Source organism: Oncorhynchus kisutch, linkage group LG22 (assembly GCF_002021735.2).
Source record: "Oncorhynchus kisutch isolate 150728-3 linkage group LG22, Okis_V2, whole genome shotgun sequence".
In the NCBI taxonomy this organism is placed as follows: domain Eukaryota; kingdom Metazoa; phylum Chordata; class Actinopteri; order Salmoniformes; family Salmonidae; genus Oncorhynchus; species Oncorhynchus kisutch.
This window is the reverse complement of record NC_034195.2, coordinates 21,035,065-21,156,243: the sequence shown is the minus strand read 5'-3', so window position 1 is coordinate 21,156,243 and position 121,179 is coordinate 21,035,065. Positions and strand designations below refer to the sequence as shown.

General features: G+C 43.7%; 4 protein-coding genes and 1 long non-coding RNA gene across 9 annotated transcripts; 2 read left to right on the top strand and 3 right to left on the bottom strand.

The window, feature by feature from the left end:
- Positions 1-10,283: 10,283 nt before the first annotated feature.
- gins3 (GINS complex subunit 3) lies at positions 10,284-27,573 on the bottom strand. Its single transcript, XM_020457022.2, has 3 exons — positions 27,273-27,573; positions 20,580-20,813; positions 10,284-11,492 (listed from the first exon to the last, which is right to left on the bottom strand). Exons 1-3 carry the CDS (start codon positions 27,441-27,443, stop codon positions 11,262-11,264), a joined length of 636 nt encoding a protein of 211 aa, XP_020312611.1. The 5' UTR covers positions 27,444-27,573; the 3' UTR covers positions 10,284-11,261.
- An 839-nt stretch (positions 27,574-28,412) lies between these two features.
- Positions 28,413-60,577, top strand: znrf1 (zinc and ring finger 1). Of its 4 annotated transcripts, none has more exons than XM_020456821.2 (6): positions 28,413-28,496; positions 29,488-30,006; positions 45,435-45,530; positions 55,843-55,948; positions 57,840-57,931; positions 58,709-60,577. In XM_020456821.2, exons 2-5 carry the CDS (start codon positions 29,622-29,624, stop codon positions 57,895-57,897), a joined length of 645 nt encoding a protein of 214 aa, XP_020312410.1. In that variant the 5' UTR covers positions 28,413-28,496; positions 29,488-29,621; the 3' UTR covers positions 57,898-57,931; positions 58,709-60,577. The 4 variants fall into 4 exon arrangements, with proteins under 4 accessions (XP_020312410.1, XP_020312412.1, XP_020312409.1 ...); XM_020456819.2 differs by lacking the exon at positions 28,413-28,496 and adding an exon at positions 28,807-29,197; XM_020456823.2 differs by lacking the exon at positions 28,413-28,496 and having other exon boundaries at positions 28,804-30,006; positions 58,895-60,577.
- A 180-nt stretch (positions 60,578-60,757) lies between these two features.
- ldhd (lactate dehydrogenase D) lies at positions 60,758-71,298 on the bottom strand. Its single transcript, XM_020456524.2, has 11 exons — positions 71,069-71,298; positions 66,243-66,355; positions 65,717-65,858; positions 63,343-63,484; positions 62,888-63,047; positions 62,499-62,698; positions 62,105-62,233; positions 61,842-61,969; positions 61,644-61,734; positions 61,403-61,514; positions 60,758-61,276 (listed from the first exon to the last, which is right to left on the bottom strand). The coding sequence occupies exons 1-11, from the start codon at positions 71,165-71,167 to the stop codon at positions 61,111-61,113; spliced, it is 1,482 nt and encodes a 493-aa protein (XP_020312113.1). The 5' UTR covers positions 71,168-71,298; the 3' UTR covers positions 60,758-61,110.
- A 3,019-nt stretch (positions 71,299-74,317) lies between these two features.
- Positions 74,318-110,712, top strand: snrkb (SNF related kinase b). 2 transcript variants are annotated; one of them, XM_020456252.2, is made up of 6 exons: positions 74,318-74,707; positions 84,743-85,461; positions 103,553-103,694; positions 106,567-106,779; positions 106,975-107,112; positions 107,203-110,712. In XM_020456252.2, exons 2-6 carry the CDS (start codon positions 84,873-84,875, stop codon positions 108,473-108,475), a joined length of 2,355 nt encoding a protein of 784 aa, XP_020311841.1. In that variant the 5' UTR covers positions 74,318-74,707; positions 84,743-84,872; the 3' UTR covers positions 108,476-110,712. The 2 variants fall into 2 exon arrangements, with proteins under 2 accessions (XP_020311841.1, XP_031657234.1); XM_031801374.1 differs by lacking the exon at positions 74,318-74,707 and adding an exon at positions 82,520-82,707.
- Positions 110,713-110,714: 2 nt separating this feature from the next.
- Positions 110,715-117,376, bottom strand: LOC109867229 (uncharacterized). The gene is made up of 3 exons (XR_002251782.2): positions 117,064-117,376; positions 112,813-112,944; positions 110,715-111,543 (listed from the first exon to the last, which is right to left on the bottom strand). It is a non-coding gene; the product is annotated as an uncharacterized LOC109867229 (long non-coding RNA).
- Positions 117,377-121,179: the final 3,803 nt, after the last annotated feature.

Genomic DNA, 121,179 nt, shown 5'->3' with positions numbered 1-121,179 from the left:
TGGCACATTCCACCAAAACCAGTACTTATGGATTTATTATTTCATTTAGCACATTTTAACTGTAGACAGCCTCTCTCAGGCGCCCCCCTCCCACGCACACACACAGGAATAAACCAATACAATGGGTTTGTTAAAAGGGATCTGCTGGTTTACTTTTATTTTGAACATCTTTTTTTCATCATGCAGGCAATATTGGATCTGTGTTTGTTTGCTGGATCTGCAACAAGTGACCTACTTTAGAACAGCACTGATTCACTGACGAGACACAGTAATATCAGACCAGATGGACCGATTGCCAAAATGGACAGCCTCTTCTTCGCTGAACAAAAATAAAAACGCAACATGTAAAGTGTTGGTCCCATGTTTCATGAGCTGAAATAAAAGACCCAGAAATGTTCCATATGAACAAAAACCTTATTTTTCTCACATTTTGTGCACATTTTTTTAATATCCCTGTTAGTGAGCATTTCTCCTTTGCCAGGATAATCCGGCCACCTGACAGGTGTGGCATATCAAGAAGCTGATTAAACAGCATGATCATTACAAAGGTGTACCTTGTGCTGGAGACAATAAAAGGCCACTCTAAGTTTGGTCACACAACACAATGCCACACATGTATCAAGCATTCCCTTAGCATGCTGCCTGCAAGAATGTCCAAAGGAGCTGTTGCCAGATAATTGAATGCTCATGTCTCTACCATAAGCCTCCTCCAATGTAACCGCAGACCATGTGTATTTCTGGAAGCTGAAAATGTCCTAGTTCTTCCATGGCCTGCATACTTACCAGACATGTCACCCATTGAGCACGTTTGGGATGCTCTGGATCGACGCGTACGACAGCCTCTTCCAGTTCCAGCCAATATCCAGCATGAGCATATGATCATGACCGTTAGTGATTAGTGTGGCTGCTGGTTGTTGGAGGAGAGGGTACGCAAACCTTTTTCTACGGCTGATACACAACTAAACACAACAAAGCAAAGCAGTTCGCTTTTCTCTTTAACTGGAAAGCAGAAGGCCTGCTCCTGGTAAGGAGGTTAGACTGTGTATTCTTTATATTACTTAGTAATACGCAGGTTGCCCAGGGTTGTCTAAGGCAGTACTGATCTGTATGACACACCTGTTTCTAGGGTTAATAAATTCAACCTCAAAAATGTCCTAGTTCTTCCATGACCTGCATACACACCAGACATGTCACCCACTGAGCATGTTTGGGATGCTCTGGATCGACGACTACGACAGCCTCTTCCAGTTCCAGCCAATATCCAGCATGAGCATATGATCATGACCGTTATACGCCCACACCATTCTGTTGTTGGGGTATGCCATACCTAATTAAATTTTTTGCAGAAGGAAAACTATTTCACTCATATTGTAATTAATTATAAGTCATATTTCATAGAAATCTAGAAACACTGGACAGTTACTTTAATGCCAATTTGTCTACGGATGATCATACCATACCAAATCATCTCTATCAAGACCAGTCATTGTCGCGTGAACAATGGGAAATGTAGTTACATATTTAGGTGACTTACAATAACATACACTGAACAAAACAATAAACACAAAGTCCCATGTTTCATCAGCTGAAATAACAGATCCCAGAAATGTTCACAAAAACATATTTCTCTCAAATGTTCTTCACAAATTTGTTTAGATCCCTGTTAGTGGGCATTTCTCCTTTGCCAAGATAATCCATCCACCTGACAGTTGTGACATATCAAGAAGCTGATTAAACAGCATGATCATTACACAGGTGCACCTTGTCCTGGGGACAATAAAAGCCCACTCTAAAATGTGCAGTTTTGTAACATAACACAATGCCACAGATGTCTCAAGTTTTGAGGGAGCGTGCAATTGGCATGCTGACTGCAGGAATGTTCCTCAGAGTTAATTTCCAGAGAATTGAATGTTAATTGCTCTACCATAAGCTGCCTCCAATGTCGTTTTAGAGAATTTGGCAGTACGTACACCCGGCCTCTCAACTTAGACCACGTATAACCACGCCAGTCCAGGATCTCCACATCCGGCTTCTTCAACTGTGGGATTGCTGAGCCCAGCCACCCAGACAGCTGATGAAACTGTGGGTTTGCACAACCAAAGAATTTCTGCACAAACTGTCAGAAACCGTCTCAGGGAAGCTCATCTGCGTACTTGTCGTCCTCACCAGGGTCTTGACCTGACTGCAGACAGTGTCGTAACTGACTTCAGTGGGAAAATGTTCACCTTCGATGGCCACTGGCACGTTGGGAAAGTTTGGGATGCTCTGGATCGACGTGTATGACAGAGTGTTTCAGTTTCTGCTAATATCCACCAACTTTGCACAGCCATTGAAGAGGAGTGGGACAACATTCCACAGGCCACAATCAACAACCTGATCAACTCTATGTGAAGGAGATGTGTCGCACTGCATGAGGCAAATGGTGGTCACACCAGATACTGACTGGGTTTCTGATCAACACCCTACCTTTCTTTTCAGGTACCTGTGACCAACAGATTCATATCTGTATTCACAGTCATGTGAACTCAATAGATTAGAGCCTGATGAATTTATTTACATTAAATGATTTCCTTACATGAACTGTAACTCAAATAGTTACTTGTTGCATTTATATTTTTGTTCAGTGAGGCAGGGTGAGTCACAGTTCTAAACGCTGTCATGTTTGGTCTGGACAAAATGCTCAGAGTTCATCAGACACAGATTAGTGTACGCAGTGTTCACAAACAGGGAGCTATTGGCCCTAATTTGTCTGTGCAGTGATACTGCTGATGGTCCAGCACAGTAAGCAGGTCAGAGACCTTATTAGGATGTAGATAGGATAGTATGCTGGAGTGGAGATATGAACAGCCGTTAGCCAATAGGGTGTGGCCAGCAGAGAGACTGAAGGGAAACCTGGCACACAGAGGGACTGTGTCTGAAATGGCACCCTATCCCCTATGCAGTGCTCAGTGCTCTGGTCACAATAAGTGCACTACATAGGGAATAGGATCAGCGGTGACATTTGAGAAGCATCTTGGAGTGGAGAATAGCCGTTGACCAACAGGGCATGGCCTGGCTGAGAGGCTGAAGGGACACCAGAGACCTGGCACAGTGAGGGACTCTACCCTCAGAGGAGAAATGTTAAAGAGCACTTGGTCCAGTATGTGGGATGGTGTTTGTGCCAGCTTGCTTAACTACTCAACCCACATACTGTACAGCAGGGATCATCAACTAGATTCAGCCGCGGGCCGATCTTTTCTTGAGCAGATGGTCAGGGGGACGGAACATAATTACAAATCATTTGTAGACTGCAAATTGACCGCAAGAAGCCCAAACAGATATAATATTTGACTTAAACAATCATTTCAAACCTTGCTTACATTTTTACATGATCACATTTGTACACGAGCACCAGCCTGTACCCTAAATGCCATAAGCTCTCTCCTGGCCCCTTACATAAAGTCTGAATTTGTCCTCCTAGGTGACATAAACTGGAACATGCTTAAACCATCTGACCAAGTCCTAAAGTAATGGGACTCCCTAAATCTTTCTCAGATTATTACCAATCCCACAAGGTACGACTCCAAACACCCAGAAAATGCTACTCTCCTTGATGTTATCCTCACAAACAATCCTGATAGGTATCAGTCTGACGTTTTCTGTAATGACCTTAGTGATCACTGTTTTACAGCCTGTGTTCGTAATGGCTGCTCAGTGAAATGACCTGTCCTGATGTCATAGACGCTTGCTAAAAAACTTTAATGAGAAAGCCTTCCTTCATGAACTGGCCTCTGTAAAATGGTATAGAATCATCTTGATCCACTCTGTCCACTCTATATTTTCAGAGGTATTGTTAACACGCGCCCATAAAGAAAATGAAAAACAGGTTCAGCCCCTGGTTCGACAGTGATTTGGCAGAGTTACTCCACCTCAAGAATTCCATTTGTCAAATCGCTTGGCACACGCATACTCAGGCTGTCTGGCTCTCGTGAGGCAAATGAGAAATAAGTGCCCTCAGGTTATCCGGAAGGCCAAAGCTAGTTACTTTAAGGAGCAGTTCTCTCTCTTTGGGTCTAACCCCAAGAAGTTATGGAAAACAGTTAAAGATCTGGAGAACAAACCCTCTTCCTCATTGCTGCCCATGTCCCTTAATGTTGATGATGTGGTTGTTACTGACAAGGAGCACATGGCTGAGCTCTTTAAATCACCACTTCATTAAGTCAGGATTCCTATTTGACTCAGCCATTCCTCCTTGCCCATCAAACATTTCCCACCCCTTCTAATGTGAATATCCCTGATGCTCCTCCCTCTTTTACCCCTGCCCTGCTACAAAGTTTCTGCCTGCAGGCGGTTACTGAGTCCGAGGTGCTAAAGGGTCTCCTTAAACTTGACCCCAAAAAACATTTGGGTCAGATGGTTTAGAACCTTTTCTTCTTTAAGGTTACAGCCCCTATCATCACCAAGCCGATCTATGACTTTTAAAAAACTCTCTCTCCTCTTTGGGGAGGTTCCCATTGCTTGGAAGGGAGCCACGGTGCGTCCTTTACTTAAAGGGGGAGATCAAGCTGATCCTAACTGTTATAGGCCAATTTATATTTTTCCCTGTTTATCAAACGTTTTGGAAAAACTTGTCAATAGTCAACTGACTGGCTTTTTTGACTTTTTCTCTCGGGTAAGCAATCTGGTTTACGATCAGGTTATGGATGTGCTTAGCGACCTTAAAGGTCCTAAATGAAGTCACTATTACCCTTGATTCTAAGCAATATTGTTCTACTATTTTTATTGAGTTAGCCAAAGCTTTTGATATGGTAGACCATTCCATTCTTGTGGGCCGGTTAAGGAGCATTGATGTCTCTGAGGGGTATTTGGCCTGGTTTGCTAACTACCTCTCTCAAAGAGTGCAGTGTATGAAGTCAGAACATCTGCTGTCTCAGCCACTGCCTGTCACCAAGGGAATACCCCAAGGCTCGATCCTAGGTCCCACGCTCTTCTCAATTTACATCAACAACATAGCTCAAGCAGTAGGAAGCTCTCTCATCAATTTATATGCAGATGATACAGTCTTATACTCAGCTGCCCCCTCCTGGAATTTTGTGTTAAACGCTCTACAACAAAGTTTTCTTTGTGTCCAACAAGCTCTCTGCCCTTAACCTTGTTCTGAACACCTCCAAAACAAAGGTAATTTGGTTTGGTATGAAGAATGCTCCTGAAAGGTCGCTCAGCAAGGAAGAAGCCACTGCTCCAAAACCGTCATAAAAAAGCCAGACTACAGTTGGCAACTGCACATGGGGACTAGGATCGTACTTTTTGGAGAAATGTCCTCTGGTCTGATGAAACAAAAATAGAACTGTTTGGCCATAATGACCATCGTTGTGTTTGGAGGAAAAAGGGGATGCTTGCAAGCCGAAGAACACCATACCAACAGTGAAGCACGGGGTGGCAGCATCATGTTGTGTGGGTGCTTTGCTGCAAGAGGGAGTGGTGCACTTCACAAAATAGATGGCATCATGAGGCATGTTAATGCTTGATCGTAAATGGGTCTTCCAAATGGACAATGACCCCAAGCATACTTCCAAAGTTGTGGCAAAATGGCTTAAGGACAGCCATCACAAAGCCCTGTCCTTAATCCTAACAAAAATGTGTGGGCAGAACTGAAAAAGCCTGTGCGAGCAAGGAGGCCTACAAACCTGACTCAGTTACACCAGCTCTGTCAGGAGGAAGGGGCCAAAATTCACCCAACTTATTATGGGAAGCTTGTGGAAGGCTACCCGAAATGTCTGACCCAAGTTAAACAATTGAAATCCAGTGCTACCAAATACTAACTGAGTGTATGTAAACTTCTGACCCACTGGGAATGTGATGAAAGAAATAAAAGCTGAAAGAAATTATTATCTCCGCTGTTATTCTGACATTTCACATTCTTCAAATAAAGTGGTGATTCTAACTGACCTAAAACAGGGATTTTTTTACTAGGATTAAAATGTCAGGAATTGTGAAAAACCTAGTTTAAATGTATTTGGCTAAGGTGTATGTAAACTTCTGACGTCACCTGTGTGTGTATGTATATACATAGGAGGACGGGCTCATATATATATGAGCAGTAAATCTCAGGTTGCATTTTGACTCAAAAAGTGATCTCGTCTCAGAAAAGGCTGGTGCATTAGAGCATCTTTGGGATGAGATGGAACAGGTTGTTCGCATCATGAACGCACCGCCGTCAAATCTGCTGCATGATGCCATCGAGTCAGCATGAACCAACATCCATGTGGAACGTTTGACACTTTGTAGATTACCCCAAAGAATTCAGTCTGTTTTGCAGGCAAAGGGGGGTACGATACAGTACTAGATGAGTGTACTTAATAAACTGGCTGGTGATTGTATATCTCTATTATACGTGGGAATACTTTGATTAATTTCCTAAATTAAAATAACTTGGAGCTGATTTGCTGGTGTTTTTAGTCTTCTGTCCAGCAATAATAACAAATAATAATGTAATACTTTTTTTCTCAGAATACTTGGGGGGCCAAATAAAATCAACCACGGGTCAAATTTGTCCATTGGACCGCCAGTTGGGGAACCCTGGAGTACAGTATTCCTCCTGCAGTACAACTCTGACTCATCTGTGTGTTATGCTGAGAATGGGCAGCTCTCAGGCAGCGAGAGTGGCTCTGCTCTGATGTATTTATGGAGACCACTTCTCTTGAGAAGCTCCCTTGTCCATGGACAGAACACCCAGCGCTACATACAATCCACCGACAGAGAGGTAGAGAAGACGGAGGGAACCAGGGAGAATGCAGAGAATCAATCAAGACAAATAGAGATGGATTAGTGGTAACACTTTACATGTACATTATGGTATACTTTATAGAGCGTTCATAGGTAGTTTAGCCATGCTGTGCGTCATCACATGGGTAACCAATGGTTCTGTGTCGCCGTTTTTCCATTATCACTACTTATCAGTCTACACTCAGCCTATACAATACCAATGTTTGTCGCATTAGATAATATTGGGAAGAATATATTCCTCTCTCTACCCTCCAACCCCCAGCCCATGTGTCCGTGCCAGAGTGCGCAGCGGGGGGAGATTATACCAATTTGAAGAGCGGTGTGGGGGCGTTCACTCAGATACGGCTAATCCTGACACACCTCATCACTGCGATGTGGATGCAATGTGCGCCTCAGCACCTCTCACTCGCTACGCCTCTGTTCTCTTACAGAAACCCCTGGAACGTGCACAGCTCTCACGCAGACATGGGAGTCTGAGGAGACAGAGAGGAGGAGAAAGCAGACAGATGCAGGGATAGTTATATTGATGTAGCTAGGCTACATGCTCCCTGTAGTGAGGATAAGAGGAAGGCGTCATCTCGCAGGAAAAGTAACGCTCGTCAAAAGTTTACTTTTAGTCGCTCGTGTTAACGTTTCACCTCACTGAGGTGGAGGTCCTGATTAATCCAGACGCTTTATGTCGTTGGGTGGTGTCGTTCAAGACATAAATAAAGACATCTGTCAGATGTTGGACATCTTATTATTTCATTTATAATTGAAGCAGGAAGGTCACTTTGCGGTGAGCATCGATTTTAAAAATGCGCCCTGGCCAAGAAAGCAGCCTAATAAATAAATTAGCAGCACAAACACATACTGTACATTAGTGCAATTTGACACAAAACATATACACCTCCTTATAATACCTTATTTTCCAGTACCTTTTCAACTATCTTTGCAATGAAACAGCTTCCATACATTAGCATATATTCAGCAGTGGAGGCTGGTGGGAGGAGCTATAGGAGGATGAGCTCATTGTAACGTGTGGAATGGAATAAATAGAACAGAGTCAAACATGTGGTTTCCATATGTTTGACGTGTTCGATATCATTCCATTCCAGATATTACAATGAGCCCGTCCTCCTATAGGTCCTCCCACCAGCCTTTTTTGCTATTCAGTGTTGTTCTTTGATCTGTGAAGCCATGCAGGTAAAAAAGGGCAGACACCCTACAGAAGACAATCAGAAAATAGAAAGGTGAGAAGAAGCAACCTTCAATGAGATGTAGTGTTACAGAACAAAAAGCCAGCGGCATCCCACCACCATTATTCAAATAAAGACAAGGACTTTAAAGAGAAGTGCTGTAGTAGACCAAAGTAGTCTAAATAATGTGGGCTGGATATACCCAAAACACAAGCCCTATTATGGAACTGTGCAGTAGTACACTTCAAAGAAAAGATAATTAAATTGTTAATTGCATGGAAACAGAATATTGGCAGCCACATTCAAAGTAAAAGCCCAACTCTGCCTGCATAATACCCAGAAAGTGAGGCGCAAGCGTACACAAATAGGTTTGTTTTAAATCCTTCAGAGACCCTTAAACTAAACAGAAAGCAGAGGCTGCTGTGTTAGGTTGTGTGTGTCAGTTCCTGGACTCTGTCCCTAACTCTACCCTTTGATGTTGATAATCTTTTGGCTGAGCATAGTCTCTCTATTTGGCTCCAGGGAGAGCTCCGACAGTTGTCACAGCACCAGACAAGATCAGACCAGAACATTCTAGAAGCCTGCCAATCAGCCATACTACATAGCACACACACTAGAATCACGTGGTGCTCAGGCATTGCGTCACAATCTTCAGATATCTAGACAACCCTGGCTTAGTCCGCTGGGGCATTGATTGGAAGCTACTCTAGCCAAGGCATATTCTCTCTCGCCTCAAGACCATGGAGAAATGGGCCCTGTGCTAAAGAGCTAAGAACGTAACCTCAGTTCTGCAGTACTAATGACTAGAGCCAGGAGTTTCCCTGGTCAGGAAACACTGACAACAGATTTCTACCATTACCAGAACTGCAGAGTCCCTCCAAATGGTCTGGACTGGTAAGATTCCTGATGGTCCAGCATAAAAGGTTACAGTACACTATGACGTAGGTCTATGACGAGGGAAAAGTTGATAATATTCTTCAAACCCTCCCCACAGAGGTCAGTCCCCAGGATCAATAGCTACACCCCAGAGGGGAACGTCAATAGCTTCTATCGAATCACCAACTCCCTAACAGCGCAGGCATCAGCTGACCCGCATTTAACACAGGAGAGAACATATAGGACTGTCACTGCACTGTAGAAACATATGTACTACCATACATAATGTATGTACATTTCCCCTCAACAGGGATAGACAGTTTAATTGTTTGTAAACAGTACGTGTTCTCTTTAGAAAGCTTCCTACAGGTCTTTCATTTGTGTGTAAAGTGCAGAGCTTTGCACACCGGGACTTGCCCGTGTGCATTTTGACGCAGATAGAGCTTTTGATCATCTCTCACACACAATAAATGAACGTGACGTGTGCGAATGTCACCTCTGGGGAACAGGCAGTGCTGTGACAAAGACAAGTCTAGTGAGTGACAGTAGCAGCACAAGGTCAACGCACTCACGTTTATGTATCACACATTAACACTAAAACACTTTTGCAAAACTAAACCATTCAAAACTTGACCTTGTAACCCTGCGCCTTCAGCTGGCCATAACACATCTCCTGAGAGCTCCCCGTCACTGCAGTCATTATTATGCAGACACTGCACCACATGAATATGTACTGTAAACAGAGGATTACATTATGCAAACCACATTTCAGGTTAAACAAATTGAGATGACATTTTTTTGCCAATTGACATTTTGAGTCAAGAATCATTCCCTGTGATTAAAATGTTCACAGGCTGAAACTTTGATGCTGACAGAGTACAAATTAGATGTACTTTTAACTGGGTCATGCCTTACGGCAGTTTCATTGTAAAGATGAAGTCCCATAACAACCAATGCGTAGCTAATGTAGCAGCATCAACAACTCTCTGTGCTGTTATGACTACAGGCTCTATGGCAGATCAATAGATAGGAGTCTAGTGACCAAAAGCCTGTTTGAGCATGATCACATAATTCCATCCAGGTCATCAAGAGGGATCAGCCAATGAACACACTCCAGATGGCAGTATGCGCCTTTTCAGCCCGTTTACCAACTCATAGAAGTAGTAGAGGAACATGGACTACTTCAAAATGGAGATGGCCTCAATGGCGCTGCCCGTGTGCTCAGATGACATAATGGGACAGATAAGAATCCTTCATCATTCTCTATGGGCAGAGATCCAAGCTGCTCCTCTGTAGACTAACGTTGTTACTAGTTGTGAAGTCATAAATACCAGTTGGATACATTCATGTGCTTTGAACTCGTTGAGAAACGCTGATCAGCTAATGGCCAACAAACTGCGTCAACCATAAACTAAAAGTACAGCTATCATGCTTGGAAACAAATGCAAGTGTTCAAAAGCCAAATTAATAGATTGCTTTTTATTAAAAAATGTTTTTGCATTTAACTAAGAAAACGCTGTTAGATGTCATTTACTTAGCGTGTGGAAGAAGCCTGAGCTCAGGGATGATCGTTTCCCACTAGTAATTATTTTCCTGTTGTGATGGGTGTTTTGTCCTATATTTTTAAACCCAACACCCATGGGAGGCCTTTTGGTAGGCCGTCATTGTAAATAAGAATTTGTTCTTAATAGACTTGCCTAGTTAAATAATTACCCGTTGGTGGGGCGTTCCAGTGGATTTTTCCCACTTGGTTATGAACACAGCATATGATGATTTACTGTAGATGGTTTTCAAACAGACTAAATAGATGTGCGGTAAATCAGTTCTGGCATATAATCATTAAGTTGTTGTAGTAATGACATTTATGAAGAAAGGGTAGGTTACATTCATTATGCATGCAGAGCTAGATAATATGGTAATACATTCCTGTTAATCCTTACACAACCATTTAAAAGTTGTTTTGCCTTATCATCCCTGATTGGCAAAATAAGGCAACTCTAGTTAAAAAACAAACAAACATCCATGTTAAACGGCAACATTTCTTACTTTAAGGATGACATTCCATTTAAAGACTACGGTAGCTTTAATTTTATAAAATTCAAACTTACATTACATAAAGCAGATATTTTTTGAATTATTTACAAAGTCTTTGAAAAACATTTGTGTACAGAATGTGTATAAAGATCTCAAAATAAAACACAAGATAACACCATAACATAAAAGCAAAACGCTAAGTTTTATGTGGGAATCAGTTTTCTATCTTTTATGACACACACACCTCCACACTACTCTCCTTCCAACTCAGTCATTTCTCTTCTGGCCTGTTGCTTTGGGTTCCAAATGGAACCATATTCCCTTTATAGTGCACTACTTTTGACCAGGGCCCAAGTAGTGCACTGTATAGGGAATATGGTGCCATTTGGGATGCATCTTTGCAGTCCCTCAGGGCTGCAGATCAGTGATCTTCCTCTTGCGGTAGTTGAGCACCAGGCTAGAGGCAGTGATGGTTGATGCGCGGCCCCTCTCCCAGTTCTGGAAGCTGTTGAGGCCGCTCTGCCCTGCCCTGAACAGTGCCCTCTCCAGGTAATCCAAGCGCTCCACCAGGGCTGACGTGTCTTCGTTGTAGGCATTCTGTGAGGAATCCATGGTCCGGCGGAAACGACCAATGAATGTCTGGAGGTGAAGAGGTTAAGCCAATGATTTATACTGAACAAAAATAAAAGGCAACATACAAAATGTCAAAGATTTTACTAATTTATAGTTCATATAAAGAAATCATTCAATTGAAATAAATGAATTTAGGCCCTAATCTATAGGATTTCACATGACTGGGCAGCGGCGTAGCCATGGGTGGGCATAGGCCCACCCACTTGGGAGCCAGGCTTAGCCAATAAATGTGTTTTTTCCCCACAAAAAGGCGCTATTAGACAAAAATACTCCTCAGCACCCTGACTCCCCTCCCCTCAGACGATCCCACAGGTGAAGAAGCCGGGTGTGGAGGTCCTGGGCTTGAGTGGTTACAAGTGGTCTGCGGTTGTAAAGCCAGTTGAACGTACCGCCAAATTCTCTAAAAAGACGGAGGTGGCTTATGGTAGAGAAATCAACATTGAATTTTCTGGCAACAGCTCTGGTGGACATTCCTGACAATTGTACACCACCTCAAAAGTTGAGACATCTGTGGTATTTTAGATTGGCCTGTTACTGTCCCCAGCACAAGGTGCACCTGTGTAATGATCATGCTGTTTAATCAGCTTCTTGATATGCCACACCTGTCAGGTGGATGGATTATGTTGACAAATGCTAAAATGCTATCCAACTGGGATGTAAACAAATTTGTGCACAAAAGTTGAGAGAAATAAGCTTTGTGTGTGTATGGGACACTTCTGAGATCTGTTATTTCAGCTCATGAAACACTTTACATATTGCATTTCTATATTTTTGTTCAGTGTACACTACCGTTCAAAAGTTTGGGGTCACTTAGAAATGTCCTTGTTTTTGAAAGAAAAGCATTTTTTTGGTCCATTAAAATAGCATAACATTTACCAGAAATACAGTGTAGACATTGTTAATGTTGTAAATTACTATTGTAGCTGGAAACGACTGATTTTTTATGGAATATCTACAAAGGCCCATTATCAGCAACCATCACTGTGTTGCAATGGCACGTTGTGTTAGCGAATCCAAGTTTACAATTTTAAAAGGCTAATTGATCATTAGAAAACCCTTTTGCAACTATGTTAGCACAGCTGAAAACTGTTGTTCTGGTTAAAGAAGCAATAAAACGTGCCTTTAGACTAGTTGATTATCTGGAGCGTCAGCATTTGTGGGTTCAATTACAGGCTCAAAATGGTGAGAAACAAAGACCTTTCTTCTGATACTCGTCAGTCTATTCCATGCGAGGAATTGCCAAGAAACTGAAGATCTCGTACAACGCTGTGTACTACTCTCTTCACATAAAAGCGCAAACTGGTTCTAAAACTAAAATAGAAAGAGTGTGAGCCCCCAGTGCACAACTGAGCAAGAGGACAAGTACATTAGTGTCTAGTTTGAGAAACAGACACCTCACAAGTCCTCAACTGGCTCCAGATATTCAATTAGTCTAAAAAAGGCCAGTTTTATTGCTTCTTTAAAATCAGACAACAGTTTTCAGCTGTGCTAACACAATTGCAAAAGGGTTTTCTACTGATCAATTAACCTTTTTAAAATGATAAACTTGGATTAGCTAACACAACGTGCCATTGGAACACAGGAGTGATGGTTGCTCATAATGGGCCTCTGTAGATATTAGTAGATATCTTTTAGACAGATTGGAATGTTTGGTTTATGAGGGGAGTAGAAGACATCTCAGGACCTGAAAACACTGCACTATTGTGTGGATCGGAGAGAGTGTGAGAAACTGATGATGACATTTCATGTCCTCTCTTTAAAATGTAAGGTTCTTTGTATTTTGCTTCAGTACTCTCTTGAATTAAACGCTGCCACCTGACTTTTAAGACCGGGACTCTGTCCATTTCTTATAAAAATATTGGGTCTTACAATCCCTTTAGAATGCATTGACAGAGTAATAATTCTGATTGGGAAATACTACAGAGGAATTTAGAATTCCACTAACAGTAACTTCCTCCCCATTTTAGATAAGCATGCTCCGTTCAAAAAATGCAGAACTAAGAACAGATATAGCCCTTGGTTCACTCCAGACCTGACTCCCCTCGACCAGCACAAAAATATCCTGTGGCGGACTGCAATAGCATCGAATAGTCCCCGCGATATGCAACTGTTCAGGGAAGTCAGGAACCAATACACGCAGTCAGTCAGGAAAGTAAAGGCCAGCTTCTTCAGGCAGAAGTTTGCATCCTGTAGCTCCAACTCCAAAAAGTTCTGGGACTCTGAAGTCCATGGAGAACAAGAGCACCTCCTCCCAGCTGCCCACTGCACTGAGGCTAGGTAACACGGTCACCACCGATAAATCCATGATTATCGAAAACTTCAACAAGCATTTCTCAACAGCTGGCCATGCCTTCCGCCTGGCTACTTCAACCTCGGCCAACAGCTCCGCCCCCCCGCAGCTACTCGCCCAAGGCTCTCCAGTTTCTCCTTTACTCAAATCCAGATAGCAGATGTTCTGAAAGAGCTGCAAAACCTGGACCCGTACAAATCACCATATTCTTATCGGCAGACTCAGTAGCCTCGGTTTTTCGGATGACTGCCTTGCCTGGTTCACCAATTACTTTGCAGACAGAGTTCAGTGTGTCAAATCGGAGGGCATGCTGTCCGGTCCTCTGGCAGTCTCTATGGGGGTGCCACAGGGTTCAATCCTCGGGCCGACTCTTTTCTCTGTATATATCAATGATGTTGCTCTTGCTGCGGGCGATTCCCTGATCCACCTCTACGCAGACGATACCATTCTATATACTTCCGGCCCGTCCTTGGACACTGTGCCATCTAACCTCCAAACGAGCTTCAATGCCATACAACACTCCTTCCGTGGCCTCCAACTGCTCTTAAACGCTAGTAAAACCAAATGCATGCTCTTCAACCGTTCGCTGCCTGCACCCGCACGCCTGACCAGCATCACCACCCTGGATGGTTCCGACCTTGAATATGTGGACATCTATAAGTACCTAGGTGTCTGGCTAGACTGTAAACTCTCCTTCCAGACTCATATCAAACATCTCCAATCGAAAATCAAATCAAGAGTCAGCTTTCTATTCCGCAACAAAGCCTCCTTCACTCACGCCGCCAAACTTACCCTAGTAGGATAGTCAGTTTTACCGATCCTCGACTTCGGCGATGTCATCTACAAAATTGCTTCCAACTCTCTACTCAACAAACTGGATGCAGTTTATCACAGTGCCATCCATTTTGTCACTAAAGCACCTTATACCACCCACCACTGCGACTTGTATGCTCTAGTCGGCTGGCCCTCGCTACATATTCGTCGCCAGACCCACTGACTCCAGGTCATCTACAAGTCCATGCTAGGTAAAGCTCCGCCTTATCTCAGTTCACTGGTCACGATGGCAACACCCATCCGTAGCACGCGCTCCAGCAGGTGTATCTCACTGATCATCCCTAAAGCCAACACCTCATTTGCCTGCCTTTCGTTCCAGTTCTCTGCTGCCTGTGACTGGAACGAATTTCAAAAATCGCTGAAGTTGGAGACTTTTATCTCCCTCACCAACTTCAAACATCTGCTATCTGAGCAGCTAACCGATCGCTGCAGCTGTACATAGTCTATCGGTAAAAAGCCCACCCAATTTTACCTACCTCATCCCCATTTATTTACTTTTCTGCTCTTTTGCACACCAATATCTATACATGTACATGACCATCTGATCATTTATCACTCCAGTGTTAATCTGCAAAATTGTAATTATTCGCCTACCTCCTCATGCCTTTTGCACACAATGTATATAGACTCTTTTTTTTCTACTGTGTTATTGACTTGTTAATTGTTTACTCCATGTGTAACTCTGTGTTGTCTGTTCACACTGCTATGCTTTATCTTGGCCAGGTCGCAGTTGCAAATGAGAACTTGTTCTCAACTAGCCTACTTAGTTAAATAAAGGTGAAATAAATAAATAAAAAAGTCTAAGACTCATTAAATCTGTTCTATTTTGGCCATTTCTATGCTTCCCGTTCTTATGTTGCATTTTTGCATCTTTTACTTTCGGTTTTGTACACCAGCTTCAAACAACTGAAAATACAATAGTTTTGGTTAATGAAAAGACATTTAACAGTGGTTTAGATGGTACAATGGTTCTCTATGCTTGTTTTGTCAAACTAAAATTGGGCAAACTGTTAGAATTTTAGCAACGCGATTTTTTTCAAATTGTACCTTTATTTTTTGTACTTTTTACCCCTTTTTCGTGATATCCAAGTGGTAGTTACGGTCTTGCCCCATCACTGCAAGTCCCGTACAGACTCGGGAGAGGCAAAGGTCGCGAGCCATGCTTCCTCCAAAATACGACCCTGCCAAGCCGCACTGCTTCTTGACACATTGCTCGCTTAACCCGGAAGCCAGCCGCACCAGTGTGTCGGAAGAAACACCGTACAACTGGCGACCGAAGTCAGCGTGCATGCGCCCGGCCCGCAACAAGCAGTCGTTAGAGCTCGATGGGACAAGGACATCCCGGCCGGCCAAACCGTCTCTAGCACTGCAGTGCCTTTGACCTCTGCGCCAATCAGGAGACTATTGCACATTTAAATGCATACTTTAAAAATTACATTATGAGCTAAAAAACACACACACACACACACACACACACACACATATATATATATATATTAAAAAAATGGATGACTAATGTTACTCTCCCCACTGCAAAAAAATGTGAATACATGTCATTCTGTCCTTGAAACAATTAATTGAAATACTGTAGAATTCCATTGATTCCTATGGGAGGACAGCTCCTACTGGAGTGTGCCAATATGGCTGACTGGTGGCTTCAAAGCCTCTCAATGGCCAATTACATAGAATCAGCAATACAGAGTTTACAAACATCATTGGGTTAAGCCATGAGAATATAATGTTTCACATCAACCCAACCAACGAGAAATACACACAAGCATACCAAGAGCTCAAGAAAATACAAGAGGTGAATAAAGAGGGAGGTTAATATAAACACCACCAAAGAAAAATACACACAACCAGTATACATACATGAAGGAGATAGAAGAGGTGAATAAAAACATTTGATGAAACTCAGTCATCCTTTGTGGATGCAGGGAAACAACTAATAATCCTGTTGGATTCACGTGAAGTCATTGTTTTTCAAAGATGACTGATGTGATTTGTCAGTCTGCCCAGCAACAAAACAACACTACGCAGCCTTTTAGTCAATGATGACAATTCGATCACATAGCACCACCTAGTGGCTGACTATGGGGCATAACACTGAATGGGTTTGTCAGCGTGTCCAACCATTTGACCTGAGTGGTGAATCAATCATAAACTTTCTAGTGATATTATACAACTAAAAGGGTACAAATTAGAGGTCGACCGATTACATCGGAATGGCCGATTAATTGGGGCCGATTTCTAGTTTTCATAATAATTGGAAATCTGTATTTTTGGACACTGATTTGGACGTATTTTTTTTTTTTTACACCTTTATTTAACTAGGCAAGTCAGTTAATTAAGAACACATTCTTATTTTCAATGACGGCCTAGGAACGGTGGGTTAACTGCCTCGTTCAGGGGCAGAATGACAGATTTTTACCTTGTCAGCTCAGGGGATTCAATCTTGCAACCTTACGGTTAACTGGTCCAACGCTCTAAATACCTGCCTCTCGTTGCACTCCACGAGGAGACTGCCTGTTACGCGAATGCAGTAAGCCAAGGTAAGTTGCTAGCTAGCATTAAACTTATCTTATAAAAAACAATCAATCAATCATAATCACTAGTTAACTACACATGGTTGATGATATTACTAGTTTATCTAGCGTGTCCTGCTTTGCATATAATCGATGTGGTGCGTATCGTTGCTCCAATGTGTACCTAACCATAAACATCAATGCCTTTCTTAAAATCAATACATAGAAGTATATACACTGCTCAAAAAAATAAATGGAACACTAAAATAACACATCCTAGATCTGAATGAATGAAATATTCTTATTAAATACTTTTTTCTTTATATAGTTGAATGTGCTGACAACAAAATCACACAAAAATTATAAATGGAAATCAAATTTATCAACCCATGGAGGTCTGGATTTGGAGTCACACTCAAAATTAAAGTGGACAACCACACTACAGGCTGATCAAACTTTGATGTAATGTCCTTAAAACAAGTCAAAATGAGGCTCAGTAGTGTGCGTGGCCTCCACGTGCCTGTATGACCTCCCTACAACGCCTGGGCATGCTCCTGATGAGGTGGTGGATGGTCTCTGGAGGGATCTCCTTCCAGACCTGGACTAAAGCATCCGCCAACTCCTGGACAGTCTGTGGTGCAACGTGGCGTTGGTGGATGGAGCGAGACATGATGTCCCAGATGTGCTCAATTGGATTCAGGTCTGGGGAACGGGCGGGCCAGTCCATAGCATCAATGCCTTCCTCTTGCAGGAACTGCTGACGCACTCCAGCCACATGAGGTCTAGCATTAGGAGGAACCCAGGGCCAACCGCACCAGCATATGGTCTCACAAGGGGTCTGAGGATCTCATCTCGGTACCTAATGGCAGTCAGGCTACCTCTGGCGAGCACATGGAGGGCTGTGCTGCCCCCCAAAGAAATGCCACCCCACACCATGACTGACCCACCGCCAAACCGGTCATGCTGGAGGATGTTGCAGGTAGCAGAACGTTCTCCACGGCGTCTCCAGACTGTCACGTCTGTCACATGTGCTCAGTGTGAACCTGCTTTCATCTGTGAAGAGCACAAGGCACCAGTGGTGAATTTGCCAATCTTGGTGTTCTCTGGCAAATGCCAAACGTCCTGCACGGTGTTGGGCTGTAAACACAACCCCCACCTGTGGACGTCAGGCCCTCATACCACCCTCATGGAGTCTGTTTCTGGCCGTTTGAGCAGACACATGCACATTTGTGGCCTGCTGGAGGTCATTTTGCAGGGCTCTGGCAGTGCTCCTCCTGCTCCTCCTTGCACAAAGGCGGAGGTAGCGGTCCTGCTGCTGGGTTGTTGCCCTCCTACGTCCTCCTCTACATCTCCTGATGTACTGGCCTGTCTCCTGGTAGCGTCTCCATGCTCTGGACACTACGCTGACAGACACAGCAAACCTTCTTGCCACAGCTCGCATTGATGTTCCATCCTGGATGAGCTGCACTACCTGAGCCACTTGTGTGGGTTGTAGACTCCGTCTCAAGCTACCACTAGAGTGAAAGCACCGCCAGCATTCAAAAGTGACCAAAACATCAGCCAGGAAGCATAGGAACTGAGAAGTGGTCTGTGGTTACCACCTGCAGAACCACTCCTTTATTGGGGGTGTCTTGCTAATTGGCTATAATTTCCACCTGTTGTCTATTCCATTTGCACAACAGCATGTGAAATTTATTGTCAATCAGTGTTGCTTCCTAAGTGGACAGTTTGATTTCACAGAAGTGTGATTGACTTGGAGTTACATTGTTTTTTGAGCAGTGTATTTTTAAACCTGCATATTTAGCTAAAATAAATTAAAATGTTAGCAGGCAATATTAACCAGGTGAAATTGTGTCACTTCTCTTGCGTTCATTGCACGCAGAGTCAGTGTATATGCAACAGTTTGGGCCGACCAGAATTTTACGTAATTATGACATAATATTGAAGGTTGCGCAATGCAACAGGAATATTTAGACTTATGGATGCCACCTGTTAGATAAAATACGGAACGGTTCCGTAATTCACTGAAAGAGTAAACGTCTTGTTTTCGAGATGATAGTTTCAGGATTTGACCATATTAATGACCTAAGGCTCGTATTTCTGTGTGTTATCATGTTATAACTAAGTCTATGATTTGATAGAGTAGTCTGACTGAGCGATGGTAGGCAGCAGCAGGTTCGTAATCATTCATTCAAACAGCACTTTCGTGCGTTTGCCAGCAGCTGTTTATGACTTCAAGCCTATCAACTCCTGAGATTAGGCTGGTGTAAACGATGTGAAATGGCTAGCTAGTTAGCGGGGTGCGTGCTAATAGCATTTCAAAAGTCACTCGCACTGAGATTTGGAGTGGTTGTTCCCCTTGCTCTGCATGGGTAACGCTGCTTCGAGGGTGGCTGTTGTCATTGTGTTCCTGGTTCGAGCCCAGGTAGGAGAAAGGAGAGGGACAGGAGAGGGACAGAAGCTATCTTGTTACACTGGCAATTCTAAAGTGCCTATAAGAACATCCAATAGTCAAAGGTATATGAAATACAAATCGTATAGGAGAGAAAGAAATATAATTCCTACAACCTAAAACATCTTACCTGGGAATATTGAAGACTCATGTTAAAAGGAACCACCAGCTTTCATATGTTCTCATGTTCTGAGCAAGGAACTTAAACGTTAGCTTTCTTACATGGCACATATTGCACTTTTACTTTCTTCTCTAACACTTTGTTTTTGCATTATTTAAACCAAATTGATTCATTATTTATTTGAGGCTAAATTGATTTTATTGATGTATTATATTAAGTTAAAATAAGTGTTCATTCAGTATTGTTACAATTTTTTTTTTTTTTTATTAATTTTAAAATTATTATTGGTCCTTCAATAATCAGTATCGGCGTTGAAAAATCATAATCGGTCGACCTCTAGTACAAATAGATAAAGATCAGTGAGAAATAATTTTGCTATGGTAGTAGCACCAATGAGGGAGGAGTTGGGTTTCTGCACAGGGCCAGTATGTTTAAAATTGTACAGTCTTCAAAAACATTTCCCCCAGAATCAGTTTGCACAATTCTCTATACACTTCTCCCTTATATGAAATCAATGATGATGGTAAAAGAGTGATATTACGATATCACCCCATGATTGATATGGAAGGAAAACTCCATTCATGCAAAACGCATCATACTGTGACACTTTCTGTATTTTGAAAGATCTACATCTTGAAAACTTGATTGCTGACATGCCAAACATTTTGGGACTGTATCAACAGCAGACTAAAAAAATAAGGAACGTTAGTTGGGATATGCACAGTTTCTGGGGGGTCAAAGGAAAGTTTCAGCTAGCAGCCAAAGTTAATAACACCTGAGCTGTCTGGGCGGGGGGGGGGGGGGGGGGGTAGTGGAGTGAGCAGTGAGATATTTATACCCTCTGATATCACCGTTTGTGTGCTGTACTCACCTGAAGTACTGCCTGGGCAATCTCTGGATTCTCAGGGCTGTCAAAGTGCAGCAACTGGGAGCCGAGGCCATAGTAATAGGGTCCCATCTTGTGAAGGTCTACTACAGTGGGGTCTGCGTTGAACACAGTCCTCCAGCCCTCTTTGTAGACCTTAGGCAGCTCCACTGAGACAACACGCCTCTTCCTCTCATACAAGCCCTTTGCCAGGAACAGGGGCATCTCCATCTTCGTACCCTGGAAGACCGGAGAAAAATATTATTTTGGTGATGGATCAAAAATAACATTGCTAGTTAGATATATACCCTTATTAGGCACACCCATCAAGTACCGGGCCGGACCCACTTTACCTCCAGAACAGACTGAATTCTTTGGGGCATGGACACATTGCTCAATTGGTATCAATAGACCTAACATGTGCCAGGAAAACATTCCCCACACCATTACACCACCAGCCTGTACCGTTGAGACCAGGCATGATGTGGCCATGGAGTCATGCTGCTTACGCTCAAAGTCACTCAGGTCATTGGTACTCTAACTTCTTCTCGGGCACCCTCAGATGTTTCACAACTTTGTAGTAACCCTCAACTAGCTCACCTGATTCACATAGTCAAGGGATTGATCAAGAGATTGATCATTAGTTGACAAGTTGAAAAAGGTGTGCTAGCTCTGAAATAGATTAAATGGCTGGTGGTTCCCAAGGAGAGGATTGAGAACCACTAGATTAGGTCACTTGTTTTGCCCATTCTAACATTCAATCGAACAGTAACTGAATTGCATCGGCGCCTGTCTGCCTGATTTATATAGCAAGCCACAGCCACATGACACACAGTCTGTAGGAGCGAACCATTTGGTATACCTAATAAACTGTATACAGTCACAACAAACATCTCCCCAAAATGCATCTTCCCAAAATGCACAAGGCTAATGACTTTATAACATTATATGGGTCTATAACTACACAATGTGGGTGCTTATATTTGTCTCCTATTAATAATGAGAAATACAGCTGCAAGCAGCAATGCCGGGGTTCAAGCTGTGGGCCCACTGAGACAATCAGGACAAAATGGACACGTCGCCCTAGAATTAGCTACTTCTGTAGTCTTTACCACGCTTGCCAAATACCAGAACATTATTTTTTTTGCTTTTGATACATTTTTGGATCATTTCTAATGTTAAAACATCTTCTCCAGAACCACTCGCACCAAATTTGCTATATCGCGTCTATGGATGCACGTCTTCAAAATGCAATATTTTCCAAAACTCTTGCTCAAACAACAAGGCCACTACAAGCCAATGAGATGGCATGAAATGTTTTTCTGTAAAACAGCTCCACCATACTTTACAACTTAGCTAGACTCATATCACTGACAGGGTTTCCATTAGCAGGCAATGGCCGACTTTTGTCAGAACAAAATACAAATCTGATAAAGTTTTTATTTATTTTTTAAAATCCTGTTACCGGCCATAATGACTGTAATAAAAAAAATCCCATTGTAAAGTCATGCTTTTTATTTATTGATGGATTTCTCCTGCAACTCCTCAGCTGGTTGCTGCTGGAGTAGTTATGAGGCATGGCTTACCTTGCTTCAAAGTAGTCTATAGGCAATATCTGATTACAATTTATCCGGCCATTTCTACTATTCTGCGTGGCAGTTATGATTTTCATATGCATATTTTGTGGAATGGTTTTCATTTCAACAATAAAGCTGTAGTTTAAGTAATCATTGTCAAGTGGTTAATCATAAAAATAGGAATTAAAATGGGCTATGAGTTCCATGTACTCATTTCTTTAGCCACCAATGGATCATGGTGTATCAATGTGTCCATATGGCAGGGGCTGGTGATACAGCATTAGTTGACTTAAACATCTAAAGTGATCATTTTATTTTTATGATTAACCCACCTGACAATGATTTTGAGAAACTAAAACATTATTATCAACTAGGCCTATTGCCACACTCAGCTGCCCAAATTGTGGGGCTTCCCAAATAGGCATAGGCCCACGAACTTGTGATTCGAAACAATCCACAGCATTTAAAAAAAAAAAGTGTATAAATTTCACCTTTTTTTTATTTATTTTTTTTATAAATATTTCTCACTGATATGAACGGTCCTTATGCTTCCAAAACCGTACCACAAGCGATGCATGCTAATGTTTAGACTGAGCGTCGGGGCAAAGATGTTTATAACTATCTGTGGTCGCGGCTCTTAACAAAACTCCCCCTTCATAACACCACGGCCACCCCACTCATTAGGCAGATCGATCAGGGCTGCATTTTATGCACTAACTGACCAATACTCACCTCCAACAACAACACAAAACCTCCCAGAATTCTGCCCAAAAACAATGACAATTTCTCTCAACCAGTGTCATATGGACTTCCGAGTGGCGCAGCGGTCTAAGGCACTGCATCTCAGTACTAGAGGCATCACTACAGACCCTAGTTCGAGTCCAGGCTGTATTACAACCGGCCGTGATTGGGAGTCCCAATGTCGGGTTAGGATTTGGCTGGGGTAGGCCGTCATTGTAAATAAGAATTAGTTTTTAACTGACTTTCCTATTTAAATAAAAGGTTAAATAAATAACAATAACAATAATTATTATTATTATAATTATAATTATTATTAATAACAATAATAATAACAATTTTTAGGTGAGGGATGATGCCACCCTGTGATAAGCAGTTCACACTTTGTCTAAGGTAGGGGCGCAAAATATTTTGCTTGTCCATTCCCAGCGCACCTCTTCGGGGTGCTGTTCGAGAGACGCATTACTGCAGCGCTCCACCACATAAAAATAAATATCATACAGCAGACGTAGGACATGGTACAGTGGTTCCTCTAAAAGTTGCGTCACACCCTGCGTGCTGCTGCAGCATTCTGTGGCAGGTCATTTAATTCTCAGCCATTTCTTCAGTTACTGCAAGTTAGTTGCTAGTTTGACCACCAGAGGGCATCTTTGAGAAGCGTTTGATAGTATTCCGTACTGGCATGCCAGAGAATTTAAAACCTTTTTTGTAATAACATAGTATATGGGATTGATTTGAAGAAATGTGGCTTAATTTGATTAATATCATGGTGTTTCCATTCAGAGAATTTTTTTTTGTAAATTCAGACCATTTCACTCTCAGAGCACACACTGGACCTTCGGGCCGAGAAGTAGGGTTGATTTGAGCGTTCCGGCCTTATAAAAACAGCAGTCAAGCACCCAAGCTAACATTGGCTAGCTACTTCCAGACACAAATGAGACTACGTTGACCATTTTACTCACCCTAGTAGAGCTGGTAAGGCATTTTTCGTGTTATCCAGAGCGTTGGTGACTGGAAATGTGCTGCTGGAAACAATTTCGCAATGTGTATATTTTGATTTTTTTCAAGTCAGGTGTTACCGGTTTGAAATGGATAGCTAGTTAGCGAGGTGCGCGCTAATAGCGTTTCCAATCGGGGACGTCACTCACTGAGACTTTGAAGTAGTTGTTCCCCTTGCTCTGCATGGGCCGTGGCTTTTGTGGAGCGATGGGTCACGATACTTCGAGGGTGGCTGTTGTCTGTGTGTGCAGAGGGTCCCTGGTTTGAGCCCAGGTAGGGGCGAGGAGAGGGACGGAAGCAAAACTGTTTCATGGGCACCATCTTAAATCAGGAGAATCTCCTCTTTGTAATTATGCAAGCCTGGGCAGCGAGCTCGTTTGTCATCGATCGCTAGGCCAGAAGTTTTTATTTTTTCCATTACGCTACGCAGATATAAACACAGTTGACAGCATCGAGGTTTACATTCTACACAAGTCGTTTATTCCCCCGCATTAGAACTTACATCTGGTTCCACAATAATGTTTTGTCAGCCATCTTTGTTGAAGGACGCCACAAGGCAAGGGTGGCTTGCGTCAAAATTCGTCATTGGAACCACTCGATATGATTGGTCATATAAAAACCTTGGAACCCAAATGCACAATGAGTGCTCTAACTCCCCCTTGTGGTGGTCTGGAACAATGAGGCCATGAAGCTGGGCACCTCTAAGTCCCGCAGTGCAAGCTCACAACTTTTAAAGGAGGAACCACTGTAGAAAGTGTATGTGGCCTTTCTGTAGCCTACAGGCTGGAGATATTACATTGTCATACATTTTGAGAAGGACACTTTTTACATCATGCAGGTTTCTCAGATCAAATAGCCTAACCTAAATGGCGTTCAACCAAAATAAAAATGCACTGGCATGTGAACAAACAACTCCTAAAAACAGGACAGGTCAAAGTAAAAGGGACCATTTGGAATGGACAATCTGTTGTCCAGGAGTTTTACCCCATTGTCATTAGTGGTTTCAAGTTTGTATCTGTCCATTTTTTACTAAATAAAATACTTCTGTATTTCCCGCTGTTGTAAACACATTACAAATAGGCTCGTGATAACACCTGATAAAGTTGGGTAGCTGAACCAATCATTTACGCAGTGGCGGGCAGTCCTTTTTTGCATGCTATTTTGGCATTTTTACATGTCACATCAGTTTGCAAACAATGCAAAAAAATATATATAATTGAGTTAAAAAAGCTACATAAACATGGTCTCTTGTTTTCTTGAGGAATGCAGCTCAAAAATCCAGGTGTTTCAGCCTAGCTCAGTGCTTTCTGTGGTGGTGGGGCAAGCCAGGAGAAAATACGGAGTGTTGCGCCGTGATCGGCTCAGTGTTCTGTCACTCATGGGGACACCACATCACAGCCAAGTCTAAGGGTACAGCTACAAAATTCTAGCCCCTTGGTTTCTGCCATAGAGTTCCATTAGAAGTGCCCAACCAAGAAGGCTCAATGTCATAAGCCACAGATCAAATGAAGTCAAATCACATTACCTGTACAGTAGCTTTGATTTGACTGATCATGTCAACATCATACTTTCAAAATCTTAGCTAGCAGTCATCATCATGAATCAAGTCGACAATCTACTGATAAATCCTTTGTAATCCTTGTTGTATGAAGGAAAATAAAGAAAATAAATTATAGATAAAAACAAATAGGTGCTCATCGGCCATTGGACAGAAACATTACACAAGGAAATCTCAAATTCAACAATGAGTGGTTTGGAAGGATTCAGTGTGGCTAACTGCAAGTATTGCAAAGCAATGCTATTCTGTGGAGTGGCTGTGTGGTTCAAAGTCTATTATTTTAAACTAGGAAAAGAGACCCTTAAACTTAAATATTCAACATTGGCCATGCTGTCAATGAAGCATGATTTGTGCAGCGCTCAAAACAACTAACTCCGAACTGAAAAATCTGGCTTTAGTGAGTTTAAGACAACTGGGAACTCAGGAAAAATGAGCTACGACTGGGAAAATACGTTTTGAACTTTTATCCAACTCGGAATTGTAAATTCGAAACTCGGGCCTCTTTCTAGAGCTACGACCTGAAGATCACTGACTTTCATCATGATTTAACCCCCCCCCCCCCCCAGAGTTCCTGTTGTCTTGGAAGCACTATAAATCCAGATAATTACAGACTTTGATGACAAAATTTGCCAACAAAGGACCGCCGCACCACCTTCCTGTTCAAGTGAGCACAGCACAAGGTGAGTCCAACAATGTATTGTATGTTGCTGCATAAATGCTGTAATATGCCAGGGAGATATCCATACTGTAGCTATGAAAGTAATACTAGGAGTATGTTGTGTAGTAAGCTGTTAGTATCCCATGTGCCTTACACTAAATTTTGTCTATTTACTTAATTTCGACCTACTGTTCTGATTTGGTGGTGCACATGTAGCCTATAATGTGTTTTAGAGAAATGTAATCAACACATTTTGGAAGAGCTTTCATTGTCTGCTTATATGCCCCCTGTATTTATCCTACGGTTCTGACTTGCTGTACAGGGAGAATACACTAAGAACGGCCCATGTTCTGAATTCTGTCGCTGTACATTTCAAAATTGACTACTTCAGTCTTAGCTCGCTCAATAATGTCTTAAATCGAAATTGCCTTTTATCTGCTCGTCGCCCCCTTATGCCATAGTTTGTACAACTAAATTGTCTGTAGAAACTACATTTGTTTAAGCAAGTCAGCTGTTTTGTTTTAAAGGTAGTAAATTAGGCTGATAGCCAGGTGTAGCAGTGGTAAGAAGTTAGGACTGCAGCTTTATGTAGGCACCGTTATAGTGCAATTAATGTATTGTGTAGTGGCTTTGCTGGCATGCATCTCCCACTTTCTTTTTTTTTTGCCCCACCAAGATTTACATGCTAAAATCACCAGTGCACGTCTGTTTGGTTCAGATTTTGTCCGGTATGGACGAGCCTTATTTGGCCCAAACAAAGGTCTATAATTGACTAATTTTCAACTTTCTTTCACAACCTAAAATAAACCTTATTTCAACTTCCGGAAGAAAAAAAATTGTCAACGTCCGGAAAAGACGCCTTTTCAACATCCTGTAAAATATCTATTTTAAACATGAAATACCTTTCTTGCTTTCAATCAGAAACAAAATTGAAGTTAACTTAAACGCCTAGAAAATACATATTTTTAATTTTGCTTTCCTCCAGTGACTTGTGTAATGTAATGGGTCATGATCTAGGGCTAGTGAACGAGGTGACTGAATGACCAGCAGGAATACCAAGTGGATAACTAAAACAATAACTAGTTAACTAGCTAACAGCCACAGGTGGTTAGATTAATGGCTACACAGTAACATTATCGGATGTGGTTCGTTTCACATGTTCGACTGACCTCTTGAATGTCTCGCGAGTCACTCGATTTCTCCAGGAATCCCAGTCGGGGAAATGTGCATTCTGTCCGACTGGGTAGCCTCTCGTGAGAAAGCAAAATGTCATCAAGAGATAAGAAATTCTCTTCCATCCCCACCCCGGGAGGCACGGGAAGGTACGAATGTGTTTCCATTAAAAACTCACAGTAGTTCAAAAGTAGATATCTGCCCAGTTATTAGCGAGGTAGCTAACTTCTGCTGTGTGGGACTGTTTACACTTTGCTTCCCTGGTTTGGCGCGAAACTTCGAAATGACCCGACATGCGCAACAGTCCGCTTTTGAGTCAGGCGAGAGCAATCGATTTTCGACAGTCAAAAACAATCGGATAAAACAGAGCGCTTTCTTAACATTTAGCCTATAATTACTGGTTCTTATGAGAAGAGTACATGAAAGACGTGCACATGAAAGACATATGCTTAATGCTTATTTTTATTTGTTCTTTAAAAAATTAAACAACTCAATTCTCCGTGCATTATTAGCAGACGAGCTATATTTTTCACTGATCATATAGGCTAAAATACTCTAACCTGTATCGCGGAAAACACGTTATTCATTCTGAAGATAACCATGCTGTTCAGTCTATCTGAGGTGGCATGTATTTCTTTGCAACAACAATGCAAGTTTAAGTGATGGTGAGTGATTAGTAACTTGCGATTACTAATTTAGCCAGTGGAGGTCCCAAGGTCGCCTTTGTATGAAGCAGTTAAAATATTTATCTTGTAGGTTGGTGTTTGTGTGTGTGTGTGTGTGTGTGTGTGTGGGGGGGGGGGGGGGGGGGGGGGGGGTAGGCTATGTTTAATGATCACATCAACAAGGATGGCCTAATTGGGTTATTTTGACCTGAGATATGACATTCTGATATACTGTTAGTTAGACTGCCTAGTTGCATGAGTGAATGGGAGTGACAGGTGTCTGTCGCCCCTGACTGTGCTGTCACTCAAACCCACACATTCAGACACATAGGCCAACCTGTATCACGTGTAGCCTAAATCAAAGAGATTGTTAACACACATGCACACATTTGATGTGTGTTTCCTGGCACAGTGGCCCACATTAATAAAAGAAGGCAAAGTAAATACCTCTGACTGTTCCGTAGGCCTATAGGCTATCCTTTGTCTTTCAACTGCGAAACCATGGAATGATACACCGTTTTCTCAGTCAGATTGCTTTTTGAGAAACACACAGTGGTAGTTTATTTTACATTCTGGCACCTTACAAATTGTTTACTGGATTTATAAATGGTGAATAGTGTTCATTGTTTGTTCATTTATAGTTTATTTAACAGTAGGCTAATAAACAGTTAGGCAATAATTTATGCCAATAACAATTAGGACTATTTGGGGGGAAATACATGAAGGCTACTAATCAACAGGATGAGATTTAGTAGGCCTAATCCCATAATTACTCATGAGTCAATAATCTCAACAATGCCGTATATGGTGAGAAATATGAATGCTGTGCCATCTGCATGTTAACTTGGTTATGACATCAGGTCATATCTCGTCCTCTGCTCACACTGCATTCTGATTTGGCAGCCGGGGGCGAGCCAGACAAGAGCCATCGTTGGATTTCTAGAAGAGATAGACAACGAGGACAATCTGTTAATCAATTAATCGTGATTAAGAATATAGAGTACTGTGTATTCCCTCTTCACACTGTCTTTACATTGATAATCCGAGTATGCGCACTGAACGCCATTGTCTGCCCGCGGCAAGAGTGAGAGCGCGGATATGATAGTGCAGGGGAGCGGCATACATTGACCCGAATCTCCGGGAACCGGAGAACAAGTGGACTCGGACACACATCGTTGGAAAGACATACTGGCAGACAGACAGCAACAGTTGTCATTGCTATGATCAGCTGAGCCAGTCAAGGCAAAATAATACATGTAAATGTGGTAGCCAATTGCGGAGAAGCGCTACTGTCGGATACGTTTGTTGCGCTTTGTGTTTGTCAACCTTGTTGTGATTTGGGGCAGGCTACCTGTCATTAGCTGTGAGGGAAAACGTGTTGCTTATATTTATCGTTTTGTTTTTCTGTCATTCGTTTGACATCATCCTATAGATTCTAGTTTTTCTCGGTTGGTGTGAATCAAAGCACCCAGTCGCTCATGCTGCGGTCAGGGAAATGGGCTGTTGCGTCTGTTAGTCAGACTTGACAACCCAGATTTTTTTTTAGGTGCCGTTTTGTCTTTGGCAAAGGGCGAGAAGTCCACTGCAGACAGGCGTGTCGGGGGCGATTCCAGTGACGGCTCGACTCTCTGCGGAGCCCCCATTTCAACAACCCCCACCCATTTTGCTCGGGTGCTTTGGATGGGGGGCAAGCAAAGTACGGCAGGGCGGCCACGGGGTGCTTTTCCCGGTGTCTCGACGGATGACAGCGCAGTGCCGCCCTCGGCTCACTTTGGCCACTACCGACCGAGTGGCACTATGGGGCTACGCAGCCGCTCAGTGAGTTCAGTGGCTGGGATGGGCATAGAACATAGTCCTGCGGTGCCCTTTGGGTTTTATACCCCCAGAGGAACTGACTCGGACAGGGCCGGAGGGGGGTCTGGCACTAACGCTGGCCATGGTAACGGCTACCAGGAAACAGGCGGCGGGCATCACACGGACGGTATGCTCTACCTGGGATCCCGAGGGTCGTTGGCAGACACCTTGCCCCTGCACATTGCACCCCGGTGGTTTAGCGCCCACAGTGGTAAGTGTCAACACATCCACCTCTGGCTGGCAGCATATATCGAAGTTATCAGGGTTTACAGAGGGATGCATTGACATTAGGCTAGATGTCATCAGCAAACTTCCCTACCATCCGTGGAACTTCATTCATTAATTTGTGAAGTGTGTGCGGCTGTGCAGGTCATGTATGTGTGTACAGCAGGCCACGAAGTCAGGGTTTATTGAGTGTCTGACCTCTTGTATGGTAGGATGTCTCCAATACCTTGTTGTGAGAAATGACGCTAATAAGCCATGTTCCCAAATCTAGCTCAGTCAATTGGCCTATGATTAGAGAGGAGGAGGGAGGGCCCAGCAGTATCATCCGCTTACCTCAAACCACAATATGTCTCACTGACTGGGCTTGTCAGGGCCTGAGCTGCAGAAAACTGAGGACACTGGCTCAGGTCCCCAGGCCCTCATTACCAAAGCCCAAACCAGCAGCCCACGGGAGGGAAACAGAAAGTTAGGCATCATCCAGATTGTTTGCCTCCCTTTTATCGCTAGGCGACCCCTGATATTCATGTTTATGTGACTGAGAAGCTTTCTGTGAGCAAGGCACTGGTCCTGCTTCGGGTACAGATTTTAGCCCTGTTTTCAAAACCGCTTTCTTCTGTCCACTCTGGTTGGGGGGTGGCTAAAGAAGGCTTAATGACGGAAAAGATAGTCAATGTATTCAGGTTTCAGTTTCACAGGATATTTATTCATGGGGATTGAAAAGTGAAGGCCATGCTAAGTAGACCAATGCCTTACACTGGTCTATTCTAGACCAACAGTATTAAAGATTTCCAGTAACTCCATTCCGAGCTCCTTGTCTATGTCTCTGATAGAGCACGTTTTGAGACGGAGACACAATCTTAAATTGTATCAATTTCAAACCCTCCAGTCTGTTATGGTCACACTCCTATCATAGTATGTAGTATTTTTTTTCTGGATATTTCTTATCTCAGTGGAGCATTTGTCAGACATCTTGTTGCCTTCAATTGATTTGTCAAACTCAATTGATTTGTCAAACTAGAAACAGTACTGTCAGTCTGCAAAGCATTTTAACACACAAAGACTTGTGTTGCCACCATGGTAGACCGTAGACAGTTCTGCTGCAAAATAAACAATAATGACACAAAGTCACAGAGCACTCCTATGACATTGGGATATACTGTACTTCTCCAAGGGTTTGATCATTACAAATGGGCAATTCTATGGGAGCAGAATTAGACTGGTCCAAGACAGCCCTTCTTATCTCATTATCAAATCATTTCTGGGTAACAATTAAGGAACCTACTCTGATTGTTTTCAATTAAAATGGTCAAAAATACAAAAAAATGCTTCTTAGGAAATAGCCATTTCTCAAGCAAGAATTTTGCTAGGACTTTCTGGGAGTGGTCTGAGTGGGGAGGCAGGCCACAACGCCAACCCACCAAAACACAAAAGAGTAATTATTATAATTTTCACAATTTCACAGTATTATTCCAACCTCGTAGTGTGGAAGAATAAGAAAAATCACTTTATTCACAAGGACTATTTTTAAACATTTCCCTGATCATTTTTCAAAAACTGATTTACAGGATGAACTGTGCAGATATGTTTAGTAACAGAATAAAGCTGTGTTACCAATTAATTATGTTACCAAACTTTGCACAGTTTTTCCATTGAATTAATATTTTTTACTGTGTAAATTGTTCAAAATAGTCATATTGCATAAGAGTTGTATAGTTTGTTCAACTTTGAAATCAATGGTTTTTGTTTGGCATACATTTTAAATGGAAATATCTGAGTCTCAGCATAATTCCGTTACAGTGGAAATGCACAAATATCACAGAGGCCTCTGATCTTCACCAACTGGACTGTTTTGCCCTGTCCTTTTCCTCAGCCTCCATGATACTGCATTGACACTCTATCAATAGTGTATGACAGTGCTGTGGGTGGGCCAGCTGAAATTTGGGTGGACCAAAAACACAACAGCTTATTTGCATGACAAATAATGTCCCGTTTGGACCACTGACAAGTAAATATTTTTGTTGTTGTTGCTCAATCTGATTGGTTGGGCCTGGCTTCCTCCGTGCCTACGCGGCTGGTGTATGACTGCCTGATAAACTTGATCCTGACAGGAAACCTCCTTCTGATAGTCAACTGTTTGATCTAGATGCAAGCAGTGAACAACACTGAGACAATTCTCCCTCCACTGATGCAGTTCCTAAACAGAGTCCTTTCTGCATTGTCACTTAGTGAGTTGTTCACCTACGGTTGTTGTTATGCACTTTCAGATGAAAGACCCTTTAACAATGGTCTGTGTAATATCTCTCCTGTGTTTGACCCACCGTGTTCAGTCACCTGTCACAGAGATAAATAATCACTCACTCACCGATGTGAGCTGAGCAGAGCACTGACTGAACTCTCTTTTAGCGGAAACCAATGTGATTGTTCTCAGATTAGAGCCATAAGCAATCATTCACTTGTGTACACCTCCATTTTAATTGAAACGTAAATAATGACAACGATAACACACACACATGAGCACACGCACTACTGTAGACACACACACTGATGTGGCTGGGTTTTAGTGGCAAGTCTTTTTGGAATGATGGGATTGTGGAACATATGTGCTAAACTGTCTGGCAGCACGATTCAACAATATAGGTCACTCATTTTATTTATGTTTTCCCATCTCCTCAAACACTGTCTCTCTCCCTTCTCCCATTAGCTCAGCACAGTGTATACAGAGGAAGAGGGACACACACACACAGTCTACACTGGATTGCTGAGAGAGGATTTCTGTTGCTGTGACAACCATGTTGCTTGTCACTGCTGTTTTCAAGATGCACACTTGCTTGCTCCTTGCTATCCCCACAATATCCTCACACACTTGTTTCCTCAAGAGACAGAGGGCCAGGGAGGGATAGAGGGAGAAAGGAAGAGACTGGGGTAAGGGGAGAGAGGGAGAAAGGAAGAGACTGAGGAGAGGGAGAAAGGAAGAGACTGAGGAGAGGGAGAAAGGAAGAGACTGAGGAGAGGGAGAAAGGAAGAGACTGAGGAGAGGGAGAAAGGAAGAGACTGAGGAGAGGGAGAAAGGAAGAGACTGAGGAGAGGGAGAAAGGAAGAGACTGAGGAGAGGGAGAAAGGAAGAGACTGAGGAGAGGGAGAAAGGAAGAGACTGAGGAGAGGGAGAAAGGAAGAGACTGAGGAGAGGGAGAAAGGAAGAGACTGAGGAGAGGGAGAAAGGAAGAGACTGAGGAGAGGGAGAAAGGAAGAGACTGAGGAGAGGGAGAAAGGAAGAGACTGAGGAGAGGGAGAAAGGAAGAGACTGAGGAGAGGGAGAAAGGAAGAGACTGAGGAGAGGGAGAAAGGAAGAGACTGAGGAGAGGGAGAAAGGAAGAGACTGAGGAGAGGGAGAAAGGAAGAGACTGAGGAGAGGGAGAAAGGAAGAGACTGAGGAGAGGGAGAAAGGAAGAGACTGAGGAGAGGGAGAAAGGAAGAGACTGAGGAGAGGGAGAAAGGAAGAGACTGAGGAGAGGGAGAAAGGAAGAGAGGGAGAGAGGGAGAAAGGAAGAGACTGAGGTGAGGGAGAGTGGGAGAAAGGAAGAGACTGAGGTGAGGGAGAGAGGGAGAAAGGAAGAGACTGAGGTAAGATGAGAGAGGGAGAAAGGGAGAGACTGAGGTAAGGTGAGAGAGGGATAGAGGGAGAAAGGGAGAGACGGAGGTAAGGTGAGAGAGGGATAGAAGCTTGACTAGTTCCTCTAACAGACTTTCTGTCACCAGTGTTTCACAGCCTGTTGTTGAGTGACAGCCGACAGACCTTTCTAATAAAAGGACACCACAAATGGACGGAGCTAAGGCAGTGGCGACCGTTGCCGTGGTGTAGGGACTAAATCCTGTCATCATACAGCAGAGACTTTCTAAAGATAAACCTTTGACATCAGTAGCAGGGGGCAATGGCCCCTGTCAATCAACTACACTGATAATGCCAATGGCTAGTAAGCATTACTGATCACTGGATGCTAGTCTAAATCATTAAGCATCACAAACCTAAATCACATTGTTTCTCACCACAGCATAATGGCCCATTCTGTCTTATTCGCTGTGTAATGATACCCCTTTCTCCCCGACACAATACACACCAGTGCCATTACACACCTCCCTCCTACCCATACTCTACTCCCGTCTCACCTGTATCTAAGGCCACATTACTTCCTGCAATCAAAGAGTTTAGCTAAAACAACAATAGGTCAGTATGTCAGCTCTCTCGGCCCCCTCCTCCCCCTTTCCCTCTCCAAGTCTTTGACTCTCTCATTCAGCTGTTTCCATGGAAACTGCTGTTCTTTCCGGTAAGGTAAAGAGTTGTCTGAGTTGGGTTTGAGTTGGATGTGATGTAATCAAATGGCTACTATCCATGTATGGGCATGATGTCCTGTATTCTGAACATAATGTCCTGTATTCTGAACATAATGTCCTGTATTCTGGACTTAACAGGTCTCTAGACACGCTCATACACTCCTCATTTAGTACCATCATTAGAGGGACAACCAACCCAGACACGTGGAAAGAAGATATACACAAACAAGGTCACTCATTTAATAAGATAATCTATGTTGTCTTGTCTACTCTAATGACCTGTGTAGACAGTAAACAAGCTATGTCCTTGACTTGACAGAGAGAGGGCTTGAAATAGCAAGGTGTTTGCTCTCCTCAGAGAGACAGAGGCTTTCTGGACAGCAGGTCGGGCAGGGTATTACAAGGAGCTAGTTGTCACCTTGCCTGCTAGAGGGAGACAGACTTCCCATCTGTACCCTTTACTTGTGTCTTATCCCCTCTCTCTGTCTTGCATCCCAACCAGCACCCTATTCCCTATATAGTGCACTACTTTTGACCAGGGTCGCATTCCAAATTGCACCCTATTCCCTATATAGTGCACAACTTTTGTAGAATCTTATGTAGGATCTTAATTTGATCACCCTGTTGCAGGATAACTTTTCTGCAATGTAGGACATGTAAAACCTGTAGTGTATTTGAAGATTTTCCCTTTTAAAAAATGTATCAACCCCTACAAAAATGTCCATGAATTATAAGCCACATAATTCACATTTCCTGTTACAGCAGGGTGATTTTCCTGCTGTAGCAAACTGGCTCAAATGTAAGATCCTACATCTGTATAAGGAATAGGGTGCCATTTGGGATGTGCACTCTGTTCGTCTGCTACTGTACCTCTCGGCTCTGTTCATAATGCTACTCCTGAACCTCTCAGTACTGTGTTTGTCTGGCTGGCTACCACAACTCCCCTGCTCCTCTCTTCCCTCCATCTCTCCCTCTACATGATAGTCTGAGCAAAGACCGATTCGGTCGAATGTCATTTTGAAAACATCATGAATTTAGGGAGAGATCTAGTCAGGAGAGTTTATTTTGTGTTTGTTTTTTTGTGTGTTCATTGCATTTGACTAATGAGCCAAGGAAATGCTATTAAAATATGAATCTAAATATTGATATTGTGACTTTGAAATCCAATGATCTGCTGGTGGTCTTCTTGTTGTGAATACTCCCTTTAGATAGTGTTCATGTTTATGGAATATTTAAGGGAACAGGTGGGTAGGCATCCTTGCATTTTAACCCACTGAAACTTACTTCTTACTTTGTTCTAATAATACATGTTGTTTAATGATATTCTGATCTATTTAAACCATCATGTATTATATACAGTGCATTAGGAATTTATTCAGACCCCTTGACTTTTCCCACCTTTTGTTACGTTATTCTAAAATGAATTAAATTGTTTTCCGCCCCTCAGCAATCTGTACAGAATACCCCATAATGAAAACACGTTTTTAGAAATGTTTGCAAATGTATAATTTAAAAAAACAACATAAACCTCACATTTACATAAGTATTCAGACTCTTTATTCAGTACTTTGTTGAAGCAAATTTTGGCAGCGACTACAGCCACAAGTCTTCTTGGGTATTGGCGCGGCAAGCTTGGCACACGTGTATTTGGGGAGTTTCTCCCATTCTTCTCTGCAGATCCTCTCAAGCTCTGTCAGGTTGGATGGGTAGTGTCAATGCACAGCTATTTTCAGGTCTCTCCAGAGATGTTCGATCGGGTTCAAGTCTTGGCTCTGGCTGGGTGTTACGAGAATTATGTTCTCAATGTTCATAACCCAATTCAATTAAACTACTCAGTCTGCAACCCAGGATTTGCAAGATACTGGTTGAATAAAACAGACTGAGGCCCAGCTATGATAGCCAAAATGTTTATTCACGAGAGCACTAGTTCGTTGTACAAAACCATTCATTTTATATTGGCTCCTTACGCACATACTTTCACACACAAACAGAAGGTATCCTACGCACATACTGTCTCCCTACCCAGCCGACATAGAGTATGGAGACCGTGAGAAGTACTCCCTGCCCTCTCCCAAATCTCTGTGGCCCCTAGCCAAGGTCGGCACCGAATTTTGCTCAGACAGTCTGTGTTTAAGATATTATAGAGACATATTGTACAATTATTTTGTTTTACCCTAATTCTGACTAAAACTACACACATCATTAATAATAATTTTATGATCCTAATCAATTTCATACAATTATGGTTTCAGGGTGGAATATTCAAATCATTCATTTAAACATATAAATTCTATTAACACTGGGCCACTCAATGACATTCAGAGACTTGTCCAAATGCCACTCCTGCGTTATCTTGGCTGTGTGCTTAGGGTCGTTGTCCTGTTTTTGAAGGTGTACCTTCGCTCCAGTCTAAGGTCCTGAGCGCTCTGGAGCAGGTTTTCATCAAGGATCTCTCTGTACTTTGCTCCGTTCATCTTTCCCGCAATCCTGACTAGTCTCCCAGTCCCTGCCGCTGAAAACATCCCCACAGCATGATGCTGCCACCACCATGCTTCACCGTAGGGATGGTGCCAGGTTTCCTCCAGACGTGATGCTTGGCATTCATTTTGGTTTCATCAGACCAGAGAATTAAGTTTTTCATTGTCTGAGTCCTTTAGGTACCTTTTGGCAAACACCAAGTGGGCTGTCATGTGCCTTTTACTGAGGAGTGGCTTCCGTCTGGCCATTCTATCATAAAGGCCTGATTGGTGGAGTGCTGCAGAGATGGTAACCTTCCTTCTGGAAGGTTATACCATCTCCGCAGAGGAATTATGGAGCTCTGTCAGCGTGACCATTGGGATCTTGGTCACCTCCCTTCTCCCCCGATTGCTCTGTTTGGCCGGGCGGCCAGCTCTAGGAAGAGTCTTGGTGGTTCCAAACTTCTTCCATTTAAGAATGATCGAGGGCGCTGTGTTTATGGGGACCTCTAAGGCTTCAGAATTGTTTTGGTACCCTTCCCCAGATCTGTGCTTCGACACAATCCTGTTTTGGAGCTCTATAGACAATTCCTTTGACCTCATGGCTTGGGTTTTGCTCTGACATGCACTGTCAACCGTGGGACCTTATATAGACAGGTGTGTGCCTTTCCAAATCATGTCCAATCAATTGAATTTACCTCAGATGGACTCCAATCAAGTTTTAGAAACATCTCAAGGATGATCAATGGAAAAATGATGCACCTGAGCTTAATTTCGAGTCTCATAGCAAAGGGTCTGAATACTTATGTAAGTAAGGTTTTTTTATTTTTTATTTTAATACATTTGCTTTAATTTCTAAAAACCTGTCTTCGCTTTGTCATTATGGAGTATTGTGTGGAGTGATGAAGATTTTAAAAAATTGTATCTATTTTAGAATAAGGCTGTAATGTAACAATGTGGAAAAAGGCAAGGGGTCTGAATACTTAACGAATGCATTGTATAATTTATGCAGAATGCTTGAGGCGATGACAGGATTGCTTTAAGTAGAGATTAATGATTCATGAAGTGTTAAGATTCATGATTGCCTTAAAATCAATACAAGTTCAAGGTAGAAGCCAAACATTTGTCTAAATGAATTGCTACAATTAATTAAAATAGTGTGTTGACTTTGGGTGAGTGTGTCATGATGGTCTTCAGAACATCTGAACTGAAAATGTATACTTTATTAATTCAAAACCAGATCTTTCCCAGTTAGTGTTCATCTGGCTCACAGTTTTGGCCTGTGGAGGCAGGGCCGGTTCCAGGCATAAGTGGTCGCTAGGAGGCCCCCAAGTGAAAAAATACAAATAATATATAGTACACGGAACAAAAATATACATGCAACATGTAAAGTGTTGGTTCCATGTTTCATGAGCTGAAATAAAAGATCCCTGAAATTTTCCATACACCAAAAAGCTTATTTCTCTCAACATTTTTTATTTACGAAGATAGTCCATCCACCTGACAAGTGTGGCATATCAAGAAGCTGATTAAACAGCATGATCTTTACACAGGTGCTCCTTGTGCTGGGGACAGTAAAAGGCCACTCTAAAATGTGCACTTATGTCACACAACACAATGCCACAAGTTTTGAGGGAGTGACATGCTGACTGCAGGAATGTTCACCAGAGCTGTTGCCAGATAATTTAAGGTTAATTTCTCTACCTTAAGCTGCTTCCAACATTTTAAAGAATTTGGCAGTATGTCCATCCGGCCTTACGACCGCAGACCACGTATAACCACTTCAGCCCAGGACCTCCATCTGGCTTCTTCACCTCCAGGATCGTCTGAGACCAGCCATCTGGACAGCTGATGAAACTGGGGTTTGCACACACAAAGAATTTCTGCACAAACTGTCGACCTAACCAGGGTCTTGACCTGACTGCAGTTTGGCGTCGTAACCCACTTCAGTGGACAAATGTTCACCTTCGATGGCCACTGGCACGCTGGAGAAGTGTGTTCTTCACGGATGAATCCCTGTTCCTACTGTACTGGGCAGATTGCAGAGCGTGTACGGCGTCGTGTGGGCGAGCGGTTTGCTCATGTCAATGTTGTGAACAGGGGTTATGGTATTGGCAGGCATAAGCAACGGACAACAAACACAATTGCATTTATCAATGGCAATTTGAATGCACAGAGATGCAGTGATGAGATCCTGAGGCCCAGTGTCATGCCATTCATCCGCCGCCATCACCTTATATTTCAGCATGATAATGCACAGCCCCATGTCGCAAGGAACTGTACACAATTCCTGGAAGCTGAAAATGTCCCAGTTCTTCCATGGCCTGCATACTTACCAGACATGTCACCCATTTGAGCCTGTTTGGGATGCTCTGGATCAACGTGTACGACATCCTGTTCCAGTTCCCGCCATTATTCAGCAATGTCTCAGCCATTGAAGAGGAGTGCATACAAAATGCTCGTTGACTTGACAAACAAGACGAACTGGCAACAGACAAACCGAGCACACAGGTATAAGTACCCAGGGTATAATGGGGAAGATGGGTGACACCTGGAGGGAAGTGGAGACAAGCCTGTGGCCTGTGGAATGACAATATTCCACAGGCCACAATTGACAGCCTGATCAACTCTATGCAAAGGAGGTGTGTCACGCTGCAAGAGGCAAATGGTGGTCACACCAGATACAGACTGGTGATCTGATCCACACCCTACTTTTTATTTAAGGTATCTGTGACCAACAGATGCATATCTGATCTATTTCACCTGTCCTTGTGCTTGTCTCCATCCCCCTCCAGGTGTCGCCCATCTTCCCCATTATCCCCTGGGTACTTATACCCGTGTTCTCTGTTTGTCTGTTGCCAGTTCGTCTTGTTTGTCAAGTCAACTAGCGTTTTGTCTCAGCTCCTGCTTTTCCCCAGCTTTAAAATGGCAAAAATCTCTCTCAATCCCATGGAAAATAGGTAGATTTGCAGGAAATTAGCTGTAAAAGTGCACATTTTGTCTCTGCCCTAGAATTGCATGACATTTTTTATAAAACTGCAACATGTTCTCTACGCCCCATGACAAAATGTGTAGAATTGCAGGAAATTAACTTTAAAACTTCACAGTTTTCTCTCCACCATCAAGAGGGGGGCCACTATAGTGTTTTACTGTGACGTGAGGGGCCCCCCAACCAAATCTCACTTATGGCCCCCAAAAGACCCGTGTGGAGGAAATTATTCGGAGGTATTTTAACTGTGCTTATGCAGTGATGTTTGTGCCACATGAGTGAAATATTGTGTCAGATGCATGGCCTTGCCTTACCATCAGCAGTTCACTGTTATTTGCAAATAGTAGCATTTATCCAAAACCTTTTTGTGTTTTTCGGTCTTCCGTTTCAACCTGGCCTAGAGCCTAGATATTTATGTGACGGTTGAATACACTTGTCACAACAATGTATTGATTCAGTCGGAGTGTGGTTTACAAAACAATTAACCTAACCGTTAATTTGATCTAAAGTCATGTAGGGTGCTGATCCTATCTATCTACTTCTTTTTTTGTTTGGTGGTTTAAGTGATCCATTTCTCATGCCTAATGTTTACAATTTTGTCTTAAATCACAGTAATTCACATTTGAAGTGCTTCTGAAGAAGGGTAAATGCAGTTTGACATCATCTAAAAAAAGGAGATGGTTTTTCTTCTCTCACACACAGGGGAGAGGAGGGGTTAGGTATCGAGAGGGTAATGATCCTGAGGAAGGAAGCTATCATAATGCTGGTGGCCAGTCATGGGCATTTTATGAGCTTCCGAGACAGGTATTTTTGTAAGGTTTTGAATTCGTTGTCATTGACGGTATCATGAAAAATGCATGAAGCAGAGATTGAGTCAGTCGGCTCGGCTTGAGAAAAGTGTCGGCTTTGTCGCGAGGCGCCTTGGGACACTTTAACAGAAGCGCAGTGTGACGGCTCTATTTCACCTACAGGAACATGGGGGCAGCACGCTGGTCAGCTTGGGCTTAGCATGCCCACTCCATAGTTACTTTAACAATGGCTTGATATCTATACAGTTGTGTGACATCTGTACTCTACATTGTTCAGGGTAGGTATACAGTGGCTGTACTATTACCTAGTAAGAATATCAAACCAAATACCATTTTTATTTGTCACACGCTTCGTAAACAACAGGTAGAGTAACAGTGAAGTGCTTACGGGTCCCAACAATGCAGAGAGAAGAAAAACAGAAATAATAGAAAGATAATGACGCAAGGAATAAATACACAATGAGTAACGCTAACTTGGCTGTATACACGGGGTACCAGTACAAAGTTGATGTGCAGCGCTATGAGGTAATTAAGGTAGATATGTACATATACCACAGGAGATTGGTGTCACCTTAATTGGGGTGGACGGACTCATGGTAATGGTTGGAGTGGAATGGTTTCAAATACAGCGACGCTCTTCCATTCGCTCCGTTCCGGCCATTATTATAAGCCGCCCTTTCCTCAGCAGCATCCTGTGGCATATAATGTAGGCAGCGATAAAGTGACTAGGCAACAGGATAGATAATAAACCGTAACAGCAGCGTATGTGAGAAGTCAAAATAGTTAGTGCCAAAAGGGTCTAGCAGTGTTATGGCTTGGGGTAGAAGTTGCTCAGGGTCCTGTCGGTTCCAGGTGCACCGAGCCGCGTACCGTGCAGTAGCAGAGAGAACAGTCTATGACTTGGATGGCTGGAGTCTTTGACAATGTTTAGGGCCTTCCACTGACACCGCCTTAGATAGAGGTCCTGGATTGCAGAGAGCTTGGCCCCGGTGATTTACTGGGCCGTGCGCACTACCCTCTGTAGCGCCTTGCCAAGCATTAGCCATACCAAGCAGTGATGCAGCCAGTCAAGATGCTCTCAATGGTGCAGCTGTAGAACCTTTTGAAGATCTGAGGGCCCGTGCCGAATCTTTTCAGCCTCCTGAAGGGGAAGAGGCATTGTCGTGCCCTCTTCACGACTGTGTTGGTGAGTTTGGACCATGATAATTCATTAGTGATGTGGACACAGAGGAACTTCAAGCTCTTGACATGCTTCACTACAGACCCGTGGATGGGGGCATACTCAACCATCCATTTCCTGTAGTCCACGATCAGCTCCTTTTGTCTTGCGGACATTGAGGGAGAGGTTGTTGTCCTGGCACCACAATGCCAGGTCTCTGACCTCCCTGTAGGCTGTCTCATTGTCGTTGGTGATCAGGCTGTGGTGTTAATGATGGTGTTGGAGTCATGCGCGGCCACGCAGTCGTGGGCACAGGGAGTATAGGAGGGGACTTAGCATGCACCCCTGATGGGCCCCAGTGTTGAGGATAAGCGTGGCGGATGTGTTGTTCCCTACCCTTACCAACTCCCATCAGGAAGTCAATGATCCAGTTGCAGAGGGAAGTGTTTAATCCCAGGGTCCTTAATTTAGTGATGGTCTCCCGAGTGGCGCTGCGGTCTGCGGTCTAAGGCACTGAGTCTCAGTGCTAGAGGCGTCACTACAGACACCCTGGTTTGAATCCAGGCTGTATCACAACCGGCGGGGATTGTGAGTCCCATAGGGTGGCGCACAATTGGTCCGGGTTTGGCCAGTGTAGGCCGTCATTGTAAATAAGAATTTGTTCTTATTTATTTACCTTTATTTAACTAGGCAAGTCAGTTAAGAACACATTCTTACTTTCAATGACGGCCTAGGAACGGTGTGTTAACTGCCTGTTCAGGGGCAGAACGACAGATTTGTACCTTGTCAGCTCGGGGGTTTGAACTTGCAACCTTCCGGTTACTAGTCCAACGCTCTAACAACTAGGCTACGCTGCCGCCCCTTATCTGACTTGCCTAGTAAAATAAAATTACAAAAATAGCTTGGAGGGTGCTATGGTGTTGAATGCTGAGATGTAGTCAATGAACAGCATTCTCACGTAGGTCTTCCTTTTGTCCAGGTGGGAAAGGGCAGTGTGGAGTGCAATGGAGATTGTCATCTGTGGATGTGTTGTCAGGGTCTAATGCGGTATGCGAATTGGAGTTGATCCAGGGTTTCTGGAATGATGGTGTTGATGTGAGCTATGACCAACCTTTCAAAGCATTTCATGGCTACAGATATGAGTGCTATGGGGTGATAGTCATTTAGACAGGTTACATTGGTGTTCTTGGGCTCAGGGACTATGGTGGTCTGCTTGTAACGTGTAGGTATACAGACTGAGTCAGGAAGATGTTGGAAATGTCAGTGAAGACACTTGTCAGCTGGTCAGCGCATGCTCTGAGTACGCATCCTGGTAATCCATCTGGCCTTGTGAATTTAACCTGTTTAAAGGTCCCACTTACTTTGGCCACGGAGAGCGTGATCACACATGATAAATCTGTTATGGTGTGGTGGTTAGTCTTAGTTTCATGTAGGTACATTTGTTTGTGTTGATTATTTGTGCTCTCTCTGCCGGTATGAAGTATGTCTTGTACGTGTAGTTTGATGAAGGGCCAGCTCTGTGTTCATGACACACACTGTGTTCACTGTGGCGAATGTCTTTGTTTGCTTATGTTTTGATGCATTCTTGTGATTTTTCTTTTGCCCCTATTTGACCTCACAGTAGAGTGCTATTTCTCAGTTACAGTATGTTCTCAGAGGCTGATGTCGCCTCAGTGGATGGACACACACACACACTTATATTCAGTGAGAGAAAATGGCCGAAAGTCTGAACAAGAAAGGGAAGGGTAAATTAGCATTGTTTCCATTCCATGATGAGGGTAAAAGGTCCACAGTGTTGTCAAGGGAACTCTGTTTGAACACTTCTTTGATCATTGGAATGGTCATAGAGATGCTGCCATATAATGTCTGCTTTGCCATTTACAGACAGGGCCTCTCTGGCCTCTTGCCTTCTGGGAGGGGATTCATGGTCTTTCTCTGTCCATCAGGGCCATCCAAACTCTGCAGAGCATCTCTCTTATGAAGTCCTCCTGCACCTCTCTTTTTTCCTCTCAAATGTCTTCCATCCCCCTCTCCGTCTGTCCCTAAGGAGGGGCTGAAAATAGCAGCCAGGGGAAAAGTGGGTCAGCTGCCGTGGGGGGCTGGTGGGTGGGGAGGGGGCCCTGGTTTACTGACTACATTTACTTCCCTTCTTAGTTTCTCCCTCCCTCTGTCTATCAATCTCACCTTCATCCCTTTGTCAAACTTATCTTCCAAGCTACTCCCTTACCTAGACCTCTACAGCTTTTCTTAATCTCTCCAACTCTTCTCCCGACTGTAGTGGTCTGTCTGCTTTATGCTCTCTAGGTAAGTCCCAGACAGACTCATAGAAACCAGACAAGCCTCCATAGAAAGAGTTTAGACCCTGACTTAACACTAAACACACATTCTGGTGCGGTAGCATGGCATAGCGGTAGTGCTGCAGTCTCCCAAGCACATATTGTCCATGGGCAATACGGTTACGAATCTCACCACTGACACATAAGAGAAAATACGGAAGGACACATTCTGCCCACTGCTGTCCCAGCAGCACATATGTACCATTTCTAAAACATTACATGAATAACTAACTAGGAATGAAGAATAACTCGGTCATATGCTACCAGTATAAATTAATAGCAACATCTTCATGAGTGCATGGTTATAATTCTACCAAAAGCACGCTGATTTTGGCACGGCTGAGCTCATTTCTGGCCATGCACACACAGCACAGCGTGGTCGCTGTACTGAGTGGTTTCATGGCCAACGTGATAATGGCCTGCTTGCTATTGTGCATTAAAACACTGGCAAGTCCAGCCCAGCGCTGTGGGATCTGGCATGGTAACTGTGTAAATAAATGTAAAGGGTTTGGTGCAGCAGCCAGCTAAACACTACTGGGTTGCGTCCCAAACGAGACCCTATATTCCAAAGTAGTGCACTATATAGGGGAAGGGTGCCAATTGGGACACTACCCTGGTGTCTGTTTTATGGTTGCTGTGTACATTTTAAAGTGTTGGGTGCAGCCAACTGAACACTACTAGTGTCTGGATTTATTAAGCAGTATTGAGAGCTCATAATGCAAAACTCAACCCGTGGCTGGATAGAGAGCGACGCCAGGAATTGATGTAATCTCCTGTTATTTGCTTTGCTAATGCTGTTGTATGCACAAAGCTGAAACCAAACATCGTAAGGGAGATAGCTAAAATAGGGCTTTGCAGTAAGTCATGTCTGCTATTTGGGATGGGATATACAGTATGTGATTAATGACTCACTCTATGTGCCAGATTTGTATCAACACAGTTTGAAAAAGAGTTTAGTTTATTCGTCAGGGACAACATACTGTATATCTCACCCGATTTTGCAACACAGCTCATTTCCATCTGCAGTCCCTTTCCATATGCAGGTAAACATTCAACGTTTTTACAGATGATAAGTGTTGTATTACATGATTAATAGGGGACAGGTCTGTATCACATTGTCATGCAAAGGGGGCTGACTAGAAAAGACAGACCGAGTGATTCAGTGTGACTACATGGTTGATGCCAATGTTTGTGGTGCCCCTATTTTAGTTTGGAACATTGGTTTGTAATAATCTAAGATCATTTGTTTCACTTATTCACTGTTGTAAATTGGATGGTTGCTTTGAGCGCCAGTGTAACGTGTGTATATACTAAGGTCTAACCTCGTTCTCCGCAGGGTTCAAGTGTCCTGTCTGCTCCAAGTCTGTGGCGTCCAATGAGATGGAGGTGCACTTCATCATGTGTCTAAGCAAGCCCCGCCTGTCCTATAATGGTGAGACACACTTCCTCTACCTCTCCCCAGACCCTATATCCTGCTCTTGATCTCTTCTCTCCCCTCTTGTTTGTCACTTTTCCTCCTCTGAATCTTTGCATTCTTCTCATTAGCCCTCTCTCTCTCTCTCTCTCTCTTGCCCACATAGCCTCTCATCCCCGTCTCCTATGATGCTCTCTCCCCCCTATCTCTCCCCATGTCGATGTTGGCTGTGACTGTGGGAATGTAGACGTGAACTTTATATGAGCCGTCTCTCTAGCACCAGAGCTGGGGGGGTCACGGCAAGTGTTATTCCCTCCATCGATTCTCTCCATATTACTACTGTCTGTCTGTGGACATGCAGACTGTAGGACACGATATGAGAGTTCAGGATTGTCCATTGCAGACTGTAGCCATAGAAATAGAATTAGAATCCTGTATTTCTATATCAATGGCTTGAGCTGCTTGTACTTAAGTAATCACAGTATCTAAACAAGAAAAACCTGATCTACATGCACCATACAGTAGCCATACACAGAGATAGTGTATGTATGCCATGAGCTCTGTAATTGGTTTTGGTTCATGGAAAATCAGTATGCTCAGATTGTGGGAGAGACAGTTAAAAGTTCAGAGTGTCAGCTAGGCACATATAAGTATGTTCAGGGAGTCAAGCCAAGTATACATTCCGAGTCGATTCAGGTATACAATCAGCTTTCCCAGGGCATTATGGGTCCTTGTCTGCTGTTCTTTTCCCGTGACCATGTGTGCCGGCCTGGCTCCAGGTTGTTTGAGTGACAGCGTGACTAGCTGAGATGGCTGCCTGCAGCCTTGGTCACCCCTGTGATTGACTGACTGCTACCTGTTTGATTGACTACTTTCCGTTCCGGTCTGGGGCTGAAGGTGACCCTGTGGGCTACGTGTCACGTATGACCAGTCTGCTTTCTGGAGCTCATTTAAAGCCAGGTCTGTCAGGATGGAGAAGGAGCTAGATGAGGGGCTGAAAAGGAATGGGGGTAGAAAAAGATTGTCATTTTTATTAGGTTCCTCATTAGCTAACGCCGTAGCACTGGCTAATCCTCCTGGGGTCCAACACCAATTAACAAGACATCACAAACAACCACAATCAAGACTTCTCAAACATTCAACAAGTAGACAATACAGATCATTAAAATACCTGACAGGAAACACATTTAACATTCAGTTGATGCTATCTATTTGCCGTCCAGTCATATGGTCTATCGCATTAGATGTTGTTGTTTTTCTTCTTCTTGAAGGTGGATTTACATTTTGCCTGAGAAATATGGATTGGTAAATTGTTCCATTCAGCTATGTCTCTATATAAAACTATATTTTTAAGGCGATTTCTCCTTGGCTTGGGTTGTTTTAGCTGCCCTGAATTTGCCTGTCTGGTTTGGTGGTTATGTGTGTTGCTAGTATGTACTAACTGGACTGAAAAAATCAGTTGTTTTTTAAAAATTTAAATATAACATACCTAAAGAAAATCAGAAGACTAGATTGTAATTTGTTTTTAACGTGAAGCCATGAGAGATTCTGATGCATTTGGATAATATTCATATGGTTAGATCAATGAATAGATAATCTACCAGCCCTGTTTTGAGCGATTTAGAGATGTTTTATATCTTTCTTTGCTGCAGATGACCATATAACTGGACAGTACTCTAAGTGTGACAATTTGTTCATATCAACCCACTCAGACACCATTCTTGGTTCACTGCTCAGTACATCTGTTAGCTCATTACATTCTGATGCTGCGCTATACATTGTGGATTTATCAGCATACATGACCACTCTTGCTTTGTTCATTACTGAAGTTCATGAGAAGTTGGCCTGGGCTACTTCCTTGAGGAACACCACAGTGTATATATTTATTGTTTGAAAAGCTACCATTAAAGAACCATTTTTGCCTTCTCCTGGATAGATAGCTTTCCATCTAGGATAGAGCTGCAGACTTAAAACCATAACATTTGAGTTTACCTAGTAACAGTTCATGATCAATTACATCAAAAGCAGCACTGAAATCTAGCAACACAACACCAACTAACTTACTGTCATCCATACTCTTTAACCAATAATCTGTCATTTGTGCTAAGGCCGTACTCGTAGAATGCCCTTCTTTGTACGCATGCTGGAAACCCGTTATCAGATCACTACATTAGAAATAATCCTTGATTTGTACAGATATAATTTACTTAACTCAGGCAGCAAACTTATAGGACGACTATTAGGACCAGTGAATGCAGATTTTTTTTTTATCCTTAGGTAGTGGAATAACCTTTGACTCTTTCCAGACTTCTGGGCACATCCACTACATCAAGCACTTATTCAAAATATTGGGGTAGATATTTGGCTAGCTGTAGCTCTAAGCAATCTGGCGTCAAGATGATCTGTACCAGGTGACTTGTCATCTGAAAGAGACAGCAGCATCCTTTCTACCTCTTCACTTTCTACTTGATGAAATTCGAACATGCATTGCCTCTCCTTCATGATACAGTCTTTTATAAGGGTATATGCCACTGAGCCATCAGTTGGAATCGTAGCATTCCTCAACTTGTCCACTTTGCCTGTAAAATATTCATTAAAGTAGTTTGCGATGTCATGTGGTTTTGTAATAAATTGACCCTCTGATTCAACAAAAAAGGCGAACGCGTTCGAATTCCTACCCATAAGTGTTCAACGTTCCCCACAGCTTTTTCCAATCACCCTTCATCAATTTTGTGCTGATCGAATCCCTTCTTCTTTCCTTTGTTTAGCTTGGTCACAAGATTTCTTAATTTACAATAACTTTGCTTATCAAACAGAGTGTCACATTTATCTGCTACTTTTTTTTGGCATCATAACGTTGAATCATTACATTTCTCCGCTCATCATCAATCCATGGGGCACCGTTTGACCTCACAGTGCATTTTCTCAAAGGGGCGTGCTTATCAACTAACAACCATAAATTATTTCATGAACTTAAGTGACATTATCAGGATCATCCTCACTACACACTTCTAACCGTTGCACATTTTTAATCATCCACAAATGAGTCCTGATTGAACCCTCTGTAGGACCTGAGGTAGATTATCTTAGGGCCAGCTTTTGGTATTTTAGTTTTCCTAGTGCGTGCAACCAAGTTATGATCACTGCAACAAAAAAAATGTAGACCTCCACAAGTCTGGTTCATCCTTGGGAGCAATTTCCAAATGCCTGAAGGTACCACGTTCATCTGTACAAATAATAGTACGCAAGTATAAACACCATGGGACCACGCAGCCGTCATACCGCTCAGGAAGGAGACGTGTTCTGTCTCCTAGAGATGAATGTACTTTGGTGGGAAAAGTGCAAATCAATCCCAGAACAACAGCAACGGACCTTGTGAAGATGCTGGAGGAAACGGGTACAAAAGTATCTATATCCACTGTAAAACGAGTCCTATATTGACATAACCTGAAAGGGCGCTCTGCAAGGAAGAAGCCACTGCTCCAAAACCACCATAAAAAAAAGCCAGACTACGGTTTGCAACTGCACGTGGGGACAAAGATCATGCTTTTTGGAGAAATGTCCTCTGGTCTGATGAAACAAAAATAGAACTGTTTGGCCATAACAACCATTGTTATGTTTGGAGGAAAAATGGGGAGGCTTGCAAGTCGAAGAACACCATCCCAACCGTAAAGCACGAGGGTGGCAGGATCATGTTGTGTGGGTGCTTTGTTGCAGGAGGGACTGTGGATTGTGGATATATTGAAGCAACATCTCAAGACATCAGTCAGGAAGTTAAAGCTTGGTTGCAAATGGGTCTTCCAAATGGACAACAACCCCAAGCATACTTCCAAAGTTGTGGCAAATGGCTTAAGGACAACAAAGTCAAGGTATTGGAGTGGCCATCACAAAGCCCTGACCTCAATCCCATAGAAAATTTGTGGGCTGAACTGAAAAAGCGTGTGCGAGGAAGGAGGCCTACAAACCTGACTCAGTTACACCAGCTCTGTCAGGAGGAATGGGCCGAAATTCACCCAAAGCTTGTGGAAGGCTACCCGAAATGTCTGACCCAAGTTAAACAATTGAAAGGCAATTGAAAGGCAACCAAATACTAATTGAGTGTATGTAAACTTCTGACCCACTGGGAATGTGATGAAAGAAATAAAAGCTGAATAAATCATTCTCTCTACGATTATTCTGACATTTCACACTCTTAATATTAAGTGGTGATCCTAACTGACATAAGAGAGGGAATTTCTACTCTGATTAAATGTCAGGGATTGTGAAAAACTGAGTGTTAAATGTATTTGGCTAAGGTGTATGTAAACTTCTGACTTCAACTGTACATTGGCAACAGAAATACGTTTCTTTCTCATTGGACAGTTAAAAAAGCAATATTCATATCTACCCTCCCTAAATATATTTCCCTATTTTCATCAGATACCTTATCCAACATTTGGAAAATTACATCAATATATTTCACATCAGCACCAGGTGGCCTATAGCAGCAACCAACTAGTTTAGGTTTCAAATGTGGTAAATCCACCTGTACCCGTAGCACCTCTAATCCATTCAACATGAAGTCCTTACGTTGTTTTACTGGAATATGACTCTGGATGTAAACTGCAACTGCGCCCCCATATCTATTTCTGTCCCTCCTGAACAAATTATTTCCAGGTATAGAGATCTCAGCATCCTCAAGAGAAGTGTCCATGTGAGTCTCTGTTATTGCCAATACATTAATATTGTTTGACTGCACTAGACAGCATATTTCATGAATTTTGTTCCTTGAACTGCATATATTCAAGTGAGCAATTAACAGACCTTTCTTTGGTAGATGCACAGTATTTATATGTCCAAACATGAATCAGCAGTTGGAATCTGAGAGATGTGTGTGTGTGTGTGTGGAGCTGGAATGACTTGTCTGTCGCTCCTCCTAACTCCTTGGGAGTTAACTGAGGTGAACAATCAGTTTGTCATACCTCAGATATGCTATGTCACCTCGTTCTCTTGCAGCCTTCATGGCTGGTATTAGTTCCTTTCTTCTTTGACGGACTGCATCTGAGAAACCCTCATTGATGAAGACGAAGGACCCTTTTAAGACGTTTGGCTTTTTCAAGGACTGCATGTTTATCCTTAAACCTGAAGAATTTCACTACAATTGTCCTGGGTCTGGTTCCATTTGCACCACCAGTGCCCCCTGGTTTCCCAGACCGGTGAGCACGTTCCAGCTCTACCTGTTGATCCAGTTGTAGCTCCTCAGAAAACAGCTTTCAAACATTGTCCTCTGATTCAGCCCATGTCTCACTTTGGCTCCCCTGGATACCGTCTATTACAAGATTATTTCTCCTCGAATGTCCATCCAGGTAATCAGCCTTCCCAGACATGTTCTGGAGGCCCTCCCTGACTGTGGGGATTTCATTCTGCCTTCCCAGACATGTTCTGGAGGCCCTCCCTGACTGTGGTGATTTCATTCTGCCTTCCCAGACATGTTCTGGAGGCCCTCCCTGACTGTGGGGATTTCATTCTGCCTTCCCAGACATGTTCTGGAGGCCCTCCCTGACTGGTGATTTCATTCTGCCTTCACAGACATGTTCTGGAGGCCCTCCCTGACTGTGGTGATTTCATTCTGCCTTCCCAGACATGTTCTGGAGGCCCTCCCTGACTGTGGTGATTTCATTCTGCCTTCCCAGACATGTTCTGGAGGCCCTCCCTGACTGTGGTGATTTCATTCTGCCTTCCCAGACATGTTCTGGAGGCCCTCCCTGACTGTGGCGATTTCATTCTGCCTTCCCAGACATGTTCTGGAGGCCCTCCCTGACTGGTGATTTCATTCTGCCTTCCCAGACATGTTCTGGAGGCCCTCCCTGACTGTGGTGATTTTATTCTGCCTTCCCAGACATGTTCTGGAGGCCCTCCCTGACTGTGGTGATTTCATTCTGCCTTCCCAGACATGTTCTGGAGGCCCTCCCTGACTGGTGATTTCATTCTGCCTTCACAGACATGTTCTGGAGGCCCTCCCTGACTGTGGTGATTTCATTCTGCCTTCCCAGACATGTTCTGGAGGCCCTCCCTGACTGTGGTGATTTCATTCTGCCTTCCCAGACATGTTCTGGAGGCCCTCCCTGACTGTGGTGATTTCATTCTGCCTTCCCAGACATGTTCTGGAGGCCCTCCCTGACTGTGGTGATTTCATTCTGCCTTCCCAGACATGTTCTGGAGGCCCTCCCTGACTGTGGTGATTTCATTCTGCCTTCCCAGACATGTTCTGGAGGCCCTCCCTGACTGTGGCGATTTCATTCTGCCTTCCCAGACATGTTCTGGAGGCCCTCCCTGACTGGTGATTTCATTCTGCCTTCCCAGACATGTTCTGGAGGCCCTCCCTGACTGTGGCGATTTCATTCTGCATCAAGGAACAGTTTCTGGAAAGTGTATCTGCAAGTGTGTCTTCATCCACATCCTTCTGTGTGAATGCTTGTTTTAATGTCTTGTACATCTTTAGTCAGGTCGTCCAGCTGTTTGTTGGTCGACTCCATGATCATTTGTATGAAGCTTTTACAGTTATTTTCCTGCTGAAGTATCATTTCCTTACAGAAAACGTTCTGCTTCTCCAAGAGTTCATGTACCTGTCCAGCAGAGATGTGGTCCTTGCCTTTTTTTGGAGGCATGATAGTAATGATAGTAGGACGAGCACGCTATTCACTCCGTGAAATGAGAGACGCCAGCAGTAGAAACCTCTGGAAATCGGTGGTCCTAAAACAAGGGCTAACCGCTTAGCGTGCTTGGTATCCGGCAATAGTAGCCCAGGTTGCCTGGCTTGATAGTGAGCAGCAAAAGTAGAGCGAAACTGACTGGAATGGATGGAATAGTACAGAGACTGACTGAGAAGGATGGAAGAATCTGGAGAGTGATACAGAGATGGCTGATAAAGAGTAAGAGGAGAAATCTCTCATTTTTTGGGGTTGTTTTTCAACTGTCCTTTCAAATTTCTTCCTCTCTGTCCTCCCCCCCCTCTCGCTCTGCAATCCCCTGAGTTAGTGACACATAGGGACAGGGCTGCGGCTTATCTTATTTCCCAGAATGCTCTGTGGCCCATTGTCAATCAGCTGGGCCCGCTTCCTGTCACACATCAGCAGATCTCTCTGCATGGCCAATGTACCACACACACACACACACCCTGTCTGCAGTGGCAGTGATAAATGTGTGTGTCTGTCTGTATTCTTACTGTTTCTGTTTGTGGAGCAGCTAGAGAGTTGTGTGTGTCTATTATAATGACATAGAGGATCCATGCAGTGTGTGGGTATCTGGCCAGCCAGATTGACATTGTGATATTGGTTACTGGTTAGAAATGCCACACATTATTTGTGTGGTTTACCCAGTGGTCTTTAATGGTGCTTATACCTGTGAACTCCTGCCCACCCCAGCCAGTATTGATCCTGATAGGAGATTAACATAGGGGTGGTGACACCCAGCTAATACAGAAATATATAAGTGCATTAATATTGGTCAAAAACAGCACCGTCCGCCATCAACTGTAAGAGACAGTGTAATATCTTGACGTTATTGAATTATTCATTTTTATTTCACAGATAAACTCCTTTCCCACTCAGTGTCATTTGCATACAGTATATTGCCAACAGAGATTTGGCATTCTTCCCAAACACATCAAATAGGATGAAAGTACTTTTTCTTTTATGGCTTTCTCAAGCATGGCTTGCTTCCCTGTCTGACTCTGTGTGTCCTCCAGACTAGCAGGCAGCCATCACCTGTGCTGTAAAAGCCAAACTCTTTCTTTCTCCTCTCTCTCTCTCTCCAACTCTCCTCTCTCTCTGTAAGGGCTATATTTAACCACAGGTATTAAAATATCATCATGCAATGTCGTAGCCCAAAAAAGACAGTGGTCAGCTCACGTGGACTGGCTTCATCTATCCTTCAATCCCCAACTTACATTTCTACTAAAACAGTGTCGCATTCAGTCATTCACTCAAACACCCCTAGATTCCTAGAAAACACACACACATACATAAGCATAAAACATAAGACCTAACTAACTTCACACAAATAATAATGCATACCCACAGACACAAATATATAGACACATACTGCACTGTACTTTGCAGTGTGAAGACCTAGACCTAAATACCCCCCCATGTACACAACATTGCATGCACAAAAACAAAACACACTCCCTCCCTCTGGCTGACTGGCTGGCATAATGCGAAGCGAGCCGCTGATGCCATAGCTCCTAAGAGGATAACAAGCTAAGGAGCAGGAGGTGAGGACGGGGGGGGAGGGGGGGGGTGCTTATTGTTCTATCTGCAAGAGTGTGGAAAGGGAACAGCTGTGTATAAATTTACTGAGGACCAGTTTTGGAGATTGAGGATGTTGGAGGAGAGGGGGTGGGAGGTGGGGAGGCAGAGGGTTGACGGGACTGGGCAGCCTAGCTAAGCTGATTTACATTCAGAGCATATGTCTTCTGTCTGTCTCTCACTCCATCTCACGCTGTCTGCTCCTCCCTTCACCTTAGTTTCCCCACATTCCCTCCCTCGTCTCTCATCCCTCCTCCCCCCGCTTTCCTTTGTTCTAATACTGTTTTCACCCAGTGCTCAAACCTAACCAAACATTTCATTAAGGGTCATTTAAAAATATAACATTCACTTCCTTAAATGCTTTGAATGGACTACCAGAGGTTCAGTGCATCACGTCCACCTCACCATCCCGTTTTATAAACTGGGTAGTTTGGGGTCTGTGATGCTGATTGGCTAAAACAGAATGTGTATATCAGATAATATATCACGGGTATGACTTGTTTACTGTTCTTTCACTGGCATAGACCAACCAGGTGAAAGCAATGATCCTTTATTGATGTAACTTGTTAATTACACTTCAATCAGTGTAAATGAAGGGGGAGAGACAAGTTAAAGAAGGATTTTTAAGTCTTGAAACAATTGAGACATGGATTGTGTATGTGTGGCATTCAGAGGGTGAATGGGCAAGACAAAGAAAAGTGCCTTTGAACAGGGTACGGTAGTAGGTGCCAGGCGCACAGGTTTGTGTCAAGAACAGCAATGCTGCTGACTTTTTCACGCTCAACAGTTTCCCGTGTGTATCAAGAATGGTCCACCACCCAAAGGACATTCAGCCAACTTGACACAACTGTGGGAAGCATTGGAGTCAACATGGACCAGCATCCCGGTGGAAAGCCTTTGATACTCAATATTAGGAAGGTGTTCCTAATGTTTGGTATACTCAGTGTATGTTGGTAACCAGTTTATAAAAGCAATAAGGCACTCTGCTTCACGTTGTGCCTAAGAACAGCCCTTAGCCATGATATATTGGCCATACACCACACCCCCTTGGGCCTTATTGTTTAAGTCTACCCTTTGTTCTAAAACCCCACTCTCACTCAAACAAAACAGTCATGACAAGAAAGATGCGTACGTACGCACGCACACACTGGTGTTTCCAGGGAAAGTATTGAGTTGCGGTAACAGGATGTGGTCTGGTGTCCTACTCTGTTCTGGCACTGCAGCATTTCCTGTCAAATTTAAACTCGGTTTTACTGGAATCCACAATGTCTTATTCTAAGAACAATGGCTGTTGCGAAATGTGTTTCAGTGACTCACTGTTGGGGTATGAGCTACCGTGTTCTATCCTGCTGATCATTACCTTGTTGAACAAATGGCTGGATGTTTCCAGTAACAGACACACACACACATACACACAGTCTTCTGGTTCGTGTGCCGTCTGCCTGTGCACAGAGACAGTAACTGTGAGCCATGTTGGGTCTAGAAGCCAAACGATGTGTTGGCCCGGTGTAAGCCAGTAAAACCCTGCATCAGTGAGTTGTGTTAGAGATACTGTGTATATGCTGTGTGAGATGGTTGTGTCTCTGCCCTTAAAATAGGAGTCGTTGTCCCAAAAGGCGGGTAGGCAGGCGGTCTGCTTATCGGTCTGCTTATCACTGTATTCCGCGTGGGCAGATTTTGACAGCAGTGGACCCTCTTGCTTCGCCTCTTCTTCTCTGGTTGTGTTGGTCCAGACCAGACTGTGCTCAATGCTGCCCCCTGCTGTTTGTTTTACACAGCAGCAACCAGACAAGGCCTCTGACGCACTGACTGGATGCTCTTCCACCTGAATAGCAGAGTGCACAGCTGCGTTTCTTTTGCTCTGTTCTATTCCAGTGTATCTGTTCTATTGTTGTTTTACTGGAATAGTCTCCAGTTTTTTTACTGAATTTAGTTTTGTTCTTGTGGCAGTGACACAGTGTCTTTGTTTTTCATATTTGGTACGATGTGATGTGTCATTGCCACTCACCGTTGTCTTGCTTTCTTTTGTGTGTGTGTCACAGATGACGTGCTAGCAAGGGATGCCGGGGAATGTGTGATCTGTCTGGAGGAGCTGCAGCAAGGAGACACCATCGCCAGACTGCCTTGTCTCTGCATCTATCACAAAAGGTGAGGTACGACTCAGCTCTCAGGCTGCGTCTCAAATTTCCTCCTATCCCCTAGATAGTGCACTACTTTTGACTAGGACACATATGGCTCAGGTCAAAAGACATGCGCCATAGGGAATAGGGTGCCATTTGACGAACCCTCTGACTCAACTCCTGGTCTGGACTGTACAGTACATTCGGAATGTATTCAGTCAGACTCCTTGACTTTTTCCACATTTTGTTACGTTACAGCCTTATTCTAAAATTTTGTAAATTGATGAGGGGAATTTTTTTATTTTTTTACACACAATAGCCCATAATGACAAAGCAAAAACAGGTTTTTCAAAAAATATTGCTAATTGAAAAAAATATATACATCACATTTACATAAGTATTCCGAACCTTTACTCAGTACTTTGTTGAAGCACCTTTGGCAGCTATTACAGTATCGAGTCTTCTTGGGTATGACGCTTTAAGCTTGGCACCCCTGTATTTTGGGAGTTTCTTCCATTCTTCTCTGCAGATCCTCTCAAGCTCTGTCAGGTTGGATGGGGAGCGTCACTTCCACACACCTATTTTCAGATCTTTCCAGAGATGTTCGATCGGGTTCAAGTCCAGGCTCTGGCTGGGCCACTCAAGGACATTCAGACTTGTCCCGAAGCCACTCCTGCGTTGTCTTGGCTGTGTGCTTAGGGTCGTTGTCCTGTTCAAAGGTGAACCTTCGCCCTAGTCTGAGGGCCTGAGCGCTCTGGAGCATGTTTTCATCAAGGATCTCTCTGTACTTTGCTCTGTTCATCTTTCTCTCGATCCTGACTAGTCTCCCAGTCCCTGCCCCTGAAAAACATCCCCACAGCATGATGCTGCCACCACCATGCTTAACCGTAGGGATGGTGCCAGGGTTACTCGAGACGTGATGCTTGGCAGTCAGGCCAAAGTGTTCAATCTTGGTTTCATCAGACCAAAGAATCTTGTTTCTCATGGTCAGAGTCCTTTTGGTGCCTTTTGGCAAACACCAAGTGGGATGTCATGTGCCTTTCACTGAGGAGTGGCTTCCGTCTGGCCATTCTACCATAAAGGCCTGATTGGTGGAGTGTTGCATAGATGGTTGTCGTTCTGGAAGGTTCTCCCATCTCCACAGAGGAACTCTGAAGCTCTGTCAGAGTGACCATCGGGTTCTTGGTCACCTCCCTTCTCCACCGATTGCTCAGTTTGACCAGGGGCACAGCTCTAGGAAAAGTCTTGGTGGTTCCAAACTTCTTCCATTTAAGAATGATTGAGGCCACCGTGTTCTTGGGGACCTTCAATGCTGCAGAATTTTTTTGGTACCCTTCCCCAGATCTGTGCCTCAACACAATCCTGTCTCGGAGCTCAAGGGACAATTCCTTTGACCTCATGGCTTGGTTTTTGCTCTGACATGCACAGTCCAAATCATGTCCAATCAATTGAATTTACCGCAGGTGGAATCCAATCAAGTTGTAGAAACATCTCAATGAGGATCAATGGAAACAGGATGCATCTGAGCTTAATTTGTCATAGCAAAGGGTCCTGAATACTTATGTAAATCAGGTATCTGTTTTTATTTTATTTAAGACAATTACAAAACATTCTAAAAACCTTTTTTCACTTGGTAATGATGGGTTATTGTGTGTAGATTGAGGGAATAAAAACTATATATTTTCGAAAAAGGCTGCAACGTAACAAAATGTGGAAAAAGTCGAGGGCTCTGAATACGTTCCCAATGTACAGTAAAGCACGCAGGCTCACAACATTACCCAGCCTGAAATGACTCCACTAGATGAATTATACGCAGTGGGGCAATACATTTATAGGCCTCAGTGATATACTGTAACCGAGGCCAAAGAGATAAGTGCATTCATGTAATGGTTGTGTTTCCCCCTCTCTTCCTCTCCCAGCTGTATAGACTCCTGGTTTGAGATTAATCGGTCCTGCCCTGAGCATCCTTCAGACTGACTGACCTCTGTGCTGCTACTACTACTCCTTCAAGGTGAGAGCATCCCTTCTCTTCCACACAGGAGACTGGGGACAGGAGATTCTTACAAGAATACTATGGTACAAATAGGACACTCACTCAGTATAACTAGGTAGTAGTAATATGATGAGAACATACTCTTGAAATAGCTCACTCACTAACGTCTACACTGAGTGTACAAAACATTAAGAACACCTCTTTCCATGACTTAGGCTGACCAGGTGAATGCTATGATCCCTTATTGATGTCACTTGTTAAATCCACTTCAAACCAGTGTAGATGAAGGGGAGGAGATGGGTTAAAGAGGGTGAATGGGCAAGGCAAATTATTTAAGTGCCTTTGAACGGGGTAGTAGGTGCCAGGCGCACCGGTTTGAGTGTGTCAAGAACTGCAACGGTGCTGTGTTTTTCACGCTCAGCAGTTTCCCGTGTGTATCAAGAATGGTCCACCACCCAAAGGACATCCAGACAACTTGACACAACTGTGGGAAACATTGGAGTCAACATGGGCCACATCCCTGTGGAACGCTTTTGACACCTTGTAGAGTCCACGCCCCGACTAATTGAGCAACTCAATACTAGGAAGGTGTTGCTAATGTTTGGTATACTCAGTGTAAATGCACTGTATAATGCATACATACGCACACATGCATGTACAGTATAACCACCCTGAATAAAACTTTCTTAGTCGGTATGAAATTATAGCATTCTGTAAGTGTGAATTATACATTTAAAATAACACCCTTAACTGTCTTTGTGTATCCACTTTGATTATATGGCTATAACCTCTCAGGGCACTTTATGGTCCAACCATGGATAACTGGATACTGAAGTAACCAAAAAAACAAAACAATCAAAACAACCAATCAATTGATCTATCAAGAAAATTCCTAGCAAACTGAACCAAAAGAAGAAACATCAAGCCAATACTTTCACTTCCACATGTATTACAGAGTGCCCCTCCTCCCTGCCCCTTCAGACCTAGAGACTGCCAGTCGGGCCCAACCAGGCTGACCATCCCTCCAGACAAACTGCCTCATCAGGCCGCTTGTCCCCCCCCACCCCAGCCAGCCAGTTGCCCCACCACATGCCCTGGCCCCCTGCTCTGCCCTCCATTCTGCCTCCAGAGTCTAGCGCTCCCTGTCACTCATCTGGATCCAGTCCTCACATGGCCTTCACCGGAAGAGACAGGGGAGGAAGAATCGGGCTGGATGCACCCTGTGTGCCAGGGAAAGGTCGACTCCCAGGACGTTGTCTGATCATCAGACAGAAGCCCCCCCCAATCACTATAGTTACAGCACCCACCCACTCACTCATTAGCTGTAGTCACATGTGCTTCTCTTAGTCTTCGCTTTGAGGTGGAGTAGCGGTGTGTGAGATGCCGAATTGGCGGGGCAGGCAGGTTCTGTGTGTGGGTGGGTGGTGTCAGAGGTGTAGTTTATGCTTCTCTGTGTGTTTAGGCAGTGAAGATGCCAGTCAAACTACACTTGTTCTGTGTGTGGAGGGGGTACATTGTTTATGCTTGGTGGTGTGTGAATGTGTGCTTGTGTGTTGTAGGGGGCAGTTGGGGTTCGTTGGTTTACGTTCTTCTATGTGCTGGGGCGGTGAGGATGATGTCAGTCACCATACCTGGGGTGTGGTTGGGGTGATGATCTCTGTAGTGTGAGAGCCTGATTTGCTAAAGGGTCAAATAGAAGTCTGAGACAATACTGTGTGTTGGTCTGTGTTTGAAACGTTTACAATTTAGATGTCCATTTTCCCTGTGTGAATGTGTAATTTCTCCCTTTATTTCGCTAATGTTTACAGTTACAGAACATCAACATGACATATTCTATGTAGTTATTTTTGTCCACCAGGTTTTTGCTGTGATGGGGACACTGATCAGAATGAGTCATTTCTTTGTAGGGGCCTTGAGTGTGTTCATGTGAGAGTGTGTGTGTGTGATGCATCTCGGCCTAAGAGACTGTCTGTGCCCCATATGCTTTCTGCTGAAATAGGTAATGTCCTCTCTGGTTGTGTTGACTTATTGTAATGGAGGTGTTCAAGACTCATCAACCCAAACATTTTTGTGCTATTCCGGGGTTACAACTGAGCTATTCCGGGGTTACAACTGAGCTATTCCGGGGATACAATTGATTTATTCACATTTAAGATTTGTTTTTCCAAATCGGTCAGAACTCACAGTATTCTTCAGAATGCCTCTAATGTATAAAGAATAACAGAATGGTGGTTCTGTGAGGGGGAGAAAAAAAGACTGAACAAATGGGTGAATATATTTATTTTTTCCATTTGTGCTAGATTAAAATGTAGAGAATAGTATTTTTGCAGGGTTATCTGCTTCATACCCGTGAGGGCACTACAAAAACCATTTATTAAGCAAGCAGACAACCACCAAGCTTCTCAGACACAGGGGAGACAGACTACTAGTCAGTTATGATATAAACTACATAACTTAACGTCTCCTGCTAACTGTAGCCCTGCTCAACGCTCTAAAGGGCCATACCTTCATTTCTTTATTTCGTTTTAATGTCTTTTGATGACTTTTCTTTCCAAGGATGTGAATGGATGCCTGTTTTGGAGGTATCAACTAATTGTCTCATGATTTTGATGTGCAATCTGTGGGATGAGTAATGATAAATATAATAATAAAAGTCTAAATAAACATGTTTTTTCCATGTAATTTCCTTAACTAGATTCAGGCCTAAATGTTAAGTTTGACAAATCTACTCATGAAATGATTGTGTGGTAGTTACTTTGTTCACCCAATTTGAAGGCATCAGCTAATATTGACAAATCAGATTGTAAGAAGAAATCTTTAGACATAAGAGCAACTACACCATGGTAATATGAGGGATTTTTATTAAAAAATACTTCATTGTCAATGAGGAGCGGCCAATTACAGTATGAATACATCAACAGGGCACACAATTTAACAGAAACAAAACACAGAACGTTGCATTAGGTTTGTTGCAAATATATAATTTCAAGCCACCTTCAATTGTAATAACATCTAAATTAGCAGCAGTTCATTCTGAGGAACTAGACAGGCAAAAATAACACAATTTGCCCTTGGCACTCAGTCAGTTACTCTATAAAATACTAAACTCCTGACACCCTGTGGCAGACAAAGGTATTGTTTTAAACTTCATTCATTGATTCAGTGCTCTGATAAGGTCATAGCTACAGTACCTTCAGCTACAGAACCTTCCCAGGATTCATGAGGTTCTTGGGATCAAGGGTGGCTTTGAGGCCCTGCATGACCTCGATGGCCAGGGGTCCCATCTCCTCTCGGAGCAACGCTCGTTTCCCCAGGCCCACACCGTGCTCCCCCGTACATGTCCCGTCCAGGGCCAGTGCTCTCCTACAGCATGAGAGAAAGAGAGAACTATAAATACAGGGATAAGAGAGGAGTTCAATGGTCAGGAACAAGGGGCCGATTTAATGGCGATTAAAAGGAGAAAGGATGGGATAGAGAGACATACAGTACCTGGCCAGTCGCTCAGTGAACTCATGAACTCTAATGACCTCATCCTGGTCATTGGGGTCCATGACCATTATACAATGGAAGTTTCCATCTCCAACATGACCCGCGATCGGACCTCAGGAGAGAAAGAATCCTCAATACACTACTGGTCACACACAAACATGTACAGTAACATAAACAAACAGTGTATCGTCTGAGTGATGCCCCACCAGGGAGTCTGTGTTGATTGTTAGCTAGCCGTTACCTGTGAGTCCGTTTAGCATCAGGTCCTCCTTGGTTTCCACAATGATCTGAGGGAGACGAGAGAGAGGGACGCACACATCTGTGGAGTAGGCCTGCAGGACCAAAATGGAGTCGGCACATTTCTGTTACAACATTACAAACAATAATGCCGAAGTGATTACATTATTTATCAATAATTGTTAGTCAGAGCCTTACTGACCTTGCAGCCCGGTCTGAGTGCCAGGGCAGCGTACCAGGCATCGTGTCGTGCCTTCCACAGGCGCCCGCGGGTCTCTGCATCCCGTGCCCAGCTAAAGTCAGACCCACCGTTAGCCTGCGTGATCTCCTCTGGACCGTTTCCAATCAACAAATAAAGAAGAAATCTCACTCAAGTCAAATTTACAGCAAACTATCGCAAGTAACGTTAACTTAACGTACAATTACATCACACATTCAGTATAACACCGTACAGCAACAAAACACCTGTGACGGTAACCTGCTCCTCCAGACTCTTCTCAGTGCCGTGGAACTCCAGGAAGAGAGTGGGGGCCACGGGGTAGGACAGCGAGTTGAAGCTATTACAGGCGTCAATCATCACATCATCAAGGAACTCTGGAAAGGACAGACGTGGTTGGATTAGAACAAGGCTCCAGCTCCACTGAGAAGATTGTGGTAAAAAAACACTTGGTCAGTGTTTTAAATAGCATCAGGTCCTCCAATTAGTGTCTAAAGCCCTTGGTTACTCTGAGTAAGAATGCATAGCAGTCTCTTGCTCAGTGTCAGTTTAAGATGGACAGGCACTTTACAGTAAGAAAACAATGAACGCAGAGGTAAGTTCTGTGTTAAAAACTAGTAAATGGCCACCTTGTCTACTCACCGATGCGTGCGATGGGCACTCCAGTCTGGAGGACCTGCACAGTGCTGTCCACTGCTGCCTGGACAGAGGGGAAGGTGCACACAGCAGACACCATGGCTTCTGGCACCCCGTAGAGACGCAGGGTGGTCTTCGTGATCACTCCCAGAGTGCCCTCTGAACCCACAAACAGGTTGGTCAGGTTGTACCCCGCTGACGTCTTCCTAACGGAGACGAGAGAAGGTCATACATGTCCTCATTACTGGTGAAATTACAGAAAGAGAGAGAACACCAAATAGGTTGTTAATAGCTAAACACTAAAACCTGTTTTAACTGTCACTTTCTGTTTCAGGCCTGGCAGTGTAACCAATGACGTATATAACCATGAATATATCCATGTCTGGGAGTGTTACCGGGGCCGGCGCCCCCTGCCTGCTGTGTGGATGATGGATCCATCTGCCAGCACCACCTCTAGGTTGAGTACGTTCTCCCGCATGGTGCCGTAGCGCACCGCATTGGTGCCTGATGCACTGGTGGCAGCCATGCCACACAGAGACGCGTCTGCACCAGGGTCTGTGTGTGCCGACAGACAGTAGAACACCTCAGTGATTTCATACCCAACACTTCACAAATATTCTTCCCAACTTCGGGCACAAAATGTCAGCTAGAATGACAATCATGCAATACCATTGTACATGAAAGTAGTTGGTGTGATTACTTATATCAGGGGTTCCCAACATTTTCCACCCATGGACCCCTATTTCACGATAGAAAAATGTTCCCCTTCATTTCACAATGATTAACTAAACTCAGGCGTGTGTATAATGCCCGTTGGAGCAGTGACATCATTGCAGGCCACGTGACTCACCGACAGGAAACCACAGGCCGGTGTCTCTCAGGTAGGAGTTGAGGCCTTTGCGTGTCACACCTGGCTCCACGCTCACATCAAAGTCCTCCTGATGGAGGTCCAACACCCTGTCCATGTTCCTCAGACTAAAACACACCCCGCCCTTACACACACACACACACACACTTGGAATACTTCCTATAGACCCTCAATGAAACATTGTGAATACAAGGACCCATGTTATCAGAGGTCAGGGATGCACTGTACAGACGTCTGCCTGCGCTATTTGGTACTGACAACACATTGACCCCTTTTTCAAGACCTCTTACACAGCACCCTTCATTTAGACACCTTTAGGAGATGATGACACTGCATCCTGTCTTACTCTGTCACACACATTCCAACTAACATTGTGCGAGAGAAACAAAAAACGTCAACATGAATTATTATGGCTTTTACACAAAACAACTTTCTCTCTCACTCTAGTAATCTTTCTCTCTATGGTCATTTCAACAAGCCATGACACCCAGCATCTCAGGTTGTTATTGAGAAATAAAGCTGATTGATTGTACCCAAATTGGATTCACATAATATTCAACAAATTATAGTACCCAACATCCGATTTGGTCTAAACTTTTCCTACCATTGAGTGAGACACAAGGAACATCCATCCAGGCTAATCCCACCCATCAATCAGTACGCTCACACCCTGGTTCCTCTCTAGGTTTCCTCCTAGGTTCTGTCCTTTCTAGGGAGTTTTCCTAGCCACCGTGCTTCTACACCTGTATTGCTTGCTGTTCGGGGTTTTAGGCTGGGTTTCTGTACAGCACTTTGAGATATCAGCTGGTGTAAGAAGGGCTTTATAAATAAATGTGATTGATTGAGTTCTCTATGTTTGACAAGTAGTATGGAGCTGTGGCTTAGAGTATTGCTTATTCACCATTTGTAAAGGATATCCCTGTGAATCTGGTGATGGTTGTTTACCCCTGTTCAGAGAAATTAGCCATTGACGTCGCTTGCATTTTTTACCATAAATGTGTGAAAGTACCATGTTTTGTCCACTAGATACCGCTGTTCCTGCTACTGCCACCACACCCTTTTATCCATGTTGCTGGTCTCTTGTGTTTATTAAATGAATCACAACATTTTCTTTGGAAATTGGGTAGAAAACAAATAGCTTTTGCTGATGATGAAAATGTATTGTGTGGTCAAGCCAGTCCTCCATGAAAGGAATTCAGTTTGTCCTTCTCTTAGCAACCTAATGCTTCAACCCAGCTCTCCTTGAATAGTCCAACAAATGGCAGCTCTCAGAGAACTATCCGTACGGTGCAATTCTCATATGAAGACTTTTCTTTCAAGCCCGAAACTTTGATGGAGAAATGGGCTAGTGACTAAAATGTTTTGACAACCCTTAGATAATAATTCAAATATAATCCATTGCATGGCAGTCATATGTTTTTCAATCAAATTCTTAGAAAACATCTCTTATGTAGTGTGATTAGTGACATTTACCATTAAACCCAACCCAATACAATTACCATTGCAAAACACTATATATATATATATATATATATATATATATATATATATATATATATATATATATATATATATATATATATACACACACAGTGTGTATTTGGGACTTTTACCATTGAAGTGCTGTAACCTAATGGTTTGTTTGTTCACCAGGAATGGTCTAACTAATCCAGACCTTTTTGAAGGGAATAAACCACACACAGAGGGTCTGTTTCATGGACAGAAATGAAGCCTAAGAGAATGAAAAACAGAATTGCCTTCATGGTGGACTGGCTCGAATTGTGAGGATGACCATAAAATCTATTTTCATCATGAGCAAAAGCCATTGGTTTTCTACCCAAAGTTGTAAAAAGAATGTTGTGATCCATTTAATAAACACAAGAGACCAGCAACATGGATAAAAGGGTGTGGTGGCAGTAGCAGGAACAACTGCATCTATTGGACAAAATGTGGTACTTTCACACTTATTTATGGTAAATAATGCAAGTGACTTCAATGACTAATTTCTCTGAACAGAGGGAATAAACATCACCAGATTCACAGAGAATACATTACAAAGGATGCAGAAGAAGCAATTCTCCATACTACTTTTCAAACACTGATAAACAATACTGGTTGTTGGGGTTGGATTGGCTCCATGGGTGGCTTTTTATAATTGATTGGATTCCTTACGTCTTACTCATTGTTAGGAAGAATTAAGTTCCAAATTGGATGTTGGGTACTATATTTATTGAAGATTATCTGAATCCTATCAATTAAAATGGCTAATTTGTCTACAATCAATTATCTTAATCAAATTATATATAAATTCACAGAGAGATTAATCAAACTTTCCAGGCTGGTATTTATCTCTCACCTTAAGTGCACCCACTCCTCCCTCGAGGCCTGTGCCTGTGCCAAATGGGATGATGGGAAGGTGGTGGTGGTGGCAGATCTTGGCGAGGGCACTGACCTCCTCCACACTCCGCGGCCACACCACTACGTCTGGGGGGCGACATCTGGGAGAGAACAATCACTTAGACTTATTGGATACTCTTAGAACCACCAAGGCACACCCCGAATCTCTGTAGCTATCCATCAGCAGAAACACATCAGGGTTGGGTCAATTCGAATTGAAGGCAGTCAATTCAAGAATTTATGTGAATTTAATAATCAATAATCAATTTAATAATTTTTAATAGCTTCTACTTTTCAGTTTATTGAGAAGACGTTGAAAAGAAATGCCCTTTTGTTTTTAAATTTAAGTTCACTTCCTGAATTGACTGGCTTCAATTCAAATTGACCCCAACCCTGAAACACATACACAAATCGAGTGTGTGCGTATGTGTGCCTGCATGTTGGAGACAGGACACACCTGCTCTGTGCCAGACGGCTGAGCTCACCTGTGTACAGACTCGTCTCTGCCATGTTGCTCCCTGACTGCTGCACCCAGGGACACTCCATCTTCACCACACACCGAGCGGAATGCAGGGATCACCCGTTCCCACCCACCATTCTAACACAGGGACACACACAATAAGAACAGTTTAGCCATACCTGAACAAGGGGACTATACTAGAACCACATAGGCTTGTTGGACTTGTGACTGAATTAATCAACTGTATACTTCTGTAGACAAGAAAGGCAGGAAGGTGAATAAAAATTTAAAAAATGCACAGAAATAAATATTATTATAAGCCTTAAAAAGACATGTATACATGCTTGTAACAAGTAATAAAGCAATTACTGTTCACAAGTTCTGAAAATTACAACTACAAAAAAAAAACGACAAAAGATAAGAGTTGACAAGGAGAGACCCTTGTTTTCAGCACCTTCTTAAGAAAGTACCCACTAAGCATTTGACGTCATGCAACGTCTTTTTTTGGTCAATCATAGACATCTACGTTTCACAAGTTTGGACGGCACAGTACAGTAAAGAAGATTAGAGTATAGTACAGAACAATATAGTAGAGCACTGCTGGCTTGCCTCTGAAGCTAAGCAGGGTCGGTCCTGGTCTGTCCATGGATGCGAGACCAGACGCTGCTAGAAGTGGTGTTGGAGGGCCAGTAGGAGGCACTCTTTCCTCTTGTCAAAATCAAATTAATCCAATGATTAGGATCATTGCCCTTTGTAGGGTGCAGTCTTTCGGATGGGACGTTAAACAGGTGTACTGACTCTTGTTGTGTCTTTGGCTATGCCGGATTAAGTGATATGACATGCTATTCTATAAAATAATTTCTCTGTAATTAATATTAAATGATTGAGCTAATCATTTAAATGTAATTAACTAGAGAGTCGGGCACCACAAAATAATATTTATAGAACTGTTATCTTCCGAATAAACTCTTAAAGACCTAGTAATATTTTACATCAATAACAGTCAATATTAATCGTCATCTTAATTCAGTCTCATCTGAAAGTTGTAAATTCTTGGTTATCTGCACGAACCCTGGCTAACAAGTTGAATCAGCAATACAAAATTGGGTTTAATTATTGATTTACTAAATAACTAACTAATCACACAGAATTACACACACATATTTAAATCATAACTTGATTACAAATTATGTCATAAAGGAAAACGTCCCTTGCGGCCGGAACAGATATGACAGCTGGTTACACAAAAGAAAAGGGGCTGGGTTTGAGTGAAAGAGTGGAAAGACTGAGGAACAAAGGGTGAAGCTGTGCTATCGTAAATACAGTATCTTATGCATTCTAAATTACCTCCCATTTGGAAAAGGAAAATGCAATAAATATTTACTCTGAGCTGCGCTTCGGTAGGTTGGTGGTAGATGGAAGGCCGTGTTGCCCAACCGAGTCCTTTGAAGAATGCTGGTAAATTGAATACGTTGTAGTAACGTCATTATGTGGTAGACGGGATACTCTGTCTGTTCCTTCCTAACCCTTGTTTGCAGCAGCTGTTGCTAACTCAACGGCTAGGAGGTATCACTTCTGTAGTGAATAAGAGTTCATACCATTCGCAACCAAAGCTCACGCTGATGTTGGCTTCGTTCTGTAGTTATTATCTGAACCATTCTGACATCGGACCGTCGTTCTCACGTCCTCGGAACAGGAGGTTATATTGTCGTCAAGGGCTTATATAGGAAGGGAGAGGAGGGTGTGTTTGAAAAGTTTTATAGCCCATGTCCCTTCACAGGGGCCACTGATTGAGCAAAGCCCTATCTGATGAAAACCCAAATCTCACATTTTAGAAGCTAAAATCACATTTCATCCTGAATAATTTCATATTCAAACATTTAAATTGAACAACAATTCCATGTGAATCCGATAACTCTGAGGTGTAGACTTTACACTGTAGAGTTTGTCATCTTATCATTGATAATCAGATGACAACTGAACTGACATCATATTCATTAAGTACCACCGCATATGTTCAATTGGTCGGATTACCAGAATATAGTTCATTTCCCCCCACCTTCTGATGTTCCCAGAATCTCTATGTTAACCAAGGGTTTTGCAAATGTAACATCAGTAGGGTAGAGAGAGGAAAAAGGGGGGAAGAGGTATTTATGACTGTCATAAACCTAACCCCAGGCCAACGTCATGACACTCTATGGTTATTATAGATAGCATGGCACTTATTGTAAGGGTGTTAACTCTGGTGTCTTGGCTAAATTCCCAATCTGGCCCTCATGGCCACCTAATCAACCCTAGCTTCCAATTGGCTCATTAATCCCCCTACACTCTCCTGTAACTATTCCCCAGGTCATTGCTGTAAATGAGAATGTGACCTCAATGAACTAAAAAAAAAAAAAAAAGGTAAAGCAAAGTATACTTTTGTGCAGGGTTTCCCAAACTCGGTCCATCGTTATTAACAATGCACTTATAAACACTTATTTCTAACGCCTGCCTCAGTCCACTCTTAGAACAGTTAAGTGCGTTGTTAGATGCCTTTTTTCCCCTTCCGCGTCACTTCACACACAGAAGAGGTTTATCTGTCTTTGTGACTGCGGGTAACGTGACAACGAAGTTGACTACAAATACAATGTCTTTGAAATTGTTGCAAACAAGCAAAGGATGAAAAGATGCTTCAAATGAAAACTGAGATGACTGCATTAGATAAATAGCCAACCTTCTGTACAGTATAGGCTACATAGGCCTATATACGGTATTAAATGATATTGAAATAGATTTCATGTTCATTCAATTTAGTTTTATTTGGCTCCTGTAACATATTTCATGATGTGTAGCCTAACATGAGCTCAATGTTCCAAATCTGTGATTTAGTGCATTTTTATTGGAAAATAATTAGAATAAGCCACCTCAATATATGAGTGTTTATCTCTCTAGGAGCTGATTCGTCATCAGTATTGTCAAATAATTCAAATGTTAAGGTAAGATTTTAATGGAAAATGGTGATCCGAGAGAAGCTCCACATTTCTTTCGACTCCATCAGTACAGACACATGCTTCAACAAAACACTTACCGACCGTTCTATCTGTGTGGTGTTTTGGGAAACGCATGTTACATCTTCGTTAGTTGTAGGAAAGAGGCTTTGTTAAAACACCGCCATGGGGAAACCGGGGCCTGTACTGTACTCTGTGTTCTACTATACTAAGCTGTGCCGTACTGTATGATTCGTTCAGATTTAGATCTGGCTCGCACCGACCAAACGTGTACTTGTTTGGGGGCGCAACTAATTATACTAATACCCATCATGCTTTGCAATACTTTATTTATTTTTTACATTTAGGTCAGTCAGCAGACACTCTTATCCAGAGTGACTTAGTGCATTCAACTAATTTGTTTTTACATTTAGGTCTAGGTCAATCAGCAGACACTCTCATCCAGAGTGACTGAGTCAGTGCATTCAACGAAGATAGATAAACAACAACGTATCAGTCACAGCAAAAAATAAAAAATATGTAACCGTTACTCTATAATGCTATTGTAGTTGAAGTGGTCTGCAGTCTGCTCCTCTTTCCTATGAAGATATATCGCAAATATTATTGCGATATAATGCTTACTTAATTAAAAATGTATAGCAGTTGAATTTTGGCCATAGATTCAATGCCTGAAAAATAAGTATTTTCCACGTCCGTAAAATACCTATTTTTACCTTTCATTCAACACCTATAATGCACTGATTTCAATGTCCGGAGAAGAGGTCTTTAAACATCCGGGAAAAAACATATGTGACGTCTGTATAAGACGTCTTTTCATTTTCGTAAAATATGTATTTTTGACGTCCAGCACCTGAAATGCATGTGATGTCCACGTCTGAAAAATACATATTTTCAACGTAATTTAGCTAGGTCGAATTATGCCTTCTCCCTACAGTTCTCAGCCATTTGCTTCGCCCACAAATGCCACACGTGAACTACAATCCCGACGCTGTATTGTAACGTTTATAAATGTAAATAATCATCACTTGCTATATGGCTTTCGAAAAATATCGTATATTTCATCAGTGAGAAAGAATATTTCAAATAAAACATATAATGTAGCAGTTTGCGCAGATCCACTCAGCTATGGGTGCCTCCATCTGACTAAACTACACTTCAGCTTCATATGCCACGTTCAAAACAACTGGGAGCACGGAAGTCGGATGAAATCAAAACAACTGGGAACACGGAAAAAACTATATCCGACTGGGAAAAATCGATTTGAAGGGTTATCCAACTCGGAATTCCAACTCAGGAACCCGGGCCTCTCTATAGTTCCAACCTGACGATCACCGACTTCTTGATTTGCACTGAGTTCCCAGTTGTTGTGAACGCGGCATACACACAGGTGTTCAGAACATGCTAGATAGCCTCTTGTCTTCAGTAAACAAGTGCTGTAACATAGAGAAATTGCCACACTAACCTTAACAAGGTGTGTATCAATTTAACCTTTAGTTTAACAAAAAGACAAACAAAACATTTCTCGCTGATATGAAAGATAAGGTTCTTGTGTTTCCAAAACAGTAGCGCAAGAGATGCATGTTAATGTTCAGACCGAGCGTCGAGATCTTAACAAAACTCCCCCTACAGAAGACGCCTTCCTCCAATGACTCATGTGTAATGCAATGGAACGGAGTCATGATCAAGGGCTAAGGCTCTACTACTACCTAGCCTACAGAATAATTGCAGTCGTGCATTTCGGTTATCTGTCCACCAGAACAAGAACATATCATGCAGCTCATTAAGCTTTTAAACATTAACTACCGGTATGATCAAAATATCAGAACAAACTGACACATGACCAAGTTAACTGAATGCTCACTTTTAAAGTGTGTTCTTTCTTGATAGTGCGACACTGCACGAAATTAGACGTTGACAGGTGAGCGTACAAGCGTCGCGTTGGTCTCAAGGCGAAGGTCATATTCACAGATCAGAATGTCGGCCCGTGAAATATTTTTTTATAATAAACTACTGTATACCAAATGCACTTAGCTATCGCCTGCGATTTCATAATGGACAAAGTATTCTTCCGGATCAGAAGTTTACAGTAGTGACGTCGAGACTTCTTCTTCGTTTGGTTTTCCGGTAGACCAGATGCTGTGTTGTATTGCTGCCATTCGCAGGTCAGAGTACGGATTGCACATTTTGTGACCAAAAAAAAGGGAAAAGGGGAATGGGAAAAACTTGAATTGCACCACCATCTAACCCTGCACCTATACACTATCCCACCACCCCATCCCACAACTTTGGCCCTAAACGAGCCTACAACAGGCTGTCGGCCTGGGAGGATGGAACCCCTTCTCTCAAAACATCCTGTACATCTTCTAAACTAAAAATATTTCAAACCCAAATATTTATCTGCTGCTGCAACTACCACATATATCTTCTGTGATTTCTGCTCTATCAGTGCAGTGCAGTTGATCACCATGGCTGTAAATGCAAGAAATCCAACCTTACTAAAACTCATCCTCGCTGGCTCTCTCTCTTCAGGCCTACTCATGGGGGCATCCCAGTTGACTCACTCATCCTTGGGCTATCTTCTACTCTCTTCACTGCCTCATAGGAAACTTTCTGCCCCACTTGAACTCTGGCAATCTCAACCTGTCTCTCACAGGGCACTTCGGATCCCCAGCTGCATGGGCACCCCCACAGTTGACTACAGTGCTTTCTCTATCCCAACAGCACACTCCCTCTGACTATACCATCCTGCACATTTCTCACATCGTGGGATCTCCCTTCTACACACTGCTGCAACATGTCTGAATCCTTGGCACCTAAAGCACCGAAGCAGGTTCAGAACATAGGCCCTCACAGAATAGTAAAGCTAAACATGACAGACAGGGTATTCTCAGTCTCGCCATTGCCACCGAGTCTACGTCTTACCAAACGGCAGGTGTCAAACACTAGGAATATACCTTTTAATTTGATCCACCTCTACACTCAACGCTATCCCACTGATCACCCTTTTTAGTGGCTCCAGAGAGCAAAGCCCACCACAGGTTGAGTCCCGAGCCAAGTGACTCCAAGTGCCCACTTCCTCTAGAAGGCAGATACACAAATCTAAACAATTCCACTTCTCGAAACTTCCACAAATGTAACCAGTTTGTCCTTTACACAGCTTGACTCAATGTATGGGTCAGCCAAAAAGCAGGAATCCACTCTTTCCAAAATTCGCACTCCTACCTGTCCAAAATCATCTCTGGTACGATTCTCAGGGAAAATGTCAGAAGACTCTACTACACCTGTCACCACAGGTAGGCCCAATACATCCTGGACTGGTTCAACTTCAGAGCGCTCACCACTGCTGAGGTTGGAATAATATTATACAAAATTATGATAATGCAATTTTGTTATAAGAGCTGTTTGAAAAGACCTCCTGAAATTTCTGCCTGTTTTGGTGGGATAGATTTTGGTAGTTAATAGCTCAATTCGAGAGTTCCAAAGCTAGTTTTCAGTTGTCCCCTCCCACTCAGACCATACCCAGACAGTCCTAGCAAAATTCTTGCTTGAGAAATTGCTCTTTGCTAAGAAGCTATTTTTGTTTCTTTTTGACCATTTGAATTGAAAGCAATCACAGTAAGATACTCAGAAATGATTTTATATTGAGATAAAAACAGCTGTATTGGACCTTTTTTAACTGTAGCATTTAACGATTGCGGATGTAATCCGTCTGGCTCGAGACGCCACCTACATATTGAGCAGCAATATCAAGCAAAATCAGGTTACTAGTGTTTCAAATTTTAACATTAAACATGTTTTTTTGTCTTGAATAACATATTTGGAATCATTTGTATAATCTACTATCCATTCGACTGTAAACAAGTTTTGTAAGACATAGCTATCAATTTGTTACTGTGAGCCTTTTAATTAAGCCAAGCTTTTTTTTTTTTATCAATTTGGCCAAAGTCACAAAGTGACACATTGAATGGTGACACATTTATAAAATGCAAATGTCATAGGAAAGAAGCCTCTAGTGATAGCATCGCTCCACTAGATGGGAGTATGGTACCACAAGTCTCCTCAAGGCTATTCCTCATCCAGTAGGCTATAATCAGACGCAAGGTACAGTACTATTATTTTCATTTGTTTATGTAGCTAGCCATTCTATTTAGAAAGCTCTGTTTTTTTCGCTCTAGTGACATGTCCGCAGGTCATATGAGACAGCAGACAATTGGAATGAGATATCTCCTTTTTTCCCAAGATGAAAACAATCAAAATATCTGGCTGCTCAGCTGTGCTGCTGGTAGGTTTTGTATTATAGCCCCAGTACAAAGTTTTGTCAATACACTTGATGATGGATTTTCACATTTCAGTGTGGGTCAGTGGCCTACAGTGAGATGGGCTCGGTTGGGGGCCCTTCAACCAGGATCAATAGAGAGAGAGAGGGTTATTTGAGGCCGTATCTGATACCCTTCTTATTCCACTGGTTCCAGAATAGCTTTTAGCGGACAAGCTGTCAGTCTGTGTGGCACAGGTCCCAACACCCCACACCAGAGCTCTCTGCTGCCTGGGCCAAATATGTTCAGAGACCTGATCAATGCCTCTGGGATGATTAAAATGCTCTCTCTTTCCACTTAGAACTCCAGGACTCTCTGCACTGTTTGCTTCTGCTCATCTGCTTTAGTTTGTTTACAGGACTTTCTGTCCTCCTCCTTGTGTATTTACAACAGCTTATGTTGTGTAACATGTACTTATTACAGATATTAACAAGTTGATTGCATCTGTTACAGGTGTCTGAGGATAATCTTGTGTCATTTATCATAGGCTAAGGTAGCCATACTGACTAAAGAGAACGTGTTTTCATTATTTCTCTGCAAAGGCATTCTAAAGAATTACAATTTGTAAAAAGCCTTTGTAGTTATGAATCATTGCTAAAGGCTACAGTTGACCTAATGTGATATTGTTGAAAGGCCTCCACTAATAGGCCACTATGCCTCAACCCATAGAAATATGTGAGTAATGGTATTATCCCCATTGTTTCTTGCTTTCCTCCACCTACCTAATTATAGACAGTGACACGCTGGCTGTTGCATTGCATAACAGTCTTCCTCTCTCTTGACTTCAGAACAGACATTTTTTTCTGTATAGGCCCTCAGCCCTTCCTCTCGCGCACTGGGAGAGAACATCGTCCGCAGAGGACGCGAGTGAGCTGGAATGCTTTGACGTCAGTAGCAGGCCAGCGCTCAGAGCCGATCAGACAGTGAATGAATGTGCGAATACTGCAGAGAGACGCACTCGCAGCATCGACCATCCATCCCTGTTGCCTCGTCCTTTCGGAGACATCGGGGCATACACACGCCACTGGCACAGTGAACACAACAGGACGTCGGGAAAATATTGGAAACCAATAGCTTTACGATTCTAACTCATCAAGTAGTATTGGAATAGCAAGAAGTGCCAAGCTGTTTACAGAGGCAGGTCGCTCCACAAGCCTCAAGGATAACGCATTTTCCTCTCAATGGTAAGTTATTTTTGTAACCTTTTAAGGTAGCAATATTCTCACTCTTTTAGCAATTTTAGCATCATCATCTTTGGTTAGAATGTTATTGTCAGACCGCGGATGTTTACGACATGTCTATTTTTGTGCATTTCATCAGATGCGTAGTAGATGCGTATTTTGCGAACTCAGGACTGCAGTTGCGGAGTGGAAGTTTACCAGTCGAAAGCAAGTGTTTACGCCGGGATGTTGTACTGCTTATATTAATCTCCAAGGGGACAATGGGACAATTGTTATCTGCATTTTGATATCTATCCATATGTGCTCGCAGCTTTCACAGAAAATTACACTGACTCACGGATGATCGATCCATCCTCTCTAATATCCAGATTCCTATTCAAGTTTAGCGGAAACTTTTAATGCTTTAATGTAAGTAAAGAACTGTTGATGTTCATGATCCCATAATGAAAGATGATGATGATTGTAGTACAGGGGATGATGCGTAAAATTATTGCTCATGTGTTCTGTGTGTGTTGTCCTTTGTTTAAGGGGGTGGCAAGTCCGGTGGCATCTCACAGTGCATTGTGTGAACACTGATAACGCTGTAGCCTATTGGTCGTTACTGTAACAAGAGAGCTGGATCCTGGCCTGCACAGTGCATTGTGTGAACACTGATAACGCTGTAGCCTATTGGTCGTTACTGTAACAAGAGAGCTGGATCCTGGCCTGCACAGTGCATTGTGTGAACACTGATAACGCTGTAGCCTATTGGTCGTTACTGTAACAAGAGAGCTGGATCCTGGCCTGCACCTCTTCTTTTTATTATCTTGGCTTCTCCAGGGAAACCATGGAGCATGGGTCAACTCTGAGTCATCACAGGACCACCAACCAGAGAGGGAGAGAGAAGAAGAGGGTGGACAGGAATACAGATGGGGTGATTGAATAGCAGAGGAAAGTTAAAGTGATCCTACAGAGTTGATAATTGAGGGAACAAGCATGTGATTGTGGGTATACAGTCAGAGTGCATGTGTGTGTGAGGGCTTGTTGGCATGTGTACAAGTTACTGCTTATGAGCATCTTGTCCTCAGTTAATTTTTTAAAACATTTGTGGGAGGAGACAGATTGTCCTCTGCCTGTGCTGTGACCCCTGGGTCATGGGGTGGGCCTAGGGGAGAGAGAGGGGACAGGAAAGAAGGGAGAGCAGCCAGGTCACACAGGCCCTGCAGCAGTCAGTCTCAGCACACAGCCTCTGTTAGTGCTTCGATCTGCTGCATAAGGGAACAGAGCGTGTGCTGCTCAACACATCAACTAACTATGTGTCTCGGTAGGCCTTGAGAGCCATGCTGTCCTCAACTCCGCTCTCTCATTACCACTGATAGGTGAAAGAACTGGATAGGTGTCCACCATATTGATTTGACTGTCCGTGACCAAACTTTGGGCCCTAGTCATGAGGGAAGGAAGACAAGGATAGACCGATATAAGGGTATTTAAGACACAACCCACTCAACACTGTACTTCCCCTCCCAATTGTATTTCTATTAATATTACAATGCTGTTCCATACAAAGGGAGAGACAGAGGTAATGGAGGAGTTAAATATGTGATGAGTTTAAATGCTGGGAATGAGTGTAGAATTGAATCTACTTTGTTGTAATGAGTGAATTGAGAATTCAGAAGAGAGAGTGCTCTCTCAAGTCTCTGCTCCCCTATTCCCACGTGGACCTCACCATGTTGAATATTGCACGATGGGAACAAGTGAGATGAGATCATACCTAAGGAAACCCCACTCTGTTCCTCCATCACCCCTCCCTCCATTTTCCCCTTCACTATCCTGACTCCATTTCCTCCTCCCTCCCTTTTCCCCTCTCCATCCCTATCCTCTCACTCTCTACTCTTCCCTCTGATACGAAACCGAATGAGTCATCCCCTTGCCCCTCTCTCGTTATGCTTCTCTCACACCATAATCCTACCCAGCTGTACCCTGTGTGTGTGTGTGTGTGTGTGTGTGTGTGTGTGGCAGTGCATGGGTCCATATTCACCCTTGTCCTTGTGTTAAAGATGCACTCTCAAACTTTTGTATAATTTCAGCCAGTAGTTTTGAAAGTGGTGCTCTTGAGCCAAAATGGGTCCCCTTTTTTTGTGTACTGTGTCTTCAAATTGTGTACTACGTCATCTGTTTTATTTTGCAATTCCTGTGATATGTTACGAACTCAATTTGTGCAATATGTTACACATTTCTTGCGCTTAAGATCCCTGCGTGCATCTTTAAGTGTGGCCCTTCTATTGTTGTTTGTCTGAATGTTCACTTCACTTAGAATGTGTTCTCTGCCTTTTCTGCTCAGCTAGCACCAGCAAAAATATATATTTTCAATAATTGGCTCAAGATGTGAGATCCTTTATGTTTGCAAAGAAATATGCTGAGTGTACTAAAATCATGATGCCTTGGCATTGTTTATTTGTGTATGTGTGTACGTGCACCTGCAGACATGTGGGTGTGTGCGTGAGAGTGTATGTATGTGTTAGTTTGTCGGTGTGTGTGTCTGTGTGTTTTTATAACTGTAAAAGGAATCTCCCCAGCGGAAGCCTTTTCCCTGTGTGAACACTATCAGAACGAAACAGTGTTGTTCCCTCCCTGCTCCCTATAGGAAGCAGCGGTCTGTTTAAGACCTGTTCTGCTTTGATAACTGACAAGAGAGGCAGTGAAAGCCACAGTGAATAGGAGGATGGCCTTATCCTTAAACTGTCTCATTCTCTGTTCTCTCCTGTTCTCTCTTTCACTCCCCCTCTCTTTTACAGTCTACCACAGCACAGCTTGTCCACTGAGTGTTGTTTAACATAACTGCTGCATCTCTCAGATGGTAACATAAAAGCTCTATCCCAAGGACAGATCCTGAGGCAAGTCACACACATTGTGTTTGTGTGGCTGTGTTCATTTGAATGCACAAGTGAGTTTGCCTTTCTGTGTACAGTGATGTGTTTGAATACCCATACTAACTTACTTAATGGGTATATACTACATACTATATGCTATTTGTTCATTTTAGTATACTGTAAACAAACGGTATCCTTTTAGTTGATAATACTAGCCCTTTGCCTGTCTACCAGAAGTTGATGCTGTTGCTGTGCAACCTCTTGCTAGCTTGTTAGCATAACAAATTACTAGCTAGACATCATACCACTTCAGGTGTGTTTGTAAAAATCTATCTGGAGTGCCAGAGTGCACTCTGAGTGTTCGTAAATTCAGAGCGTTGTCAGATTGTCCGTTTGTAAATTCAGAGCGTTTTGCTCTCGGATCGTTTAGAGCCCACACCTGACGCTCTGGCCGAGGAGTAGGGTTGATCCGAGCGTTCTGACCTCACAACGGCAGTCAAGCACCCAAGCTAACTGGCTAACGTTGTCTAGCTTGCGAGCTACTTCCAGCCACAACTGAGAGAACACCTCACTCTGACCATTTTACTCGCCCTAGCAGAGCTGGTTAGGCTGTTTTCATGTTATCCATAGAGTTGGTGACTAACTATGCTGCTGGCAACAATTGAATTATGCATTTTATGCCAACTTTTACTGCCACCGGTGATATTCAACGGCTGTTGCGTTCGTAAATTCATCATACTACTCGCCAATGTCCAGTCTCTTGACAAGAAGGTAGACGAAATCCGAGCAAGGGTTGCCTTCCAGAGAGACATCAGAGATTGTGACATTCTTTGTTTCACGGAAACATGGCTCACTTGGGATAGGTCATCAGAGTCGGTACAGCCACCTGGTTTCTTCACGCAGAAACAAACATCTCTCTGGTAAGAAGAAGTGCGGGGGTGTATGCCTTATGATTAACGAGACGTGGTGTGATCATAACAACATACAGGAACTCAAGTCCCTAAATTTTATCAGCATATCGAATGCGCGACCCAGCCTGGCACAACCCTGGATCATTGTTATTCTAACTTCCGCGATGCATACAAAGCCCTCCCCCAAACCTCCTTTCGTAAAATCTGACCACAACTCCATTTTGTTGCTCTCAGCCTATAGATAGAAACTAAAACAGGAAGCGCCCGTGCTCAGGTCTGTTCAACGCTGGTCAGACCAATCGGATTCCACGCTTCAAGATTGCTTTGATCACGTGGACTGGGATATGTTCCGCATATTGTCGGAAAATAACATTGATGAATACGCTGATGCGGTGAGCGAGTTTATTAGCAAGTGCATCGGTGATGTTGTACCAACAGCGTCTATTAAAACATTCCCCAACCAGAAACCATGGATTGATGGCAGCATTCGCACAAAACTGAAAGCGCGAACCACTGCTTTTAATCAGGGCAAGGTGACTGGAAACATGACCGAATACAAACAGTGTAGCTATTCCCTCCGCAAGGCAATCAAACAAGCTAATCGTCAGTATAGAGACAAAGTAGAGTCGCAATTCAATGGCTCAGACACGAGAGGTATGTGGCAGGGTCTACAGTCAATCACGGACTACAAAAAGAAAACCAGCCCCGTCGCGGACCACGATGTCTTGCTCCCAGACAAACGAAACAACGTCTTTGCTCGCTGTCATGGCCATTGCTGGAAGAAGACCAAGGTGCAGCGTGGTGAGCGTACATTTTCCTTTTTATTTCAAAATGTCGCCAACAAAACAACAAACGGAAAACCAACCGTGAAGCTTACAGGGCATTAGTGCCACCAACAAAGTTAACTACCCACAAAGACAGGTGGGAAAAATGGTTGCCTAAGTATGGTTCCCAATCAGAGACAACAAATAGACAGCTGTCCTTGATTGAGAATCATACCCGGCCAAAACAAAGAAATAGAAAACATAGAAAATACAACAGAATGCCCACCCTACATCACACCCTGACCTAACCAAATAGAGAAATAAAACAGCTCTCTAAGGTCAGGGCGTGACACTCGCTTTGAGGACAATACAGTGCCACTGACATGGCCCGCTACTAAAACCTGCGGGCTCTCCTTTACTGCAGCTATTTAAACGTGTTAACCCTCGCAAGGCTGTCGGCCGAGACGGCATCCCCAGCCGCGTCCTTAGAGCATGCGCAGATCAGCTGGCTGGTGTGTTTACGGACATATTCAATCAAACCTTATCCCAGTCTGCTGTTCCCACATGCTTCAAGAGGGTCACCATTGTTCCTGTTCCCAAGAAAGCGAAGGTAACTGAGCTAAATGACTATCGTCCCGTAGCACTCACTTCCGTCATCATGAAGTGCTTTGAGTGACTAGTCAAGGACAATATCACCTGCACCCTACCTGACACCCTAGACCCACTCCAATTTGCTTACCGCCCCAATAGGCACACAGACGACGCAATCGCAATCACACTGCACACTGCACAAACCCATCTGGACAAGAGGAATACCTATGTAAGAATGCTGTTCATCGACTACAGCTCAGCATTTAACACCATAGTACCCTCCAAACTCGTCATTAAGCTCGAGACCCTGTGTCTCGACCCTGCTCTGTGCAACTGGGTCCTGGACTTCCTGACGGGCCACCCCCCAGGTGGTGAGGGTAGGAAACATCTCCTACCCGCTGATCCTCAACACTGGGGCCACACAAGGGTGCGTTCTCAGCCCTCTCCTGTACTCCCTGTTCACCCATGACTGCGTCGCCATGCACGACTCCAACTCAATCATCAAGTTTGCAGACGATACTACAGTGGTAGGCTTGATTACCAACAATGACGAGACGGCCTACAGGGAGGAGGTGAGGGCCCTCGGAGTGTGGTGTCAGGAAAATAACCTCACACTCAATGTCAACAAAACAAAGGAGATGGTCATGGACTTCAGGAAACAGCAGAGGGAGCAGCCCCCTATCCACATCGACGGGACAGTAGTGGAGAAGGTGGAAAGTTTTAAGTTCCTCAGCGTACACATCACGGACAAACGGAAATGGTCCACCCACACAGACACACGTGGTGAAGAAAGCGCAGCAGCGCCTCTTCAACCTCAGGAGACTAAAGAAATTCATCTTGTCACCAAAAACACTCACAAATTTTTACAGATGCACAACCGAGAGCATCCTGTCGGGCTGTATCACTGCCTGGTACGGCAACTGCTCCGCCCACAACCGTAAGGCTCTCCAGAGGGTAGTGAGGTCTGCACAACGCATCACCGGGGACAAACTACCTGCCCTCCAAAACACCTACACCACCCGATGTCACGGGAAGGCCAAAAAGATCATCAAGGACAACAACCACCCGAGCCATTGCCTGTTCACCCCACTATCATCCAGAAGGCGAGGTCAGTACAGGTGCATCAAAGCGGGGACCGAGAGACTGAAAAACAGCTTCAATCTCAAGGCCATCAGACTGTTAAACAGCCATCACTAACATTGAGTGGCTGCTGCTAACATACTGACTCATCTCTAGCCACTTTAATAATGGAAAACTTGATGTAATAAACGTATCACTAGCCACTTTAAACAATGCCACTTTATATAATGTTTACATACCCTACATTACTCATCTCATATGTACAGTGGGGCAAAAAAGTATTTAGTCAGCCACCAATTGTGCAAGTTCTCCCACTTAAAAAGATGAGAGGCCTGTAATTTATCATAGGTAGTACACTTCAACCATGACAGACAAAATGAGAAAAAAAAATCCAGAAAATCACATTGTAGGATTTTTAATTAATTTATTTGCAAATTATGGTGGAAAATAAGTATTTGGTCAATAACAAAAGTTTATCTCAATACTTTGTTACTGTATATACTGTATTCTATACCATCTACTCTATCTTGCCTATGCCGTTCGGCCATCGCATATTCATATATTTTTATGTACATATTCTTATTCATTCCTTTACACTTGTGTGTATAAGGTAGTTGTTGTGGAATTGTTAGATTACTTGTTAGATATTACTGCATGGTCGCATTTCGCTACACTCGCATTAACATCTGCTAACCATGTGTATGTGACAAATAAAATTTGATTTGAATTGATTTGATTTGATTTAAAGCAATGAATTTTTATAAGCTCTCGTCGGACTTTGGCTGCATATTTTCCTCCATTTTCTTAAAATCTGAAAACGTTGTGAAGCTATGCTCATTTTCTGAATAATTGCATTATGGGGCCTAAAAGCATGGAAATAGTGTCCACTGCTTGTATACTTCGTATTTTAGCGAATTTAGTACGACATCCGGGAACTTAGTTAGTATGAGTTAGTTTTCGAACACAGCTTTAGTGTATGTATACACTAGGCTTGGCTGATACCTCAGTATATGATATAAACGGTATATTTTGAATTACCAATGGTATGATTTTCAATACCATAAAAAAACTCATTTTAAATTAAACAATTTGGGGGCACCCGGGGTGCATGCTACGCCACTCCTATCTATGTTAAGTATATAACTATAAGAAATGCTACGCCACTCCTTCTATCTATGTTAAGTATATAACTATAAGAAATCTAAGATGTGTCAAATAAATGATATGCAGCTCAGGCCTCTAGCTATGCATTTGGTTTGCTAACTTGCTAAGTGGCTAGATGTCAAGATCAAGCTTCTTGGTTACAGCAGAGACATTAAATCCCCTCCTGGATCAAGATCCCTGTTGCTTAAATTGTTTTGTGCATTAAATACAACATCTTTATTTGTATTATTTTTGGGGTCGGGGACACGGCTCTTTTATAATTTTTGGTGGCACAGCACGCACTCCCACAGCTCCCGCTAGGGGGGCGTGCTGTGCCACTGCTTATAAGTTAAGTATAACTATGAGATAACTAATCATTTTTGGGTTTTAAAAATAGCGCCCTTTGTGTTCACTTCTTGTAATAATACCACCTAACCCTAATGGATTCCCACAATGTTTCAGGTAGGTTAGCTATAAGTTCAGTTGTCCAGCTTTACAGTGGCAACAAAAACACAGTGTAAACATGAAGATCCACTGTCACGTTTCTTTAGCATTATACACAAGTTATGTTATGAGACTGTTTCTTGTTGGCTGAAGGTTTGGGTGTCTCCTATGCTGCAGAGAGAGTCCAGAGACTTTGCCATCAGACGCCCATCAGACTGTGTGTAGGTCAATAATTAGCAGCATTGATTTCTGCATACAGAGCTCTGTGTCTGTCTGCACATGCTCCTCCAAGGACTCTGCACTCAGACACATGTGAGAAGGCCTGCTCTCTCTCCAACCCTTCTGCTTCTCATTAAAGGGCGACTGCACTTCCTGATTTGGCCTGATTTTTAGATATGGTTCATTAAGAAATGCGTGTCTTGGTCTCGGGGTCTGATTTGATGAGTGTGTTTGCAAGTGGGAAGAGTTTGCCAAATGATTTAGCTAATTAGCTTCAGCCAGCAGGTGTGCGACCGTGGCAAAGTTTGTTTGACTTTAGATAGCATTTCCCCAGGGCTAGTTAAGGACCGTCAATAAAATTACACAATGTAAAATTACATAATTTTCATGTTGTTCACCTTTTTAGTTCTCATTAAATGCATTCAATATTTGCATATGCATTTCTACAATTTATAGTTGGTTTGATGTTTTTAAGTCATCGAAATGTAACGCTATTGGAATTTTAACATATTGTCCCTTTGTATATTGTGTAATTCACCGATGGGCCCTAACTAGCCCCATAGGGATATCCAAAGTCAACCCAAATTTAAATTTACCACGGGCATCTGCCCTCCGAATTGATGATCACTTGAGTGCTGCCAGCTGTGGGTGTGGGTGGGATCGAACCAAACCCAACCTTAATTTACATTGTGAGGCAGTCACGATCACAAGTCTCACAAACTCTGTTTTGGATGAGACTGACTTTGACCAAAATTATCCTATTTACACTTTTGTAGTCTAATTAATGCCACAGACTGTTTTATAAATGAGAAGTTTAGGGGCAGTTGCTCTTTAACCATTCAGTTACACAGACACGCACACACACACTTGCACGAACGCGCACACACACACACACACACACACACATGCACGCACAAACGCATGCACACACCGCGATACACACACATCCACACTGCGATACACCCACACAAACAAATTATGATATCTCATTACAGATATTGATCCATACCATTTTTGCAGGATTGCTGTTATCTGACTCCCTGCCACTAATTCCCTAAACACACTCAACATCCATAGTCTTTATCCCTTCCAACCTTGTCTGTATCTGCCACCCTCCTCCATCGAGCCCTTCCTCAACTAAACCTCTGTTTATTCTAGCATTTCCCCTCTCCTGTCCTGGCTATTATCCTCACAGTTATGTGTATCTATGCCTAGAGCACTACAATAGTGACGCCTGTTCTGTTGTTCTTTCTGCCTTCTTTCCTGCTTCCTTCGAAAGTCCTCTGGGATTCCTCGAGGCACAGAAGGTTGCTTGGGTGTTTATGATGCCATTAAGGGATTTGAGACTGTTTTAATGTCATAAGGTGTCACAGAAAAAAGCTTTTTAGTTGTCGTAACATGGCCTCCTCAACTGTCTGTGTTTGTCAATGAGGCTACTTCCTGCTTGATGCTTCCACTCCCTTATGTTGATAGGAACGCTTCCCTAACCGGTCTGTCAGGCCTACTGTACACACACGCGCACGCATGTACACGTATAGGTTCAGTGGCAGGACAGTCTGTGTGAGAAACTGGAAATGAGAATGAAGTGCAGCCAGGATATTTTGGCAACCGTTCTGAAGTTTAAATTGCATAAATGTTGACAATGGCCACTATGACTGATAAAATTAGTTTCAAGATTGTAAAAGTAGATTCTGTTCATATTGTAATATAGTTTGCACAAATGTATAGACCTCTACAATGAATAGCTTGTTGAAAGCAGTTGCATAATGTGTGTGTGTGTTACCGTAGCAGTACTGTAATGGCAGTCCACACAATGAGCACTCAGTCTGTACCACTGATCAGAGCACTCGCACTGGAATAAGGACCCTAGCTGCAACAGACTGCAGAAATTACAATACATTGACACATAAGGCCCAAAGTATATAGGTTTTAGTTTATTTCAAACACCCCATTTCACATACCAATCTGCACTAAAACCCTCCTCCGTCTTGTTTGATATCAAGCACAACTCTGTGTCACATCTCTCTGTTTGTCCAGGTAATGCATCAGTAGAGAGAGCCTCCATAGAGCTTCAAGACCCCTCCAAGGCCCCTCATCCAGACTGAGACTGTCTCCAGCACCAACACACCACTCCCCTCACCCCGTCTCTGCCCTGCCCCACCCAGACATGGCTGCCTCCAAGAGCGGCTACGAGGGAAAGATCGCCGGCCTCTATGACCTGGATCGCACGCTGGGCAAAGGCCACTTCGCTGTTGTCAAGCTGGCACGCCACGTCTTCACAGGCCAGCTGGTGGCGGTCAAGGTGATCGACAAGACCAAGCTGGACGCCATGGCGACGGGCCACCTGCTGCAGGAGGTGCGCTGTATGAAGCTGGTGCAGCATCCCAATGTGGTGCGGCTCTACGAGGTCATCGACACTGCCAACAAGCTCTACCTCATCTTGGAGCTGGGCGATGGAGGAGACATGTATGATTACATCTTGCGCCACGAGGGTGGCGTGGCTGAGGACACGGCTAAAGTTCACTTCGCCCAGATCGTCCGAGCAATCTCCTACTGCCACCGGCTCCACGTGGTGCACCGAGACCTCAAGCCAGAGAACGTGGTGTTCTTCAGGCAGCAGGGGACCGTCAAGCTGACCGACTTCGGCTTCAGCAACCTCTTCAAGCCCGGGACCATGCTGATGACCAGCTGTGGCTCGCTGGCTTACTCCGCCCCAGAGATCCTGCTGGGAGATGAGTATGATGCTCCGGCTGTAGGTAAGACAAATGGGGGACCGGGACGGGGGTGTCTGGTTGGGCAGGGGGGTCTGTCTGTCCATCTGGTTGTCTGGCTGGCTGTTTGGCTGGCTGTTTTCTTCATAGGAAGGGTCAAGTGATGCAATGAGATGAGAGAAATGTGAAGATAAAATAAATAGAACATTGTTTGCGTGTGACTCATTTTGCAGAGAAGTACGTGATTCACTGAGTTTTTAAAATTATATTCTACCCGTAAGACCACATATATAGATTCAGGTCCCTCTAAGGCTAAGCCATTGAGCTACACAATTACCATAAATCCCCTGAGACCAAGATAAAGCTGGAGAGATGAACATGGGCGTGTCTGTGGTACTGCCTGTGGATCTGTCAGTCAGGCAGGCATTCCTCTAGCTCACCCAACATACACACACACACACAAACGTGAACAGATGGACTACTCTCTTGGCTGCATAGAATCTGGAATGGAAATGTAATTTGCGTGTGGATGGGCGGTGTGGTTGAAGCAATCCACACAGGGCTTTAATCCAGGGCAGGGACAGTGAAGCTGTGTACATGCAGGGCTTAAAGCTGGAATCCTTCATGGGGAAACAGCCATGTCTGTTTGCGATATTACAACAACAAAAGTTACTGTAAACAACGAACACAGTCCCCCTCCCCCCGGACATCATTGCACGCGCGATAGAAGAGCAGAATATGTATCACACTGTATATTTTTTTTTACCTCAGCTCGGCAATAATAACAACGGTGGTGGGGCGGCCAGTGGCGCTGTTTTCCCCTACTGCGAATTCCATCTTTAAAGCCTAGAGCCAGGCGGATAGTTGTCTCTGTGTCAGGGTAGGAGGACTGTGGGTTTCCACTTACAGTTCAGCCTGTCTGCCCACTGATGTTGTTTTTAGGTCTGGTTTGTTTTCCGCAGACAGACAGGGTTGTATCTGGATTTTTCTTCAATGAAATTAAAATCAGTGGAGAGTAGTGCAGCGAGAGTAAATGTACAATGTCTCCAGTCCTGTAGTATTCCAGACCTAAGCATGCCCCAAATACACACTCCTGGTCTGCCCCAGATATGAACACCTGGCTGCACCTCATTCATCTGCTACAGGGAAATGGACTGTTATTGTGAAAATGCACCATGACATCTTAACATGTGGAAAGTGTTATGGTGCGGTGTCATTAACACCCTAGCAGAACACTGAGCAATAGTAGAAGAGTTATTCCCTGGGTTTTTAGCAGTGAGCAATCCAGTAACCCTATGAGACCTGTTAGGTAATGGCCACTGGCCAGGGAACACCTGACAGGATCACAGTTTAGAGGGACTCAAATCAGATTCATACCTCATCTCGGCACAACACTCTTCTAGTGCGCAGATGCATGGTCATGTACATTCCTTAATCATAACTGCTGATGGGCCATGTGAAAGAATGATGATCAGCGCTACGCAAAGTAAAGAATATCCCTTATGGCTACATACTATAGAACATATAGTTGAGACTGTTCTCAAGCAGCCATGTGACCCATGCAGGGCTGGTAACACAGACGACAGTCATACTGACTGGGCTGTATGCAGTGTGGTGCTGGGAGTGTGCCAGCCCCTAACTGGGTCAGACTCCTCTGAGATACAGCTCCAGCTAAGCCTGCCAGGTGCCAAAAGCTAAGTGGGCTTCCCACTGCAGAGGGACCGCAGGGGTTTAGGCATGTGCACTGAAACTAAAGACACAACCACAACACAACCACCACATTCACCAGTACCTGGCTTTAACTTCCTCACCTCAAATAGAGACTATTGTAGCCGGGATACTGGTGACAATCACTGGAGCTACAGTATATTCTCTGATCACTGGAGCTACAGTATATTCTCTGATCAGTGGAGCTACAATATTCTCTGATCACTGGAGCTAGAGTATATTCTCTGATCACTGGAGCTAGAGTATATTCTCTGATCACTGGAGCTACAGTATATTCTCTGATCACTGGAGCATATTCTCTGATCACTGGAGCTACAGTATATTCTCTGATCACTGGAGCCACAGTATATTCTCTGATCAGTCCTATGTGTGTCACTGTGGGCACGTGCAATAATGCTTGGACAGTGCTCACCTACATTTCTAGTGGAAGCTCAAGTAAATCAGAGCTGATTTTTTTGGTTTCATCCCTCTGGTTACTACGGGTTGATTAACCTCAAACACATCTGGCACACATTTTGATAATTAGATCAAAACAAGATTATTGGCTTGCAAGGCAGTGGAACTATTGTAAAATCCCAAATATTTAGACCTATTGCATGTGGGTGGCCTTGGTGTTGTGTGTGCGACTGACCAGTGGCAGTCTGCCCACTGGGTTGAGGCTCACAGTGGTATAATCAGATTGTGTGGCATGCTGGGCACTGCAGTGCCTGGCACAGAGAAAGGTCCCATTCCACAACCAACATACGGCACGGGACAGGTTTGGGGCGTTAACCTGGTTTGAGCCCAGTCAATGAGCCTGGGAAACAACACACACCTACCCATGTGGCTGAAGAGACCTTGTTTCTAGTATCAACTTGTCCCTGATGTTATCTGACAGGCTGTTGAAGTCAAGCCGGGACAAGGCCTGCTGTGTGTGTGTGTGTGTGATTATATTTAGTGCCTTCAGAAAGTATTCAGACCCCTTGAATTTTTCCACATTTTGTTACAGCTTTATTCTAAAATAGATTGTATTTAATCCATCTATTAAATACAATGCCCCATAATGAAAAGCATAAATATGGTTTTAGAAATTTTAGCAAATGTAATAACAAAAAACATACCTTATTTACATAAGTATTCAGACACTTTGCTTTGAGAGTCTAAATTGAGCTCAGGTGCGTCCTGTTTACATTGATTATACTTGAGATATCCAATCAAGACTCCAACTTGATTGGAGTCCACCTGTGGTGGTTTTTCAATGGCAGGGACTGGGAGACTAGTCAGGATCGAGGCAAAGATGAATGGAGCAAAGTACATATAGAGATCCTTGATGAACACCTGCTTCAGAATGCTCAGGACCGCAGACTGGAACGAAGGTTCACCTTCCAACAGGACAACGATCCTAAGCACACAGTCAAGACATTGCAGGAGTGGCTTCGGGACAAGTCTCGGAATGTCCTTGAGTGGCCCAGTCAGAGCCCGGACTTGAATCCGATCAAAAATCTCTGAAGAGACGTGAAAATGGCTGTGCAGCAACGCTCCCCATCCAACCTGACAGAGCTTGTGAGGATCTGCAGAAAAGAACCCCAAATACACGTGTGCCAAGCTTCTCACGTCATACCCAAGAAGACACAAGGCTGTAATCACTGCCAAAGGTGCTTCAACTTAGCACTGAGTAAAGGGTCTGAGTACTTATGTGTGATATATATTTTTTCTTCTTTTTTAAAATAAATTAGCAAACATTTCTAAAAACCTGTTTTTGCTTTTATCATTATGGGGTATTGTGTGTAGGTTGAGGGGGGAAAAAACGATTTAATACATTTTAAAATAAGGCTGTAATCTAACAAAATGTGGAAAAAGTCAAGGGGTCTGAATACTTTCCGAAGGCATTGTGTCTCTAGACCACAGATATCCTATTACTACTGGATTCTATGGTCTAGTCTCTGTGACTTAGTCGTCTTCTGATGACGCCTGTAAATGCCATGGATGGAGCCTGAGTCGGTGTGATGTAGTATTTCCACAGGTTACCTGGGTGGTTGTGTACAGTTACAGTATCACTTAATGAATATTCATTAGTTCAGCATGCTCTTATCCTGGTCCACTAAGCAGGTGCTGGTGTAATCTACTTATTAGGTCTTAGTGACAGAGTGCCAGCTGAGCGAGGCAGCTTGCTCACTGAGGCCCACTGCCATTATACTGCCATGCAGCCCTGTTATGATAACACAGCACAACACAACACAGCAGGGTTGGGGTCAACTCCATTTACATTCAGGCAATTCAGAAAGTAAATTGAATTTCCAATGTAAGAATTTCAAACTGCTCTTAGAAGATAAATGACACCTGGAAGATTGGAGTGATTGGACAGAATGCAAACGAGGTTGACACCAGCCTTGCAGCTCTGCGGAGCACTGCAAGGCGTGACATGTGCGTGTGAAAGAAGAGCTTAGAGATATGATACTCCATTATATCCCTCTTTCTGCACAGATGCAGGTTTGTGGATAATGCTGAGTAGCTCTGAGAAAGAGATGTCCCTTCTGTACTGAGAAAAGAGATTACCTTAGTCCATGGGGACGTGAGTCATAAACTCCTTTTTATAGCACACTGTGTATCACTCATACACCTATGTTGCAATATACAAACAAATGTACAACCACGTATTAAATATTTGTACAGGGTGTACTGGTATTTTACAGGTGGGTACTGTATGAAGCTATGAATGGATCCCAAGGGCCATTAAACGGAGTGCAGCATGACTGTGGTCATATGATGAGGCAGAGAAAATCAGAGGCCTGTGTGTGCAGAGCCACGCAGCAGTACCAGACCCAGGGCGATGGGACAGTGGCCTGTTCTGTGTCTTAACACATGGCTGCTATACTGTATAAGCCAAACAAAGCAGTGTGGAGAAGAACAGTCAGATACCATCTCAGGTCTTGTCTTGTGTCCATTTAAGTAGAACTTGTCTGTCTCTACCTGGGTTGTGCCTAAACGGACAGTCTTGGCATACTCAAAAGCAGAGGAAATCTACATGTAGAGTTGGGGAGAGTTAGTAGCAGGCCAGTTGGCGCTCATTAATATACAACTTTGAGGTAGAGTTAAGGAGAGTTGTAGCAGGTAATGCTTGTGATTATGTGCTTTCAGATAAACTATTTTCATTCATCAGTCTAAAGTGGGTGTAGTTTCCTTTCTATGATTCACCCTTACCCCATTCCATGAGGCGTCACTGCATGGTGATTCAGTGGTTTAGTATGATCCTCTCGTTCAGTCCGAGTGTGACAGATTTAGGGAGAGAGGAACAGATTGGGTGAGGTAGAGGGCTCTCATTATTTACTCTAGGACAGAGCATTTCCTCTGAGAGAGGGACTGAACACCATCTGGTAGGATATTTGACAGAACAGAGAGAGAGACCAGGAGAACTAGCTCTCCACACACACACACACGCCGTTTTGCAAACTCCAGGCGTTTACATTTTTTTTTTGAGGACATGAAAATACAGCTCTTTGGCCGCGCACACCAGTGGTGGGTTTGGTGTCAAAATGAGAACACATGAGCAGAAAAAAAAGCCATATCTCCTTTCAAATATGGTGGGTCTTTGATGGGGCTATTTTGCTTCCACTGGTCCTGGGGCCCTTAAGGTTAACAGCATCAGGAACTTTACCCAGTGCCAGGACGTTTTTGCCAAAAACCTGGTTGCCTCTGTCAGGAGTTGATCTTCCAGCAAGACCATAACCCCAAGCACACATCAAAATCCACAAAGAAATGGTTTATTGGCCACAAAATTATTTTGCAATGGCCAGCTTAGTCACTAGACATTGAAAAACTGTGGTTTGAATTGAAGAGGGTAGTCCATAAGGTCCCGAGTGGCGCAGTGGTCTAAGGCACTGCATCTCAGTGCAAGAAACTACATTTTCTTGGCATTTCATTACTTTATTACTTTCATTACGTTTCCTAAAATGTCCAACATGGTTACATTTAATGAACATTTTGGTAATGTTCTAGTAATGTTCTCCAACTGGTTTGACATTGGGAATGTTCTCGAATAGTTCAGAGAACGTTAAGAAACGACATTCTTCTGTGGGAATTTCAGTACTTCATCATATTGTTTCCTCATGGTTCTATTTACAGTAATGTCCTCAAATTGTTTCAAGAACATTAAGCAAGTTTTCCATAAAAACCACAAGAATGTTATTTAAAAAACATACATTCCGTTATCAGCATCAACAAAACTAAAAACAAAAAAATGATTGGTCACATACACATATTTAGCAGATATTATTGCGGGTGTAGCAAAATGCTTGTTTTCCTAGCTCCAACAGTGCAGTTGTATATAACAATACACAAATCTAAAAGTAAAAGAATGGAATTAAGAAATATGTAAATATTAGGACGAGCAATGTCGGAGTGGCATTGACTAAAATACAGAATATACACATGAGTAAACCAGTATGGAAACATTATTAAAGTGACTAGTGTTCCATTATTAAAATGGCCAGTGATTCCATGTCTATGTATATAGGGCACCAACCTCTAAAGTGCAGGGTTGAGTAACTGGGTGGTAGCCGACTAGTGATGGCTATTTAACAGTCTAATGGCCTTGAGATAGAAGCTGTTTTTCAGTCTCTCGTCCCAGCTTTGATGAACCTGTACTGACCTCGCCTTCTGGATGATAACAGGGTGAACAGGCCATGGCTCGGGTGGTTGATGTTCTTGATGATCTTTTTGGCCTTCCTGTAACATCAGGTGCTGTAGGTGTCCTGGAGGGCAGGCAATGTGACCCCGGTCATACGTTGGGCAGACTGCACCACCTGCAACCACATGGCTCTCCAGAGGGTGGTGCAGTCTGCCCAACGTATGCAAATTAGTAAGCAAATTGAAGTAGGTCTTGGGTGTCAGGTAAGGTAGAGGTGATATGATCCTTAACTAGCCTCTCAAAGCACTTCATGATGACAGAAGTGAGTGCTATGGGGCGATAGTCATTTAGTTCAGTTACCTTTGCTTTCTTGGGTACAGGAACAGTGGTGGACATCTTGAAGCAAGTTGGGACAGCAGACTGGGATAGGGAGAGATTGAATATGTCCGTAAACACTCCAGCCAGCTGGTCTGTGCATGCTCTGAGGATGCGGCTAGGGATGCCGCATGGGCCGGCAGCCTTGCGAGGGTTAACACGCTTAAATGTCTTGCTCAAGTCGGCCACGGAGAACGAGAGCCCACAGTCCTTGGGAGCGGGCCGCGTCGGTGGCAATGTGTTATCCTCAAAGAGGGCGAAGTAGGTGTTTAGCTTGTCTGGGAGCAAGACGTCGGTGTCTGACGTGGCTGGTTTTCCCTTTGTAATCCGTGATTGTCTGTAGACCCTGCCACATATGTCTTGTGTCTAAGCCGTTGAATTGCGATTCAACTTTGTCTCTGTACTGACGTTTTGCCTGTTTGATTGGCTTACTGAGGGAATAACTACAATGTTTGTATTCAACCATATTCCAAGTCACCTTGCAATGGTTAAATGCAGTGGTTCACGCTTATAGTTTTGAGCGAATGCGGTCATCTATTCACCGTTTCAGGTTTGGATAGGTTTTAATAGTCACCGTGGGAACAACATTCCCTATGCACTTCCTGATGAACTCAGTCACCTTGTCCGTGTATACGTCAATGTTATTCTCAGAGGCTATCCGGAACATATCCCAGTCCGTGTGATCAAAACCATTTTGAAGCGGAAGTGGATTCAGGTTGAACAGACCAGCGTTGAATAGTCCTTAGCACGGGTACTTCCTGTTTTGAGTTTCTGCCATATAGGAAGGGAGGACCAAATGGAGTTGTGATCTAATTTGCCAAAGGGAGGGCAGGGGAGGCCCTTGTAGGCATCTCGAAAAAGTGAGATATTAAACTTCTTGATGCACCCATCCCGTTAGCGGGATCATTTTCGTCAACATCCGCTGAATTGCAGAGTGCCAAATTCAAATTAAATTACGAAAAATATTAAATTTTCATGAAATCACAAGTGCAATATAGCAAAACACAGCTTAGCATGTTGTAAATCCACCTGGCGTGTCAGATTTCAATAAAGCTTTTTGGCGAAAGCATACCAAGCGTTTATTTAAGGAGATCGCTCTCAGTAGACAAAATATTACAAACAGCTAGCAGCCAAGTAGATTGGTCACGAAAGTCAGAAAAGCAATGAATTAAATCGCTTACCTTTGATGATCTTCAGATGTTTGCACTCACGAGACTCCCAGTTACACAATAAATGTTCCTTTTGTTCCATAAAGATTATTTCTATATCCAAAAATACCTCCATTTGGTTGGTGCGTTATGTTCAGTAATCCACAGGCTCGAGCGGTCACGACATCACAGACGAAAATTCAAATAGTATCCGTAATGTTCGTAGAAACATGTCAAACGTTTTTTTATGATCAATCCTCAGGTTGTTTTTACAATATATAATCGATAATATTTCAGCTGGGACTGTACCTTCTTCAATAGGAGAGAGAGAGAAGTGTCTTCTCCAAGCTGGTGCGCATGCAAAACGCTGCTGGCACCCAGCCATACAATGACGCGATGTGATCTTTCTCGCTCATTTTTCAAAATAAAAGCCTGAAACTATGTCTAAAGACTGTTCACACCATGGGGAAGCCATAGGAAAAGGAATCTGGTTGATATCCCTTTAAATGGAGCGTAGGCAGGCTATGGAACAGAGAGCTTTCAGGAAAAACCGGGTTCCGGGTTGGATTTTCCTCAGGTTTTTGCCTGCAATATCAGTTCTGTTATACTCACAGATAATATTTTGACAGTTTCGGAAACTTTAGAGTGTTTTCTATCCTAATCCGACAATTACATGCATATTCTAGATTCTGGGCCTGAGAAATAGGCAGTTTCATTTGGGTACGTTTTTCATCCAAACATCAAAATACTGCCCCCTACACTCAAGAGGTTAAATCAAATCAAACTTTGTCACATGCGCCGAATATAAGAAGTGTAGACCTTCCTGTAAAATGCTTACTTACAAGCCCTTAACCAACAGTGCAGTTCAAAAAGAGTTAAGAAAATATTTACTAAATAAACTAAAAGTACAAAATAATAAAAAGTAACACAATAACATAACAAGGCTATATACATGGGGTACCGGTACCGAGTCAATGTGTGGGGGTACAGGTTAAAGTAGTTTGTACATATAGGTAGGGGTGAAGTGAATATGCATAGATAATAAATAGCGAGTAGCAGCAGTGTACAAAATAAATGTTTGGGGGGGTGGGTCATGTAATAGTCTGGTGGCCATTTGATTAATTGTTCAGCAGTTTTATGGCTTGGGGGTAGAAGGTGTTGAGGAGCCTTTTAATCCTATACTTGGCACTCTGGTACCTCTTGCCGTGCGGTAGCAGAGAAAACAGTCTCTGACAATTTTTGGGCTTTCCTCTTACACGCCTAGTATTTTGGTCCTGGATGGCAGGAAGCTTGGCCTCAGGGATGTACTGGGCCGTATGCATTACCTTCTGTAGCGCCTCTGTAGCGCCTTACAGATGCCAAGCAGTTGCCATACCAGGCGGTAATACAACCGGTCTGGATGTGCTCGATGGTGTAGCTGTAGAACTTTGAGGATCTGGGGACCCATGCAAATTCTTTTCAGTCTCCTGAGTGGGAAAAAGGTTTGTCGTGCCCTCTTCACGACTGTCTTGGTGTGCTTGGAACATGATAGTTTGTTGGTGATGTGGACACTCGACCCGCTCCACCACAGCCCCGTCGATGTTAATGGGGGCTGTTCGGCCCACCTTTCCTGTAGTCCACGTTCAGCTCCTTTGTCTTGCTCACATTGAGGGAGAGGTTGTTGTCCTAACACCACACTGCCAGTTCTCAGACCTCCTCCCTATAAGCTGTCTCATCGTTGTCGGTGATCAGGCCTACCACTGTTGTCGTCAGCAAACATAATGATGGTGTTGGAGTTGTGTTTGGCCACGCAGTCGTAGGTGAACAGGGAGTACAGGAGGGGACTAAGTGCACACCCCTGATGGGCCCCAGTGTTGAGGAACAGCTTGGCAGATGTGTTGCTGCCTACCCTTACCACCTGGGGGTGGTCCATCAGGAAGTCCAGGATCCAGTTGCAGAGGGAGGTGTTTAGCTCCAGGGTCCTTAGCTTAGTGATGAACTTCGTGGGCACTATGGTGTTAAATGCTGAGCTTTAGTCAATGAACATCATTCTCACATAGGTGTTCCTTTTGTCTAGGTGGGAAAGGGCAGTGTGGAGTGCGATTGAGATTGCGTCATCTGTGGATCTGTTGGGGCAGTATGCGAATTGGAGTGGGTCTAGGGTATCCGGGACGATGCTGTTGAGGTTAGCCATGACCCGCCTTTCAAAGCACTTCATCGTTACTGATGTGAGTGCTACGGGGCGGTAAGCATTTAGGGACGTTACCTTCGCTTCCTTGGGCACAGGGACTATGGTGGTCTGCTTGAAACATGTAGCTATTACAGACTCAGTCAGGGAGAGGTTGAAAATGTCAGTGAAGATACTTGTAAGTTGGTCCGCGCATGCTTTGGGTGCACGTCCTGGTAATCCATCTGGCCTGCCGGCTTTGTGAATGTTGACCTGTTTAAAAGGTCTTGCTCACTACTGAGAGCATTATCACAGCCATCCAGAACAGCTGGTGCTCTCTTCCATGTTTCAGTTTTGCTTGCCTAGAAGCAATCATAAAAGGCATTTAGCTCATCTGGTAGGGTTGCGTCACTGGGCAGCTCGCGTCTGGGTTTCCCTCTTTAGTCAGTAATAGTTTTCAAACCCTGCCACATCCGACGAGCGTCAGAGCCGGTGTAGTAGCATACAATCTTGATCCTGTATTGACACTTTGCTTGTTTGATGGTTCGTCTGAGGGCATAGCAGAATTTCTTATTGGCATCCGGATTAGTGTCCCACTTCTTGAAAGCGGCAGCTCTAGCCTTTAGCTCAATGTGACTGTTGCCTGTTATCCATGGCTTCAAGTAGGGATATGTACGTATGGTCACTTTGGGGTCCATGCCGTCAATGCACTTATTGATGAAGCCGATGACTGAGGTGGTATAATCCTCAATGCCATATTCCAGTCTGTGCTAGCAAACAGTCCTGTAGCTTATCATTGAGCGAGTCACTGGTAATTCCTGCTTTAGTTTTTGTTTGTAAGCAGGAATCAGGAGGATAGAATTATGGTCAGATTGGCCAAATAGAGGGCAGGTAAGAGCTTTGTATGCATCTTTGTGTGTGGAGTACAGGTGGTTTAGAGTTTTTTTCCCCCTCTGGTTGCACATGTGACATGGTGGTAAAACTGATTTAAGTTTGCCTGCATTAAAGTTCTCGGCCTCTAGGAGCGCCACTTGTAAGTGAGATTTTTCTTGTTTGCTTATTGGCTTATAGAGTTGGTTGAGTGCGGTCTTAGTGCCAGAATCGGTCTGTGGTGCTAAATAGATGGCTATGAATAATATAGATAACTCTCTTGGTAGGTAATGTGGTCTACAGCTTATCATAAGGTACTCAACCTCAGGCGAGAAATACCTGTAGACTTCTTTAATATTAGACATCGCGCACCAGCTGTTATTGACAAAAAGACACACCCCCACCCCTCATCTTACCAGACGTAGCTTCTCTGTTCTGCCGGTGCATTGAAAATCCCTCCAGCACTATATTATCTGTGTTGTCGTTCAGCCACGACTCGGTGAAACATAAGATATTACAGTTCTTAATGTCCCGTTGGTAGGATTATTGTAGGTCATCAATTTTATTTTCAATGATTGCATGTGAGCTAGTAGAATTGATGGCAGTGGGAGTTTACTCGCTGGCCTACAGATTCTCAAAAGGCAGCCCATTCTGCGTCCTCTTCTCCTCCGTCTTTTCTTCACGCAAATGATGGGGATCTGGGCCTGTTCCTGGGAGAGCAGTATATCTTTCTCATCGGACTCGTTAACGGAAAAGCTTCTTCTAGTTCCTGGTGAGTAATCCCAGTTCTGTCCAGAAGTCCAGAAGTTATTTTCTGTCATAAAGACGGTAGCAGCAACATTACGTACAAAATAAGTTTAAACAAAATAAGTTACAAATGACTCAAAAAAAATGTAAAACGTCAGCCATCCTCTTCGGTGCCATCTTACTTAAGTGTGTTCAGGTGTGTTGGCCGCCCCCACTAATTGGCCACACCTAATTGGCCACACCTGATATTAATGAGTGCTTGTTTTGTTTGAAATAGGGTCTGTTTGAATAGACTAAAATGAACAGCTTTGTATGCGGAAAAACAAACAAACAAGGCATTTAAGCTCCATCTTGGTGGCACAGTGGACTAATTCCATGGATAAAGAACAGAAGATTATAGTTTTTAATCTCATTGATGCCGTGTAATAATAAGAAAAGTGTTTGCATGGTTCATGCCTGAGGAAATACATTTTCATGTGTTCTATCTGTGCTTGGAATCCCAAAAAAGTTAACCCAAAATAAGCTAGCAGTGTCATCAAAAGTCTGTATAGGTAAACATAAATAAAAAATAAATCACTGAAAGTTGTAAGGAAGTTATTCAAAAACCTCAAAATAAATGATAATTTCCTTCTCAGAGCATTTATTAATAAAACCTCCCAGGAAAATTTTCACTTCTGTTCTCAGAATGTTTGAAAAAGGTTATGTTTTACCGGTCAGGAAACGTATGGCTTCATAATTTTTTTGGGTGAAACCAACTTCCATGGAACCAAATGTTAGCAGTATTTTAATTATTTATTTTATACAGTCATTTTTGCTCATCTTTATCAACTGTGTCAATAATTTCTGACCCTACTGTTTATAGATCGAGATTGCAGGAAGAGAACAGATCAGGAGAATAATCACAGGGATTCCACATGGGTAACCTTTGCCCTCATACAGCAATCAGTGCCATGGGGCATTCTGGCTGTCGGATGTCATTAGCTGAACCTTAACTTAAAAAGGCCAGCTATTCATGTTCTACCCTTTGAACACACATTATTATGTGCATGTATCTCAGTGTTCAGGAGTCATCAGCAGAGAAAAGGCTAACTCCAGTTAATATGTTACGTAGTGGGAACACATACATACGATTTATTGGACTGAGCTTGATTAAATATGGCAGCTCAGCCAAGGAAAGGTTATTTGCTTTACGATCGAATGCTCGGTGCTCATGGTTGATTTTCACTTTTCAACTTCTGTTTACTTTCCCTGGGCTCAGAGACGAGTGATGACGATAATTGTGCTTTTGACAGGGTAAAGGGTGAAGACAGTGTTTGTGCTTGTTTAGCAGCGAGTGATGTGTGTTTTGAGTGCAGCACTGCAGATCTGTCAGATCTAATGTGTGGTAAGAATATGTGGAAATCCCCAGTGGATTGAGAGAGGGAGCGTCGCATTTTGAATTTGCTGCCGTTGTATAACTGAGGTGGAGAGGGTTGTGTGTGTGTGTCTGTGTGTGTGCGCGCATTCATGAGAGTATTTCTGTGTGAATGTTTATATATGTGGGATAGATATGGTAACGAGGCAGAAAGAGAGTGAGGGTTATTGTTTTCATTGTCAAGAGCCCTCTGGGACAATGGTAACATGCACTCAGCAGGCATCATAATCTCCTCTGTCCCAGCATGCAGCTGTGATGACGCCCACTGTCCTGTCCCATGAGGCTGTTCTGTTCAGGCTGAGTTGTCTGACTGTCAGTCAGGGGAATGTCTCTGCTTAGACCAGCACGCACTTCTCTTCTCTGGAACAATGAACTACATTGTTTTCTACATGTGCCCGACCGGCTCGATTCGGTCTTATGTAGCAAAATTTTAAATTGTGTTTTTTACATTGGATGAAAGCAAAGGCTCAGAGCTAGAAATTTTTATATAATACACTGCAGTTGAGGAACAATGGGAAAGTAATTCAGCTTTGAAAGTTGATAAACTTGTAACCCCACTTTTGAGAGAATGTCCTTGAATGTTTTGGTATACCTACTCTTCTTTGTCTACACCCATTCAGCATCGTTCATACCCTCTTAAGCCTTAGTCCCACCCATCTTTTTAAGGATTCACGTGAGGCCATGTGCTAAACAGATAGTGTAGTATACAACCTATGTTAAAGTGTTGAAAGTGGTATAAAAAATACACTATCTAGTCCTTGGCCTATATCCTTAACTGACATTGTTGCAGGTCATGTTCTTCACATTACCGTCTCTGGTAAACACTGTATCAATTAAAATCAAAGTGTATTTTTCATAGCTAACATTAGGCTAAAACTAGCAATGCAAATGGCTTTCTGAGATATGAATAATAGTACTACACAGATCACGTAACGTTAGGTAGCGAGTCAGCCCGCTAGCATAAGCTAGCTAGCTAACGGTACACTTTAACTTGCAATGAAAACAACTTTCTGACAAAATTATTTTCTATAAAAGAAACACACACAATTTGAGTTTGATATTCACAAGAAGCAGTGCCTGATGTGAACCATACCTCGAACAAAAGAGATCCAAGAAGACCGAAGATTAAGAATTGTTGACTTGCATAAAGCTGGAAAGGGTTACAAAAGTATCTCTAAAAGCCTTGATGTTCATCAGTCCACAGGAAGACACATTGTCTATAAATGGAGAATGTTCAGCACTGTTGCTACTCTCCCTAGGAGTGGCCATCCTGCAAAGATGACTGCAAGAGCACAGCGCAGAATGCTCAATGTTAAGAAGAATCCTAGTGTGTCAGCTAAAGACTTACAGAAATCTCTGGAACATGCTAACATCATCACTGTTGACGAGTCTACAATATGCTAAACATTAAACAAGAATGGTGTTCATGGGAGGACACCACAGACGATGCTACTGCTGTCCAAAAAAAAACTATGCTGCACGTCTGAAATTTGCAAAAGAGCACCTGGATGTTCCACAGCGCTTCTGGCAAAATATTCTGTAGACAGATGAAACTACAGTTGAGTTGTTTGGAAGGAACACACAACACTATGTGAGGAGAAAAAAAGCACAGCACACTAACATCAAAACCTCACCCCAACTGTAAAGTATGGTGGATGGAGCATCATGGTTTGGGGCTGCTTGGCTGCCTCAGGGCCTGGACAGCGTGCTATCATTGACGGAAAAATGAATTCCCAAGTTTATCAAGACATTTTGCAGGAGAACGTAAGGCTATCTGTTCGCCAATTGAAGCTCAACAGAAGTTGGGTGATGCAACAGGACAACCACCAAAACACATAACTAAATCAACAGAATGGCTTCAACAGAAGAAAATACACCTTCTGGAGGGTCCCAGTCAGAGTCTTGACCTCAAACAGATTTTGAGAGCGGTTCACACCAGACATCCCAAAAATATTGCTGAACTGAAACAGTTTTGTAAAGAGGAATGGTCTATAATTCCAGATATGGGGAAGGGTACAAAACATTTCTGCAGCATTGAAGGTCCCAAGAGTACAGTGGCCTCCATCATTCTTGAATGCCAAGCGTCACATCTGGAGAAAACCTGGCACCATCCCTACGGTGAAGCATGGTGGTGGCAGCATCATGCTATGGGGATTTTTCTTCAGTGGTAGGGACTGAGAGACTAGTCAGGATTGAGGGAAAGATAAGCGGAGCAAAGTACAGAGAGCTCCTTGATGATAACCTGCTCCAGAGCGCTCCAGACCCCAGACTGGTGCGAAGGTTTACCTTCCAACAGGGCAACAACCCCAAGCAGACAGCCAAGACAACGCAGGAGTGGCTTCGGGACAAGTCTCTGAATGTCCTTGAGTGGCCCAGCCAGAGCCCGGACTTGAACCTGATTGAACATTTCTGGAGAGACCTGAAAATAACTCCCCATCCAACCTGACAGAGCTTGAGAGCATCTGCAGAGAAGAACGGCAGAAACTCCTCAGATACAGGTGTGCGAAGCTTGTAGCGTCATACCCAAGAAGACTTGAGGCAGTAATCGCTGCCAAAGGTGCTTCAACAAAGTACTGAGTGAAAGGTATGAATACTTATGTAACTGTGATTTTTCCATCTTAAAAAAAATATATACATTTGCTAAATGTTCTAAAAAACTGTTTTTGCGTTGTGAGTAAGGGGTATTGTGTGTAGATGGAAGAGAGGGGGAACTATTTAGGGATAGGGGGCAGCATTTTCACTTTTGGATAAATAGCGTGCCCAATTTCAACTTCCTGATACTCATCCCCAGAATATAAGATATGCTATTATTAGTAGATTTGGATAGAAAACACTCTGAAGTTTATAAAACTGTTTGAATCATGTCTGGGAGTATAACAGAACTTAAGTAGCAGGCAAAACCCAGAGGACAAAACATTCAGATGTTGTTGTTTTTTTAAGGCACTGTCTATTCAATGGGTTTTCATTGGGAAACTAGATTTCTAAGCGACTTGTTTGCAGTTCCTACCACTTCCACTGGATGTCAACAGTCTTTAGAAATTGGTTGAGGTTATTCCTTTGTGTAATGAAGAAGTACGGCCATCTTGAATCAGTGTCATTTGAAGTGTACTTTTTGAGAGAGGAGCATGACTTGAAAAGTAGCGTGAGTTTGTTGTCTTCCTGTATTGAACACAGATTGTCCCGTATTCAATTTGAACGATTATTAATGTTTAAAAATACCTAAAGTTGTATTACAAAAGTAGTTTGAAATGTTTTGGCAAAGTTTACAGGTAACTTTTGAGATATTTTGTAGTGACGTTGCACAAGTTGGAAGCTGTGTTTTTCTGGATTAAACGCGCCAAATAAATGGACATTTTGCATATATATCGATGGAATTAATCGAACAAAAGGAACAATTTTGATATTTATGGGACATATTGGAGTGCAAACAAAAGACGCTCGTCAAAGGCAAGGTATGATTTATTTTATTTCTGTGTTTTGTGTTGCGCCTGCAAGCGTTGAAATATGCTACTCTCTTTGTTTACTGTTGTGCTATCATCAGATAATAGCATCTTACGCTTTCGCCAAAAAGCCTTTTTGAAATCTGACAGGTTGGCTGGATTCACAACGAGTGTAACTTTAATTTGGTATCTTACATGTGTGATTTAAAGCGCTCTACATTTTCCCTGGCTATTGGCCAAGTGGGACGCAAGCGTCCCGCCTATCCCAGAGAGATGGATACTCTAATTGTAACTCACTCTGGGTAAGAGGCCGCCATTTTAAATAAGATTTTTTCTTACCTGACTTGCCCAGTTGTTTATTTATTTATTTATTTATTTATTTTTATTTTACCCCTTTTTCTCCCCAATTTCGTGGTATCCAATTGTTTTAGTAGCTACTATCTTGTCTCATCGCTACAACTCCCTTACGGGCTCGGGAGAGACGAAGGTTGAAAGTCATGCGTCCTCCGAAACACAACCTAACCAAGCCACACTGCTTCTTAACACACCGCCACAGGAGTCGCCAGTGCGCGATGGAGACAAGGATTTCCTTACCGGCCAAACCCTCCCTAACCCGGACGACGCTAGGCCAATTGTGCGTCGACCCACAGACCTCCCGGTCGCGGCCGGTTACGACAGAGCCTGAGCGCAAACCCAGAGTCTCTGGTGGCACAGCTGGCGCTGCAGTACAGCGCCCTTAACCACTGCGCCACCCGGGAGGCCCCTGAATAAACAACATGCAAATAAAGATTGTCTGTATGTATGGTATTTGAATCAGCCCCTTTTCAGGGAATTGGGTTACATATTCGATTCGCCATCTCTCTCACGTACTCTCTCCAGTGCTCCTTTCTCGATGCACATGACTGAGAAGGAGGGAGGTTTATTTTCCTGGAGAGATATCTTGGAATGGAACCATCCCGAAAAAGATTAGTTCTCTGTGGCCAGCCCCCATGTTCCACAGCTGCTCTCTACTTGTGACAGGTCACACACTGTTCTGAGTTGTTCTGGGTGCAGGATGTTCTGAAAGCGCTTCCAGAGACCTTGCGTTACTCTGGCCCTGAGGAAGGGGAGAGGGGAGGAGACAGGAAGGGCGTGCACCGTGCACGCTGAAGAATGTCACTCAATAAGAGCAGAGACAAATAGAAGGCTCTGAGCAGGGCCTGTGTCAGTGTGGGTGAGAGGTTGCCTCTCTGTCTTTTAGGGCAAGCAATCATAGGGCAACTTACAGTGTGGGTGAGAGGTTGACAATGAGTGTCTCAAGGCCTGTCTGCTCGCTCCAGGATTCAGACTCCAGACCCAGTCTGCCTGGGGGAGGAAGAGTTATGTACTCACACAGCTGTCTGGGACAAATGCCTGGCTCTGTAAAAAACATCATATACTTCAGCTACTGAAACCAGCCTATTGAGGAACAAGTTATACTGTAGATGGTTGTTTGTTGGTTTGTTTGAGTGCTTGTTTTCTGTTAGGAAAATGATGTTTTCATGATCTTGTGACCTGACCATACAAATCTCTAGGCCCTAGTGATCATATAGTATGTGTGTGCGTACTCACTTTACTCAAGTGTGGCAGGGTGTTTAAGTATTGTATCATATGATGACTGTATGCATGGTGTTTGTGTTACAGATATCTGGTCGTTGGGGGTGATCCTGTACATGCTGGTGTGTGGACAGCCCCCTTTCCAGGAGACCAATGACAGTGAGACGCTCACCATGATCATGGACTGTCACTACACCGTCCCAGCCCACGTCTCCTCAGACTGCAAAGAGTGAGTACCACCCATCACCTACAGAGATAGGCCCCCAGCTCTCTCTCTCACACATCCACGCATTGACCTTAACACAGTAAGAATATGTCATATGGTTTTATTATTCGGTCAGATACTGTGGTTATATGACAAAAATACACACAATAATCATGATTATCATGATTGTCAGCTCTCCGTGTTTATGAATACAATGCGCCAAATTGTCCTACCCCAACCTGTCCTACCTGCCCTAGCCTGCCCAGCCCCAGCCTACACTGCCCCAGCCTGACCGGCCCCAGCCTACACTGCCCCAGCCTACACTGCCCTAGCCTGCCCGGTCCCAGCCTACACTGCCCCAGCCTACACTGCTCCAGCCTACACTGCCCCAGCCTACACTGCCCTAGCCTGCCCGGCCCCAGCCTACACTGCCCCAGCCTACATTGCCCCAGCCTACACTGCCCCAGCCTACACTGCCCTAGATCATGCCCAGAAATGATAAACCAGTGTCTCCTATCGACCAAACTCTAAACCTCACACCTATCTGACAACCTTGTACAAACAGATCTCTAGACACAGTGTACCCTGTGATCATTGGCTGTTTTTGTCAATGGGGGCAAGCCAATCACTGAATAGGGAATACAATACTGAGTGTTGATTTGAGGGGGCAAGCCAACCAGTGGGTAGAATAAAGAGCTGACTAAAGGGAAAGTTCATGTCAGGCGTTATAGGAAATTGAGTGAGTTGGCCCATGCTGTATTGGATTGGCATGGGTGCGATCAATCCCTGCATACCTAGTCCATTCCATATCGGACCCCAGATCTGGTATATATTAAAGATCAATCTTGACAAAGCTGTATTTGTTTTAAAAGTTGTGTTAGCTGAGCCCCTTGGTACCAGTGCTATTTGTGGTTGAGACTGAAGAACACCCCTGCAGCCCATGAACCTCAGACCAGAGACCTGGCAGATATTGTGGTTCCGAAGCAGATGACTCTGCCTCAGACATCTGGATGACTGGCTCAAGAACAGTTCCAAACATAGAACATGGGCCACATGACCAGGGCCCTGATGAAAGCTCCTTTAATGGGAAGATGATTTCTTGCTAAACAGTTTAGTCCTGCGGGCAACAATCAACTGAACGAAAGCAGAGACCTCCTCTCCCCACCCTTCATCTCTTTCATTTTCTCTCTCGTTGCCCAGCTATTTATTTCTCTCTCCTCTGTTGCTCTCTCTCTCTCTCAAGCAACTCTTAATTTGTATTTAGTGCTTTACTCTACAGTAGTGTTGTGAGATATGCATGGGTCAGTTAGATGGTATGTAAATAATTAATTTCTATAAATATTTCAGTAGTTGTATGAATAGGATATACCAAACACCAACAGCATTATTGGAGGTTCAGAGAAGCATGGGTACTTGAACAGTATAGATGGATTTAAGGGCAAATAGAACATTTCTGATAAGTGCATACGCCGATTTGGTGATCCTGGTCTTACATGGTTAAACCACGTAAAGACACACCCGCACACACAGACAGACAAAACATTAGGAACACCTGATATAATAGAAGCACGGAACACCGTGCTTCTACACCTGCATTGCTTGCTGTTTGGGGTTTTAGGCTGGGTTTCTGTACAGCACTTTGAGATATCAGCTGATGTACGAAGGGCTATATAAATTGATTTGATTTGATTTAATATTGAGTTGCACCCCCTTTGCCTTCAGAACAGCCTAAATATTGTCAGGGCATGGACTACAAGGTGTCGAAAGCGTTCCACATGGATGCTGGCCCATGTTGACTCCAATGCTTCCCACAGTTATGTCAAGTTGGCTGGATGTCCTTTGGGTGGTGGACTATTCTTGATACAGACAGGAAACTGTTGAGTGTGGAAAAACCCAGCAGCATTGCAGTTCTTTACACACTCAAACCGGTGTGCCTGGCACCTACTACCATGGCACTCATACACAATCCATGCCCCATTTGTCTCACGGCTTTAAAATCCTTATTTAACCTGTCCCCTCCCCTTCATCTGCACTGATTGAAGTGGAATTAACAAGTGACATCAATAAGGGATCATAGCTTTCACCTGGATTCACCTGGCCAGTCATGTCATGGAAAGAGCTTAGTGTATACACATACACTAAGCTCCCGACTTGGGCTCCCGAGTTGGCTCAGTGGTCTAAGGCATTGCATCTCAGTGCTAGAGGCGTCACTACAGACCCTGGTTCAATTCCAGGCTATACCACAACCGGCCGTGATTGGGAGTCCCATAGGGTGGCACACAATTGGCCCAGTGTCGTTAAGGTTTGGCCGGGATAGGCCGTCATTGTAAATAAGAAGTTTAACTTAACTTGCCTAATTAAATAAATAAATACATGTGACACGGAGGGCGCAGTGGCACCCCCTGCTGGTAATTCAAATGAGCTTATAGAGGCCGCTCAGCCTTCCACTGCAGTGCAATAAAACAGTCGCATGAACAAATAGATGTCTGATGCAGACTATGCATACCTCTTTGCACACACACACATATAAGAGAGAAATACAAAGTCCCCATCCTGTCTCAGAGCCTGCATGATGATGCCAAGAGTCAGACTATGCCATGCTTCTCAGCAAATTATCTGCCTAGCCCTGCATGGGTGCACCTAAAGACTGTCTGAGGTCTGCAGGCACTCATAAATATTGATTAACTATGAGATGGACAGTTTGATCTCATTCCCTCTCCTATCACAGATATATGGGGTTATGTGCTTTGCCTGTCAATTACTGAATCAGTGTACATGAGAACTTCACTCACTTGTACCGGTGTTCCAAAAGGAGATATTTATATATAGTATCTGGTCCATAGAAGATTAATTCTCTCTCTCTCTCTCTCTCTCTCTCTCTCTCTCTCTCTCTCAGTCTGATCTCCCATATGCTGCAGAGGGATCCATCTAGCCGTGCCTCCCTGCAGGAGATCGAGAACCACCCCTGGCTACTAGGGGTCGACCCCTCGCCCGCGGGACACAGTGCCGCCCCCCTCACCTCCCACCGTAGCCTGTCCCCAGAGGAACACGAGGTCATCCTCCAGGCCATGACCAGTGGCAACATTGCAGACCGCGACGCCATCCAAGAGTGAGGACATCTCTACATCTCCCTCTCCTTCCCATATTCTCTCTCTCTCAATCTCTATCCTCTTCCTTTGTACCCTGCCACAGATCTGTAAGTTTTTCAAGCAAGGGAGCTTGGTGATATGCGTTATGGATGTAGTTGATTTTGATAGTTAATTATTTTATTTTAAGTGTATACCAATCATTGTGTTGCACCCAGGGCTCTAGAGGCAGACCGATACAACCACATCACAGCCACGTATTACCTGCTGGGGGAGCGCATCCTGAGAGACAAGCAGGAGCAGCCCAGCGAGATGCCCAAAGTCGACAGCGCATGGGCTGAGCCACCACAACTCCAGTAAGACCTATTCACGTCCCTGACAGTCACATTACATACTAGGCCACTAACGGATCATGAACACTACTAATGTCCCTGTCTCTTCTACAGGAGGCCACTGTCTGAGCCTCTGGATCTGGAGCAGAGGGGGCTCCATGGACTGCTGCCTGGCTGTCCCCGCCGAGGGGTGTCAGAGTCTGGGGACTTCCTGGCCCACAGGCCCCTTTTGCTCCAGCCACAGCCAAGTCGCACAGAGAGCCCCTTCCCTGAGTACAGTACAGGGCCCTGCCCGGGGCTCACCCTGCACCCCCCACCCCCTGATGAACCCCTGCAGGTCAAAAACCTGGGAGCCCTGCAGCTGATCTGTGAAGAGGATGAGGAAGAAGAAGAGGAGGAGGAAGAGGCAATCAAACCACATGTTGGACTTCATAATATTCAAGCACTGCCTCACATAGTAGGCTTGGTATCAACCACTGGGTCTACAGAACAGTCAAGTCCCATGCTCTCAGCTCCAGAGGCTCCACAGAGGCACCCAGTTAGAGTAGTGCCAGGTCAAGGAGAGGAAACAGGCCTGTTGGGCACCTCAGTGAAGGAAGCACTGGACACAAAGAGGGGGGAGGGGAACAGGGAACAGCAGGACAAGGTTTCCAGCCACAACAAAGATATGGAGTCTGACCAGGTGGCAGCCAGACAGGAACAGGGTACAGTGGAGGCTCTGACTCCACTGAAGCCCATGAAGCCCATGGAGGAAGAGGATATGTCATGTGACCCACTGAGGCTAGGTAGTCATGCGACTGCAGACCAGCCAATCAATGGTTTAGAAAACCTGATTCAGACAGTGGTAGATAATCAACTCACTCCGAAAGCTCATCCTCCATGCCTGTCTCGCCTAGGGCGGGTGCAGTGTTGTCGGGGGCAACGAGAGCCTCCTACCCCATACATCATGGAAGGGGAGGAAGACACTATGCTTGAAAACAACAACAACACCACAGAGTCCAAGCCTAAGCTCCTGGTGCAGGGTGGGGGTTCCACTCCAAGCGCTTCACCCCGCTCTCTGCCACGTAACCACTGTGTGGACCTGGGTCCTGACGGAGTGGAGACGACACGCAAGGTGGGTGGGCCTGGAGGAGAGTCTGAGGGGGAAATGCCGGAGGAGCTCCAGTTGGAGAGATCCCATATTGCACCACAGGGCCCTCTTGGGCTCAGAGAGGCGGGGACCGACCCTGCAGTCAGACTGGATCCTGGGAAGGGGAAGAACGTGAACTTGCGAGACCGCCTACTGCAGTTCCCCCTCTGTGAGAAGGCCTTGTCCTTCAACATCCAGCCCACCTCCAAGGAGAAACTCCTGCCCTTCGCCCAGTACAACTGCTGCCACGTGTTGTAGGTGGGGCCACCTGTAGCTTTACTTCCCTATAACTCGCACATCACTCACTCACTTTATAGCCTGGCCACGGGGCACAAACTAGGGGTCCTCAGGCCCCTCAAGACAGCCTCACACCAGGCCAGAGCCTGTCACCGATCCATCTAGTTCAACACAAAACACCAGAGCAGTCTGGGTCCTGCCTGAACTAGAAGTCTGCATCCTACCTGAACTAGAAGTCTGCAGCCGACCTGAACTGAACTATCTTACTGTGACCTCAGACATTTTGTAGACAATTCTTGTTAGATCTGTGTAGCCCTTACCTCGTTATACTTAGCATCTACTGCTGCTTCCTTTGTGAGAAAATAACTCAACTTCTTGTGCTGCCATGTACTGAAGTTTATTAACTGCTTTTTGTGTAGTCTTCTTAGACTATCACTATATAGTATATAGCTTTGTATTGATTGCTATTATAAAATCCCTTATATCGTAGCTCTTCATTTTGCACTAGCTTATCTCGAACTGAGCCCATTTCAGCGTATGGTATGTTGTCACTCTGAGGCCTGCTAGTACAGTGCTATAATTGTAATGTCTAGCATGAAGATGATGCATGCCGTAGAGGGGACAGCTATACTCCCTGCCTCAGCCGCCCGTCTACATTAGCTCAGCTAGCGGACTGATGAAAGGGTTGATGCTATTGACAATGTAGGTGGAAGCATGGTATCATTTAATGCTGGGGGTTGGATACGTCAGTGGTAATCTGAGAGGTGTAAGGTTTGGGACCTAAACTGACTAATGCAGGGAGAGCAAAATCTGTGAACAATTGTTGGACAGGGTTTAATACAAGAGACTTTTGAAAATGGATATGATATCGACTACGGAAATGCAGGTCTTCCAGATTGTTTGTGTGTATATGTACTTTATTTAAACATCTTTCGTCATTATTCTTACAAATGCTGTTGAACCCTTTTATTTTGTCGGACAACAGTTTCTTTGTCGTAGGACATATCCACAGGTGCGTGATAATAACTATTCTTTTGTGGTATCTAAGTGTGACAGAATGAATCAGTCTCGAGAGTGATGACAGATACTGTACATTAAATCCCTGTATTTAAATCTGTATTATTTACCACATATGCCTCAGTGTACTCTGGGCCGTTAAACAAACAAACCGTGTCCCTGCATATTGTTGTTGGACTTGCCTGGGGATTTGTGTATATATGTATTCTGTCTGTCTATGGTTCTGAGAGTACACCTATACATACTATTAAGAGATACCACTTGATCAAATCAGAAATCCTAATCTAGATGCGAACTAGCTATTATGCAAAAAAGAAATGTTATAGAACGAGAGTCCTCAGAAAGCTGTGTTCTTTCTCATCAGTGGAATCCCCAGAGGACTGTATGAGAGCAGAATTAATGGCATACTTTTATCCCCCTCGTTGTGGAAGAGAAGAGTGTAGTGATGGACACAGAGCACTAACCTCAGCTGTCACACATTCATATGATATGGACACTTCAACCTCCCCTGTCTCCTTTCCTCTTCTGTCATTGGATGGGGGGGGGGGTCTCCATTCCACTCCGCCAACCAGCTGTCTCCTCCACACCTAGCCTGGAGTCACCTTACCTGGGAAGTGTCTGTCTGTCTGTCGGCCCATTGAACCTGATTTAAACTATGACTATAGGGCTGGATTCAATTTGTAGCGCAGAAGATCAGTGTTGTAGCACGGTTTAATTTGGAAGTAATTTTCGATTGAGCCGACATATGAAGTGTTTACCGCGGAAGCATTGCATTTAAAACGGCAATTTGTGATTGCTAGGTCCATTTTTTGACTTTTAAATTGGTGGTATACCCCCTCATTCTTGAAGAATATAACTTATAAATGCCTAATGAGCTTAGTTCAACTGTTGTACCCCATCACAATACATATTTTAACCTTTTACACCTCTTTGTTTGTAAACAAACATTGTATAGCCTCCAAACATGGTTAAAACTATCATTTTAATCTCAGAGCTGGTCAGTCCTTGCACCCATAGTTCAGTCTATGAATTTGAGAGCGCTTACATTTCTCCAGCCCCATCCCTCCTCTGTTTACCAAATCAGCGGTGGGGTGGCCTTTGTTGTTTGAACAGCAGATTTCACCTTTAAATTTCAATCACGCTATAACGCTGATTTTAGGCGCTACGGATTGAATCCAACTCTAGGTCTCAATGAGATTTATTTATTTTTGTATTTATTTATTAAAATGGATTAAACCAGAGATATGGTGTGTGATGTGATTTAATGGGGTATATGTACTATAGTAAGGATAAACCAATGTATAATTACTCCTCTGAAACGGCCATGGAACATTGTCTTTTTTTTAGCAGGTCAGATGAAAGTCCAAGTGGATTTCAGTACATTTTGACAAGAGCATACTGTACAAATAATTTTGATGGCAAAGTAAACTATACTAAATCAAGTACAACCATCAGCCTTGCTATCTACATTCATCCAACACTGCAATCTTCATTTTTAAAAGATACTGATAATACATATGTAATAGATAGGCCTACAAATATTCCAACAACAAGCTCATCAATCCAAATGTTTAAAATATAGTCAACTTCAAGTAGAAGTGCACAGATATTATGTGATATCAAGTACTCTCGTTGTGTTTGTGATGTGCCTATTATAAGTTAAGTGTACAATGTAACACTGATAATGGGAAATTACATGGAGCACACTGTGGGAACATTTTACAAAATGATATGCAACATGAAAAAAAAAGGATGCTAATGCTATATTAACACAATGAACTTAGCTCTTCTTCTTTGCGTTTCCCTTTAGTCCCTGGCCTTCTCTCTAGTATCTCCCATGACATGAGAGACCACTCTAGTTATGACTGAAGCAGTCCTCCAGAGGGAGATACTGACAGAGTTTCTTGGGGCGGAGAGCAGGCTCTCATGGCTCAGCTCCCAGACTTGTCTGTGGATCATCACCATCTTCGTCGTGGCAGCTGGTTCTAATGAGCCCCCAGGTCCAGAGTCTCCAGACCAACACTGGATGGGAAACACGAACACCCTCAGGGGTTCCACAGCCTTCAAAGCTTCTGCAGGAGTCAAAGGGAGATGTTTGTCATTGAGCTGATTGTTCCATAATATTCAGGGCTTTTCTGTATCATTAACGATTAAACTAAATCTGATCACTCTCAGCTGCTGCTCAAGACCTTGCAGAGAGTGGATCTCAATCTGTTCCCTCTTTATTCTCACCCAGTCTTGCTTGTCTTGGATCATAAAGGCTAGAATCATCTTGACCAGGATCTGGACAATATCATATTGATCAATTTGGGACAAAAGTGTGAAAATTGGCACACTTGTATAATTTTTCACGCTGAAGAAAACCTGATGAAATTACATTTCAATCAAAGCCCCGGTTCGACCTGTAGCGCCTCCTATAGGTCAATGGTGAAAATGCATTTACCTGTATTGATGTTTTGGGTCATGGCTTCCACTGTGTTGGGTCTATATAGCCCCAGGGGGCACTACATGCTTACACGGGGCTTTGCTGAAATGGCACTATATCAGGTTTTGTACAGTGTGAAAAATTATACAAGTGTGTCAATTTTCAAGCTTTTGTCCCAAATCGATCAATATGGCATTGTCCTGATATACAAGCGTTCCAATTTTCCCTCTTCTATACCAAACAGAACAATTTTTTTAACTATCTACTGGATTTATGCTGACAAACACTGTCAGTTGGGCAGACGATGAACAGTAACAACATACTGTACCTCCACCAGGATGGCTCCCCAAACCTAACTCCCCTCCCTCATACTGTACCTCCACCAGGATGGCTCCCCAAACCTAACTCCCCTCCCTCATACTGTACCTCCACCAGGATGGCTCCCCAAACCTAACTCCCCTCCCTCATACTGTACCTCCACCAGGATGGCTCCCCAAACCTAACTCCCCTCCCTCATACTGTACCTCCACCAGGATGGCTCCCCAAACCTAACTCCCCTCCCTCATACTGTACCTCCACCAGGATGGCTCCCCAAACCTAACTCCCCTCCCTCATACTGTACCTCTACCAGGATGGCTCCCCAAACCTAACTCCCCTCCCTCATACGGTACCTCTACCAGGATGGCTCCCCAAACCTAACTCCTCTCCCTCATACTGTACCTCGACCAGGATGTCTCCCCAAACCTAACTCCCCTCCCTCACACTGTACCTCCACCAGGATGGCTCCCCAAACCTAACTCCCCTCCCTCATACTGTACCTCTACCAGGATGGCTCCACAAACCTAACTCCCCTCCCTCATAATGTACCTCCACCAGGATGGCTCCCCAAACCTAACTCCCCTCCCTCATACTGTACCTCGACCAGGATGGTGAAGAGTATGATGTTCTTGCCGCTGATCCCTCCCCCCAGACAGAACTGCCTAACCCGAGGAGGCAGCAGCCAGCAGTTAGACATGACTGAGACAAAGCCCAGAACCTCAAACGCTGTCTGAAACATACACATAGGCATACAGTAATAGGCATACAGTAATATGGTTACAGGTACATACAAGGACAGGAGCAAATACAGATATGTGGTTTATCTGTAAAAAACTTGTATGGAGATGACACTGTTGTGTTTGCTATTGCCCCCACAGCTGACCAGCCTCTGTCAGAGCTTCAATCTGCCTTTATTGCCCTGCAGAAAGCCTTTGTTGAACTGAAATACAGTGGTAAGAAAAAGAAAATTGGTCATCAAATTTTTCACAACAATAGACAAACATAGTGTACTTAAACTAATAACACATAAATTATTGTGTTTTTCTTGTCTATATTGAATACATAATTTAAACATTCACAGTGCAGGTTGGAAAAAGTATGTGAACCCCTAGGCTAATGACTTCTCTTAAAGCTAATTGGAGTCAGGAGTCAGCTAACCTGGAGTCCAATCAATGAGAAAAGATTGGAGATGTTGGTTAGAGCTGCCCTGCCCTATAAAAACACTCACAAAATTTGAGTTTGCTATTCACAAGAAGCATTGCCTGATGTGAACCCTGCCTCAAACAAAAGAGAGCTCAGAAGACCTAAGATTAAGAATTGTTGACTTGCATAAAGTTGGAAAGGGTTACAGAAGTATCTCTTAAAACCTTGATGTGCATCGGTCCACAGTGCAAGAGCACAGAGCAGAATGCTCAATGAGGCTGAGAAGAATCCTAGAGTGTCAGCTAAAAACTTACAGAAATCTCTGGAACATGCTAACATCTCTGTTGAAGAATCTACGATATGTAAATCACTAAACAAGAAGGGTGTTCATGGGAGGATACCACAGACAATGCCACTGCTGTCCAAATAAAACTATGCTGCACGTCTGAAATTCGCAATAGTGCACCTTGATTGTTCCACAGTGCTACTGGCAAAATATTCTGTAGACAGACGAAACTACAGTTGAGTTGTTTGGTAGAAACACACAACACTATGTGTGGAGAAAAAAAGGCACAGCACACTAACATCAAAACCTCACCCCAACTGTAAAGTATGGTGGAGGGAGCATTATGGTTTGGGGCTGCTTGGCTGCCTCATGGCCTGGACAGCTTGCTATCATCGACAGAAAAATGAATTACCAAGTTTATCAAGACATTTTGCAGGAGGCTATCTGTCCACCAATTGAAGCGCAACAGAAGCTGGGTGATGCAACAGGACTACCACCCAAAACACAGAACTAAATCAACATCAGAATGGCTTCAACAGAAGAAAATTACCCCTTCTGGAGTGGCCCAGTCAGAGTCCTGACCTCAACCCAATTGAGATGCTGTGGCATCACCTCAAGAGAGCAGTTCACACCAGACATCCCAAGAATATTGCTGAACTGAAACGGTTTTGTAAAGAGGACTGGTCAAAAATTCCTCCTGACCGTTGTGCAGGTCTGAGCCACAACTACAGAAAACATTTGCTTGAGGTCATTGCTGCCAAAGTAGGGTCAACCAGTTATTAAAACCAAGGGTTCACATACTTTCCCCACCCTGATCTGTGAATGTTTGGTGTGTTCAATAAAGACATGAAAATGTGTAATTGTTTGTGTGTTATTAGTTTAAGCAGACTGTGTTTGTGTCACGACTTCCACCGAAGTTGGCGCTACCGATCCCTTTTTCGTTTGTCTGTTGGTTTTGTCTTATTAGTTTCACCTGTGTCTATTTTAGTTTAATTAGCTTCCCTATATGTAGTAGGTTGTCCCGCCCTTGTTTTGTGCGGGATTGTTTTTTGTTACTCTGTTGGATGTGGTTTTCATGTGTGTATTCTCCGGACTGTTTGGTCCTGTGTTTGGGCTGGTCTGTTCTATGCTGGTGTGACCGTTTGTTGGCCTGAGAATAAATCACGATATATACTGAACCCTGCTCTCTGCGCCTGATTCCAACCCACCACTCCTAGTATCCCGTGACAGTTTGTCTATTGTTGTGAACTAGATGAAGATCCGATCAAATTTTATGATCAATTTATGCAGAAATCCAGGTATATGCCAAAGGGTCACATACTTTTTCTTGCCACTGTAGGTACTTAATGCAAGTAAAACCAAGTATACTGTATGTCATTTTCCAAATCACGTAAAAATATATCTGATGATTTATGCATACGTACTTTCGATAGTGCCCTCATTGATCGTGTCCCACCAGCTAAATCTATGATGTTAAATTGCCTATTTACTCTGTCCCATTTGACTGTGTAATCCACTGTCTCATCAGCCCAGCCAGGCAATTTATAAACTTGATATCCACTATAAAAAGCATCTAGACATTATCTCACATTTCTTTTAGACTAACATTTAGTTTTCAACAGCGGAGATTTGTATAAACCTTGATGTCTGGCTATTCGACATTTGCAACATTGTTTCAATATTCAAATTCGATCTCCAGCTGTCGGGACGAGATAGACAGGCAGGCAGCTTTTCTCAGCCAGTCGTAATCATGAATCAGCTGGTATCATTTTTATGGATATATACAAAGAAAGGTGAATTGAAAAAAAGTCAAACGAAACAAAGTGCAGCTAGTTTGCAATCTGTACAGCTTAATTTTGAAGTGATTGTGTTAGCTGTGTTGTTGGCTAGCTCCTCTGAACAACAGTGTCCTGACGAGTGAGCACATTTCCTATGCCATCGAGGCACGAAATCGCGCCTCATTAGCTCATTGTTATGGGTGTATCCAAATAAATGTCACTAGAAAACAGCTTAAACAAACGCAAATGCAGCTACTTTGCTGTTATTCTGCACTTTTTGACATTACTGTAAGTTAGCCATCAGTAGTTGGCTAGCTAGCAAGCAAGGGATAAGAATGTTGCCAACCATAATGGCAATAGGACATTTAGAACAAATGTCCATAGATACAGATCAAATAGACTGAAGGACTCGGTCGTGTCTCTGGCAAACAAACCGATAGAACGACCGACCAGCTGGCTTGGGTAGCAACCCTACATTTGTGTTGGTAGTATATCTTGCAGAAGGATGGAATAGGGATGAATAAATTTATCAAGATAATGTTTTTCATTTCAGTTATTATTTGAATATGTTGATAAGCCGGCCTTCGACTTTATCTCGGGCCTAACAACACCCGTGCCAATATATCCTCCAAACACGTGCTTCTCTGGCATTATCACTTACATATTTTATCACAGAACTGGCAAATCATGTTTAACCAACTCTCTGAACAAAATGTCTGACCTTTGTCCCGTCAAAGTGAAGGTTCATGTCCATTCTAGTATTCTAATTCCTAATTCTAGGATGCTGAACACAGCCTGTAACATGTGACCGCTGACAGGGTCCGTCATCTTCCTCCCCCTCCATCACCCCTCCCCGCCTGCTCCGTCACCACTCCACCACCTGAACAACCTCCAGCAGAAGAAAGGTCAGGACCAGGCCTAGGAAGCCAGGACTCAGGTGTAGAAGTCTCAAAAACTGAAGTAAAACGGTAAGGTGCCTTCAAAATAAGACTGGATTGCGTCTTCACATGAAGAGAGAGATCCTTAGTAGGGCAAAGGAGTAAATGTGTGTGTGTGTTTGTGTTTACTGCATGTTGTTGTTGTTGTTTAGGGACAGGCTGTCTCCATATCGGCTTCCTAAAGTACCATCTGATGTCATTCAGTCTCTGCTGTTCATGCCGAGGGAAGGTGTACTTTATCACTCACAAATGCAGATCACAGAGAGTGAGAGAAGACAAGATAGAACACTGAAATGATCAGTCAGAGGTGGTGCTCTGCTATGCTGCAGAACAGATTAGCTAAGCAAGATCATGACAGAGAGGACAGAAAATGCTGAGGTAAACAGAATACAGTACAAACAGTACGTCGGTGTCATATGAAGCTTTACCACTTGCTCTGTAATATGAGTAGTATTTAGATTTTAACAACACATTTCTTACATACATTTATGAATATTGAAAAATATAAACATGAATATTGAACATATAAAACATTTCTATACATTGTTGAACATACCTCTACAGGCGAATCAGCTAAATCAGATTTGGTTAATACTTAATAGTACTGAGTTGGAACGAAACAAACAATTGAACAACAATTGAAACAATTGAACAACAGTCAGACCTCTGCCCTGGTGCTGATCCTAGCTAACCTGACCTCTCACCTCCGTCTCGCTCGGATGCCTCGATCAGGGAGATGAGCCACCTCTTGGTAACAGGTTGGACGTTCTTTGACAGCTGGATGAGGACCAGGGACTCCATCCACTCAGAAACACAACAGGGACAGCTGACCTGAGTCCAGGAGGCCAACCTAGGAGGGCAGCAGCAGATCGATATAGCATCAACAGAAACCAGGGGCCAGGCCGTTTGAAATACAGACTTGTTTGTGCTTGGCTCCAAGTGCTTCACCACAGTGTCGAGAACTAACCGCAGAGAGCAACGACTGTGTGGTTGCAGTATCTGAGCAGACAAGCGACTTCCTCTAGGCTCTGCCTCTGAATACAGAGATACAACATGTAACAACAAGGCTGAGAGAAAGAAAGTGAAAGCTATAGGTTCATGGTTCCACCTTTCACCAGGGGGAGGCAGAGACCGTCCTAGTGACATTAACGTCACTTAGGTGTGTCCTATTTACTCATTATGATTTCCCTGTTAAAAGAGGTGTGTTTTCCGTTGTATTTTGCAGAAGCTTGAATTGTTTACTGTGTGTGTTCGTTTCCTGTGTGAGTTTTTGAGACTTACTGTTTGTTGTTTTTTAAGTGTACTGTGATCCTGCGGCTACCATTTCTCAGTACAGTATTATGTTTATCCTTAACTATTGATTCCTCGTCTGATCTCTTCTCTGCACCTGAGTCCAACCTCACCACGTCACAGCAAGCTTCTGTCTCAACATGGACCCAGCGGAGATCACCCAGATCCAGAATGCTATAACCCACCAAGGAGCACTGCTGGGGCGGCAGCAAGAACAACTCTCCGGGCACTTACCGATTCCCTCCAACCATGACCCAACCCCAACCCAGGAGGAGCCAATGCCCAACTCTCATCACCCCAGTGCTACAGGCATTACCGTACTTCCTCCAGGGAACCTGCACCAGGAACCCAAGATCCTAGCCCCCAAGCGGTATGACGGCCACTCGGGTTACTCTGTCCGAGCTATAGTCCTCCTCGTTCCACACCGATCGGGCCATGATCGCCTACATCAGGTATTCCCAAACTGGGGTACGCTTACCCCCAGGGTTAGGTTAAATGTGATTCACATTTTTAAAAACAGTTTTACAAAAATACAAAAATAATAATTCAAATTTTCAAACAGTCCTTTAGTAAGGCCCGCGTCCATAGAGACACATACCAGCTGCTACTACCAACAGTACTATACCTGTACCTGTCAACGACACAAGTTGTTCTGCTTTCACGAGCACATCCAATGCTAGCATCAGTAACTCTACATTTGTTGTTAGCCCAGCTAGCATGGACACTGACAGTTGTGAATCTGATGCAGCCAAAGAGCTACTGCCCCCTACAACAGACAGGGACGTTGGACCATCGAAGAGGCACAAACATGATGAGAACTACATTGAGAGCCATGCGTCCTCCGAAACACGTCCCAACCAAGCTGCACTGCATCTTGACACAATGCCCGTTTAACCCGGAAGCCAGCCACACCAATGTGTTGGAGGAAACACCGTACACCTGGTGACCGTGTCAACGTGCATGCGCCCGGCCCGCCAAAGGAGTCGCTAGAGTGCGATGGGACAAGGACATCCCTGCCTGCCAAACCTTCCCCTAACCAGGATGACGCTGGACCAATTGTGTGCCACCCCATGAGTTTCCCCGTCGCAGCCGCCTGGCAATTTTTACAGGCGTTTTATACTCAACTTTGGTGCTGTGGCAGCACCTCTCACGGCCCTAACCCGCATGTCCCAGAATCGTTTTTTCTGGACCTCTGAGCCTGACAGGTCATTCGGGGAGCTCAAGGGATGTTTCACCTCCGGACCCATCCTCGTCCATCCTGATACTACCCGTCCCTTGGTGGACGCCTCGGACACCGGAGCAGGGGTGGTCCTTTCACAGCGGAATGAGGGCGACAAGAAACTCTCTCCAAGCGGTTCTCGCCAGTGGAACGCAACTACGATGTAGGCAACCGGGAGCTCTTGGCAGTTACGTGGGACCTTGAGGGATGGAGACACTGGTTGGAGGGGGCAGATCCTTTCGTGATCTGGACGGACCATAAGAACTTGGTCGCCATTCAAGAAGCCAAGAGGTTGAACACTCACCAGGCTGGGTGAGCTCTGTTCTTTAACCTCTCTGAACCACCCATCCCGGATCTGGTATAATTGTCATCAACAACGCTGAATAGCATAGCACCACAGTCAAATAATATTACTAGAAAATATTCATATTCATGAAATCACAAGTGCAATATTGCAAAACACAGTTTAGCCTTTTGTTAATCCACCTGTCCTCTCAGATTTTGAAATTATGCTTTGCAGGGAAAGCAATACAAGCGTTTGTGTAAGTTTGCTTGACAAAACAATGAGTACACTTAGCAACTCAGGATCTTGAATAGTCCTATGGAGCGAGGTTCCTCGAGTCCACCCTTAAGGGAAGATCACGGGTGGACAGCCACACCCGTTGACCCGGTCGGAGGAGCCGAAGAGGCCTTCGGTGCCGGTTTGCCTGGGGTTGGTGTCAGGCAGAGGAGCGGAGCAAGGAGGATCCAGGTGCAGCGACACAGTTGAATTAACCTCTCGGCTGCTGGCACCCCCGCTTCAGCCTCTTGTTCAGGAAATAGGGGAGGGCGAACCCGAACTGACACTCAAACGGCGACAGTCCAGTGGAGGAAGAGTTCGGCAGTGTGTTGTGAGCATACTCTGGCCAGATGAGGAAATTGCTCCAGTTGCTGGCCTGGGTGGAGCCGAAACAGCGGAGGAACTTCTCCAGCTCCTGGTTGGCCAGTTCCGTTTGCCCATTCGACTGTGGGTGGAACACTGAGGAGAGACTCACTGACGGCCCCAACAGGGAGCAGAAGGCTTTCCAATACCGTGTGACAGAAACAATGTCCTGGCGAAGTCCATGTAGTCGAAAGACAAAGGTAATCATGAGATCAGCGGTCTCTTTCGCTGAGGGAAACTTGGGTAAGGTGATGAAATGGGCTGCCTTGGAAAACCGATCGACGACCACCAGGATAGTGGTAAGCCCTTGGAATGGGGGTGACCCTGTGATAAAGTCAGGTGGGACCAGGGCCAGCTGGGGATAGGCAGAGGTTGGAGCAACCCAGCCAGTCTCTGTTGTGAGGACTTGCTTTGGGCACAGGGGAAGCAGGCTGTAACGAAGGATCTCACATCCTCAATCATGTTGGGCCACCAGAATTTCTGCCTCCAGTGTCCAATTAACCCCTGGATGCCCAGGTAATTTAGAGGAGTGTCCCCATTGTAGTACTCAGGAACGGGCTGATCGCGGGACATGAAGTCTGTTAGTGGGACCCCCACCGGGGTCACGTTCTCAGATCTGGGCTTGTTGGACCGGTCTCAATACTCCATATCAAGAGGGCCACAGTGCGGAAGCTGGGGATGATGGGCTCAGAGTCCCCCTCCTCGTTAGAGACACTGTATTGGCGGAACAGGGCGTCTGCTTTCTGATTCTTGGATCCCGGGCAATAGGCTAGTGTGAAGTTGAACCTGTTTAACTTCTTAGGGCTAGGCCCCTTTTTAAATTTCCGCCTGAATGACATGCCCAAAGTAAGCTGCCTGTTGCTCAGGCCCTGAAGCCAGGATATGCATATAATTGGGTAGAAATGCATATAAGTGTGTAGAAATGTTAAAATAATGAAAAGAATCCAAAAAATAACGCCCCCAAAATTTGAGAGAGACCCTGCTCTTACAATAGAAAGTGTAAGGGCATACTGGAAATTATTCCTACGGCTTCCAGAGGGTGTCAGCAGTTTATGTTCAAGGTTTCAGGTTTGTAACTTCAAAAACAAAGAAGAAATATCCTTTTTAGTACAGGGAGACCGTCTTAGAAATGTGTGTTTGCGTTCAACATGAAGAAAGGACGCACCTGCTAAAATCGGTCTCCTATTGAACATACTTCTTTCCGTAAGAAATATTATAGTTTGATTACATTTTAGGGTATCTAAGGAGTAAATAGAAACTTATTTTGACTTGTTGAAACAAAGTTTAGGGGTAGATTTTTGGATTCCTTTCCCTGCATGTTAAACGAGTGGATTACTCAAATCAATGGCGCCAACTAAACTGACTTTTTGGGATATAAAGAAGGATTTT

Bases quoted from the DNA above. Each gene is read 5' to 3' on its own strand.
- gins3 (XM_020457022.2), bottom strand. From the start codon at position 27,443: ATGGAAACACATTCGTACCTTCCCGTGCCTCCCGGGGTGGGGATGGAA. The intron at 20,814-27,272 runs GTCAGTCGAACA...CCGGTCTTCCAG, and splicing joins ACTCGCGAGACATTCAAGAG to GGTACGAAGATGGAGATGCC. The intron at 11,493-20,579 runs GTGAGTACAGCA...CTTCACCTCCAG, and splicing joins TTGCCCAGGCAGTACTTCAG to ACATTCATTGGTCGTTTCCG.
- znrf1 (XM_020456821.2), top strand. From the start codon at position 29,622: ATGGGGGGCAAGCAAAGTACGGCAGGGCGGCCACGGGGTGCTTTTCCC. The intron at 45,531-55,842 runs GTGAGACACACT...TGTGTGTCACAG, and splicing joins GCCCCGCCTGTCCTATAATG to ATGACGTGCTAGCAAGGGAT. The intron at 55,949-57,839 runs GTGAGGTACGAC...TTCCTCTCCCAG, and splicing joins CTCTGCATCTATCACAAAAG to CTGTATAGACTCCTGGTTTG.
- ldhd (XM_020456524.2), bottom strand. From the start codon at position 71,167: ATGACCTTCGCCTTGAGACCAACGCGACGCTTGTACGCTCACCTGTCA. The intron at 63,048-63,342 runs GTGAGTCACGTG...CGGCACACACAG, and splicing joins CGGCCTGTGGTTTCCTGTCG to ACCCTGGTGCAGACGCGTCT. The intron at 61,735-61,841 runs GTCAGTAAGGCT...TTGGTCCTGCAG, and splicing joins CACTCAGACCGGGCTGCAAG to GCCTACTCCACAGATGTGTG.
- snrkb (XM_020456252.2), top strand. From the start codon at position 84,873: ATGGCTGCCTCCAAGAGCGGCTACGAGGGAAAGATCGCCGGCCTCTAT. The intron at 106,780-106,974 runs GTGAGGACATCT...TGTTGCACCCAG, and splicing joins GACCGCGACGCCATCCAAGA to GGCTCTAGAGGCAGACCGAT. The intron at 107,113-107,202 runs GTAAGACCTATT...TCTCTTCTACAG, and splicing joins GCTGAGCCACCACAACTCCA to GAGGCCACTGTCTGAGCCTC.